The sequence below is a fragment of the Diadema antillarum genome, unplaced genomic scaffold (assembly GCF_040938485.1).
Source record: "Diadema antillarum isolate AM-2024a unplaced genomic scaffold, OU_Dant_1.0 seq00000400_RagTag, whole genome shotgun sequence".
Lineage (NCBI taxonomy): Eukaryota > Metazoa > Echinodermata > Echinoidea > Diadematoida > Diadematidae > Diadema > Diadema antillarum.
This window is the reverse complement of record NW_027271391.1, coordinates 1,307,083-1,419,067: the sequence shown is the minus strand read 5'-3', so window position 1 is coordinate 1,419,067 and position 111,985 is coordinate 1,307,083. Positions and strand designations below refer to the sequence as shown.

Sequence of the window (111,985 nt, the reverse complement as noted above, 5' to 3'; positions counted from 1 at the left end):
AGTATCATTAGTAGAACGCATCAGTGAAAGTTTGAGGAAAATCGGACAATCGATGCAAAAGTTATGAATTTTTAAAGTTTTGGTGTTGGAACCGCTGGATGAGGAGACTACTAAAGGTTATGACGTCATGTGTGGACAACAATAATAAAGAAAATATAAAGGGAATTCCACAAAAATTCACTTTTCTAGCATAATGAAAGAGCATACTTGACTAACCGCTTTCAGGAAGTAGGGGAAATAATACCCTTAACATTATGTGAGTATCAGATTGACGGAATGTATAATTTTCATGAAAAATGAATTTTGTGGAATTCCGTTTATATTTTCTTTATATTCTTGTCCACACATGTCGTCATAATCTCTAGTAGTCTCCTCATCCAGCGGTTCCAGCACCAAAACTTTAAAAATTCATAACTTTTGCATCGATAGTCCGATTTTCATCAAACTTTCACCGGAGGTGTGTTCTACTAATTTTGCTGCTTTAATTCAATCACTTTCACACATTTCTCTTGGGGTGTGGGTTTCCTTTAACGAGTAGTCAAGTACTCGAGTAATTATATCTTATATGTTTGGATTAATTCTTGTGAAAAGAAAGACGCAGAAAGGGAGTAAATCTGCGAAAGAATTCCTCCCAGCAAAAGCCGCGTTATTCTCGTCTATACTCTCTCCATTCTTGATTTTATTTTTATGGTATTATTTTCCCCTGTAGTTTGCTGCGTATCCAAAGAAACTTAATGAATGAAAGTTTTACATGGCAGTACAATTCGCACAGCAATGAACCATGACTTCTTCATGAACTAAGAGTCACAAATTATAAATTTAAATGGTCATGACAGCACATGAGTAATGCAACATTGTAATGACTTTGAATGGTAGCTGTAGATGCATTGTGCAGGTGTAATCAAATGTGTGGTAAACCAGGAGGAAAAAAAAAACTTTTGTTTTTTATTCCATCAATATTCTGAAAGGTGTATTTTATAACGCCGTACATTTTGTGATTTTCACGGAGCTTCCGAGTGTCTAACACCAGTACTCCATCAGTCTGAATTCAGTTGAGGGATTACAGAAGTAACTTATCATCAGAAACACATAGACACGTATACAGACAGACAGACACACAAACACAATCATACAAGAATGCCAGCTTTTCTAATTTAGATGCTGGTCCAATTTGATTCAGAGCTACGAATAACTATGCAGCAGACGACTTTTGTAGCTGCGCATGCGCAGCTTCCATACACTCGGCGCAGCGGCTCCTCGCATAGCCTTTAAACAAGGCGACTCGCTCTGCGTGCCCCCGTATAGCGCGTTTACCCCACAAACCTGTTGGCCGGCGAGTGGAGCGAGCCGCCTTTATCCACTCGTTCAGGGATGTGTACTTTTGTCGTTGTTGTTGCTTTATATTCTTTGACAAATTTGCGTACAAATTGACGCAGAAAATACACATGGCACCAAGGCAAGCCTCGTTACTCGGTAATATTAACTAGAATAAGAATAGTTACTTAATATTAACGAGGCTTGCCTTGGTGCCGTGTGTATTTTCTGCGTCAAATTTGTACGCAAATTTGTCAAAGAATATAAAGCAACAACAACGACAAAAGTACACATCCCTGAACGAGTGGATAAAGGCGGCTCGCTCCACTCGCCGGCCAACAGGTTTGTGGGGTAAACGCGCTATACGGGGGCACGCAGAGCGAGTCGCCTTGTTTAAAGGCTACTCCTCGCACTGCGATGCGACGTGTTCCAAACACTAGGAATCACCTTTCTGGGCAACCTCATAGGAATTTCGTTCTCCTGTCATCGCACCAGATCCAGAAAAGCGGGACATCAGAGCACCGCATTATATGCAGCAGAGGTAAGCTGAGCTGAACGTACTGCAGACCATATTATCAATGATCTTGACAATTGAGCTAATATTCTCTCTATCAGGTATCCCACATTGTACTCAAACGGCAGGCGAGTTGATGCGCTGAAAAATATAGGCCTACAGTGTATGTACGAACTGCGTGTGAATGGTGAACTTGGTGAAGAACGGGGATTTCCCATTGTGCTAGTACACATGACGTTGTATGTACATGTACTATACAGTTATACCAAGGAGGTACTAGGCAAGCTTGCCTAGTACCTCCTTGGTTATACCTATCTGAGTGTATCCGTATTGTGTAGATAAGGCAACTATGGTATTGTTTTAACCCACGAGGCGAGGCGAAGTCGAATGGGGTTTTAGAGTACATGTTGTAGATAGTTTCCGTGATTACTCCTATCCATGCACGTAATATTCTTGCCAATACCCGAAAAGACACGCACATCATCTGTTTTATAGGACAGCTGACTTTTTTTTCAGTCATGCTGCGTAGGCCTATACATATAGTAGCAAGTTTCCTGGATGCATGGCTATGCATCCAGTAAGTACTGATGCATGGCAACTAATGTACTCGATGCATACTCTATCATGCATTCATAGCTATAGCAATCTCTTGAAAGAGTGCGCAGTTTGTAGGCAGTTTATTATAGTTTCACTGCATCCCTTTACAAGGTATTTGGAATACATTGTAGGCCTATCAATTTCAACTATTTCATACAAGTCTATTCAGTTTCGATACGTTTACAAGATTGCACATGAAACATATCCAAGCTTTTGCATGCTCCAATACCACAGATTCCAGATCTACCGGGCAAATAAACTTCATGAAATTTTAAACTGGCAGATCTATTGAATATGATTTACTTAATAAAACATAGTAGGGCCTACGAATAGTCCTGTAGCTTCGTTTGATTGCGTTTCTTGTGCCTCGTTGAATGATTGGGTTATGATGAATAAGTGTCATTTCAAGATGATTTTTATCTAAGATTTCTTGTTCAGCGAAATACAATTTTAGGATGTTCTTACTGTACCAGGCTTACAGAAACTATCGTCGGCGATCGTATAATAAATAATTGATATCCAAAGTCTCGTCTCGTAAGAATAACAACAACAACAAAATACCCCGCAAAACTGTGGACTAATCATGCTATGATGTGACTGCAGTACATTTCTCGATATGTTCTACATAATAAGAGCACTCTATTGTGAAAGCACTATACTACATGGTGTGACATAATCTGTGTCTCGCACATTTTAATGGCCTTGAGATGATACAGGCTTGGCCTCAAACTTTGGACCTCAAACTTTGGACTTGATATCAAGAGGACATGGCCACTATGATAGAATGCTTACTCTCTAAAAAAAGTCGAGTGAAAATATTCACTCTTGAAAGAGTGAATACAAAAAAAGAGTGAATTTAGAGTGAAATTGGAGTGAATTTTGAGTGAAAATGTTCATTTTCACTCATTTTGGAATGACCTCAGGGATCACTCCAAAATCTTCGAGTGATCCCTGAGGTCACTCTAAAACGAGTGAAAATGAACATTTTCACTCAAAATTCACTCCAATTTCACTCTAAATTCACTCTTTTTTGTATTCACTCTTTTAGGAGTGAATATTTTCACTCGATTTCTTTTAGAGAGTAGAAAAATGTACGTTCATACCTTCTGGGAAAAAAAATATTATAAAGGTGTTTTTCGCCAAGATGTCATGCTGAACTGTTACGTCAAACCTTTTTTTTTATAATTTATGTTTTATTGAAAAATTATACAGAATCACACTATTTATAACAATCAACTTGATTCGAATAATTCAATCTCTGAACAATGTAGAGGAGTTGTAAAAAAGAACAAAAAAAAAGGCAGAACATTAAGTTACCATATACAAATCAGATCTTGTTCAAGAGCGATATTCCGAGATGGGGAAGGAGCATAAAACAAACAAACAAGTAAACAAACTAATGAGTGACCAATGTTACGTCAAACCTGTTCCAGATTGTGATAGGACATTTTAAAACCTTTTGCCGCGAGGGATGTTAGATAATCTCGTAGCAGATCACAGGTTACAATGATTATCAATCATTCGCAGTTATTACCCTACGCGCGCCAATCCGGACATTTACACTTCATATTCCTAGTAAACCCGAGTTCATTAAAAAGAGTGTATAGTATACACTTGTTTTGATAAACTCGATTTTATAATGATATATTACACTTTGTTTCACTCCTTGCTGGATGGAAAAATAAAAACTTGAACTGAATTGAATTGAATTGAATTGTATAATGGCGTATATAAGTTGGTTCCAGCTTCGGAGATATTTTGTCTCAATCAGAAGGCCCATACCCACATTTAGCTTTGATATAGTCGTCATGACTGTTCTTTGTGCGTATATATTATATGTATATATATATATATATATATATTATATGTATAATTAATATGAAGAGTTTTACTGCAAAATGGGCTAAGCGCCATTTTTAAACATTTCAATGTAAATCCGTCATCTGATAGAGCAAAATGAAACCTTTCCAGTAATACCTCACTTGTATAACATAGAGAAACATTCTAGAAGTTATGATTAAAAATATCCACTATTTTCTTATTTTCTTTGTTTTTAGCAGCTTTATTCGCAGACATCTCAACTTAAGAAGAATGGAGTTAGCTGGTTTGGGATAAAACTCTTCTTATATATATATATATATATATATATATATATATATACAAACGTGTATATGTATATATATATATATATATATACATATATATATATATATATATATATATATAATATATATACATATACATGCATTATACATATACATATATTTAAGTGTGTGTGTGTGTGTGTGTGCAATTGTGTGTGTGCGTGTGTTCGTAAAACACTTGAAGAAAAAGAACAAAGAAAGACGAAGTGATAGCATGATTCATTTAGGCCTACAAGGAAAGAGAGCGTGTACTACAAAATAATTATACCCGTCATCGAAAGAACAGAGACAAATATTCCATAACAGTCTTTGAAATTGATCACCAAATTACAGTCTGTCATGGTTTGTGGACTGTAAACCAGTTACGCCTACTGGCAAAAGCAGAACAGAAAATGACAAGGGGCATTAAAAACGGAGGGCCCATTATCATTTAATTTTCGTGGATGTCGCGTGGCAGTAAGAATTTGTTATTTCACTATAAACATAATTATTTCATGTTTCATGCATTGGATATCTTTCATTCTTGAAAGACGATATTTTTGTTTGTTTGTTTGTTTGTTTTTTCATTTCCGGTGGAGGAATTAGAGACTTGTAAAGCCATGGAAAGTTCGTACTTGATTCGCCGCGGGCAAGCTGACGATGCTGCTGCCCTCTATAGTCTGATAAAAGAGATGTCCGAGTACGAGAAACTTTCCGCCGGGTCTCTTCAGATGACGATTGACGGTAAATAAATGACGTCATAACTCTGTCTGGGAGTGGGGGGGGGGGGGGGGGGGGGTGGGCTAGGAATATGATAGATGTCAATCGTTCATTGATGCGTTTATCACATGAAAATCATCGTGAACAGGCAATGGACCATTCTGGAACATCCAAGAGAGTAACTGTTTCGACCTTTTGTCTTTTTGTACTAATATCTTTTTTTTTTCTTTTTTTTTTAGAATGCGACAGTGATATCTAGTCGAAATAGTTTCTAACATTTTTAAATCTTCCTTCTGACCATTGAACGAATCAAAACAAAAAATTGTAGGAATCAAGCCATTACGTCCCGTTTCCGGCCTTATTTCGCGGCTGTTGGACAATGCAGTAATGCACCTTATGATGTGATGGTGCCTGTGTAATCATGTATACGTACTTTTAGGGAGGAATTTCGGGCAACTAAAAAGAATGGATAAACGAGAGCATAACATTGACTAACACCCTCAATAAACCTACCTGTGTTACATCCGTCTGCCTAATCTGTTTTGTTGTTGCCCTTTATTTTTTCGGGGTCCATAATATGATTATACTATTTTCTGTTTTATCACTGCCTAAGGGGTACGGGAGCACATTCTCTCCGCCGACTCGCCGGCGACGTGTCTTGTCATCGAGAACGAGAACTCTTCCAAAGATGTAGCAGATTTGGCAGGCTTCGCAGTCTATAACACGATTGTTCAAGCTTACACCGGCAAGTCGACTTATCTGAACAGTCTCTTCGTTGCAGCCAAGCACAGGCGTGAGTATAGTGTTGGAGAATCTTTGCAGAATATTAAAACCGTTACATCCGATTTGCACAATTGGGTTTTACCGATATCACAGTTTTGTGTACACATGAAAAATCATAAATTTCGTCTGTCGTTTGTTATTGTTGTTTATGTGTCCGATTGTTGTTAAAAAATCATTCTATTTGATGGAATGTGTTTGCTCATGTGATATTACGATGCGATACGATATGTGTGCGCGCGCAACTTATCCTCAAACGGCTTGAGATACGATGTGATGAAACACCCTGTGTTTTAACCCTCCTCAGATGTAATTTTGTTATTTTACATGATTCGTACATACTCGTTTTATTTCCAACAGGAAAGGGACTTGCATCGGCGTTACTCAACACGGTGGCAAAGGTAACTTTTTTTCATGTTATTTCTAGTTGTATTGCATCTTTATTTTCAACGTTTGAGATGTTAAGCGCATGGAAATTATCCTTGTTCTGACATAATGAGTTGGAATTATTTCACATTCTGCGCTGACTGATACCCACTTTCTAGCAAAGCATATCGTGGCTTCTGTTGACCTGTGTCCCAGCTCATTGCATTATCTTTGAATTGACACACAAAAAATGTCTCTTTTGAATAGGCAAATTATATCTTGATATGTTATTGCTAAGATGAAACACTAAGAGTACACAAGTCATATAACAACAACAACAAATAATTAGTTGAAATGAAATAGGGCAAAAACACGCAAAAGGCAGTCTGTTTGAACAGAGATAAATAGAGTCATGTCTTAGAGCGAAATCTTGTTTCCTATCCAAGTACACGTACACCATACGATTCCAACCGGAGTCATAGGCCGTCATCATAATTGGCTCAGTCTGTCTGTAACAGGGAGCTTTGGATTTTCGCGACGCGGACATTCAGAGGAAAAACACCTGTTCTGCGCATGCGCAAAATCGCTTATCAAAATCGATCTCGCGTCGTCTCAGTTTTCACGGTCGGTTCAGGGCCATTTTTGCGTCCGATCAAATTCACGACGCAGAGAGTACTCGATGCACTGATCATAATTATGGGGGCGCCATTTTACTTTGTATAGGTTGCGTCCTCGCGTAATCTGAAGCTTCTTTGTAACACGATGCAGGGAGAGAGAAGAACTGCCAACGCAGTCGTCACCTAAACGTCCACGTCGCAAATCTAAAGCTCCCAAATGACGGCTAGGCGAAATCATTTTGCTCATTAATTGTTCCTCCGCAGGATTCCCGTAAGTCTGGGTGCTCTGCCATGACGTGGCGTGTCTACGCGTGGAACTCGGAGACGATCAGGGTTTACGAGAAGCTGGGTGCGCACAACGTAACCAAGGATGAGGAACTAGAAATTTACGCTCTCGAGAGCGAAAAATTACAAGTCCTCGCCGAGAGAGAACTCAAATCGAGAGAGGACGTGAAGATTAATATACAGACACAACAAGATTCCGATTCATAGAAGCACTTCGCCACAATAACAGCTTACAATAACTATCATACCGGGCATTGTGGTCACAGTGGTAGCCAGGTAACACCCAATCGTCTGGAAGCAGTTCGGTTGTCGCTATGAAAACTGACCTCATGAAATGCGAAGTTTGATATGATTTGGCATACTACAGATTATGACGACGCTCAGAAGTGAGTGATTGACTCATCAAAAATGTGGGTTTCGAGTTATGTTTTATTACAAAGACAGAGCGCTGGGTGAAAAGGAGTGCATAATGAGGTGCTATGATAACTTACTGTTATTCCTGCAACGGTGACATGGCATTTGTTCCTACGACAATTACTCCGGTCTTACTTTCTCCAAGGACTTAGGGTTAGGGTTGTGATAGTGTTTTCGGTTTATCAGTTTGATGTGAGAATTGGGATTAGGGTTAGGGCTATATTTGTGGGTAGGATGTATGTTTGGCTTAGCGTGCAGATATTTCACGGGAGCAATTGTCGCAGGAGCAAATCATGGAATCTCCTGCAACATGATCAGTTATGATGATATAACAGAGGGTGGAGAACTACGGAGAATGAGCAAAGCCAAGGACGAAATGAAATAAGGCCTTTTTTTTTCCAGCTCCTTCTTCCGCCTAATTGCAATGCACTCGAGTAACACTCCATCCAACCTCATTTCATCGATTTAATGAATCCTAACCTTGGCTGCAACCTACTTATGGCAGAGTCGACAAGAATTTTGTCTAGTTTATCCTCGTGAAAGTGGAACGGACTTCAGTCTTTTGTTACGACCAAAATCACACTGAGAATGATCGCACAAAAGAAACAACTAATGTTCAGGCGGTTCATCAAAAGTGATATTGTGGGTACAGACTCGTAATCACTTTTCACAACAGTACAATAGTGATCAATAGAAAAATCATATAAATCGGTACTGGAATCACACGCATTACAGCCAAATCTTAAATCACAAGGTCCATGTACAACTGTACATGGAAATGTCCAAATACGATGTTCGATGCACAGATGAATGATCCTTGATGCACCGATGAATGATTCCTCCGATGTAAATCCAGAGGCGCAGGTTACAATAATCCACGGTATGGTTCAAGGGTAAAGATCCAGGGTATACGTCCACAGCGAAACGTGCAGAATCCAAACGTTAAAGCCCGGTCACACAGCACTTTACGGCTTAATCACGGCCAAAACCCGTCAAAAAGTGGTCTCCCGTGAAGCAGACGATGTTGTTCGCGTTAATGTCGAGTTTAAGACGAGCTACGGTCGATTTATAGACGTGGCAGGACGCGGGAGAAAATTGGAACGGCGTCGGACGCGGTAAAAAGTTTTGAACTGCTCAAAATTTTATTCCACGGACAACCACGGGCGGCACATGTGGTAAAGACGTGCAACACACGTGCAACACACGTGATAATCCGTGTTCCGGCAGTGATTAAAATTTGGGGAGACGCGGTAAGACGCGAAAGTTTAGCAGTCTGTCACGGGCAGAGCACGGTCATCTGACGCGTGTTACGCGTTGGTATCACGGGAAATAGCGTGTGTTGAGCGGCTTATCACTGACAAATGGATTTTTTCCCGCGTACATACACGTAGCTGGACGTGGTTAGCCGTGCTTAGGCAGTGCTTCAGCAGAGGAAGAGCCGCTAACGGCCATACCCCGTACAAAGTACGGCCAAACCAAAATTGACCAAAAAATTACCACTTACGACCACGTCCACCAGACTTTCATAACTTTTTGTACGTGATTTAGACGTGGAGTGCTGCGTGACCGGGGCTTTATGACGACCGCGTCCAGTCGATGCGTTGAATGATGATTCAGCCAATAATATCCAGCTGGGAATCCAGCCCGTCACAGCTTTGTCGTAGCAATGTCCATTGACATAAAAATGGAGGCTATCTCCAATGTAGGCAAATTAATTCTCTGCAGACAAAATGTCTCCCAAGCCTTATCTCCACAAATAGAGCAGGTCAGCAGGTAACACAGGACTGACTATAACAAGTCGCTTCAGAGCCAGAAGTGACGTAAATCTCGGAGCAGAGGTGTTAGGTACTCTGCCTACTGCAGAATTTCTGCGGCTTATATAGGTCCATTCACCCCTTTCTTGAATATTCTGTAATTTGCTCCAGCCTAGGGCCACATACTTGTATACTAGCAAGTTCAAGACTGTTCCAGAAATCCTAGCTGACTCACTGCCTAACTATGTGCATAACTTCCTACCAAAAATAACTACCAGTCACATTGGGCTACAGGGACAGTGCATGTTTTTCATCACTCAGCCAAATATGTAAACACTTCCTAGAACATTCTAGATTGGGTGAGAAATCATTCTAGGTTGAGTGAGCGATATGGTACAATGTATTTCCTGTCACAAGCATGTATTGTAAATCAACAACATGTATTGTAGCTATACCAAATAGAATGTTCTCCACTAAACTCGTCAACCTGTGTGTACTGTATCTATACCAAATAGAAAGTTTTCCACTAATCTGGTCAACCTTTATACATACACATTTTAAAACAACCATACATACAGTACATCCCACATGTACATAACTACTAGTGTGTACATTTGTGACACTTTAAAACGGCGCTTTCCGTCGAATCATTGTGTCTTTTACTACAGATTGTATATTGGAAGTGCATAAAATACACGCGCTATGTCATCACGTTCGTAATCGTTAGTGTTTGTAAGAGACTATTTCATATTTCGTTGCAACTGATTGACAAATTGCCCTACATCGACGTCGAGGAAACATCTCTACGGAAGAATTTCATGAATTTGAATATTTCATGTATTCTTTACTTATATCTCCTGTGCATAATGTTGACATAAAAGTAGTTTGTATTTTCTCTTTAACAAATACGTAAGAAACTATACTCATGTTGTATACATTGTGTCATCATATCAATCATTCATAATATATACACACATGTATGTGTTTGTGCATGATTAATTTCATCAAGCACAACCTTTAGTAGAATTTCTCAACCGGGAAATCCTGCAATGTTTACTAGTAATATTCAAATATGGTTATGATTACATACTGCTTGATAATTATAGAACTTTGCTTGCAGTTGAAATGTGACCAAACAATTAATTTACCATTCTATGACCACGTGTCAAATTAAAATGTCATATCTTCCTTTTCATTGTACCTCCATCATATAATAATGATTTTGCTGTTCGCAGAGTTACTCGATTTGTTCCTTTTGAAGTCAATTTGAATATTGAGATCCTTTCCTTGGTTATGATTACATACTGCTTGATAATTATAGAATTTGTAAAGTAATCTTTAGTATTGACAGAGTGATCGATGATCTCACAGAAGCAATCCTTTGCAGAGTGCAGTAATAATATAAACTCGTCAAAACTATTCCGAGGGACTCGTGGAATTACAATGTATAGTACATGTTCTTCGTTGTTATATTACTGTCACTTTCGTGAATTGGTGTTAAATGCCACTCTGAGTGATGGCTTTCATGAAAGTAGGTATTGAAATATCCATAAAAGCATTTTGTTTTACGAGATAATGTGTGTTATCTTGTCATGGGACCTTTAAAGGAAACCGAAAACCCAAAGAGCAATGTGGATTGAGTGAAAGCAGCAACATCAGTAGAACACATCATTGAAAGTTTGAGGAAAATCGGACAATCGATGTGAAAGTTATGAATTTTTAAAGTTTTGGTGTTAGAACCACTGGATAAAGAGACTACTTGAGTTTATGGCGTCATGAATGTGTGGACAACAATATGAAGAAAATATAAAGAAAATTCAACATGCTTTCACTTTTCTAGCGTAATGAAAGAGCACTTCCCTAACCGCTTTCAGAAAGCAGGAGGAATAATATACTACAACGTACCTTTAACCCATGTCTGTATCAAGTTGATGGAATGTGTAACTTCCGTTTAAAAAAAAATGAATTTTGTGGAATTCTCTTTATATTTTCTTTATATTGTTGTCCACACACGACGTCATGAACTCTTAAGTAGTCTACTTATCCAGTCATTACAACACCAAAACTTTAAAAATTAATAACGTTTGCATCGATTGTCCGATTTTCCACAAACTTTCACTGATGTGTTCTATAACTAATTTTGCTGCTCTCACTCAATCCACATTGCTCTTTGGGTTTTGGTTTCCTTTAAGTGTCATAAACCACAGACCTGCATGAACCAAGCCGATAAATCCATGCAGGGGCTAGGGAGAGAAAGAGATGGAGAGAGAGAGAGAGGGGGGGGGGGGGGGGGGGGGGGGAGTCCGTCCCAACTCTGTGTTCCATGGGTGCAGCAAGGTCTCTGTGAAAGAATTGAATAAATCGTTTATCGAATTTTGATTTACCTTGCGTCGATCAACAAGATTTGATGTGGCGCGGGGTAAATTTACGAGTCACTAGTTTGTGATTATGCTCTTGAAGGCACATTCAGGAGTTGAGTGAGAAAGGAGCGAAATGCATGCAGTTTCCGAAACAACAGAGGCGATTGTTCTATAAGATTTCGTTCACACAACGGGCAGACATAGTCCAAATTTACGGAGGATTTTTACATTTTTAGTCCAGTCTCATTTTCTGTTTTTCACTAATGGCTCAGTAGCAACACAAACAAAGTAAATCAACAGATGGTCGTCAAATTGCGAGAACAGTACAAAGTACAAAAACTAACGCTGCCATCACCAAACGAAATCAAAGCAAAATGAAACAAGCAAAAAAAAAAATATCGGATTGTTAACACAAACCAGTAAGAAAATTTTGCCATAAGAAAGGAGAGATATCAATAAATATTATAACATGTACTGCCTGGAGCTACAGCGCATTTCACTTCTTTTCTGTTGCAATGAAACGCAAAATGGAAAAGAAAACAAAACCCCGAAATGTTCTCGGCTAGATGGAAATTCGCTGCAAAGTTTACACTCGGGTGGAGGATTCACTTTAACCAAAATTTCTTCTGTTCAGACCGAAATGTCGTTTAAGTCTACTGTATAAGATTAGAACCAATTTTCATTTCTAGGGCTGCAAAACTGACTTTTCCCGATAACTTAATGAGGAGGTACGTTATGACATGCCATCGCATGAACAGGTTTAATCAGGGAGGATATACTCTACATAGCTTCTGCACCTACTCATTGTCGATGATATCTGCCAAGCTGGACTGCGGTCAGCTGAGAGTCAGAAATGGTAGCGTTTAATCCAGCAGTTTGTTGACACGTTACCTCTTATAGTCTTGCTCGAAAACTCTCCCCCCCCCCCCCCCATCATGTTATGAATTCTTACTAAAGAGAACGATGTGCTGTGAAAGAGAGATTGCAGAACCAATGGCTCGAGGTTTCATTTCATTATACCAGGGAGGTCCACCTCCCTGATTATACCCATATTGTCGTGGAAGTACATGTAGTATCCACTCTTGTGTCAGAATATGTTTACCTTTTTTGGCAGTCTATAGGGCAGATATCTGGATTGCAATAAATGATGGTAAAGGCCTCTTTGATAGTGTCTATCAATCAGCGTGAGTTGTAAATGTCTCTCACGTATTAGTGAATAAAATTTTCTATGAATGATAATTCACTAAAATGAGTTTTGAAACTTTGATGTAATGAAATTGTACACATTACGATGATCAAGCATAACAAGCACACGCGCACATATTAAAATATAATGTGATATGATATGTACATATTAATAAGTATACACGCGCTCACATGCCCACTCTAACACACACACACACACCAGCACACACAGCGCGATAGGAGGAAAGGTCCTGAAAAAAAAACTTTTTTCCCAGCAAGTATAGGAGCAATATGAAAGTGCCATGGATGAGAATAAGTTGTCACACACTCGCAAATATGACATGTGTTTCCGCGCACAAAAGCTTCATGTGTATAGCGACACTCCCCATGGTTGGGTGATAGAGCTCTCGACCAATATACAGCTTCAGCAAAAACGTACTGGTATCATGATCAAGCGTGTTGGAATGTGACCGCAAAAAGAGAGAGAAAAAAAGTTAATGTATACCCCGGTGACCGAGGCAAAGAGCGAGAAACAATAAGGAGAACGGATGAACACGATTTCATGTAATCGTCGTTTTGCCAGTCAGATCACACTCGAAACTAGCAATTTCGGTGTCTATAAAACGGAGATGGTGTCATGCCGACCAAGAAACGACGCTATGAAAGGAACCAGACTGAGATGAGGGCAAATTTCATACACACGCGATTGACCTCTTCGTTCTTGTCGATGTCGTCTGGACTTTGTAAACTTCGCGGTGTCGTCTGGTTTCCCGCGCCTTTGTTGTTGTACGACCGAGCCGTGACTCACGCGAGATTACTGCGTACAGACAATCAGCTGTGTGTGTAAATAGTGTCAATGCCCCCGCACCGTTCGCTTCATACTGTTCGCAGAAACGTCACCCGACCTACGCCTGAATGGAGTACTTCGTGGAAAAGTAGCAACTAGTTAAACATCCTTGATAAATTACGGTTGTATTAGGCTTCTCACTCTTGTAGCCAGTGGTTCACGTCATTGCACTGTCTTGTTGTGCACAGCGTTTAGATGCTTGCAAACCAACGAGTCTTGGTTCAATGCCTGAGAAGTGACAGTCACTGAAACCTAACTTGACACATATCATATTGTTACAGCTGTAGTAGGAGGAATATGGAGACTAACTTACAAGCTACTGGAACCAATAGCTTTGCCCCATCAATGGACAGGCGTATGAAAGAGCAGGTGTTTTGTGGTGTGGCGAGCCCTGAAGATCGGTGTGGGGCTGGGCCGGTAGGAGTTGAGCTCGGACTTACTGTTGGAGTCCAGTCGGCGTCAATGGGAGGTGATGTAGCATCCAGTTCCGTTCGAGATCTTCTCGCTGCTGCTCCGAGTAACAACGGAGGGAACAATGATTCGACCATTTACAGAGCTGACTCCTGTGGAACGTATCGGCAACACAACCTGCGACTGAGAAATCGCTTGAATCGGTGAGAAATTTACTTATCATACTGATTACTGTACCATTTAGCTGTTTAGTGTAGAGTAAAGTCAGTTTAGTCAGTTAAAATTAGGCTGAAAGGTGATACCAGCTTTTCTCTTTTTTAAACAATTTCATTTGTGATCTGATCCCTATGTCCTACCACTTTTATTAATACAATGTATTCATTCTTCATTTATGAGATACTTGATTTGTCTGAGATCACTGCGTGCACTGACAACTCATGATATAAATATGTGCACCTACGCACCTATCCGAAAATTGTTTTGCTGCTGTTATTCTGGTCGTGTCAGATTTCGGTTCAGCTGATATACATGAGCTTACTCCTTGTAGTTGTACGATCGTGTCTGAGATTATTTTCTATATGAAATGATCAACATATTATTATCAAGAGGATGGACTGGATGATCAACATATCAAGAGGATGGACTGGACTGGGATGTCATTGTCGCCGGCCGCGATTTACAAGGATGCTAACGTGGCGAGTTTGCGTCATTTCAACGATTTATAATACACTATCCGATGATACACTGTCCATGTCCATGATACAATAATAATACCTCTTAGTAATAGTCGATTTTGAAATCTGCCAACATTACACAAAGGACACAAAGTGCACAGCCATGCATGGTGAACTTGTTTGAAATCGCAGACTCTATAAAGCAAGAATAAAGTTATGCTAAGTGCAGTATACCCGAGGCCGAGCATTCGAGACCGTCAACGGTCAAGATGACGTCACGAGTAGAGAATTCTGTGAAGTCCATGGTTTGTTCTCCTTGAAGTCATGGTGAAATACCCATACACGAAATGTTTTGTCCAACCTGTGTGCTGAGATTTTTTAGTCACCACGCACCTGTGTGATATTTGTGGAAGCCACAAGTTGAATCAAATATTTAGTTTTCTTGTTGATGTAGTTGATGATTTAGTTTTCATGTTGATGTATTAAGGATTTTTTTTTTTCGTAGTTTAATGAAAAATCATTAAACTATTGCATTTCAAAAGTGAGTTAGTGGTCTTGGCCCTGCGACTTTCATGATAGATAACGTGCTCGTGAATGTATCTTCAAAACAAATGCTAACGGTCTACCTCATGACCTGTGCAGACTCTCCTTTCACTTCGGAAAAAACAGAAAACACTCAAAAGATACAAAAGAATGAGCTGAAATATCATCTTCGAGATTAAAAAAAAAAGTAACAACGGCAGTTACCAGTGAACATCGCGATGCTTTCACTCTGGGTATTGTTTTTGGTGGGTTTTTTTTTTCTGATATCCGCGTCCACTTTGCAACAAGAATTCGTGTTCGGTGATATCATTATTGCAGGCAGCATGTACGGTCAGTCGGTAATTAAACTGACGTCATGCACACATTGCACAACCAAGGTAGTAGATTTATTTGCTTAATGGTTGACTTGGTAAAAATCCTCTACGGGTACTGTGCGGAAGGGGGAGGGGGAGTGAACAAGGAATAAAGCGGAGCACATGCCACTCAAAATCATTCATTATCTGGAATAATGTACTAGTAATCAAGTGAAACTTGTTTGCTAATGATATTTTTATGTACTTCAATGGATTATCAGAGAGACTGGATTGTTGAACTTTCACTGTCTTACGGATGCTGGCAATGTCTTCTTCAGGAATTTATTGAACTTTTATGGGCATAGATATAGGCCTAACAGTGCCTGCAGTTCAACTTGAGTCTTTAAGGAAAGGTTTTGCTCTTGGGCAGAAATGGCTTGTCTTTGCTTATCCAAAATTATTGACTCGCGACTATGCGATGGTTTCGTGAAATGACGAGCCTTTGTGCTGAATGATTCCTAGCATCCCCGGCTTCATAACCATCGATACGTCTTTTAAAAGTAAACCCATACGTGAGTCATTATTTCATTCTTCCTTTCTTTTTTTTCTTTTATAGCACATTGTGTAGATTTCAAAAGAGATGATGCCACGTGCTAGACACTTTCCTGATCTTTCTGGCAATCAGAATCAACTAGCGTGAAAATCAAATGAATGGCATACTGGTACTGTAGCATCACTATAGCACGCAGAGATAGGGTGATACCAAAGTTGCTGGGGTTTTTTACGTTCATTTTAGTATCTCTTTTTGTCGGTTTGTCCTTTAGTCTGTGCTCGTAATGTCTCGTTTACGAAAAAAAAAAGAAGAAGAAAGGTTTACAAATTGATAATTTTTATTCATGAGATATTTTGTTGCATTATATTAATGTTGAAATATGGGCGTGTGATGTGTGCAGTTGTCACCAGAGCACTCTATCAGCGGGTTTTCCGTCTAACTTTAGGTAAAGCCTGAATATTGAACTTTTTAATCTTTTCTCCATTCCAGGTCCGTATTGTATAAAAATAACAATCTCGACATAATTATGCACTTTTCGTCCTTAGGTTGTAAGGTAAATGTGGCTAATAACAAGGTATCCTTATCCGAATTAATGAAAAAAGTTTTTCTATGTTTAGTGTGTTTATTAATCCATGGTGTGCAAAATAAAAGGAAAAAGCACCCACATCAATGTTTGTGATCACCCTAATTTTCAAAACTATCTTGCCGCAATGAAATGTCGAGTTGACGCGAAGTAATCTCACAAAATGCAAGTGAAAGTCCTTTTTGCCTATTGAAAGATGGTATACGAGTGCATTGCCAGGGATCCTACTACTACCATTGGTCATCAAATTCCACGAATTGACCGCAATGCACAGGAGCAATTTCGAGCGCGTATCCGACGCTGTTTTTTTTTTTTTATTTCAGTGGTCAATTGACATTTCCACGTAGAGCTACAGGTGGTAAACATTTTTTTTTTCCAAATCCCAATATCATTGGAAATCCTTCAAGCTGTACGAAAGATTTATTACTTATTGTGCGTCAATTTTATGTCCTTCAGTTGTAGCTGCCGGTCATTAGACCAAACCATTTGTGATCATGATTATAACAACCCTTTCAAAGAGAAGAAGTTATTTTCATACAAGTATACTAGTAAACGGATGTCCGTTACCAACTCAATAGTAGCGTCATAGACTTTTAGCACTCTATTAATTCAGATACTCGTTTATGGAGGTTGCACAACTTTAACTACCTGATACATGAAAGTGATGCATGTTTGCAGTGTATACTTTTGATCTTTACTTTTGAGCTGTAGAACTAAAACAGTGATACGACACTTTAATCAAGGCGGTAAAAGATTGGGAGCATGTTATTTTTAACTTACCAGGCGACTCTTAATCATTTCTGCATCACGTGATATGCGATAATTTGATACTCATCATCATTATCACAAAGATGCACCGCCACTGCAAGAAATCCAAGATGCCAGGCCAGGAATCTGTCTTCAAATAAAACACAGACAACTGAAATACATTGTACAGTAATTCTAGTTGCTATTCGTTCTTATAACCAGAGAGCAAATACGTCGTGGCGGCGATTTTTTTTTTCTTCGTGACATTTACCTCACAGGGGAAAATGTGCGCAGACATAAAATATTTTCGAAAGTTACACACCGCAGGTTTACCTCCCCAGGTCACGATCCGGAATCTGCGATAGACCCACGAGTTTTCCCCCACAACATGAACCTGTTTTGTCTCGAAATCTGTGTAACGTCACGCACAAAGAAAATGAAATTGATATGGGGAGAGTGTTGAGGAATGCCTGCCATCTTGTCTCACTGTTAGGCGTTTTAAACAATCCAGCTACATTATTTCTGTCACACACACACACACACACACACACAAACTTGACTGTTCGTTTATCCTGTTGGTTTTTTTTTTTTTTGATATTATACTAAATCCACGTTCCCTATCGCCAACTTCACTACACACATATACACACACTCACACGCACACACACATACTGTACTCACGTATGATAGTGATGGAGCACGCCGAACAATCGATTTATGAAAGAAAAACACGTAATAATCGATAACCACCTGTTCACGGGTTGTTAACGACATTTACAGAATGCTTTTGCTTATAAACTACTTTTCAGCTGCTATACACGTGCTGCCCCCGTCTTCTAAATTTTAGCCTGCCTCACTAAAAAAAGAAAAATAAGCAAAACAAAACAACACACTGAGAAGTTAGCAAAGGTTGTCAGACATACTATATTTAATTATAAATGAATGAATGAATAAATAAATAAATAAATAAATGTCACGACTTCAAAAGGATGAAGTTCGTGCTGATTTGCAAAGACGAGGTGGAGTAAATCTGTCATCACAAAGCATTCATTGTAAAAATAATTATTAAAGCTTATCAATAGTACACGTTCACTTTGTGCAACGAAACCTAAATATAATAGTTGCGTTTACATAAATTATGTGTCTTCTATATATCTGGCTCATGTTGGTACTCGGGGGATTAGTGCGAGTGAAAATATCGTATGCATTTATGATGCTACGTGTTGTTTGTTATAGGTCCATGGTAATACCAAGGAGTTATCGTTTATATAACTCCTTGGTGAATAAGATTTCTCTACGTTATGCACGGAGTTTGTCCAATGGCATCGTCCAATATGAAGATAAAACGGATGTGACTGTGATCGCCATTGCAGTTTCTTGGAAAGCGCCCTCAGGTGAAATCCAATTATCAATTACTTAAAAGCTGTCAGTAAACATGTAGTTGTTTTCAGTGGTTCATTCTTTAGTTAACAAAGGAAAGACAAGATAATTCATTGACTTTGAGGGTATAGACCACAACCATACAACCAGTCGTCAATTCAATTTTTAGGACAAGATGTCAACCAGCTTTTCAGAAAAATAAACATGGACAACGGAATGCAGTGTCTCATAGCACGACTAGATAGGGGAGCATTTCATGAAGCGTTCTGTCATATTTTTTTTTTCTGACAAACTGTTATAAGCTACTGAAATCCTTGCATCTTATTGGCTGAGAGCAAGTTTGTCGGACAAAACGCTTCATGAAATGCCCTCCCCCCCCCCCCCCCCCCCCACCCCCAATGTGGCATCCGCCTCCCTGGTTCGGCGATGACCAAATTACAATGTTTCTCTATCAGGGGAAGACACATTGATATGAACTCTCTGACTTACTTGGATTCCGTTCAGTCTTGAAGATAGACTACTCTTTTCGTACGAGGTCCCTTCACTTCTGCTGAGCCCATGTCTGCAACAACTTGTACGAAGTACCCCACGACGAAGACCTTGCGGGATTTATATGTAGAATCTAGTTTCGACCACAAAATATTCCTTGGTACGCAGACTTCCTTGGCTAGCGTTTGATGGGGGTATTATCCTGTCACCTCCCTGGTAGAAACCCATTCTTCGGGGCGTGGCACCCTGCTGCTTCACAGACACAAAGAGGGAAACAAATTGTATTCTTAACATGCACCAGAGAGGTTTCATACATGTGTACGTTAGACTCCCTACATGCTTGTCGACCGTACAACCAGGGAGGTGGAAGAATCTGATCTCCTCCCATATATATTTCAAATTTCACATCGGTCATTTTTCAGTGAAACAGAATAATGATAACAGGTATAGGTGTCTGTCTTTCCAACACCTCCCTGATGATATTATCACACAGGCCTCGCATGTTTTGCGAAATTTGAATATTGAATATAATTCTACATTTCATTCGTTAAGAATGTCTGATGAATAATACAGTCATAGACCCAGTTATGATCAGCGGACAGGGCAACAATCGTGCTGTTCCGGCTTCAATTGCCTCGTTACTTCAATTTTCACTTTGTTTTCTTTCTGAGAAAAGATATAGTATGCAAGGCAAACAGTAAATTTTACTCTGCCATACGAATGAGAAGTGTTTCCGTAAAGAGAAACGTAAGCTTCCTATTCTATGGTAGGGTATCAGCGGGTCTAAAACTGTTCCAACTCGTTGTGGTTATTGCCCTTTTGGCTCAATACCGACTATCTGAAATAAGGGTAAGTGGCATGACTAGCCGACATTGCTATCTATATATGTATCTACAGCGGCCTCTCAATTGATAACAGAAAAATTGGCCTATTAAACAGGTGACCGCTACAGCCAGGATACCTGTTTGACTTTTCACGCCTCTTGCATTCTTTTTATACACGCATGCAACGATGTGTCGTCAACAGCCCGTGTTTGCAGGTGGCCGCTTCGTACAAACAGATGGCCGCTAAGGCAGGTTTATCGGTCTTCCGCTTTGGAGGATTTCAGACTATTACCAACATTCACAAGCAAAAAATGTCTTGGAAATTGTCGAGATACATGTGTATGTAAAATACTCATTGGTCAAATAATCATTATAGATGCACATTTGAACAAAATTGTGGAATGAAAATTAAACGAATCCATTCCATATTTATTTGATATCATTTCAACAGAAGCCTGTACCCGTCTCTGATGTCAAACAGAGCGCGCCGCAAGCGGCAGACCATGCAAGACATGACGAAGCCTTTGAAGCAATGGTTGTATAACCACAGGGACTACCCCTACCCCAACAAGAGGGAGAAACTACTCCTTTCGCTCAACTCAAAGATGACACTTGTACAGGTTTGTGAATTCTTCGGTTATCACATAGGCCTAAGTCATGATAGAAATAGTCACTTACGATATTAATAATTTTGGACCTATATATGCAGCTGTACGTGACGCAGTGATCGTACCGAGGGGATGGTACCAGGGTAAAGATGTCGGGACTCTAACAGGGCGGTTCCATGACATGGTTTACTCCTACGACAATTACTCCCGTGAAATATCTGCACGTTAAGCCAAACATAAAACCTATCCACAAACATAACCATAACCCTAATCTTAAACCTCACATCAAACTGAACCTAAAACCCTAACACAACCCTAACCCTAACCCTGTCCTTGGGGAAAATAGAACCGGAGCTATTGTTGCTGGAGCAAATACGTCCTGCCACCAACGGCACTGCAACAGGGCATTTGACACCGCCCTCTACAGTTTGTCACCGATGATGATCACAACAGTCTTAATCACATCAGTTTGTAAATCAAGTAAAGAATCGTATGAAATTGAGTTGAGCTTACTTTGAAACTTCTTGTGACTGTCATTTTATTTTTGTAAAGAATTTGATGATGGTTTTGATTATAAAAGGATCAGTTGATGTAGTTTACGTCATGAGGCATCGAGATTTTCCCTGTAGCTTTTTTCCACAGCGCGCGTCAACAAAGTTGGCGTGCATTTCGATGTAAGATACCATGTAACCTCCGAAGTGTATTCACTCGTTTTGTTTTTGGTATTTTCAACCAGGTATCCAACTGGTTCGCTAATGCCCGTCGTCGAATGAAGAACACCGTTGGCAGACCGTGGCTAACATGGGAGCAGCGAATCAGCCAGTATGACAACCACGTGACAGGAAACGCGGAAAGACTCAGTGTCAGTTCTAGGGACACGGCGACAGGTTTGTATAGTTTCGCGAAGTCTGACGTCATCACCTTTTGAGTTCACTCATTTCTCCTCCTCACTGTAATGTTGTAGCCAAGATTCTCAGAATTTGAATTTAGAAGGGTGCAGTACGTGATCCTTTATTAACGGGTTGATAGAATGTTTTTGTAGTGATCTGTTCCAATACTTCTGCCTACAGGGTAAAGCGAGTGTGGTTAATCTTGTCACTTAATATTCCTGAGTTTCTTTTATTGCTGGTTGCATATACATGTATGTGTTATGTCACCATGTAGTGAACTACGACAACATTGTCAAACAAAGATATATACGAGTTTTTATCTCCAGCTTGGAATTTTATCATTTTCTGACATGGGAAATTTGTTTTATAACAATTGCAATATGGCTATACATGACATTTTATCTGCATAATAGTTGCTCAGACATGAGCCTCGCTTGCAAGTTATCATTAAGCAATGTAATCAACGGAATGTAGAAAGATATTTTCTCTTATTTTTTAATTTTTTTTTCATTTGACAGAGGATGATTTCCATCCCATGCTGGACACAGGATATGCAAATGTCATCTTAGACAACGATGATGACGTCAGGGATGACGAAGACAGCCGTGGTACTCGAACAACCTGGACGCACAACAGCAGCGCCACTGACGGCAAACACTCGCTCGCCACCACGCACAAGTTCAAGAACACCATTCTCCAGCGCTATCTGAATGACTCCTATGAGCACGCACGGAATTTGCAGAATGACGCGCACTGTCCTGCGCCGTCTGAAAGCGCGCGGAATGCGCATCCATCGCCAACAACGGACAATTTGAGCGACGCAGAGATCACAGCGGGTCAGTGCAGAGGTCAAAGGGTAAAGTTCACAGCATTGGATTCCGTGGGTTCCAACGAGTATGAATATCTCTCCTCGTCACCCGATTCGACCTCATCGATTTCCTGCCTTAGTTCTCGCCAACGTCATTCCTCTGAAGGTAAATAAAATTCACGTTCCTTCGTCCCTTCTGAAGAAAGAAGTGAAATATTCTGATAGGGAGAATCGAATATTTTTTTTTCTTCACTAGATTGAAATCGGCAAGAATGCGCCGTTCTGTTATTTTTTTTTAAAGTTGTTGGTTGCCAGTCGGTATTTTACTTCATTGAGATGCACGACCGTGGGATGATGAAGGTGAGAAACAACAACAACAACAAATGTTGTATCTTCAATGATTTTTTTAATGTAAAACAAGGGGGAATGCACATTTCATTCAAGGAAGCGACATTGATCCTCGCCTTATCTTGTCTTGTTCACAGAATACTCTCTTGCCTCGTCGTCAGATGACTGGACGTCGTTTTTGAAAGACGTTAAAAATCCAGAGTTCAAATGGTGAGTCCTTTATTCTTGTGTACTTTCTTCAAAATAAGCGATCTTTGTCGGTCTTTAACTTTGACACCATGCAATGTTACGATGTCTTGACAAAGATGCCTCGTTGAGTTATGAGAGTTTGTGCTCCGAATTTGAGCATCCAAGCAGAACGTGCTTATACGGTGGAAAAATATCACTGAATGTGGATGATTCTTCACTTTGCTTCCTCACAACAAAGTAGGAATAAACTCCGTAACATTTCTCAGGCAAGTTTGCATAATGTCGAAATATATCATTTGATATTATCATTATCCTTTGTGCAAACAAATGATATTTGTAGCAGAGGTGGGCCTGAACCTCCAGAGCTCTTTCATAAAATAAATACAGTGTATATAGATAAATAAATAGAATAAATAGATAAATAGGAAATAGATAAATGAATGAATAAATAAATGAATAAATAAATGAATACATAAATAAAGAGATAAAGAAAGAAGGAAATAAATAGATTGAAATAAACAATTGAATAAATAAATAAATTGTTTTTGTTTTATCAAAAGACGATTCTTAATTCAGCAATGTTTAGGAACAGTATCCTCAACAGGGAGGTGAATGAGGTTTTCCTTGCCCATGTGACCATGAATATTGATGAGTTGTATCAGGTAATGCATATTCATAAATGAATGATTGTTCGTGTCGTCTCTCTCCCTCTCACTTTCCCTCTGTCTTTACAGCAAGGAAGACGAGGAAACGTACTGGCAGGAGATAGTAGCAGCTGTTGCGCTCACCAACATGGCGCGTTCCCGACATCGAGGAAAGTAGTAGAAGCGCTCTCTGGTGTTCATTGTCACATTCTCGGCATCTTAGCCATGTTGCTATACTGGACTGATGTCTCTGTTAACAAACTTGAAGTCATGTCGGAGCTGTTTTGTCGGACTGTGGACGGACATTCAGACAGACGATGGCTTTAGCTGTTGCTTCAACCAGCAAAGATGTTTTCAGAATTTGTCACAACTCATGAAGGCCTTGGGGCTGACAGTCCCCTTTTTCTTTGCTTAAAAGCCACTTATACATGTATTTTCCTTCAAGTTAAGTTGCTTTGTCGTTGAGTAGTTAGCAGGAAACTGTAGAAGCTTTAAATCATCTAGTGTTCATTGTGTAGGAGTTGTATTTATTATAGTTTCATTAGCGTCAGGTATCAGGCATACTTTATCTGTTGGAAGATGGCATCGAGGAATATTTAACATGTGTGTTTTCATGTAAAAATGTTTTCAGGATAATGTTTAGGTATATGATGAAGGCACATTCAATAAGCACATGGAAACTGCAACGATGTAACCAGAAGATTAGGACGTTTTGTATGAATCTCTTTACATGATGAAAAACATCCTTCTCATGGAATTTGTTTCCATGGATGTAGGCCTACTTGCCTGAGTACAGAATGGCTCATACATCTCAAATAATACCACGTAGAGGGCTCTTGTGGTAAAGACGTTTGGGGTTTTCCCCCTTCTTTTGTGGAATAATCATGTACAGTGTATTGTCCTTTGTCGTTGTGATCAGTATTACTTTTGCTTTAATGGCTAAGATTTAGAAAATCCATGCTAAAGTAAAACATTGATTTGCGAGCAATGACACAATTATAGCTGAAGACATCTTGCGTTTTGTCTTGACAGAAGTCAGATTGTCCTGTTAAAACGGGATTCTTTCTTATCAAATCGCTGTTGCTGCCGTTCAATATGTGACCCTTAAAACACACTCGACGTACAATGGGAAAGTTATTAATGGTTCAAGGAGAGTAAAATCTTTACACCACGACTGATTATCTCAATTGTCTTGTGGATAATCTTGATAATCGGATTCTTAAGGCTCCTTTTCGGTGACACAAAGAAACTACTGTACGTGTCCCCCCCCCCCCCCCGCAGTCTTTACAGTAATAAAATATGTCATGAAAGAGGTATAAAAGGAAAGAATAAAAGAGAAAAATTCGACTGAACAATTCTCTTTGCGAATACCAAAAGCTGTTGATCACATAAAGTATGTGCCTGCGAAAGTGTCACAAATGTTAGGCTTTGAACAGGAACTATAATCAGATAAAAAGTTTACAACCTAAATCCGTAGCGGTCATACCTTTATGTCCTAGTGCAATTGTTGAAACCGTGGATACTTCTGGTCCTATCAGACATGTCAGATGAGTATTGGGTACTAGGAGTGGGGAGACATTTTGGGATTTTTTACGGTAGGCCTACTGGTATGATAAGCTTGTACAGTTTGAAGCTTTTTTTCTGTTTATTTTTAGATATATTTTTGTAACGATTTCTTTGATGTTCTCGGAAAGAAATTTACTCAACGAAATTACATTTAATAGCATCACATGAAAGTGAAAACTGCAAGAAATAGGAGGAGACATTCTAAAGATTGTCTAGAAAACACTGCAAAACACCAACATAAAACACACACACACACACACACACACACACACACACACACACACACGGAACGCCATCAAAATACGAAATGTGACTGAACGAAAAAACACGCTGTTATTGTGAATGGTTTGAATTAACCGCGAAGCGTATTATGTCCTGCAAAATCTTTTAAACGTCAAACCGAGTTCAGTCAACACATCAAAATCAAACAGCCAGGATGGAAAAAACTTTCATGGAAATCGGCCGTGAAGTGAGAAAATTATTGAATCTTAATGTTTGCACGTTTTAATGAAAGTTAAACGAGGTGGAGGTGTCACCGCCTTGCATCACTCTCCCATTGGTTTGTGGACAAAATTTCGTAAATATACATGTACCAGTGTTTTTTTTTCCCCTCGATGTACATATATAGTCACCACTTTCAATGATTTGATGCGAAGACTACATTTTCCTATATTTATGAAGCGATTTCATAGTCTCCTTGTTATCCGCACTGTATTTGTTGTTGCGACAAAATGTCACTAAAATGTAACAGTCCCAAAGCTTTCTTATTAAAGACCGATTTTTGATAACACTTTTTCGATTGATTCTACTTAACTCATTCAAGTTCAGTCGAGTATGGAATGGGATATTGCGTTCAATGAGTCATAGCAAAAGTCTGGAAGCTTAGACTCAATAAAGAAGGATCTTGACGAGGTAAGAACAAAATGCAATACACTGTATTATGCAACTGATCAGGAGATTGCTGGTTCGAATCCAGCCTGAGTATTCATACCCATTATTTTTTTTTTCATCATGGCTACTTCTACTTGAACACTGAATAATCGGTGCCTATTTCCGTCGAGGTAGGGCATTTTGTCCATCTGTTGCAATAAAACAACTCGACGAAAGAATCCATTAATTTGAATAAGGAAAATGCAATTACCGTAGTATTATTGTTCTGGTTTTCATAGTTGTTCGTATGTATTCATGTATGCACTTGTTGGATCGTTGTGATGGCAGGCAGGTTCTCCCCCTCCCCTCCCCACCCCCCCCCCCCCAAAAAAAAGAAAACCAAACAACAACAAAAGACTACATCCATCCTAGATAAAAAGACAACGATCAATTGAGGTGCAGAATATGCGTTTTACTGGATGAAAAAAAAGGAGTTTATTCTGTTATCACAAGCATGATCACCATCATAAACATAACACGAACAATCTTTGTACGGTTGTACCTGTTGCGACTTGCTGACTTGACCAGGGCGATATTGAGTGAATATACTTCCTCGTATCCTCAGATGGGGTACACTGATACGAAGTAGGCCCCTACCATATCTGGACACTGTATCCATTGGCCCACTCACGCTGTACAATCAAGTGAAGTCGCCTCACCGCCATCTTACCAGGCACACTCTAAATGGGGATTTGCACGCATCTTCCAGCGGAGACTGTCACCGAGACCATTGTGATGTCGTGAATTCCGTACACGTAAATGGGCGATGTGCGTGGTAAGATGGCGGCGCGGTGGCTTCAAAGCGATTGGCCCATGAGATATCCAGATATCTCCTAGGAGATCAGTGAGCTGGTACCAAATCAAATGCCGGCCACTCATTGGCCAACATCGCCCCTCATAGACGTTTGGGGCCAGTCAATTTGACGCAAATGCGCATTGCGCTACAGATTTGAGGAGTTGCGTACTCGCAAATGATCTGTGTAGCTCTATAGAAATTTCAAATATAAATGAAACAATTATGATTTAAAGATATAATTTACGTCTTTTTATCTGTAAATCATTATTGACGAAATAGGACCTACATGTTTATTATTTATCAAATAATAGCTGAAGTTCTTTGTACCTGAAAAGAAATCTCAGAGATCAAGTCATCTCATCATGACCTTATTGACACTTTAGTAAGATAAATAAATGAGTATGATTGTCTACTTGTAATAGAGGAACGCGTTATTTGCCATTCATGACCGTCACCATAGAAACACAATTAGAATCACAATTACAATCACACAGAGTTATTGCAGAGAAACCCGTGCATCTTCAGCTTAAACAAGTTTCCCTTTTTATCATCACCAGTCATATTTGGAAAGACTTGAAGCTGAATAGCTCTTGTCACTGCACAGGCTAAAATTTTCAGGTCTCGTACCGTCAGAAATTTAATATCTTACATAAAGACACGTGTTAGAAACAGAAAAACCCACATGACATACAAAAGAAAATCAATGTTATTCTTTTTTTCACTTCAAGTTATACATCTTTAAAGTTAACTACCCCTTTTCACGCCAATTCTAAGGTTTGAAAGAGGATTTTTTTCCCCTTGAACTTTCATCAGAGGTCCTTGAAGAAAGACTGGTCTCACAGCTCAATATTCGCACGTGTTTCCTTGATCTAAAAAAAAACATAGATAAACATAAAAAATTATACATTGTACTTGAGATAATAATGATTTGAGAGTTAATGTGTCTATCTCGCAAGGCGGTGCATTCTTTCTGGGAATGCAATAAGTGCGTGACAATGTAGGACACGTACATGTATTATAAATATTGCCATACACGTAGTGTACACAATTGCGTAATAATATATCTCTATTAACTTCAAGATTATCAAACGCAGATGAATTACGAAATTTGTAACGTATCCCTTGATTGACAAATTTCTCTATTTTCCACGGATTTATTGAATTTAACCACTTCCATGTGATCTTCCTCTAATCAAAGTATAATTAAGTAAAATTCAAAGTTGCCAATTTAATGCTTAACAAGAGCACAATTTCTACAATAAACTTACCCTGCAACTTTATAGGTTGATATATATACGCTACATCGTGCTAGCAATGGCAGCGGATATGTTACCATAAGAACGCATATTTAGTTGTTAAACAGTCTTTCTATAAGCAGCCCACAACATCGTGTAATGATTTTATGCCGTTTGGATACTTCGGCAGACTACTGACGCAGCAAAACTTTATGGCAAGAAACAATACGCTGCATTTGGATATCACAAGACAGACTAACAGACAGTTAAGTTGTCGATGTGGACATGATCGTATTCGAACTCTTCCCGTTCACGTTTCCAAACAATCAACACAGAATAAAGGCAACTTCTTTATAGCATTTGCTTTACAACAGTACGCGCTTCTAGAGCTCTGCAGGTTATTGGTATAGTCACGCTACTGGGCCGGATGCATAAACGCTAGCAATTGCTTGTGCTAGCCTTTTACTCGAATCCGTATGCATAAAAACAAGCAAATGCTTGCGAGCAGAAGCTCTTGCTAGCAAGTACAAGCAAATGCTTGCAGTCCGCAAGCAATTGCTTAGAGACCAAACATTTGCTTAAAAACGTATGCATAAAACATACCTTTTGCTAGTTCTTGCTAGCAATTGCTTATGATTTTCCAAGCTCTGTAAAATGAGCTTGAGCTTTTGCTTATCTGGGACGTTCCCTTTTGAGTATCATTTTCATATTCATGGAAGAAAGACAACAATTGTGAAGGAGTGGTATAAATCTACAAGAAATTACTCTTAAGTAGAGTAAGAAATTTTTCATTTCAACAACGGGAATGCCCAGTGGTTAGCACGCAAAATTTGATGAAAAACAGGTAGGATGTCTCACTTCGGTGGAGAGCAAGGAGACGTCTCTCCACGTGCGATCTTGCAGATGCGGGCTATTGTAAGCAGTGGTGGGAATCAGCCAGTAATACGAGTGTGTGTATAGTTGTGTGTGTGTGCGTCTGTGTGTGCATTTATGAGTGTCATTTCATAGCTCTTCTGCTATGTCAGGAAATGTTTCCGCACACACATGCCCTTTCAAATACATGCTGCCACACTCGCCTTTGTTCTTGTGTTCGCACAGGCGTGACGCTATTGTTCGAACCCTAAGCAATTGCTTGCTGAATGCAAGCAAAAGGTATGTGCACAAGCAAAAGATTATGCATATGTATTTAAGCAATTGCTTGAGCTACACCTTTTACTAGACGAGCTTGTGATTTTGCTTGAAGCAATTGCTTACAAGCAATTGCTTGTTTTATGCATTCGGCCCAATTATTATTGACATTAGGCACGTCCAGTGTGATGCAAACAATCCATGATTACTTTCCAGTGAAAAGATGCTCGACATTTTTTTTTCTTTTTGCGCATGCGCTCTGAAGCCATCATCTTGTCTCGGCTCTGGCTCTTTCAAAGAGAGAGAAAAAAATGCATATGACTTTTATCATACTAAACTTTGAGCCATACATAATACTGCATCTAGTAATAAGGCTTGATATCTTTAGCTTTCCAAAGAAAGAAAATACACCATCACAAGTTGCTGCTTTATTTCCACTATCTTTTCTTACGACGAAATATTTATTCTTTGACTTAAAGTAAGTATCATCTCTATTTTTGCAAGCACTAAAATCAATCTCAGCATGCATTGGTGCGCTCATATCAAATAGGCTAGTCGTACATTGGAAATTGACGCATTGCGCTGATCTCACTTGCAATGAATAAAAAAAGTACATGCATGTATTTTCAGCTTATGTCATGAATTTGAAAGTTTTCCACAGAAATTTGGCATACATCGGAACCTTAGAAACGTCAACCCAGCAAAATAATTCTCTTTTTAGAAAAGAACAGAACTGTAATGTAAACATCTTTTAGAATTGTTGCAAGAAAATGCGTTTGAATTAAATAAAATCTGGCTTTTTGTACCCAAAGAGCCAGAAGTCCCATTTGTAAATGTCCCATAGCTGGCGCAACTGTTGTAGCGTCACCTCCCCGTACGCGTCGTAAGTGTACTCGGAGCTGTTCGTAGGTCTGTCGTATTGACCGGGAAACCGAGAGGGCGCGTGGGTAAAATTCAGAAGTTTCTTCTGCAGGAAGCGGTAATCATTATCTATGGTTTCGATCTTGCCAACGAAGTCATAGCGGATCTGGCAAGGTGCGCATAGCCGGTACATAGGAGTCCAGTGCTCGTTGAAATCGCCTTCTCTCAGGTGCGACACGTACAGCACGAATTCGGGCCACGTGACGTTTTCGCCGCTCCGCAGTTCCTCTTCGGTCGCATTCGGCCGGTACTTGTGCATGATGTCGGCGGCGAAGCGGCGAAAGTAGATGCCGTTGGGGTTGTCGCGGTACTGCCAGAGCGACTCGAACTTGTCCTTGTACGCGGAGAGAAGCCGGATGAAAGGATTGCGGACGAAGGTGAACTTCCGGTAGCTGCGGAGAATCGGCTCCCGCTGTGACTCTGGGTACTCGTAGAGGGTGCGCAGCATTTTGTTGTGGTGCGCGTAATCTTTCGAGATGGACTCAACCTGGACCGAGTCGTTCGTTGCGGACATGAGCAGTCTCTTCCAACTGGTACAGCCCGCTTTGGGGATGGAGCAGTAGATCACTTTATCCTTCTCGTCCACGTACAGCGTTTTGAGAGTGACGTCGGATATTTTACTCAAGACTAGCTGTTCGTTCTCTCTGCACACCCTCTTGATCGTCGCTTTGCGGATATTTTGGTTGTCCTTCTCCTCCACGGGTACATCTTCCTCCTTTGCAACGATCTTGATGTCCTGTTATTCGAAAGAATAATTTTAGTTAAAAAGAAAACAAAACTTTTTGCGCCTTTCTCGAAAATTATCTTTTTTTTTAAATCGTACAGTGAAACCTATACGCAAGCAACTGGCATTTGACTGGTAAAGAGACCATGACTGCTAGCCTATCGCACAGATTTGCTAAACGTTCCCAAAGATCTGCATCCGCTTCTTTTGTGCTCGAATAAAGATGGAATATGACTCCAGCGTTCATAGCTTCATTGAAATCTTATGTGGGAGTGAATGATTTGAGCTACGACGGAGGAAACAAAGTGTATTTCGCTTCCACTGATCAGAAGGAAGGTATCTTAAACGACGGCACATCAACATAGCATTTCAAGGTATCAAAAAACAACAACACATAATCACCAACAGGCATGAGAACAAAAATAATCAAATTTAACTAAAATCATACAGAAACTGAAAGATATAACTATCTGAAAACGCTATAGCACATCATTCGTATTTCTAAACGTGTTAAGTTTGATACTTTCCTTCGAACGAAAAAGTGTACAAATTGTCTGAAGGTCTCGTTCAAAGGACACCTTGTCACTTCTACGTGGTAGGCCCCCATGAGAAAATTTAATAGTGTTTACTCATAAGAGGCTGCCTGGAGTAGATTAGACTGCATTAAATGAAGAGCTTGCTTCCAAAAGGCGCTTAATCCACTGAAAATGATGGATTTAGAGCCTTTTGGAAGCAAGCTCTTCAAATATGGACGACCAAATTGTAATGTTAAATAGCTATTCTTTGCCATGGAACTATACATACTATACAACCCTACAGGGCCCAAATTTAAAGGACAAGTTCACCTTCATAAACATAAGGATTGAGAGAATGTAGCAATATTAGTAGAACACATCATTGAAAGTTTGAGGAAAATCAGACAATCCGTTCAAAAGTTATGAATTTTTGAAGTTTTTGTGCAGTACCCGCTGGATGAGAAGACTACTGCAGTGTATGAATAACTTAGATGTCACATGCGTACAACAATATAAGGAAAATATAAAGAGAATTTCACAAAATTCCATCTTTTGAAAAAAGTACACATTCCCCTGACTCGTTACCGACAAATGTTATGGGTAATATTATTCCCCCTGCCTTTAGAAAGAGGCAAGTCAAGTGTTCTTTTATTTTGCGAAAAAAGTGAAAATATGTTGAATTTTCTTTTACATTTTCTTTATACTGTTGTACGCATATGACTCACAAGCTGTAGTAGTCTCCTCATCCAGCGGTTCCAACACAAAAATTTTAAAAATTCATAACTTTTGCATCGATTGTCCAATTCTCCTCAAACTTTCACTGATGTGTTCTACTTATATTGTTGCATTTTCTCAATCCTTATGTTTATGAAGGTGAACTTGTCCTTTAATATCTGTGAACACTGTGAGCAACTGAATGCCGAAGAATAAGGGAAAAGGAACACGAATATAAATACGAATAAGAAAACTACATCTTCAACATGTCCTTGGCCTCACCTCTGCTGGTATGGCCGAACAATCGTCGCCGTCACAGACACCGAACGGCAGACTGCTCTGGATTGCTCTGGAGACGTCCGGAACGGTGTTCCTCGAATCGCCGGTATACAGCAGGTTGTCCTTCCAGGAGTTGACTTCAGACAGAAACCGATACAAAAACAAATCATCCCTCGGTGAGAAGATAAGCTTAAAGATTTAAGCTGATAAACTGTACGCAGTTATTAGTAACATACCGGTCATCATAATCATTATTTTAGAGGTATAATATAAAATGAATTAATACAATATAAAATAATATGATATGATATAACATTTTTTTTTTCTGGAGGCGCACACAGTTATCAATTATTGTACCATTGTATCGCGTGTATTTTTCTTTTCTTTCCTTTTCTTTCCTCTTCTTTTGTTACTGTTAACGCTGATTTTGTTAATGTTATTGTGTTTTCTAGTCTATTTGTATGAGTAGCAAAAGTGCGCTTAGAAACGTCAGTATGAAGCGCCATATAAATGCAATTATTATTATAATATAATATAATATAATATAATATAATATAATATAATATAATACATTATATTATATCATATTATATAATAATAATAATAATAATAATAATAATAATAATAATAATAATGTCTTATTTACCCAGGGTAGCCTCTACAGTGTTACCACTGCTGTACCAGAGGGCCCTGCCATTATTAACCTAGCGTTGCCAGGTGCCCATTTATTATGTTTATACAACTGGGTCGAGAGGGACATCCTGGGTAAAGCATCTTGTCCAAGGACGTATGCACAGGGCGGGATTCGAACTCGGGTCCTCCGTTCGGGAGTCGGGAGTCGGGAGTCTTATCCAATATGCCACAGGGCCGTCACATATTACATCATATTGTATCATATCATATTATATTGGGATATTATATATATGTGTGTGTGTGTGCCTGTGCGTCTGCACTACCTATTGAAGAATGAGAATCGATAGACGTGTCACGGTTCAATCACCAGCCCTCGTTGACTGACTGCGTACATTCCGTGTATGTCTAAATAATTATTTGCAACTCGTTCGGCTTGCCGTGGGAGTGCTGAAGTACGTGCCGATTTCCCAGCGCAAAGAGAAGAAGAGTTTGACCTTTGACCACTCTTGCCCACGACTATGCTGACTGCGTGTTCCTGCAATTCTTTGTGATATTTGATGATTATTTATATTGTCCTTGCTGTTTGTGTAGGGGTGTGTGTGTGTGTGTGTGTGTGTGTGTGTGTGCGTGTGCGTGTGTGTGCCATAACGATGGCGAAGAGTGATCTTGAACTCGCGCAACACGTGTTTATTCCGTTCCAGGTCAGAAAATGATTGGTCGATAATACCTGTACAGTGGACATTCGCCATATGCATCGCTTGTTGATCTCGTAGCGGAATATATGTACTAGTATTATATATATATATAGTGCCAGAGATAGTTTTCTGGGTCCCAAGCGTGCGCGGTGCCTCATTGTTGGTTTCATATATATTGAAAGAATATATACATAAATATATATACATATATTATATTATATATATTTTTTTTTTTTGGGGGGGGGGGCATAACGTAGTGGTTATCGTTTATTCTTATTTGTCTTCTTCATTTGCTTGTATTTCTATTTTGATGTCGCATGTGAGGAAGGAAGGAGAAGGTGAAGTGTTAAAAACAATCATTTTTGCTAATGCTTGATATCCAGAGTTTTGGGTCCATTACCGATGGATGTGTATCCCAAGGATCTATAAGATTCATGCCCACTCGAACAGACTCTTATTGCACAGTGCTTAGCAATGGTATTCAACATGTCGAGTCTGCAATGGCTTTATCACTTGCCATGAACAGTTGCAGTATTCTGTATTCAAACCGATTGTGAACAAGAAATGTACACCCACAGTCGAGATAGGTAGATCAGAAATTAACGTGTTCACAGCTTTATCACTATACAAGTCTATCACTATACATGTAGTATCAACGTTGCTCTCGATGTACCCCATTAACGTTCGAGATCTAGACATTTTCTTAAAATACTTTAATCAAGTCATTGTAAGTTTTATGCGGGAAAAAAATAAGTATAGATGGGACAGAATCACACAAACAGAAACAGTCATGTTAAGAGATGGTTATGGCGAATATTGTGTACAAGTGCGGTGAGGATATAGGGAAATCAGTTGGTGAAGGTAATGTCGTACACTCACTAGCTATGTAGCTGCCGTGGTTGACGGTGCCGTACATGTAGCCGGCGATACAGGCTATAAAGAGCCCCGTCATGTAAAGGGCACTCTTCCCCGATTTCGTCACACCCGGCGTCATCTTGCATCTCTCGTTGACGACCTCGACGTTCGGTTCATCGGGATGCTGGTGCTGCCGCATAGTGAGATCGTCCGCTGCCGACAACCACGGAGGAGAGCGGGTCCCAGCGGCGATGATCCATGCGGCGACGGCTAAACCCTGCGAGAACGAAATGAAAGAGAAACGCCGCAAAGTGGACCACAATGAATTCAAACTGTGTCAAAAATTCAGATAACGCCCTCAAGGGGAATGTGCTTGTTTTTGCGGGGTCCCTTTAAGGCTCTAATTTGGGGTTATTACAAGCGATTTCCTTCAGTCGTTTTCATTCTTTTCAAAAGATTGTTCATATCCTACGAGCAATGAAAATGCCAACTTCAATTTCAGCAAAGCTCGTTTCGCCCCTTTATTTGTTTGTTTTTTTCGCTCACACGTCGCTTAGGTCTTTGAAGGAAAAAACAGTTTTACCAAGGGGAAAAAAGACATCACAACATGAAGCTAAAATTTTGGGAATTACATTGCAAATCAACATCAATCTGGTCATTTCGCTGAGACTACTCCAAAGTCTTTTCCTAGGCCCCCTTTTATCAAAAGACATAATTGATTATAAATTTCCTTACCACACATGCTGCCATAGACTTACCATGGAAATGAACTATAATCAATAATCAATTATAACTCTTCCTAAAGGGCCCTGGGCTGGCTGTAGAGTTCGTCCACTTCTGTGGACTTTCTCGAGTCAAATGACTCCTTCACACTTTCGCTCCCGTCTGCATTCACTGGAGCATATACGAGCAATAATCTGGATCAGGCAGACTAAGGACACTGGATATTCAAAAGTGCGATTTGAATCGGGATTCAAATAGCGCTTTCTTGCACTCTCGTTCACACGTAGCCTACATATGCTCGAAAAACGAAACAAAGCAAAACAAAACAAAAACAAACCCGATTTATGTAAATAGCACCTGTTCACAAAAAAAAAATTAAAAAACTAAAATCTCATCGATAATTCAAATCTCGGAGTTTGACCTGACTTTGACCCGGCTGTCCCTCGCACCTTTCTGTATGGGATTTGGATATATATTATATATATATATATATATATATATATATATATATATATATATTAATTATATATATACATATATATATATATATATATATATATATATATATATGTATATATATATATATATATATGCCATTTCGCACAGCGTTCATACACTTTGCACCATACATCGCGATTATTTCTGAAAGAGGTTTAGGTGGAGGAAGAGGTGAAGAGAGATGAGGGGACTAGGATGAGGAGGAGGAAGAGGAGAATGGCTCGAGATGAAGGGAAGAGGGTCAGGAGCAAAGTGAAGTGGAGGAGGAGGAAGGAGAGGAGGAGGGGGAGAAGGAGGACGAGGAGGAGGAGGAGGAGGAGCTGGAAAAGTAGGACAGGTTGACCGAAAGATCGGTCTGTATCTGGTCGTCGGGGATATGTTCCGCGGAGACTGCGTCTGGCATTTACAGATCCCCTCCTATGCACGGAGGAGAGCGATAACGTCAAAAAATAAGACTCCTCCGGACAGACGGATCTTTCTGTCTAGAGGACAAGTAGTCCATGGGCCAAGAGCCGAAAAATGGGTTGTTGGTACCATCCGAGGTGGCAAAACCTTTTTGGTGTCATTTTGTTTGTCGGACATAGATATGCTTATCAAGCTATGATAGCATTTCCAAATGAGTAGCTTAGTCATAATAAATGAATTTTTAACCAATTTGGGCTCGTTTTTATATCCCTATACTTCTGAATCGAAACTAACCGCTATACAAATACGAGCACTGCCTTCTGCATGTCCACAGGTGTTCTGTTGTAAACGCGGTGCGCTTAGTCTTTATTCAAGGCAGCGAAGGGAATATCCAAAGGGTTATGATGTCCACAGCTGCCACGCGGTGCGCTTAGCCTTTATCTAGAACAATGTACCGTTGATCATATCTAAAGTTCCTAATAAAAGGGACTATCTATACTGTTTTTATACCACCCTCTCAACAAATACATCAGTTTTAAACAAAAATCACTCTGTTCATTGACATTATTAATTATAATGTATTGTAGTGTACCGGTACATTGTTTTTGCATAATCTTTCATTGTTGGATGGAAATAAAGCGACATTGGCGTGGTATTAGCGTTTTCACCGTAGCGTTTTCAGCGGAAAATGATAACTAATTGAAAAATACGCTAGAATTCACTAGAAATTGCTTTTTTCTTGTTGTTGTTTTTAGATAAAGGGATATACACTGTATTTATAAGCTTTGGATATTCCCTTCGCAGTCTTGAATATTAGACTAAGCGCTGTGGACATCATAACCCTTGGATATTCCCTTTGCTGCCTTGAATAAAGACTAAGCGCACCGCGTTTACAACAGAACACCTGTGAACATACAGAAGACAGTGTTCTTCTTTGTATAGCGGTTGGTCTCGATTCAGAAGTACAGGGATATAACAACGAGACCAAATTGGTTTAAAATTCATATACTATGACTAAGCTACTCATTTGGAAATGCTATCGTAGCTTGATAAGCATATCTATGCCCGACAAACAAAATGACACCAAAAAGGTATTGCCACCTCAGATGGTACCAATATCTGGCCTGGCCCATGGACTAAAGAAGAAAGTGCTATATCAGTGTACGAAACGTCAATACCATCACAACGGAGTCTTACCTGTACTAACCACGGTAAATCGGAAAAGGCTCTGTCTGACACCTCGCAGGCGGCAAGCAGTGGTGAGAAACAGGGAGGTCCCTGCTAGAAAGATGCAAAAGTGCCCTACGCTCCCAGGAATGTATTACGATACGTGGTGAACGTGCCTTTTACCGTGTCACAACAATGGAAATGTCTTATTTGATCACTCGCAGACAAACAACAAGGCAGTTCATAATATGTATAGGATGTTTTGTGTTTGATGCGCATGAGCATGAGAGTGCAAGGTACGAACCGAATATTTAGTGGCGATCCTTCCTAACACAGAAACAAACCCACAAATACACACACACACACACACACACACACACACACACACACACACACTGCATTAAAAAGGTGGCAATTACCAATAACTGAGTTAATGAGAATGTGTATTGCAATAAAAGCCTGGGTGTAGATCCCAACTGTGATCTCACCTATCAGATACAGCTGCAACGACACAAACTCACCTGTTGTTCACTATAGATCCGGGAATCAAAGCAATCACCCAATCGTAATGAGGGAATCGTGAAGTCTGTCTACAGGACCTGAAACTGCTTCCGCGATTACTCACTTCAAATATTTATACAAGAAACATAAAATAAAACAGCAACCCAGAGGAGCCACTTGCGACAATAATCACAGCGTGCAAGAACAGAATCGATGCGCTGACTTCGTATTGTTCTTTCACTCGTTGAGATTCCCCCCTGGCGTGTTTGCTATGTTGCAATCGGTTTCCAGACCCCAGGGCGATCGATATTGCATGGACCCTACCACAATAGGGTCCATGGATATTATAACAAGCACTGAGGCAATAAAATCGAAGCATGACAAAAAGAAAGATCACAGCAGCAAATAATTTGTGTCATGTTGTTAAAAGTTTGGCGGCTTTCTACGAGTGTTTCACGGACTGGTCGTCCCCAAATCGGAGACGTTCTTTATTTTGTATCTCTCCTTTTTTTTATTGTTGACCAAAGGCGGTGTCAAAGACAGGGGTTTAAAATAGACAAGCTAAAACCTGAGGAAAAGAGTTTGCATGAATGGTGTGAAGCCAATGGAAGATTGGGTTTAAACTTCCAACAAGAAAAAACGTTTGACTGAGCTAGATCCTGGACAGGACGGCACTGCGGATAGCAGGATCGCCCTTCTCCTACCCACCCACACCCCCCCCCCCCCCAAAAAAAGGATCAACTGAGAATAAAGGAACACCTTGCAAGAAGGAAGGGGATAAAGAATAAATCTGGAAAGTTATGAGAGCTGGGAGAAGGGGGGAGGAAGAATTTCGAGAGAAAGACAGACATATAGACAGCCAGTGGATGGTGGCAGCCAGTCTGATCGGTGTGGCGTATTTGGCGCGCAAACAATACTGGCATCGTGTATGTGTCATTATATAATATATATATATATATTTTTTTTTTTATATATTTTTTTTTTTTTGGGGGGGGGGGTGGTGAGCCTGTATGTCCGTGTGTTGATGAATTTGCACTTTCTAGTCAAAGAGTATAGGGTCAATAGAATGAGAAGTGGGGGTTTTGGAGTGTATTAAAAGAATAAATCTAAATGTTCGAGACAGGATGCGGTTTGAATTCATTAAAAAAAGGAAAATGGTAGGGAAAGAATGTTTAAAAGCGATTTGTTTCATCCGTTGCTGTGACTTCACACTGTGCTAATATCTTGTGCCTGACGAAAAGAATCGTAGGGTATACCCTTCAGGTATACAACAGTGCATTGCACATAAGGCAAGCTTGCTACTTTGGAGGAAAGGCAGGGAAAATTCTTCAATCAACACTTTGAGGACCAAAGTGAGATCGTATAAGTCGCTTGGCAAATACAAAGCGACACAGAAACGAACCCTTAAAGAAAGAGGGAGATGGAGGGGGTGGAGGGGAGGGGTGAAATGAATAAGGAGAGAAAAATCTCAAGTGTGCTCTTCGTATTGTTCCCGATAGGATGTAGAATGATAGACGTCCCATCTGAGGGTGCGTGTGTGTTTTATCTTTTGAACGTGTATACGACTCGCAAGTATACCAAACACAAAAGGTCATGGCAAAGTTCTTTTTTCTTTTCTTTTCTTTTCTTTTTTTCTTTTGGTTCTGTTTTGGTTTTTAAACCCAGGAAATTTGAAGAGCCACACGCTGAGTCTGTAGATAAACACGTATATCTAAAATTCTAAAACTTTTGAGAGATAGAGAGAGTGAGAGATACACAAAGAGAAACAAAGAGGAAATAATAGCCTCCATTAACACAGTATTAATACAGCTTGAGTGAAGATGGGGTTTAAGGTCTCCTGAACGCTGAAGGATAAAGGGCCATTGTGACTCTGAGTGGCAAGTCTTCCGTGTTCTCTGGTCAGTTGGCATCAGGAATACACCAGGTTTATCTACCACGATACAAGCCCAAAGGAAAACAAGGAACAGCAACAACAACAACAGCAAGCAAAAAGGTAAAAACACTAGAGAAGCACTTTGCAACCTCGGTAACTTGCAAAAAAAAAAATAAGTAATCGGATTTGAGGATGGGCAAAACGGAGAGAAGGGACAGTACAAATTTCCACGTCCACTCCACACTCCCGACTGCTATACGTCATGAAACACTGATGTGTCGTTCGAGCATAACTTAAAAAGCATCATATTAAAGATGGGGGACAGCATAGTCCACACAAACATCTCCCTCCCCAACTCTCCCGGATGGAATTGCATGCACTATTGCAGAAACACCATGTATCGTGGTTATAGGCTCTGTGCTTACATACACTGGGTACATAGGTTCGAAGCTAAACTGATGGAAGTATATATTCGGACAACGTTTTAACCCCTCCCCCCCCAAAAAAAAAATAATAATAAATAAAATAAAATAAATAAATAAAATAAGATGAAATAAAGAAATAAAAATAAATAAGTAAATAAATAAATAAATAAATAAATAAATAAATAAATAAAATAGAATAAGATGAAATAAATAAATAAATAAGAATAAAAAATATGTTCATCTTGACCCATATCAGCTCCAGAGTCGGTTCCCGACAACGGTTATGCTGCTTGTAGCCGCCCCCATAAAAGCACACCGCATAAAACCCCTAAACCCATGACCAACGCGACAAGAAATGAGACCATCGTACATAGGGTGAAGATACCTCTCAAGTGCAGGCAGGTCGACAGCAGATCGAAAGTAGATGGAATCTGACCGAAATTTTTTAGTAATCTTGTTTGGGCCTATAAGCCTAAGCCCTGATATGTAATCTCCGCAATGAAGGAATGGCATGGTCACTATCGTTCCCGTTCTTACCTTAAATGACTGCTATAGGATACACGTAGGAAACAATCGAGTTTATCAGATCTAATCATATTTCGTTCACACTATACACTTTGTTTGCCAGGTTTCAAACCTCTTGAGCAAAAATTTGTAGCGGTTAAGGCCTAAGACTGTATGGGCCCTATACAGTGATGATTCCCACCCCACCCGCTTTCAAGAGGTGCCTGTAATTGTTATTCAAATGGAACAATTTCCAGACATATTCGTGAATTCAGCGAAATACAGACAGATTAGCCAAAAAAGAATTGAAAGTTAAAGGGAAAACGTATGCATTTTAAATATTGAGAGGACTTCTACGTGTGGCTCTCTCTACGTAGATGGGACCCAACCACAGACAGTCACCCTCCAAGGAGGTACTATAGGCAAATGTTCGCCTAGTACCTCCTTGGTCATACTGAGTTTGTCGCATCGCGCTGCTGTAACGTCACATATCTATTGAAATTTCTCTGGCACTGCCATGATATTTCGAGTTAATAGTGTGGCAAATTGCACTGTATTGGAGTATATTTGGAAGAGGTCGTACAGATGTAAAATCTGTGTGCCATGCAGCAACAGACGTTGGTAAAAATTCGTCATACAAGACTTGCATACGCTATATCAGGCATACAGGAGGTGCGGCTCATATCAAATGGCATGTAGTTTGATGGTACTGCTTGGTTGTACACCATTTCCTGCTTTTATCTTCCATCGGAAGACAGTGTTACTAATCTCATCCGTTTCAGACAAAAACAAAAAAAAAAAAAAAATGTATATATATATATACATATATATATATATATATATATATATATATATATATATATATATATATATATATACGAATTGGCCATACTATTAGAGCTGGCTTGAGTTAATCAAGATTTCACCTACCTGGTATTTTCAGAGATCAAATTTGTTTTACCGGTACACATTGCACGTATATGTCTTCGTGCCTTAACGAATTGGCACTTCTCTTCTCAAGTGGACATACCCCCCCCCCCCCCCCCCCCACACACACACACAAACAGAATCTGCAGTCAACTAATCATTGCAAGGGCTTGTTAGCTTGTATTGATTCATGATACATGTACCATGATCATCATTTATGCTGTTCCAAGAATAGATCAACGCCATATTATATTTATTTCAAAATAGTTTTCTACTATTTTTCTTCAGATTACTTGGATACGTTCATCAAATATCTTCGAAATCAAGATTCCGTCACTGAGAGTACAAGCATCATTAACAACAACAACACAAAAGGAATTGGAAGCATCTTCCCTAGTCTGATATTTTATTGCTAAACTGTGATAATCAATAATTATATCTTTTTAAGTCCTACCCATATTCTTGTTTCCCAATTCATGAGGCAATAAATGATATGGAACTCTCGCCATTACGTCCTTCCATGCTCTAGGAATCATGTCTATTACAAGACATGATACCTCCCTGCTCAGGAGACGTGCGAATTATGTACACTCGACTGGAGATGCAGGTTTCTACTACATTGTACAACTATAACTATACAATACCTCAAGAACGACTACTGTACCATAATGATTGGGCCTACATTGATACATTATCACCACCATCACCACATGTATTAGTTGATATAAACAACTACCATCACCACTGTGTTGATTGCATCCAGTCCAGTGTTATAATATTATTGTTGTATACTATATGGCATCGCTGCTACCTGCACCAACACACTAACATTCGGTTTTTTACTTACAATTTTCCTTTTACCATAACACTTATAGTTATATACCGCTTGTTCTGAGACAGTTGAATGCCTATCACGTTTAAATAAACAAGCATGTGCATATACAATATTACATATATATATATATATATATATATATATATATATATATATATATATATATATTTTATTTATTTATTTATTTATTTATTTATTTATTGTTCGATTGACTAATTCTGTTTCTATCGAGCCACATTGAGCTCAGTTACCTTCCATGAAGAACTCGACGAAGATCGAGAAGAGAAAAGCAGGAACAAAGCACGTATCAGGATTGTGTAGGAGGACAGTGTGGCGCACCGCACAACTACTTGCCCATCACTAGTTCCTGTATAGCAACGGAGCGACTAACTTGAAAATGACACTGCAGAGAAAGAACCTTTCCCGAAGAATGGCCTACCGGTGTGTGTGTGCGTTGGCGAAGTGTATTTCCGCCGCCAAGGTTGCGTGTCTTTCGCGATACAGCTCCACCTATGACTACCCATGGTCTGATAGGCACTGCTGGTGACAAACTCCCCAGGTGAAAGCGGGTTTTTTCACTGTCATCAGATGGAGGCACTAGTGCGAGTAAGGCGATTAATGGAACTCCTGGTATACTAGCGGTAAGGCGTCTTCCATGTTTCTTTTCTCCTTTCTCCTCTGTTAATCGCTGTTCATTTTTCCTGATCTGTCCAGCTTGTTGGGACCAACGCAAGCAGCGCCGCTCTATTAAACACATTTCAACAGACAATAATAGCATTGTGTCTTTCCTACTAAAAGTTTTTTTTTTCTTCTCCATCTTTCTTCGTCTCTCCCGAGGCCGAGGGATTGCACACAACCCTGAGCTTTCATCCCCTCCCCGCTTTTATCTTTCTCTCACACCTATTTCCTCTTTCTTCCTTTCTTTCTGTTCTCATGTAAATAAAGGAGGAAAATCCCCGATACTTCTTTTTTTACTATACCGTCAACCACTTTTTCTTTCTCTCCACGTGGAAATAAAAGACGGAAAACAGAAGAATGATGAAGACCATTTTTTTTTACTATGCCGTCAACCCCTCAAAGAGACAGAAAAGGCGTAGTCAGTTTACTGTCATAACCATCGACATTGTCATTATCATTTACATCTGTGTAAGAGAAATACGTAGGTTTGATATTATGTTCCCAGGATGATTCTGCAGAGTGTATATAAAGAAGGAGAGAATAGAATAACTAGGATGTTGATACAGAGTGGCGTATGTTATCATGAGAAAGCCCAGAATATAGCATTCAAGAATCGTATAGGAAGTACATTTACTGGTATAATCTAGCTGAACTACTAGCTGAATCTATAGCAAGACATGCGGTTGGTGCGTTCACGTGCGTTATAGGCAGGGCCGGCGCAGTGTTTTCAAAAGTGTGGGGGCCCACTTCCGGGTTTCATGAGCTAACAAGCAAAAAAAAAACAACAACAACAACAACAAAACAAAACAAAAAAAGGCTCATCTCTTCTCCCCGTCCACTTCCGGGTTTCTTCAGCTGACAAGCAAAAAAAAAAAAAAACAACAACAACAACACAACAACAACAAAAAGGTCCTCAGCTCATCTCTACCCGTCCACTTCCGGGTTTCTTCAGCTGACAAGCAAAAAAAAAAGGTCTTCAGAGAAAAAACATAACCTTACCGCCGCCATACTTCAAGATCCCTATCTATTTCTATCTTAGTGCCACTTACGTACTTCCGGGTTAAAAAAAGTGTGGGGGCCCAAAGTGATGACACCTTACGTATTCCTTTGTATGGTGCACAAAAAGTGTGGGGGCCCGAGCCCCCACGGCCCCCACGGCTGCGCCGGCCATGTAGACACCGATAGTATGGATAGAGAGAGCTTGCTGCGTAGTGATATTCATATCAGGAAAATTACCCCCCCCCCCCCCACTATACCCCCGGCTGAATACTGGTTAGTGCTATATAAGGTTAGAGTAAAGATTAGGGTTTCGGTTATATAGGTTTAGGTTGGAGTTAGGGTTATGATTAGGTTCAGGACTAGGGTTAGGGTCAGGGGAAGGGTCTGGGGTAATTTGCCCAGGGGGTAGTTGTTCTCTATAGACCCGTAATTATGAACATTCGCTATTCTCGATGCACTGGTCATTTTTTTAAACCGAATCAAAGTAAAAACTTGGCTCCGGGGGCAAGTGGTGTGTGGCGCCTTTCTCAACTGACATTGTACGAACCTTTATCAACTTGATGCTGTCTCTCAGTGTGTGTGTGTGTGTATGTGTGTGTGATACACGATGCAAAGTGACACGAGGAAGGTGGAAACCCGGTACAAAGCTCGTTATTACGCGCCACAGTGCATGGACCCCCCCCCCCCCCCAATTCAACAATCAAGAACGCAATACAATAGATCTATATCATCTCTTTGGTTTGCTTTTCCAAATGGAGAATAAATATTTCAAATACCACGACCAAATAAGAATTTAAAAACATGACGTTTACAATGTAAGAAGCTTTTGATACACTGCGGGTTGTTTGGATTTCGTGACATCAAAAAAAGGACAGAAGAGAGCAATAATGAATGCATTCCAGAGCTTACAATATGTATGTAAATATTAAATTTACATTGTAATAAATGATCTTATTACTGTGATAGGCTACAGGTCATTACGCACCATTGTATGCAGGGGGAGCACCTTAATAACTATCCATTTTGCATGGACCAGTTATCAAAGAGTTCGGGTCATCACAATTGGGGTTCTAGGTACAGTATAGCCTCGACGTCGGGGGAAGTAAACGCCAAATTGAAGGAGTGGGTTCTCCCTTCATGCCATTGCGATTTGATTTGGAATATCAACTTTTCACTAAGATTTGCCAATCCTTTTATTTCACCTCTTTCAACTTGAACTGCTCTCAGGGTCAACATACCCGTTGATTTCCTTTTTTATTCTTTTCACTGAAAAAAAAAAATTCTCGTCCGGGCAAGTTCGCCCTTAATTAGATATAAAGAACCGCTCCGCTACCCAACAAAGCAAATATAACATTCCTAAGTGAGATAATGAGAAACCTCTTGTGAAATATGAAAGAGCATGTAATTTTAAGAAGGATCAACGTTTATTTGATGAAAATTGATTTTCAAATGGCTGAAATATCCAAAAAAGTGATGACGATAGTAAAAGGCGACAGGCAGCCTTTTATTAGGATCTCTTTGTTTCACCTTGTTTTTTTGATATCTCAGCCATTTCAAAACCGATTTTCATCAAATAAACTTTTGATTCCCCTTACAATTGCATGCTCTTTGACCTCTCATAGAGTGATTTCTGAATATCTCGCAAAACGTTAAAAGCTAAATCCTCAACTCAACCAGACTGTACAGTCCCTTTAAAGGGATGGTATAATTTTGGGTGAGATGAGGCTTCAGATTTTGGTTGTTTTTATGATAATTATAATGAAAAACCACTCATGAAATATGAAAGAGCATACAATTCTAAAGAGAAATCAGAGTCTAGGCTTATGTGATGAAAATCAGTCTTTGAAATGGCTGAGATATCAAAAACAAAGTGGTTGGGGCACAACTTTTATCAGGACCACTTTGGTTTTTTGTAGTTTTTTTGGGGGGAGGGTGGGGTTCGGAGGGGGAGAAAACTCCTGCCATTCTGTTCGTTCAACTCTATTTTGTTGTTGTTGTTGTTGTTGTTGCTGTTGTTGTTGTTGTCGTTGTTGTTGTTGTTGTTGTTTCCAATAGCATCAATTTTACTTGCTACGGGGCCCGAATCACGCGAGAAGAGCAGGCGCATACTAGTATTAAAGCGTTTGGTGACATGAACGACCTCATGGTGGCGCTGCACATTTTTTGTAACTAGAGTTCCTATAGACCAAGGAGCTTGTTTGAAGCTCCTTGTATAGACCGATTCTGTGACGCGCTATGTGTATTTTTGGCATGGGCAGCGCCATTAACGAGGTGTCTTAGCCGACCCCCCCCCCCCCCTTCCTCTCTCCCCCACCCCCTTCCGCGCGCGGAATGAAAAACTGATGCATGGTCGTTTTAGCCAATAGGCGTCTCGTACTGAGTGCGCGAATGCTTGCTTAGTGCACGAACCTTTGTTACATGTGCGCGATAAACATGTTGCCCGTGGGGTGGGGGAGAGGCGGGGGGGGGGGGGTCGGCTAAGACACCTCAAAATGAGCTTATGGCTGCGCCCAGTGCCACAAATTGTCTGCTGCCCTCAACGAACCCGAATCGGTCTATAAGGCTCACACCCGTAAATACAATGGAATGTCCCAGACCCCTTCACAAATTCGTACCAAAGATACCAAAATAAATGAAGAAAAAAATTAATTAACAATGAATGATGTAGTTTGACAAAAAACCGAATAGCTGTAGATATTGAGTATGAATTCCTCTATACAAATTGCATTTTGGTTGGAAGATGAAAGCTTTTCTGGTGGAATTTGAGGGGACTATATTTCATTGGGTACGTGTACGGAAAATGGGTGATTTTTTGACTGACAAGAACTCGTAGTCTGGCTTTGCGGACCCCTAGACAGAATTTGAACTGAATAATCCACCCTGAAAATTTGATGGATGAAAGGGTTTATCTAACTTATCCAGGTTAGTGAAGCTGAAACACCTCATTTCTCCCAGCTATTTTACAAAATTTTTTGAAATTTGATTTTTAACACACATCCCTCTGGGGAAATATTTATGGGTGTGAGCCCTATGTAGAGAGAGTTGCGACAACCATAGATTTGAACGCCGCCATGTTTCCAGAAATTCCACTATTACGTAACTTTTCTATTCACGCGCGGTGAGAATCTGTTTCTTTTGAAAAGAAAGAATTTGAACTTCCATTTTGTTTCCAAAATGTGTTCAATTTCGGACCTCCCATGTCGCAACTCTCTCTATTTAGGGACTCTATTTGTAACCAGTGCCATTAACTCATCAATGGTGGTGACTTCAAAGCACTGTAACTTGTGGCCGCCATAGCTGGGGAGCTTCCAAAGAAGAACAAAAGCACTTTCAGTGGGTTATGCTATGAGCCATGTGCGTTGCTGTGGCAGTGCATAAATTATTATTTTTTTTTAGGCATACTTGAAGCCTCCCATTAAGAAATCACCATAAAAAACAGTATACCCAAACCGAATTGGTCTATAGTGTAGACCTATAGATGACACTGTTCATTAAACCAACCCTACAATTTCACACCAACGAAAACATCCATTGTCCAAGGTAGGAGAGAGCTAAAGGCGGGTTGTAGACATAATTTTATAGATGGGAAGAAAAGGTTGAATCATACAATAAACATGAGAACTGTTTGCATTTCGGATCGGAGGACTTGACTTGGTGATTAATACCGCATGAAATTCAAGTTTGTATTCCCGCGAGCAACAAAATACAAGCTCGTGAGTAACAAATGCAAACCAGACGAAGACAAGTTACATGACGTGAAGAAAGGCTGATGCAAGAGAGATAGGAAGGGGTGTAAAGGGGAGGGGAGAGAACAGGCGATGTGCAAGCGATATCTGCACACCTGAATATCAGATATCGTAGATGATAATAAGTTCCATGCCAAATTCTGAAACCTCCATAGATTTAATACACAGGCCGCTGGGATCCCGTATAGGAAAGGTTATTTAATATCGCCACTCTTGGTCTATTCCCACTTGGTCTAATCACCAGTTGGGCTAACACCATTCGGGCTAAACCCATTTGGTCCACCTCTCACTTGGTCTACTTGCCACATGGTCTAATAACCTGTTGGTCTCATGACCAATAGGGCTAATCTTCACTTTGTCTAATTCCCATTTCGTCTAATTGCCCGTTGGTCTAATGTATTTTTGCCACTAGGTCTAATTGCACTTGGTCTAATATCAGTTCGTCTAATGTTCACTTGGTCCAACACCAGTTGGTCTATTGCCAGTTGGTCTTTTTCCACTTGGTCTAATTTACACTTAGTCTATTTTCAGTTAGTCTAATAGCCACTTGGTCTAATTGCCAGTTCGTCTAATCATCATTTGGTCTAATTCCCACTTTGCCTAATGACCAGTTGGTCTAATGACCAGTTGGGCTACCACAGACTCTAGGCTACTGATTCTAGGTGTCGATTAATATGGTGATTAAGTTGGCTCAAAAACAGATTTAAAATTTAAGTTCAATATTGCGTAAATAGGTGGAATGGTTAATTATCTTTTTTCTTGAAAGGGTCCGGATGAAAGCCCACAATTTAAATGTGTGTATTAATTGGGCTTGAATTATTTATTTTTTTATTCATTCATTTCATTTTGGAATAATTAGAAGTAGGCCCTATAGTACTCATATGACTTTGCCAATTTTTCCGCGCCATTTCTATGCAATCCTTAACATTCTTTAACTAAGTTATCTTAAATTCCTTTCAACCTTCTTATTTCATTTCAGTGATATTCTGACCTCAATCTTTTCAATCTCTTGCATATCTCAACTAGCTCTCTTGCTGTCTTCTCTTGTTTACAATTTACAGAATTGTGACACCGATTACGACACACAAACAAATGATGAAACTAAGTTTTATTTCTTTTTATTTCATCCTTTACAAGAGCAACTCATAAATCTTGGACTGTGTAACTCTATCCCCAACGTCGCTCAACATGTCCACCACGCCTGTCCACGCACATCTGTGCTCTACCCCTCATGGCTCCTACTAAAACTCTTTGCTGTGTTGTTAGCTGCATGGTCAGGCACGCAAGTGAAAGCTTGTACTTAAAACCGTATTCATTCTCATTGAGAAATTTGGTGAAAGAATTGCTAATGAGCCCTCCCTTTGTTAACAAACGTTGCAGCATCCTTTCAAATCTTGATGACCATTTACACTGTGCAACTTGATTTTGACATTCAAATTTTAAACTCTCCTTGCTCGTCAATGCATAAACTTTAAGTGTCATATTAAAAGAGGAAGATATAATCTTTATGATGATATATATTATATGACATGAATTGTTCTATTGTACTGGAAAAATACCTGACAATTCCAGGGTTTCTTTATTTGTTTGTTGTTTTTTTTTTGGCCTTTTTATTGGGACGCATTGTATATTTACGCCTGTGGTTCCGTCGAAAACAATTTATAAAGCGCAATTACTCGTATATACCATTTTGGATGCTCTGAAATACATGTTTTATAGACAGATTTTTGAAAAAGTCCCTGGTGTGGGAGGGGGATGCCCCCCTCCCGCACACTCCCCCCGCTCAACTCTGCAATGATCAATTGTGTATTAGGCTGCTATAAGATGGCTGTAAGATAAAAACACACGCATGTGTGTGTATCATAGAGTTGTATAATATATAACGGTTGTTAACACTTCCTTTTTTAAATCCATGGTTATGTTTCTTATTTAGACCAAGTGGCATTAGACTAAGTGAGAATTAGACGAAATGGAAATTAGAACAAGTGACGATTAGCCCTAGTGGTAATTAGAGTAAGTGGTAATTAGACCAAGTGGGCATTAGACTAAGTGGTAATTAGACCAAAAATGACAATTAGACGAAATGGAAATTGGACTAAGTGATATGTAGACCAACTGGTAATAGCCGAAATGGGTGTAGCCGAAATGGGTGTAGCCAAGTGACATGTAGACGAAGTGATAATATTAGACCATGTGGAAATTAGACGAAGTGGAAATTAGACCAAGTGGTGTTAGACTAACCGAGAATTAGACAAAGTGGTATTAGCCGAACTGGTCATTAGACGAACTGGATATTAGACCAAGTGGAAATTAGACGAAATGGTAAATAGACGAAGTGGTTGTAGCCCAATATTGGGTTTAGCCCGAATGGTGTTAGCCCACCTGGTGATTAGACCAAGTGGTAAAAGCCCAAGTGATAATTTACCATAGGGAATGGGTTAACACAGCACAAATTTTGATCAAAATGTGCTTTTCTGTTAGAATGCGGATAAAAGATGGCATGCAGGAATTGGGGGGGGGGGGGTGCTCACAAGCTTTACTATCTGGGGACATGAAACAATTAACACGTCCCTTTTTATTCAGTGCAATGTGCGCCTTTACTTATATCGTGTGTTTTTTTTTTCTGCTCATTATATAATGCATGAATTATTGTATCATAAACAAAACAAATATCTGTGTGCTACTTTGCTTGATGCAAAACTGTGGAAGTGTCATCATGTTCATCGTGTTAATCCATTCCCTACACGGGAACCTGGCAGCCTTTGTATTAAATCTAAATTAGATATGAGGATCTCAGTATTCGGCATGGAACGGGTTAATTCAACATTTCTTCATAGCGCCACCATTGTTTCCCTGTTTCGAGTGTTCAGCTGTACCAAATTTCAATGAGATGTCTGAAATAGTGAAATTTGTGATATTTGCCGTTAATTCCCAGTCCTCAAAAATCAAGATCATTAATCTTTTTTTTTTCTCTGTCTCTCTGTCTCTCTCTCTCTCTCTCTCTCTCTCTTCCTGGCTGGTGTCAAGGCATCCTAGCCTTTCTTGTTTTGGTGTTTGTTCGTATCCCCTCCCCCCCCCCCCATTTTTTCGTTATTCTGACACAGCACGACAAGTGTTCATGGTATACATTCTATGATAATTATATCTTCATTTTTCGATGTTCTCAAGGACACGGAATCCTCATATTTGTTTTTGTTACATTTCATTACAGTGGTATAGTCAGATGGATTTTCACTCAGAAGATTTACGAAGGCGCCCCTCCTCTAAAAAAACAAAAACAAAAACAAAAACCAGAGTGAGTGAAATAACGAAAGAAATAGAGATGGAGCGATAAAATGAGGCCATACAATAAAATCACTGGAATTGATGCGCTAAGAACGAAGGTCTATAGTACTAGTAATATTAATAGTAGTGTTTCTCTAGATTGTATTCACCGATGATAGGCTTTTTTGCTTCTGTTTTCAAATCTACTTATCATTTCCCCGAGGACTTTGTGTTGAGCGATTCAGTCCACATAATTCTGACCACACGATTCAGGCTCAACCTTTAGGTATCTAAAATACCGTGTTCACAGTGGCCACTGGATTTAAGCCGTGATTGATGACACAAAACGGTGTTCCACACCAGTGCATTATCTGTATTATATGTGTTGCTATGACAGGAAAAAAAAAACTTTCGTCACACTGCCCCTGAATAACATAGTTCGAATTTATGATACAGTAGCTCAATGTGCACATTGTGCACAATAAACGACCTTTTCTTGCTTTTCCTTTCTCTATCATTTTGGTGAGACACTTCACTATTTTTTTTTCTAATTTGACGTTATGCATAAACTTTTCCGAGTAACAATTTATGGAAATCATTATAGTCATGTTCAAATTGATAATGATCTTGCGTAGATCAAGTGATCTGAATGGTCCATCAATTAACATTTCGGAAAGCATCAATTTCATCATTTTGTATTGAATGTAGGCCTACTCACGATCTTTTTCTATTGACTGCCAAATAAAAACTTATGCCGTCATGTGAATGTGCTGCAAGCACCATCTATCAGAATTTACTTGAATAATCATTACAAAACAGATGATTATAGTGAATTTAAAAAAAATACCCTGTAGGTCACAAATGGCCTTTTTCTGCTCATGCGCAAAAGGAAGCCCCGAACTGGCGTGTTGACTTAAGACAAGACGGCAATACGAATATGGAATTTTCAATTTTGTGCAAAGTAGGCGCCGAACTCGTCGAAAAGCCCATCAACAGCCGAAGGTGAAACGATAGCACCCGAACCACGACGAAGACTACACGAAGATGTGAATAAACACGATGGCTACATTCCGTCACCGCTCAAAATGTTGCTGCTCGAGCCTGAGAAACTCAATTTAGATGTCCTCACGAATGGACCCCATGTTTGTGAGATCAGACCCAACTTTGAACATTATTTTCATTCCTTCATCGTGTGTCAATCTTTGCTCAATTTCGAAGCAGTGTACGTGGCGTCTGCAGCCATATTCAATATGCTCACAATCCTGCCGCCCTGATCGCGGATGAAGCAGTCGTGTGTGTGTGTGGGGGGGGGGGGGGGGGTCCATGGAGCTTTTTGTCAGAATTGGGTTTTTTTGTCGACAAACTGACATAAGCTACTGAAATCCTTGCGTCTAACAGGCAAAGAGAACAAATTTGTTCGACAAATTTGTCGGACAAAACCTTCATACTACTAGTATAGTATATGCGCCATCAGCGACAGCATATATTTATCATACTAAGGCTCCAGCATGATGTAAGCGTCTGTACATTCAATAATCATTATATACGAACTCACTTATTTTTAACACTCTCCCTGATGAGAAGCACAAATACGGGATTACCATCGCGCTACACTGTAGCTCCATAGTACAGTACACGCATGGTATAGTACGAAGACTGTCCAGGCATAATGTATAGAAGGGAGCCTCGGGCATAGCCGACATGAATGGCTGAGTACCGGCTGCTCAAGGGCTGCTAAATGCTATTCATCGGAGACTTGGTGTCTATTGTTACGCCAGAGGGAAAATTGGGTTAAAGCACTGTGAATGATCAGCTCTTTTTCCTAAGATGAAGAACAAATACATGAATAACAACATGTCGAGTTGTAGACTGGGCCATACAGCTGAGACTAGGTTGCGATGTCCCCACAGTATTCGCACATTGCCAACTTTTTTGAAGACGTCCGATGAACTTCGATCCATGTTTTACGTTTTCCACGTGGGATGTCACATTATGTTGATAAAGCCTACTTTTTTGAGAAATATAGTATGTAATCATACCAATGTTAAAGGACAAGTCCACCTTCAAAGACATGTGGACCGAGTATTATTAGAGCACATTTAGTGAGAGTTTTGAGGAAAATCAGACAATCCGTTCAAAAGTTATAAATTTTCGAAGTATATAGCAAAAAAAAAAAAAAAAGCTGCTGAAAACCTTATAATTATAATAGTGGCGAGCCGATGGAATGAAGTGGAAAAAGGAGCCTGAGCTTTCGATCCTAGCAGAATCTTCGTCAGAGGCAAAATGACAAACAGGTAGGGAAAGCAATTACATATAAGGACTTCATACAACAAGAACAGTAAGGGACAGGCTAGGGACATGCACAGAACAAAGAAAACAAAAGGAGAGGGTATAGGAGGTCATGCGCAAGGAGCCCAACAGGTCTGCTTACTGCTAGATGAAAAGATAGCTGCAACATGTGATGTCACATGTGCACCACGATATTGAGAATATGATACAGAAGATTTAAAGGGTGTGTACAGTTCTGGTCGAGGTGAGGATTTAGCTTTTAACGTTTTGCGAGATATTCAGAAACCACTCTATGAGATGTCAAAGAGCATGCAATTCTAAGGGGTATCAAAAGTTTATTTGATGAAAATCGGTTTTGAAATGGCTGAGATATCCAAAAACAAGGTGAAACAAAGAGATCCTAATAAAGTTGTGGCATGTCGCCTTTTATTATTATCACTTTTTTGAATATCTCATCACAGCCATTTGAAAACCAATTTTCATCAAATAAAAGTTGAATCCTTCTTAAAATTACACGCTCTTTCATATTTCATAAGAGGTTTCTCATTATCTCACTTAAGGATGTTCAAAACATGAATCCCCACCTCAACCATTACTGTACAGTCCCTTTAACATATTTTCACTTTTCTCGCATAAGAAAACGCTCGATTTGCCCCTTTCAGAAGACAGGGGAATAATAATATCCCTAACATACGTCAGTGACAAGTCGAGGAAATGACATATGTACTTTTTTAAGAATACAATTTTGTGAAATTCTCTTTATATTTTCCTTATGGTATGTGACATCATACACTGTAGTAGTCTTCTCATCCAGCAGTGACTGTACAGATACTTTTAAAATGCATAACTTTTGAAAGGATTGTCCGATTTTCCCCTATAACTTTCATTGATGTTTTCTACTAATATTGCTGAATTCACTCAATTCACATATAGGCCTACATGTAGCCTACTGTATAATTATCATGAAGGTGGACTTGTCCTTTAATACAAACACAAAAAATCACTAACACATGCAGTACAGGAACTGCGGAAGCAGGGGTATAGCGCCCCCCCCCCCACCCCACACACACACACACACACACACACACACACACACACACTAAAAAAAATTCTCGTCCCTTGACAGAAATATCATTCTGTATTTTCATCGTCGGGGATATGTACGTCAAAACTCCTCCGGACGGACGGATTTTTCAGTCTACCGGCCGCGACCTATTCATTACAAGACAGTAGCGGAAAATAATATAAACAATATCTTTGACATTTTAGCTCATTGGTATAACAATAGCTCTACTTACTTGTAATATATCGAGGAGATCGGAAACTAGAGCTTCATTCGCGTTTCTTCTCAGGAATCACTGTCCCCGCTCATCATCATAGAGTACTTAGTATAAATCTTGTTCCCCACAAACCGTCTCATGCACAATAGTGTTAACATGGAGCCATTATTTGTTGGTCGAATGATATCCCTGCAGAAACAGACCGAGGCTTTCGAACTACCACTCGCTGAGATGAGGTGATGCTACATACACAAGCTTCATGACCTGTGATGACAGCATGTAGTACTGATGTCAGTCGGATCTCCACTCACACCCTGATTTGAAAGCAATGGATCTCTCTTATACGAATAAGCCGGCAGTCTTGCTGCGCTCTTCAAAACATGTCAACACCAGCATCAAAATGGCCCTCACAGCATAATACACCGTGCTATGCACGTTCGCTGAACTACAAACGTTTCCTTCCTATTGAAAATACACTGTGCATGGCTTCACCGCTTCAAGATCATCAAATGTGCTTGGATCCGGATGTCGCTGCTGTGTGTGTGGCGATAGTGCCTCTATCAGTGGTCGTGCTCCGGAGGGTGTGTTCGATAAACAGACGGCTGCATCAGCTGATTTCGTGCAACAATTGAAAGGGTACAAACGCTTTCAACAATAAAACATCTTTGTTCTTTTCTTTTCTTCTTCTTGACAAGGGTAAGGACAGTCGACGCCACGGGCTAAAACAACTTGGATGATGCATTCATCTCGTTCGCATGATTACCCTTTCTTCTTTCGAACAACAATAGTCCTTATACAGGTACCACAGCATTTAATGCGCTTCCTATTATAACAAGGACGCGATGTCCTGGAGGTGTTTACGTACATGACACATAGGCCTAATTTGTACGAGTAGTCCCTATTCGTCAAATTTTGGTATCAAATCTTGTCGACACGATAACTTTTGTGATTTTCGGGTGGTTAATTCCGGCCAAGGAGGTTATGTCTTTGCAGGCGTTTGTTCGTTTATCTAAATTAATCATTCTTGCGTCGAGGTGTTATTTCTAATTGTGGCTGATTGATGAATTGCCCTTCATCGACGTAAATAAACACAGAACGCTCAGTGTTTGAGTAGTAGTAGCCCTGATAAAATTATGGTCATACATGAATAAACCATGTTTTTTTATGGCAATATAATTCTAAAGAGTCTTAAATGGATTTCGCTTAATTTTTTTTTTTTTTTTTTTGTTGGTGGAAGATTAACATTTAAATGTGATTTCATTCGTCCATTTTGACATCTATAGCTTTCCCATTTTTATCTGGAAAATTTGAAGGCCAGACAGGATTTGGAAAATTGTAGGAATTTTGGGAAAGAAGATATAAATCCAATATTTGCTACTACATATAATATAAGTCTTAAAGATGTAAATGTTCTTCTAGGGGTTTATTTATGACGCCTATGTCAATGCTAACGTTACAGTTGATTATGATAATGATCCCGTTGTCCAGTTTTGGTATTATAGGAGGCTGTTTGTTTAAGTTAAACAATATTATTGATATTATGCCATAATGGATTGCAAGGATCCCTAAGGCACAAAGAGAAGTCAACAATAATTTGATTTAGCACATTTTTCCTTAATATTTTCGAACAGAAAATCAAATTTTCAGTGCATAAAATTTGGGCGAATCTGATGTGAACTTTTTGTCACTGACATTTGCAACACTCTCAATGATTGGGAAAATTGTGTGTGTGTGTGTGTGTGTGTGTGTGTGTGCGTGTGTGTGTGTGTGTGTGTGTGTGTGTGTTTCTTTCTTTCTTTCATTCGGCGTGCACAGTAGGCCTACTGTGATTTTGGTGAAGTTATGTGGCTGCCTCAGTTAACACGAGTTGCTAAGTGAGGAGTTTCGGTCGAGTTCGAAGAACGATAGCACTCCAACAGAATTTATTCCGAACAGAGAGATATGAATTTGCGAAAACGAATTTATTGGAATCCAAATCTCCCATGTAGAAGTAGAGTAGAGTAGGTAAAATACTGCAAGAAGAATAGAACAAATAAAGCGAACATTTAGTATACTAATCAACGAACAATATTACAAGGAAAACAAATTCATAACAACGACTAAGTGCGTATGATTTTAAAGAAAAGTGCTTAAGAATAACTCTCCTTATACTAAGGTCAACGGATGTGCATTCACTGAACATAACAGATATAAAACAACCAAATCAAACCCACATGTACATATCCGAATAATGAAATGTAGATTATTTCTTAAGCCTTAAATATTACTGAGCATTACAATTCATAAAATGATAAAACAAGTACAGCTCTATCTGTTTTACTAGACTGTTAATCTATAATACATTGTAAATACACACATGCGAACATATTATTCCAACAATGAATATGACCTTTAGACTATCATTTGAGTTACTAAAATCAGAGAAATAAAGGGAAACAGCATTACAGAAAGTAACTAGCAATAACATGAAAATCTTAACTTTTGTAATGAACTCAGAGTTGATGAGAAATTAAGCATAGTTATTCAGCCTACAATGTACATTAATCTTATCCTTGTAAAAACTGATTTCAATTATAACTCTGCTGATGAGCAAGAAAGCTTCCAAGAATTGAGTTCAGAAATGCTAGAATAGTTTTGGTTATTGAAATTACTAAATACAAATCACCTTATACTGAAATGAAGAACTGTTCTTACCAATTGGAGGCTCTGAACTGTTGAAACTGGTTTTGGAACGAAGGAACGAACTTCGAAGATACGAGACACGAGATACGAGGTACTAGATATGAGATGCTTTCTCAACGATGATCGAACATGATACTGACTAGTTTGGCTTTCTTGCTGGCTTTCTAAGCCCAAGATGTTGCAAAAGCTAACTTGGTTCCCACGCCAAGGCTACCAGCAGAAGTTGGGTTCAAACAATAGGGGACTACACAATTTGAAAGGGGCCTTTGTTGTGTGCTTGGGAGGTTAAGTTTATGACTAAGATAGGGCCCAAGCGTCCAACTCCTATACATAATAGAGGCTGGACAGACATAGAAATTAACAATAGGGGCTGTGGGGGCAGTGCTGCAAGCTTCATATTAAACGCCAAGTTGCAGGTATACAGGTGTATGTAAGATACATGTGTAAGTAACCGTATACCAGCTATGTACAAAATTGTCACCATGAGTTATATCACAGTACACAAGTTGCATTCAGAATACTTCTGAGAAATATATACACAAAAAATAGCGATGAAATGGAATGAGAACTCTTATATCTCTTCACTGCATACTGCTGCAGTGACAGTTATGTCTTAGTTAATGTCTTCGTGCCTCTTCGAGTGGGACTGAGTATTTTCATGCCGTCTTCCGTAATTTTGAGCATGAAAATCAACGTCATTAATTCCTTTTTTATCTATATAATGACAGGAAACAAAATCAACACAATGAAAATTCTGATGGATGGTGGCACATGATTAGGAGATGAATGATATCAACCTTTATGCGCACAGGTGTTTGTTTGTTTGTTTGTTTGATTTTTCTTCTTCTCCTTCTTCTTCTTCTTGAACATCGTGAGTTTTGCTCATATTCGGAAACTCAGAAATATGCCACGTGGCAGCATCACCGGTAGTTTTTATCGTTTGGTCCTGCATTATACAGTGGCGAATCCAGATTGGGGCGCAATCGGCGAGCCCCCCCCCCTTTATTTTTCGTTAAAAACAAAAGAAATAAAAAGAAAAAAAAAAGAAATGAAACCCGGAAGTGGCACCAGAAATATCAGTTGCGCCCCCTTTTTTTACAGAATTCCTGGATCCGCCCCTGTTATACCACCGTGACTATAGGTTTGTGTTATCAAGCATGTTTTTACACATTAGGGGGAGGGGCGTATGTGTATTTTTTTCTTTTTGTTATTGTCATGATATCAAAATGATACCAATGATTAAGATATCATCATTATTATCACCTAACTGTTATCATTTCATCGTTAGGTAACTATCTAATAAGGACTGGATAAAAATATGGATGTAGTACGGGTATAATATCATTCAAAGTTATAATGTTGGTACATCATGTTATTATGCCTTCCATTGATAAAAACGATGATAGCATAACATCAGCGTAATAGTAATAATACCCATATTAAAGATTCATATAGCCAACATGACTTAGTAAGTGTTTAAGTTGTCATATCATGATTGTAGTAATCATCAACAGAATGGAAAATTTCTGCCCGTATCAACAGAAACTGTGTCTTCGTTATCACAGTCATTACTAATACTATCAACTTAGATGCAAATGTAATGTTGGATAATACAAGCAGAAGAGAAAGCTGTACGATCTACTCTGTTTACTGATGCGTTCAAGCATTTTCGTGGTCTCTTTTATTTGTACAAGCAAAATTACTGTGTTAGAAAAGAAAACGGGGAAAATATATCGTTGTTGTGAAATCATTATCAAGGAAAACAAGGTTATTTTTGTTACGTTTTTGATCGACATTCCGCGTCGACATTTCTTCCCAGCTAGTTTGATCTGTCGAACTCGAAATATCCCTAGCGAGGACTTCGAACCTATTTTTGAGAATGACGTCATAGTAAAAATCGCTGTCGACACCTACGAGAGTCAACGCGAGCAAATACAAGTGTTGTATGTTACCTTCTGACATCGCAATTGCGGTTTGCCCTGGTTATCTACATCATTCCAGCTTTGTGTTGTAAAACACTATAACATCATCATGTCCGGTAAGTAATATGTGGTTTCTCTAAGTGAATAGATAAATTGGTACGTGTGCAAAGCGAGCGAGAATATAAGCACTTGTAGTCGACCAATTTTGACGCGGGAGAACGGCTCGTATGTTGGCATTGTACTCTTCGTTTGTAGTAGCGATGGTCGTGTGCCGTGAGCGGCTCTTGTCTGCGGAATTCTGAAGTAGGCTCGTATATTGTACCGCTGTGTGAAAGCATGACGCGCAGTGTGTAAAAGCAGGGAGGTCACCTCCCTGATGAAAGGGAAGAAATCCCCAATATACAGGACGTGTTGATTGAGGAAATGTAGGAAGTACACGCTATTGCAAACCGAGTGTTTGATTAGGGAAATGCAATGCTACAAATCCTTGAAATAATAAGGCTTTCAGCAGACACCGAACTCGTGCCCTGTTGGGTTGATAAAATCATAGCGTTATGTAAAATCTATGATGACGATGTGTCTGTAGGATTATGTAAATTACTGCCAAGCGATTATTGATTTTACATGATGCATGCTGTGCGCACGTTTAGTCAAACTGACGACATGACAATAATCTCAGCCCGTTGCTAGCCTCCTGCCCTGATTAAGACAGACTTCAGGGTGTTATACTTGTACTATACGTTAGGTCGTGGTCCTAATTGTTGCGTATATAAATGTGTTAAGAAACTTGATATTCTTCATTCCTCATTCCTACCTGCAAGCGCAGTATTTCCCTATTCTGCAGCGAGTTTTCGGATCATGTTTTATAGGCAAAAACCACAGAATATAAAAAGTGCATCGTTGGATCCACTATAAACAGAAATATCTCGCACCGATTTCATATGTCATCTTAGAAAGATCCGTCTGTCCGGAGGAATCTTTTATTTATTTATTTATTTATTTATTTTTACGTTATCGCTCTCCTCCAGAGGGGATCCGTGAAGCCAGACGCAGTCATCGCGGTACATATCCCCGACGACCAGATACAGACCGATCTTTCGGTCAATTGTCATCTGCGCTTGCAGTTAGGAATGAGGAATGAAGAATGTCAAGCTTCTTAACACAGTTATATATTATACATATTCTTTTCGCTGATGAAGAAGCGGAAATCAAATTTTGCTATGACACAGATTTATATATATATATATATATATATATATATATATATATATATATATTTGTCCACGATAATGCTGTCACTACAGACGTAATCTTTGACATCGTCTGAATGTGAACTATGATAAATAGAGCATGTCAGGGTCACAAAAACAATTCAAATTACAGATCTCTATGTTGATTATGCCTACGATTTTATAAACGCGAACGATAGCAGAGCTCCTTGCCTTCATGGAGCGATGTTTTGAAAAAAAAAATGTTCCCGGGGATTCCCACATTATTCTATACACAATTGACTACATGTACGGGCACACCAAATAAAGTCCTGTACATGTGGCATGTGATCATTCTATATCCTCTTTATCGTGTGTACATTCATTCTCTTTGTATAATTATTATCTCATAATTGCATTTCCGTTTACCAACTGACCCTCGAGTTCAAGAAAGTCGTTCTTTTTTTTCTTCTTCTTCTTTTTCTTCTTCTTCTTCTTCTTCTTCATCATTATCTTCTTGTTTTCTTCTTTTCCGTCTGCCATTTCCGGTGCCCAAATACAATGAATCATGAAGAATTAATCGTAATTTGTCCTGCTATGAAATTCTTGTGAGTTGTATTATCTTGCTACAAATTGTAATGTTGAAAGAGTGCTACTTCATAGTGTTATTTTATGCTGTCCATAAAAGGATGTTAACAGTATCCGTTTTCTGCTGACATGGTTTGGATAAACTGAAAGCAAAACTATGTACACGTAAATACAGCCTAACACAATCGTTATGGTATGCATTGAAATTCAGTCTTTGACCACTTTTCACATTCTCACAAGAAACTGTTCTTGTCATATTATAGGCCTATTCATTTATGCATTTGTTTTGTTTTGTTTTGTTTTGTTTTATCTTGTTTTGTTTTGTTTTGTTTTGTTTTGTTTTGTTAAAGAACAATCGCCTCAACCCATTGTCTGCTTTGAGTGCTGTTTGGCAGGAAAAGCCACATAGGGCCATACACACTGTCCAAAGTCCCTGGCACAGAGAGGCTTAACAACTACAAAGCTTGCTAGAAGTTTACCCTACCTTATTATACCAACAACTGAAGGATTGTGTATGTGAATTTCTGCGTAATGTGAATTTCAATTGAAGGGATTAGGTGAATAACAAGTTTCGCTTATACTAGGCTGTATAGAAAAGGAACCGTCTATAAATATGTACATTACAAAAGTGGCCTATAGTAATACGCAGAGCAGAAGCCGTCTGTATGAAATTTCTTTGAAATTTCTATCACGAACCATTTCCCTTTTATAGCAGTAGTACGTACAATTAATGTATTGGTTACAAAGTTGTCGATTTCTAACTTTATTATACAGATTTGAAATTGAAATTTGTATTATGATGAAAATTGGTTTCCAAATGGCTGAGATATCTAAAACGAAGTGATACTAATATAAGGTTGCACCCACCTTTCATTAGATTCGCATTGTTTTACTATTTTTTTTTAAATGTTTCGTCCACTTTAAAACCGATTATCATCAAATAAACTTTGAATTTATCTTAGAATCGTATGCTCTTTAACATTTTCATTAATGGTTTTAGGTATCTTGCAAAAAGTTAAAAGCTGGATCCTCACCCCAACCAATAACTTTTTAAAGTGGGGGTTACAGTAATCATCATTCTTTCTTATATCCACCCCCTTCCAGCGTCAGCCACGGAGAAAGCGAGAGAGGCCGGTGAGCTGCACCCCTCACCAGCTGTCGGAAAGAATGGTTATGCCCCCCTTCCCAATGTTCCTGATGGTTACGGAGAGGGGGTAGTCCCCCCAGTAGGCCTGCCACCGCCTGTCTACCAGTCGAATCCGAATTTCCAGCAAGCGGTAAATATAATCTTCGCTATAGATGTACTTATACGGGTACATTATTATATATTATATGTAAATATAGATAAAATATATAATATATGAATAGGATACATAAATATAATATATAAATATAACATATGAATATAATATATAAATATAAATACATATATAATATATATATAGGCCTATATATATATAATATGATTGTTTGTATATATATTTTGAGGGATTGCTGTCTTCTGACTAGGGTGCACGTATCTTTGCTTCTTTTTTTTAATTTCCTTTCAGGTCATGTTGCTACACTTTTGTCTCGATATTTTTTATTTTCGATTTATTTGCAACAAAACTGTTCTTCAGTTAAGGAAACACAACTAAACACAAAGCAGTCGCGTGCTTGTTCTGTGACATACGGAAATAATTACGCAAAGTACAAATTACATTTTTTTGGGGGGGGGGCAGAAAAAGCAATAGAAAATTGACAGGAACAATTATTCGGAAAACAGAAATTTACTATTAATAATCGTCTAATTATATGACGTAGTATAAGCTGACTTGGTGGGATGTCACTGTAAGCACAGATTGTTATTCCCTGAAACATATTTTTTATATATTATTAACTTATATTATCAATAAAATTGGTATATTCCCAAGTTCTGCTAGTAAAGAGGTTTATGAGATAAAGACAGGGTGCTGACGAAAGCAGAAAGTGTGAGGAATTTTTGTTCACTGGTCCGTATTGAATGGGACTACATAATAAGAGTCAGATTAATTGGTTTCTCCAGTATAACAAATTAATTAGATATCACTTCAGAATATACAGTAATCATGGAGATTCCAAAGTTTCATGATATTGTTTTGTTTGTTTTTGCACACAAAAATGGTTTTTGTCGTGAAGATATTCTTTGATGCAAATAACGTGAGGTGCTGATGTTACACCTTCACAAGTCTTTGATTGAACTGACCATTACAAAACTATAATATGAATAGCTACTTAATCAGCAACCCTATGCACCCCTCGAAAATCATTTTTACTAAATCATTCAAACTACACAATCCTTCTGTTAAAAAAGATACTATTTGTGTTTATTTCACTGCAAAATCGATATTTAGTAAACGTTTCTGTAAAGGTCATAGAAAGACATTTTCGGAGATGAATGATATCATTTGATTACTTCATCCAGATTTGAATTGGATTATGGCTGATACCAGTTTCCTAAAAAACACGTGAAGCTTCCAAAACTTCGTCTTTAAATATGTTTCGGTGTTATTGTTATGAATGTTTAAATGTTACTCCAGCTATGAAATTCAACTTAGAAATGAAGAAGCACCTTCAACCATTGTAGTTTTCTAGCATGTAATATCCCCTCCCCCCCCCCCTCAATTTCCCCGCCTTAAGTAGACAGAGGATACAGCTTAACTATCGCCCAAAGTTATAAACATAGTGAGCTGTTACAACCAAGAAAGAGAAATCTTTGTTGGTAAAAACTTACCTTATCTTAGATTAGATATCAATTTCGATCTGCATGCATGGAAATGAATTTATCACCCTGAAAAAAGAATACATACACCATTTTCTCTCGCATCTCTACGATCACTTAATTACTAGTGTGCGCCATTGTTTACAGCTCCCTGATCATTATTTTTATTTCGTTAGTGTCCAAAGATTCATTTCTGTGTCAGAAATCTTTAAACGCTATGACTAATTTTTCCGGCAAACGAAGTGGTTGGCCTGACGTCATTGTGACGTCACAGTGGGGGCGCCGCATAGTCTTGTATACTCGTAGTAGAAGGTAAGGCTCGGTGCGCTAACACTTTAATAAGATGTTTTGCCCTCTGAAAGATCCCTGTTGACTCGGGCGTATAAACGGGTACCGGTGTGCTGGGAGTACTTATGGTCCTCTGCAAGTGATAAGTCTAAAGAGGCTGCCCTGGATATACATAAGACCGTGATGTTCTAATCGCTTTTATAACATTGATATAACGTTATTACAGTCTATTTTCACACATAATGTATCCAGTACCAGGCTCCCCCACAGCCGAGCTTCATGGTGCGCCAGACTGAGCCGCAACCACCCGACTACCTTCCTCTGGCCCTCGTTGTAACCGTCTGCTGCTGTCTTCCCTTCGGAATCATTGGCGTCGTCAAGGCAATGGAGGTAAGCGTCTAGTACATAACATCGGCGATAACGATAGTTGATCGCCGTTGCTCATTTAGCACAAAAAATGATAATACATGTAGTAATTAACTGATTAATTGATAACATAGAATAAAATAAGTCGCCACTGAATAAATGAATAAGTAAATAAATTAATATTTTATATGGTTATGAATGAATACATGAACGACTTAATGAATAAACAAATCAATGAATGAATGAATGAACGAATTACCCGGATGTTACATTTGCGAGTGTGTTTGTGTGTGTGTGCGTACACTGCTCACTTTTGATAAAACCTGCACACACGCACAAACACACGCACTCACGTCAGAACAGAGCCAAATAGTTGATTACAGACTGTCTTTACGAATAAATGTAATTTTGTTGGGACTTCAATATAGCCTGAGTTGAAGATTCAACGAAGTTATGCAGGACATGCCCCATATGGGAGCTTTAGACTTTCCCAATAATATGGTAAATGATAAATTTTAAGGGGCTTTGATGCTTCAGCTTGGACACGTTAGTAAGCAGCAATATTACTTAGTGCACACGTGTTGTTGTCTTGTTTTGAAGCACCCACGATCATGTATAGGCATATCACTTTAAAGTTTTCCGAAGACTAATGTCAATCTTAATTGATGTACTTAAAAAAAAAAGAATACGCCGTCAAAAGGAACGCCATCAAAATCAAGTTTGCTTAAGATGGCGGTCTACTGCACTTAGCTGTAATATTTTGACTTGATGTTTGTCTATTTTTCACCTGTAAGATAAGTTTATTGTAGTGTATGATTATTACACGTATTCGTAATACTTTTCAATTTATAATAATTTTTGGATTATTTCTTTCTAAAATTCCTTTTGTGAAAAAGGCGGAAATCAAATCAAATCTTGAATCTTTGTTAATATAAATAATATTTTGCTTTTTACTTTTGACCAATATGTCATTTTGATCTGCATGCAATGAAGAGACAACATAATTCAACGTGGAACGAAATTAGGATATCAATCTCCGTCTGTTCTGGGCAGTGAGTGAAGTGGGAGAGACCTATAACAACGAGAAGAATCGGGTTAATCCCACGAGTCATACAGGCCACGAGCTCGCACTGAAAAAAAAAAGATCCACGAGTCATACAGCCCATGAGTTCGACACTGGGTAAAAACAGCCCACGAGTTCGACATTACAACACGGGGCTTAATGTGTCGCTCACCGGGCCTTGTTTGCTTAGTGTCGAACTCATGGGCTGTATGACTCGTGGGCTGTTAGGTCTCGTGGGTGTCGGTCTTGCAACGTGCACCCAAAGACTCAACCATTCTAACCATTATCCACAGGTGAGGAACCGTTACACGATCGGTGATATGATGGGGGCCCGGGAAGCCTCGAGGGCAGCCAAACGGTGGTCGCTCGCTGGTCTCATCTCCGGTATCCTCATCCAGGTCCTTCTCTATGGTTTCCTTGTCGTGTACTACGTAGCCATCCTGCCGCAGCTGCTGAACCAAGCTGGCCTCCAAGATGGCCGCTGATTGCACTCACTGTTATGGTTTGATCGCCTAGGCATTCATCAGCACCTATTCACTGTATGGAGTGCTCCCGCACAATACTTCCTGTGGTGAATTGTATACTAATACTATCATTGCTGTTATTCAGGCTGATTTGATAATATTTTCGGTATATCCATGAAAAAATAATCAACTTATTCAGCTCTTCGAGTAGACTTTAATGCTGTAAAAAGGCGTAACTCTTTAGCTCTTCCAATATCTAGAGGTGTATTTGAGTACCTTTTTTGTATAGACATAAGAGTTTTATTACAACTTAATGATTATGAGTTGGTTTGTACTCTTGTACATGTATATGATTTCCGTTCTCTCAAGAATAGACAGAACTGAAAATATTGGCTTAAATTCGTTCATATTCCACTGCACGGAAAAAGGGACATGTAAGCAGCTGGAATATATTTGCGAGATAAAGGGAGAGAGAGATAGGGCGGGAAAGAAAGAGAGCGATATATTCTTTAAAACACACACACACACACACATAGCGTGGTCAAATCTCCTAATTGACAACGAAAAATATAGACAAACGGTGTTAGAGGGTGAGTGATGAATTTTACCTTTTCAAAAGCAAAATTTATATCACAATTAATTCTTAAAGATGCATTAGTCTCCCTAAGGTCATCAAAACCGGATGTTATTGAGTTTGCTCAACTATTCAATATTCGGCAAACTTAAGCCTGTCAAAGGAAAAACTAATTTCATGGAAATTATGTGCATTTTGAATGAACGAACTACATGTAGTATAAGATGGACCCATTAAATTTGCCACTGATCTGAAAGTTTTATCTTATTTATTTCCAACTTTCAAAAATGACCAGAAAATATTTCCTTGTATGTATTAACCATTCCCTATAGCTGTCCAGTGTAATGTAAATATGAAGGTGTTTCTATACATTTGTGTTTGTGATGTTTGTTTACGCTCGTGGAGTTGGAAAGTAGATCCACGCTAAATAAATAATACTTTTCACCTTCCCCCCCCCCCTTTTTATGAGGGAAGGGGATGTTAGGAGAAGTGATTTTTAATCGCCTGAATTTTGTTATATTCTCTGATTAATCTACGCAGAAGTAAATTAATGTATTTATCGCAAAACGTCACCACTTGTGTGAATAAACATTTCAGGGTAACGGGCTGAGTTTCTTTCCATGTTATCTTAAAAGGAGATATAAAAAACACAGACATCGGAATAAACGAAACCTTACGATATCAAGTACAACATGCTTCGTGTTTGTTCTTGTTTGTTTCTCTTGTTTTTTCCATGACCGACTTGGCTGATTTTTCTTTTCTGCTTTTCATGTATCGATTTATCTATTCTTCCATTATGTTACCCTTTGAGAAATATTGAATAAATTCTATCATTTAAAAAAAAAAGTACGTGTACAACGTAGATGTTTCCATGTAATACATTTGTGCGTAGAATTAACATGTCTACGTTGAAGTCCTCATGATAGCTAAAGATAAATGAATATATATGTATATATACATACAATCTATATATATATATATATATATATATATATATATATATATGAGTATATGAATATAAGAACGACCCAAGTCCATGGAAGATCATTTCGAGTAAACTAAAAAAAACTTAATATCTTTTTTATTTGTCCAATAATATTCTATTTAACTGTGATGGGAAGGCAATATTGTATATACAAATTAGAACATATATTATTATGACAATTAACATTTACATTAATTGTGGAGAGGCCATTTTGTGTGGTGGACTTGGGTCGTTCTTTGATTCATATGGACTTGGGTCGTTCTTTGATTCATATACATGATATTCTGCTATAGAGATCGGAGAAGGATGAGAGAGGGCGCTATTATATGAATGTAAGAATGACCCAAGTCCTTCATTCTTACATTAATATAAGATTTAACTCATTCATTTCAGGCACTTCCGGGGGTAATTAGGATTTATCATTTACAGACAAGATGAGTCCATGCATAAGCTACAATTTCCCATGTCAAACTATATTTGGCCAAAAATTGGACTTGGGTCGTTCTTATATTCATATACTCTTTTATATATATATATATATATATATATATATATATATATATATATATATATGCATATAATGCATACATATTGTACGCATGGACTGGGCGCTAACTCCATCCACTGGTCTACTTACTTCGTTTTCTTGCTGTGCGTAGAGACGTTTGTTCGTCGTTCTATCTACACTATCTTTTTTTTTCAAGAATGTAAGATACATGTACTTTATTCAATTACATGTATTCACTATTTATTGACATTTGTCCTTGTTTAGAAAATGGGTCTCTTTTCTGTCTTTGCTATCCTCAGATGAGGATCTGGATATCTGTAGAAAAAGACACAACCTATAATTTTTCGTTTGCATCTAAGAGGGTGAATGTGAAGGTTGATGTTAATTTTGTTTACTGTACTACTGTTCTGAGGGTTCTTTCTCCGAAGAGTTGAGGAAACGCATAATTACAATGCATGCACAAATCTCTCAATATCCACTCTCGTTTATACAAAGAAATCACACTTTCCTGACACTCATGTACAGTTCATTGCTCAACTTCACACAGAATTTTCCACTTGAGATTCATTTTTTACTCGATATCAGTATACCCGTGAGATATTTTATTATTTTACCGAATAATTATAAAGATGATAAGCTTTCATTGTCACAATGAATGACGTTTGCGCCCTCTACGGGCGGGTGACACGAAAACCTGATCACTCATCTCGGCAAGTCATGCAAGTGGTGAAGATATACTTCTACTTGCATCGTGTTTCAACAGAGGATAAAACTTTGTCATTTGGATTCTCTATTACTAATGACACGTTGGTTTGTGCCGATTTGAACTCCATGGCATACCTTCGTCTAAGTTTCATCTAACAACGTCATGCATCATGATATTCCAATATAATTAGAATCGTTGTAGATGGTTGTACTAATGTTTTACTTCATAGTAGCCTGTCCTACATCTTGCTGACTGATTATTAGCTGGTGTGTTCCTTTTCATGCTTGAATGTGAGAATAAAAGATGATGTCTTCCAAATCATGTTGTGAAGAAACGATCCATGACGTAAGATAAGTCATGAATAACGTGGAATGATTGGCGCGAGTTGCCAGGCAACGGTGCTTGTCCTAAGCAAGCGTGTACAAGGCGCGGAAGCCCGTGTCTGAGACGGAGCTATCGGTGGTGAACCTGACGAACATCGAGGTGGAGGTCGAAGTGATCGGTGATGGGAGGGAGGAACCGCACAGACGGGCGAGCAGCTGACCACTGGAGTCCGAGTCGTACACCTGTATCACCATGGCGACAGGGAGAGGCAATATTAGTGAACCCAATTTACCGGTACTCGTTGAATTTTGACATGGAAATGAATTTCATAGCTTTTGCAGTTTAAACTTGTGTGTAGTTCTTTTCTGTTGAATGCACAAACTTTAACATTACCGATTTTATGTTAAACGGCATTAACACCAGCAAAGACTTTGATTCTACTTTATGACTGATACATCGCTCCATAAGCATATTTCGCAACTTCTCTCACAAATGGAATCTGTCGACGGTACAAAATTACAGTAGGGTCCTATTATGCAATATCTTGCCGGATCGACGCTCTATGTAACGATACATCCAACGATATCTTCTAGCGTAGATCGATGTATGGCTGGCGACTGCATGCCACCCAGTCCCGAACCCCGCTGTAAAATTCGTGATACAATGTACCATAGTCAACTTTGCCAACAAGGTATGAAAGAACTGTATTCTTATAGTCAATAGGGTTATCTGCAATCAACTAATGTATAGCGATTCACACCAAAATTCACTTCGGTTATAGAAATTGTGCTTTAACCAAAATTACCTCGACGGCATCCCATGCGCAGGACGAGTGGCTCTCGACATTGAAGTCGGTGAAGGTGAGAGTGACGGTCTCGTTGGGGGAGCCCTTGATGGTGAATTCACAGGTGTCACTGTTGTCGTAGTTGCTGGGGTAGTTCGGGGAGGTCAGGATGCCGTTTGGCTTGGTGAACACGTGACCGCAATCTGGCAGAGAGATGATAATTACAAGATTGTTGCATTTTTCTGTAATTATGATTTTTTGCGAGGGGAATTGCGTGGTAATGAAAAAATAATCAATATGTTATCGATAACTTTGATTTTTATGTGCTATACAGAATAGAGTATTATGTATGTGTCAAGTAGGCCTATACTTTTTTTTTTTTTTTTTTTGTTCTGCAGCACATGGACAGCTTTAGGAGAGCAGCAAGTAGAAAGAGAGCTAGGGAAGAATTAAAGGAGATCAATGAAAGGGATCGCAGCAAATGAATGCCTCGTGGTCTTATCTACGTACTTAGCCACACTGGTTTTTAAACATCTTGGGATCTATCCTCAATTTTTCATAAGCAATGTAAGGATAGTAACACTTGCTAGAATAGCAACTTCTCATATAATGGCAACAGCCCACCAGGGGGTGTTTCATAAAACGACTTAAGAACGACTGGTGTTCAGTTCTTGTGCTGAATTATTGAAATTGTGAAAGTATAGCACATCAGAACGTGTTCCAGTCGTTCTTTAAGTCCTTCGTAACTTTAAGAACAGCTTTATGAAACACCCCCCCCCCCTCCCCAGGATGTAGTATTCTTTTCATCGCCATGACAGTTTGCCATTGCAGCAAGACGTTGCTATCATAACATCTTTTTTGATGAAATAGGACCCTGAACTGTGATAGGGCCTCGAAAAGTTTTCTGTTTCCATTTTGAGACCTGGAAACTGCTGCGCTCCGTTGATTGAAACAGAGCAGGCAGTCTTCTTACCTCCTGTCTCGGGCATCTCGGTATCGCCGTCGGCGACGGCATAGACACCGGAGAAACCACTGTAAGTCACGGACGAGTCGCTCTGGAAGCGCACGGTAGTTGTTCCCTGGCTGAGGACACGGCCTGGTGAGTCTGTGCCGCAGTATGTGCCCTGCAGTGCGCCCGTAGAATCGTAGATCTAAGGGAGAGAAAAGAAGTAAAACATTCCCAAATTAGTGGTTCTATTAAGGAGGTCTCTTTCAAATTCATTTCCTTGTGAAAGATCTTGTTCTAAGTAGGATAACATAGTTAGGTCGAGGCTGCCTTGTCTGGCGTTCCTCAGATTACATGCAATCGACATCATCGCGCGAGGAAGAGTTTGTGTTTCTATAATTATTTTCTTTTCATCAAATCGACGTCCCTCATTCAATGATACATTTTATTGTGTGGAATGTAGAACATAATGGTGTTTGATTTTCCCCAAAATTACAAAACCCAAGGACAAGTACACTGATGTACGTGTATTGAAAAAGCTGTAATTATGTATATTTCACGATAACTGAAGCAGTATGTTGTGATTATTTGACTACGACTATTGAATTCTCCAATAATTCATTTGATCCAGTACTGAAAGATTTTTTATGTTAAAGATGTGCTTGGGATTGAAACTATTACATTCTAACATATACGACACAAACGAATAAACAGAGGCATAGCACCACTGCGTCATTAAAATATGGTGGTTAAGTTTGATGAGTGGGTAATTGTTAGTATATTCTACATCCTTCTTCATCATTATAATCTTCTTCTTCTTCTTCTTCTTCTTTGTTTCGATTTTCCACACGTCTCTATAATGGGAGCCTATTTCACAGAGTGTGAGATCTCAAAGAAAAAAAAAAGTGAAAAGGAAACAAGTTACTAATTGGCTCGGTTAAAGCGCCGCCTACGACCATACCTCAACAGAGTCATAGCGGCAGGTGGAACTGCTCTCGAGCTCGAAGTTGTTGAAGTTGATGATCATGGCCTTGTCGGCGGGGGCGGAGAAGACGTAGTCGCACACCATGTTGTTGTCGTAATCGAGCGGGTAGTTCGGCGAGGCGAAGGCACCGCTGGTCGCGTTGAAAAATCCTCCGCAAGCTACCTCGACAAGGGACATAATTACGAGACTGAGGAGCCCATGAAAAAAATGACAGCTTTCGATAAAATACATGTATAATGAGAAACAACACCTGCTTTGCTGAATTTTGAATTGTGCATCCAGGAAATATAATAAGATATATCTTATACAGAGACGAAATATTGCTATGTATGATAATAATACATGACCCTCATTATTAAGGTCTTGCAGAGTAATATATATACAAAGTCATCAACAGTTTTGGATTAAAGAAAATAATTCAATGTTAAATCGATAGTCGATTTGCATCTGCAATGTCCGTTTTCATTTTTGTGTGACAAAAAGAAGGTACTGTATACTACTTACTCGGATCAGCGGGATCAGAGGGATCGCTGGGGTCGCTAGGGTCACTGGGGACGCCGCCGCCACCGTTGCCCTCTCCGATGTAGAGCAGGAGGTTGGGCGAGCCGAAACCGACATCCGAGATGGCACCGGCGATGGACTTGACCAGCAGAGTGTTCTTGACCTCGTTCGGGGTCATGGTGGCGTTGATTCCCAGAACGACGGCAGCAGCGCCTGGTGGTCAGCAGACGAGGGACGAGAATACGTTTTGGCGTCAAATTTGAGGATTAACATCCTATGGGATTTTACGTTTATGCTTCCCTATGAAACGTGATGAGGCAGAATCGTCGATCGTAAATGGACATTTTTGAAACGTTTTGAAACGGCGTTTATATCAAAATGAGCATGGACGCAACCTCGTTTTGGACTAATCAAGTGTCAAAACGCTGATTATGGCCCAGAAAAGTTGAGCATAAAAGCACCCTAAGCATCGTTCAACGAGCCATTACGAGGTACTCAAAATCTAATACAGGTCTTCTCATCACTATTTGAGCTGATTAACTTTGTAAAGCTTCATACCTTGCAGCTCTTGCCAAACAGTATGTGGTATCAAGATTACTTTTTTTTATTATTTCGAAAAACAAATTGCTTGCTTGTTTATCGTACCGCTACTTCTGTAAAAACCATCACAGCATCGAATATCATATTTTTCCACTTTAGCTACCACTTTAGCTCCCACTGTAACTGTACTGTTCGTATAAAAACACTACAATTAACTGACTACAACCGCGATTTTCGTACTCTTCCGATGAATATTCATCTACTTCTAATTTGTGTACGACTGCCCTCACCGGCGACATGTGGGCAGGCCATGGAGGTTCCACTGATGGTGTTGGTAGCGGTGTTGCCTCCGATCCAGGTGGAAGTGATGGAAACTCCAGGGGCGAAGATATCGACGCAGGAGCCGTAGTTGGAGAAGTAGGCACGATCGTCAGAGCTGTCGGTGGCACCAACAGTGATGGCCTAGCGATTCGGGTGAAAGTTGGGGGGGGGGGGGGGGGGGGTAGGAGGAGATAATGCAGAAAAATTTCGTCAAAATTTGTGTGATAGCTGAAGCAATATATATTTTTTAATTGTAAGGTCTTATTTACCCAGGGTAGCCTCTTCAGTGTTGCCACTGCTCTACCAGAGAGCCCTGTCATTATTATTACCCTAGCGTTGCCAGGTACCCATTTATACACCTGGGTCGAGAGGGACATGGTGGGCAAAACATCTTGTCCAAGGACGTCAGCACTGGGCGGGATTCGATCTCGGGTCCTCCGATCGGGAGTCGAGAGTCTTATCCACTATATGCCACAGCACCCCCACAATACTTTACTGATAACAAGTTTTATCATACAGGCAGAGGTCCCAAAGTTCTTTGCAAATGGATACAAGGTGAGACGTCTATCTCAAAGTTTCCAATGTGCTTGTAAAACTGTGATATTTTTGCAACCATTGAATGTAAACTAGATGAAATGGTGATGTCATCTTATCACAATTCTATCATTTAGTGTGTAAATAACAGTTGAGCGATTTGATATAACCACTCTGTCACTTTGTCCAATAGAAATTTGCTGGATCACACGGACTATGCTATCTCTCTCAAGGGACACAACAAGATTTTAGTCATAAGTGCTGTCTTCAACATCGTGAAAATCACTACTGATGTTAAGGACTGATCAGTAACTACTTCAAGCTGAACAAACCAACTAAGAGTTCTTCAGAACCGTAAAAGTCATATCAATGATAAATGCTATCAAGTCTTTAAATCTTACACTAAGGGAAGCACTACCGATGGCAAGAGTGAAAGTAATGCTTCGAGCTGAATAAATCGCTGGTACGTTAACTCACTTTTAAACTACAACTTTCATATCAGAGATAGATAATTATATGATTACTGGAATGATTACGAGAATGTCAGATGCCGCCGATGAAGCAGCGAGAATAGAAAAGTTCTCACCGGGCCGGAGCGGGCAGGGGAGTAGTCGCACGCATCGTCATCGTCGTTTCCTGCAGCAACGGCCACGGTGATTCCGGCGTCGATCATGTACTGGACGGCGTCGTCGACGGTGGCGCTGGCGCCTCCTCCGAGGGACATGGAAGCGACGGAGGGACCGTCGTGGTTATCGGCCACCCATTCGCAGCCTGTCGTGATAAGAGATGAAAGAAGCAATAATCAGAAGATGGCGGATTTGTTTGATGAAATCCTTTACTTATCAATCATGCATATCACCATTCAAACATCCCCTATATTTACAAGATGTCAGCGGCGAACTGAATAGAAAAAAGGAAGAAGAAGAAAGAAAGAAAGAAAGAAAGAAAGAAAGAGAGTAATACAAGGAGCGAGAAAAGGAGAGAAAGAAAAAAAGAAGATAGGGTTTTTGTAGACGCAAGTTACTATAGCGCAATTTGAATTATTATCACCTGTTGACCTGCAAAATAGCGTCATGCAAGTTTGGGGATTTCAATGTTAAACGCCCTCGGATGACAAGCATGTTTATGATGAGAAAATCATTATTCTCTAAAATTCGCTATTGTCACTGTCATCGTCATCCATAGTCGTAATATCATCGCTGTTTATTTCACCATCATACAAAGTTGTTATTGACAAGAAGCTGAGGGAAAGACAGTGGAGACATGTCGAACAACCACAACACCGACAGAAACAAGATCAAGAGTGCTAGGACCTGATAAAGAGATGCACAGAACAAAGAGGGAAGAAAAGGAGGAAGAGAAGAAGAAGGAGAAAGAGGAGGAAAAGCAGAAGAAGAAGGAGAAGGAAAAGAAGAAGAAGAAGAAGAAGAAGAAGAAGAAGAATCTCAAACAACTTACCAGCGACAACACCAGACCACGATCCGGATCCAAGACAGCTGAGGACACGAACACCATAGATGTTGGCTGCTTTAGCGACACCATAGGCAGTTCCGGCAACGGTTCCAGAGCAGTGAGTGCCGTGCCCGTTACAGTCAGCACCCTGGAAGATTCAGTGAACATTATGAAAATGCCAGGGATAATTAATGTCTAGGTTTTTTTTTTTTCTTTTGTCGAGACCATGATTACAAAGCTTAGCTACACAGTCATTTACGGGACACTTCGTTTCTTGGACACGATGCGCCCAGTTGCTCTACTGCTTGCTGATTAATGGCAATCGCTCGATATCAATCACACTGCTTCGGATGTGTGTCGGACCGACCTCTCTATTAGATTGAGAGTTAGCACTCTGATCTTCGTCAGAAGTGGACAAGATATCTTACGCAATTCATACTTCATGGCCGATTCGCGGGATATAATCTTTTGTCACTTTATACTGAGATAACACAAAACACCCCTCAGCTGATCTCACTAGACCTCAGCCGAAGAATTCTAGACTGTTCTGCAAACACGGCACAAACTTATCCAGCCCACCGCCCTGCTCTCAGCGGGCGAAAATACACGAATGTGTTACTTTAAAAGCATACCCAAAATATGTAGAGATAATAAACTATAGGAGATGCTCAAAAGCAAAGAGAAGATGCAGTAGGGTCCCAAAGAGAGGATTGGGAAACGGATGGAGATCTTGGCGTGAAAGGATTGGATAATTTGAGGGATGTTTCGAAGAAGGGTTTGAGGAGCTTGTTGTGAAAGAGTTGTTGAGGACTGAGGAGCTATAGTCTGACAGAGTACGGGAGCTTGGTTTGTTCGTTAACCCTTTCTGCGCCAATGAGTCAAAATGTGCGCAGATTTTATACACGCATATGGACAGGAAATAAACATGGAGGCACACAGAGGGTGAACGGTGAACGGAGGATTGGTCAAAGGGTTTATTGAAGGAGCCTTGTGTGGTAGAGGTGGGAAAGAGGACTGGGAGAGCTCTATTGATGGAGTTGCTGCCTTCAAAAAGAAAACGAACAAAATCAGAGAAACATACGGTTCCTCCCAGAGCATCGTAGCCGTAGAAGGATCGGCCAGCGTAGTCGTCGTGGCTGAGGTTGATTCCGGTGTCGATCACGTACACGTCCACGCCGCTGCCGTCGCCGATTGGGGTGAAGACGTCGTCGAGTGGGAGCGAGATCTGGTCGACGCGATCCAGACCCCAGGAGGCGATCGAGTTGGCGCGGACCACACCGTCCTCCTCGACGTACTCAACGGCATCAGACTTGCGCAGCTGAAAAGGGGGGGGGGGGGGGAGGGAATGGGGTAAGTGGAGTCTCTTGGATTTTTGCTTCAGATCATAACACTGCATACTGTCACTGATGTACTAGTGGACAGTTACATCTAATGCAGTACTACTACACTGTACAACACCAAGAACGATTAAATCAATTACGAAGATGGTACAAATGATCTAGTTTTCATCAGTTGATGTCTATTCATGGAGATGATAGTAAGAATAAATGATAAAAACAAATCCAAATTAAAATGCAACCTGGTGGATGAATTACACTGGAAAGACAACTGCTTAGAGTAAGAATCACTGATTATCACGAACTTGAGATGCAAAATGCAAAGGCATACTGATACTGAGAGAACTTGTAGGTTATCATGTGAGCAAGTATAGATCATGTTACATGAATTTCGTTGTTAATGGTATTGTTCACTTCTACTTGTACCTCCTTTGTCCAGGGTCCTTTATTACACCTGTCGCTGCTACCACTCAGTTATCTGTATTTTGCGCCCCCTTTTAAGAATATGCATATTTGACCCACCAAGTCTGCTTTCAAATATAAAAACTAGTTGATTATTACAAAAATATACCAGGTATCTATACCCCATGCAGATACCATTAACAATGTTGTTACTGCATGGATAAGACATAAACTAAAAGTTTGAAATACTTGTGCACGCTCAAAAAGACACAAAATGCATTATAAAAAGCCCCATAACGACAGATAGACCTAAGACATAGGTCTATCGACATGTACGGATAGATCTACGACATAGTTACAAAGACCTGTCACGAGTGCCTGTTAAGCCTAAAAACAGATAATTTAAGGAGTTTCCCCGCTGTGGGGTTCACTTACGAGATCGACCATGCGGTCGCTCAGGAGAGCGGCAAATCCAGAGAAGACCTTGTTGTACTTGTAGTAGACCTTGACGTTATCCAGGGAGGCAATGTTGGCGTCAACACTCTGTCCCGGCTATTCGGCGAAATACGACAAAATACACGAACAAATGGATAAGCTTTACCATTTTCTTTCCCAATTAATAACAATCAAGCAAAACACCTATTCTTGAAATTTGCTTGCACATTCCCCTTTCCAATGTAGGCTTGTGTTTATATGTACAATTAGTAACAATTGTTTTTCACTGTCACTCTGATTTCAACAGTGTTACCCACTGTCACGATTAAACACTCAACCTAGTTTAGCTTCATGGGCAAACTGCTATCGGGATTACATCTTCAACGTTCAAGATTCATGCTTGAACGTTTGACGCTGTCAAAGCAAATCTGTGATTTGCGTTGATTTGCATTATGAGAATGTCCGATCATGTGACCCGGGAAACGCAGTGAATTGAGTATATTGGCTAAAGTGGGTTACATAAAAAGGCGAACGGGTCACCTGCACGAAATTTAGCGTGCGAGACATTTATCACCAAAAGAAATCTATACACACATTACACAAGAAAACCACGAAGAGTGGTAAATATTCACCTTCAGCTTGACGATGTAACGTCCGGGGATGCGATCAGTGTGGGTGAAAAGTGGCGCCAATCTGGCGGAGGCCACAGCGGCCAACAGCAGCACGATAAAAGCCCTCATGTCTGGTGCTTTTCCCTGTGAAACAGACAAGAGTTTAATTAACATAAAAGAAAATGAGGGGAATGGGAAGGAGCGACATAGGCAGAATAAAAAGAAGAAAATTACATGATGAAATATAAAAAAGGGGAAGAACAAGATGGATAAGATGAATGAATGAAGAAGAAGAGGATGATGATGATGATGATGAAGAAAAGAAATGATGATGGCGAGGAAGAGGATTCGAAATTGATAAGAGACAAATACAAAGAAGAAGATGAAAGAATAGAACAAAAGAACAAAGAGGAGGAAGAATGAGCAGGAAAGAAAGAAAATATACTCTACAGAAGAATATAAGAAAAAAACACTAAAAGGAATCAGCAGTAAGAATAGATGACAAGGAATGGAGGTAAACGGTAACAATGACACAGCTTTATAAGACGAAAGCCTGGCATCTGAAAAATATGCAAAGCTGCGTCCTGAACAGGTATATATCTTCAGGAGATGTCGATTTTTAATCAGCATTGTAATACGGTACATCTATTGCCATTGACAGTTATACTATTTTAGTCACGTCCGAATACCATATAAGTATAACCACGAACTGGTAAGAGAGTGCAACAATGAAACAATCTAACAGTCTTTCGTGACCAACAGCATTCATTAGTTCCTGCTCGTTTCTCTCCAAGAATCAATCTTCTCCTTTCCGAAGATGCACATCAACTATGAAAATAGTGAAAAATAAATGAAGTTCCTACCTCAATCCCGTGGGAGTGTGAATGCCAGAGAAATCGAGGAGTCAATTAAAATTTGGACTCGTGTGGAAACGTTTATATAGAGGAAATAAAATCGTTTAGAGTCATATGGATCTATCTCACGGTACTAAAAGACTAAATCCGACAATCCGATTAATTTCATGACACAAAATAACCACACAGAAATAATCAGGGCTTTGGCAAAGAAAAGCCTCGGTTACATTATAACCAATAAGATTATTATTCAGGCTTTGTTCTGCTATCTTTGATCATAAAACAAACAAACACACTTATTTTGAACCCTTTAGAATTTAAAATGAACCGCTCGTTTGGATGACGACATGGAAGTTTATGTTAAATTGCAGTAAGATCCTATACATTTTCCTTCCTTGTTTTAAATAGGCAAATGCGTAAAATTTCAGAATTATGTAGATGATTTTCGAATCTCGTGCCTGATCTTAATGAAACTTCTACCATACTGTTTTCTTGATATTCCTCTTAGCTGCAGTTAACTGAAATATGATGGAGCGACATAAAATTTTGAAAAAATATGGCTGCAAACTAAACGTTCTCTTACAGAAAGTGAGGGAGGACTTGAAGTTTATCAGGAAACCATAGTAACGAAACAGGGTAGCTGAAGTGTAACGTTGCATGTTTTACAATGTCAACGTTCGTGATCTGGTATTATAGATATGATCTTAACGTGTGAATTAAAAAAAACGACAACCCACAGCTGAAAGAAGAAAAGAAGCATAATGTAATTAAAGTCAATAGATTGAAGTCACATAGTCTTTATATGATTTACAAATACAGTGAACTCAGTCATACTGTTATCGTGTAAGCATGGAGTAACCCCCGCATCAGGAGAAATATTTGCGAATTTACTCAAACACACCACGTATGCAAATAAAAGAGATAAACTCGCTTTGTCATGTCAATACCAACATTGCTCCTGACCATGCACCATATGGTTGTATTTTCACGGTCAGAGGGTTAGAATAAAGCCGTGATATCAGGGCGTAATGACAAAGACACTTCAAAATGACCGGAGCAGGAAAATGTGGGTTAGACATCTTGGAACAGTAGCTCTTATCATTAACTTACTTTTGTTTTCAAAAGCTATTTACTGTAAATCTTGGTGTGAGTAAGTTTGGTACTCAAAAATGTGTTCACTTTTTTTTTATTCTGTGTTTTTTTTTCACTTGTTAAAAGGAAATCCAATTACCACTGTTTAGTTTGTTTTCAGTCACGCCCTTCACAACATATTTATAATATTACTCGATGGATAATGCTTTTGGAAAGTAAAACTCTTGAACATAGATTAAAAAACAATAGGAAGGTCGGATAGTGAAGAAATCTAAATATGTATTTCAACACGAAAAGATGCTTGCAGTTAACCCAAATGTGTTTACATTTTGTTTGAAAGTCGGACACAACAGTGGATCGCGTACAATAAGCTACGTCATGACTATAAATTCAAATGGAATAGAAACAAAATGGAAGACGGATGAAGAGTAAACAGTGTCCAAAATTGGATTGGTTTTCAACATAATTATATGTACAGAAGAAAATGGCATAGAAATATAAATGAATTATGAGAAAATGCTTTGAGTGTCTCATTCAATAATATACTCTCTATTTTCAAAGTTTTCCAGGTTTCAAGTTCAAATTTTCTTTTTGATAATCAATGATTTAATGCTAACCTTTGATTTTGCAACTCATCTTTACATAATTCTACGTGCACTGAGTGGTAGTGAGGTTTTTTTTTCTCTGTAAAAATGGAAAAAAATAATGAAATGAGTTTACTATAAGTGTTTTGCTTTTGTTTTTTGTTTTTTGTTGTTAGTAAAAATTTGAGCAAAGAAAATGAATTCCATCGATATAATTGTTTCGTAAACTTTCGCCTGATAACACCTCACATAAGCTAACGCATGGATTGTTTTATATCGTTTTCATTCTGGCCATATACAACCTGTACCCTTTGTTTATATTGCAATTTATTTTAGATATCTGAAATGCATTGTTTTATCTTAATATTTTCAGCGTTTCTTCAAACGAAGAACTTATTTGTTCTGAGAGAAAGTGCTGGAAACGAGAATCCTCAGAGACTAATGATAGTGATGATGATAATAATAATAATAATAATAATGATAATAATAATAATAATAAGAAGAAGAAGAAGAAGAAGAAGAACAATGATTAATAATCTTTCAGGCTGTTGTATCTTCAAGCTATATGCTTATTTGACGACAGTCTTCTGCATTTACACTCCCAATACATGTGCCATAATTCAGTCAGATCATTTTATTTCCTTTATCCCGAGTGGTTCCCAATCAACGTGTCCTCTTACTCTTTTCTTTGATCTGTACAAGTATATCTCAGTTTTATATTCGGATGAACACACTGTATGTTCCATTGTCTTGTAAACAAAAGAATTACTGTATTTCATTTTTGTAATATATGTTCGATGCAGAAAATACCTAATAAATTCATTTGAACATTTGAACATTTGTTGAACATTTGAATCTTAAAAGATTTCTCAGCGGCAAGATTTACAAATATTGTTCAATTAGTGTGTTTGTTCACCAATAACCCAAAATATGATTTGGAAAATTATATGCAAGAACTACTCAAAGGCTTCAAACAGTTCAATGAAAATAGCAGAAATAAAAGAAGAACAGCAGTAGAAATTGAGTTTCTCCCTCCCCCCCCCCCCCCCCCGCTATAAAGATGTGTAAGGTTTGACCTAGCAAGTTTAACCTCAGCTCTGGTTCAAGCCATTTAGTGGCTGACAGAGACTTTTGAGTTTAGCCATTTGCTCTTATTTTGTAAATATTCTTATTGGAAGAGGCTGAGAGCCTGGAGCCAGCTCACCACCTGGTTAGTTTAATCGCAATACTATTATCGAAATTTAGGCAAATTTTATCTCCTCAGATCTCTTCAGTAATGCCGATTGAACGGTTACATAATATATGTGGTGTCATGCTTTTGAAAAAAAAGGACAATCAAACAAAGAAGATTACTAAATAGGAAAAAAATAGCTATGTTGATGTAACGTTATTATTACACAGTAATATCAATGTCGGGGTTTGTTTTTAAATACATTTTTATAGATATTATTTATAAACATTATTGTTGCTATATCCCTAACTATCATAAACATACTACACATGTATTACAGCATGTGACCTGTATGCCATTTCCTGGTACATATTTATGCAACTGTATGTAATGTCTTGTTTGGTTGAATAGATAACATTGATGACAATAAAGATCATAAGAGTAATAATAATAATTTGGCTTGAAGTGAATGTTTTTCGTTATCTCTATTGGATAAAAATGTAAGTGTTCTTCAAATAAAAAGCGCCATTGAACTGACTGACTTTGATGTACTTCACTTTTGAAAGCCTCGGTGGTGTAATGTTAGTCATGTATACGCACACATAACTTACATATGTATATATATATATATATATATATATATATATATATATATATGTACACACACACACTTATAATATATATATATATATATATTTTTTTTTTTTTTTTTTTTTTTTTTAATGAACATGAATTTTACAAAGTGGGTGTGGCCTGTTCGGCCCATACCGTTGGAGCAGAGGATGGATCGAGACAGGGATGATGGCGCTTGAGGCGAGGGGAGGAATAAAGTTTTGCTGTTATGGTGCATGGTGGTGATTTGTTTGTTGTCGGAAAATACGTGTGACATGTTATTGTACCACCAATATTTTCCTCCCTTCCGTATAAATGATAATAATAACAATAATAATGATGATGATGATGGTGATAATAATAATAATAATAAAGAATATACATATATATATATATATATGTACATGCACATATATAACATATATATACATATACACGAGTGTTTATGTATGTAACGCGTTACCTCGTAGAATTCAATACAAATAAGGCATGAATTTCGTCTGTCGAGTATCACGTGATACACTTTATTCTGAATACTGGAGTAAGCATTAGTTCTCCTCACCCCTCGTCAGGTGGAAAAATTACTCGTCAAAATACTTAAAGAGAGAAAAAATATATATATAGACTGTACACGAATTTATTTAATGAGATGTTATTGTTCTTATTCAGCTTCACACCAAACCAAGGGAAGTGAAAATCTTTCACTTTCATGCAAACACTTTAACAGTGATATAGAAATGTTTGTATAATAATGCATCTGTGTATATATTGTGTCAGCAATTTCATTTCTGCAAAGATGGAAGCTTTCAGCTGTTGTGATAAAGACAGACAAGGCTTCATAACTTTATCCACCGTTACAGAATTAGAATAACAAGCCAGCCAGATTTAGCAAACTCTGTCACATTTTTTTTTCTTGAAGCCAGCTTGCAGCAGTGAGCCGAAGACTATCAAAGTGAAACGTTTCTAGCACATGCCTGTAAAACAACAACAACAAAAATCATCTATACCAACGTTTGCAATTCAAATGCGGACATGTTTACATCGACATAAAGTCTCCACAATTATAGGAAACATATGCTGTACTAATGCAAATGTAAGGGGTTTGTTGTTTTTTTTTGGCGCAAAGCGTTACATTGCAAAACTGATATTGAGGCTCACTGATTGCGTGATACGAATATAAGGGAAAATGGGTGAAAGTAAAGCATGTTATAAATTCCTCCCATTTAAATGAATACAGTCAATTCTATGTATTACTTTTGAGCCTCCGTTCCACCCCCAGCACAATACAAATTCTATAGGATCTTCCTGTCATTTCACAAAAGTCTGAAGACATGAACGCTCAAAAGTGAAAGCAGTCTTTATATAGAGTCGATTCTACACCGACATTAATGCACTATACAAAATATTCAATCAATGGAAAGGTCCGTCTTGCAACAGGAAACATTTTTGTTCTTTTGAAATATGAAATCTGCGCCATGTGTTTATACACATTGCTTCCTCTCTGTGAAATTAACTATTCCACTATAAACCAACTCCAATCTTAGACATTTTGAATTTTTATCTATCCGATAATGGAACTTGGTGTACCCCGTATGCTACATAATTACACTCAATTCATCATGATCTATGTGGTGTCATGGAAAATCATGTTTATATCTCAGTTCAACAAGTTTAGGCACAGTATGAGGCATTTTCAGCCCTTTATCAAACCTGCCATTTTTCACATAATTCATATGTTTTTCAATATCTAAATTTTTTTGTTGAATTATCTAAATCTGTAATGATTTTCTTTCTGTAGTCTTATCGTCAGATGATACAACAAAATAAAACATTTCCAGAGATACCTCATTTTAAAATAACGAGTAATATTCTTGATGTTATGATTACAAATGACCCATATTTTCTTATTGTTTAAGATTTTTGCAGCTTGAGAAGAATTCAGTTTTGCGATTTTGCATTTAAGATCTTCATGTTTTGCAATAAATAGGGTCTTTGATTGTTCATTCACACTGTCAGCCACTTAGCAAATCTGATATAAGACATATAAACGATAGAGTAAGACATTACACCATACGACAAGACTGAGACAGCTACTCTGTAATGTCAAAACTAAAATTCTTTCCTCTTATTTACATGATACCATACACACACACAAAACAACAAAAACAACACTCGGACGGAATATGTATAACATAAACGTGTTCGTGATATTGCACGCACAAAACATATGATACTTGATATTTCCGATATGTAATATTCGCATCTCTGTAGTAAACTATAATCACTTTTTTTTTCTACCAAAAAAAAGAATAATAATCCTGCTTTGTTATGTTGAGTAGTCAGTTATATACCAAGGTTGTTTGTAAAAGAAACATCTCTGCTGAGAATCAAAACAAAATTGTGCTTTAAGGTGAGGCCACAATAATAGACTCATTTTCTTTTTTCTTTATTTCGTCTTCTCAGTTAAATCGTATTTAATTATCTATATATGGTTTGCTAAATAGATAGATACATTGATTGATTGATTAATCTATCTATCTAACTGCTAATAATATCTATCAAAGTCACTGTATGTACAGATTCTATGAAAACAATAAAAATCTCCGGAAGTAGATACGAGGGCCTCACAAAAGGTGTACTTCGTGGTGGATGATTTCATGGTACACCATGCTTTGTTTCTTGGATGCGAGTGTGGTCCTGAAAAGGAGGGCCTATATCCAATCTTGACCTTTCGACGTCGAGATACATCGATATTGAGTAGCTCTGATTCAGGGCCAAACGAAATAATACTTTGTGATCCTCATAACTATCCACTATCACTAAACATTCTACGATCATGGAAACCTTTAAAAAAAAGGTGTGCTGCTGCTATAAATTGTGCGCTCCAATGAAAATGGACGAATCTGAGCATCATGCGCACATTCCTTTCTGTAATTTCCCTCCACGTGTAAGCTCACGTCATTCATTACAGCTCCATCCGCGTCAACTTCAATAGTTCAGTGTTTACTTCGAACTTTGTTGGAAGACTTTCTACGAAGTCTTTCTGGGAGGGAGAGCAGAATGTACAGTCAGCCTTAAGACGAGTTCGATCATCCTTGACGTGTGACAAATGATTTCCCTGGATGGAACCTTTAACCTTGGCAGAATTCAAGCAGAGTCTCACGAATTCTAAAGCTTTCGATAGGTTGTCCATCATGTCCATTGCTACCTTTTGACGTAGTTCACCCAATGACGGAATGTTTTCTTTGTCCACTGTCATAATGGGGCGTCATCGAGTGTATCGTGTCTGGTATCAGCTAACTGTGCAACCATTCCCAGGCTTCTTCGCGCTGCCCCAATTCATCACAGGTTCTTCCGCTTCCGGCTGCAAAACAACAAAAATAACAACCCCATTAGTTAAAATAGGGTTGACACATCCAATGCGATGAATTGGTCGGGTTATATCACATAGTGTCAAAATTCTTGAATGTTTTACCCCGCAGACCCAGTGTATTACTATTACTATTATCATTATCATTATAATTATTATTATTATTATTATTATTACTTATATATATATATATATATAATGATAATGATAATAATAATGATAGTAATACATATAATATAATATAATATAATATAATATAACATAATATAATATAATATAATATAATTGTGTGAAGGTTGAAAGGTGTGACGGAGGAATGACTGCTCTCAGTATGCCTCTCGTTGCAGTACGTTCACTAATAGCCTTTCATTCTCCCGAGCTTTCGATCGAGTTACACAGTTTTTTTCAAGGGCTTGGGACGTAAACAAAAAAGCAGAAAAGCAACCAAGTTGCATACATTTGAACAGAATAAGGCAAAAACAAGGCAAAATAAAAGGCCAATCAAACGGAATATAGACAGCAACATGACATTCACACCAATTTGCATACATTTGAACAGAATGAGGCACAAGCAAGGCAAAAGAAAATCAAACGGAATATAGACAGCAACATGACATTCAATACAACGGAGCGGCAATATTATCACATACACTGGCTTTTCTGCTTTTCTGCATTTGTATTTACGTCCCAAGCCCTTGAAAAAGACCGGTAACTCGGTCGAAAGCTCGGGAGAATAAAAGGCTATTAGTGAACATACTGCAACGTCTGCGAGCAGTCATTTCTCCGTCACACTTACACATAAAGATAATGCAGCACCCACAACGTACGAGGCCAAGCCTTCAATATATATATATATATATATATATATATATATATATATATGATTGTTGTTCGATATATTCCCTCGAAATAGATATGTCAATTCCTAAGATTTTATTTGCCCGCATATATTTTTGTTTCTGTGTTTGACAGGTTTCGGACAAGCTTTCTGTTGTTAGGAACAGCCTTTGTCATAGATTGCTTGATAGCTAATTGGCTGCCACGAAAAATTTGCCATTTTTTTTTTCTTGCTACCAAATTTTATCTCTTGAATCATGGCACTATAGGTGAAGTCCATAATCTCTGTCAAATGTAGTCATTTCATAAATTATGCGGTGTCATGAAAAATCATATTTTATCTCAATTCAACAAACATAATTATATAATCACAACATGTGGTATTTGAAACCCTTTATCAAACCTACCATTTTCAAATAAATATTATGTTTTTTAATATTAACATGTTTTGTTAAATTATTTTCTTTCCTACTCCTCAGTCACAGTATATACGCCGTCTTTGAAGCATTTTATCATACATGTCAAGTGATTATCATACTTTGTTTCAACAAATTCAAGTTTTATCGACGGATTTTAATATTTACGTTGTTCTTTTATTATTCTGAGCCACCAAATTTCATGGTCGAACCACTAAAGTATGAAATCTGATGATTTGGTGGCCTGAACAGGCCTGTGGAATTTCAGGGAAAAAAAATCACAGCCACATAATAACGATAGTAAACGCTGCCATGTTGGCTGCTATTTATGGGTCACAACTTCCTGATATTATTTCCCTTTTCTTTCATATTTTCGCTGAGCTATTAATCTTTGATCATCGCATTCGTTCTATGTTATATATTATATTTCCCCCATTTGAAGCAACTTGTCTTTTAGAGATAGCTGATAGATTGTGTACTTTGTTCAATATCAGCACCTGTAAACTGCAAAGGAGATGATGGCTGAATGCACGAATGCTCAAGAGATCCTCTTTTGTGAATTTCTGGACTTCGCAAGCACTCTCACGGATAATGTCACCAGCGTCACTATTTCCATGGAAACACAAATTGCCATAGCTACACTAGAGAATGAGTAAGATCTTGCAATCGCACAGACTTCACCCTGATCTATGCATTTCAAGTATGACACCGGCTTGGAAGTTGTGTGGACAGCAGATGTCACCGATATCAATTTCACAGCGTGATAAATCACTGATAATTATTTGGCCGATATATTCCTTCTTTTTTCTTCACTGTTCGAGATCCTTAAAACAACAATGTTTGATTAAACTATGCCTTTCTTTCCACGCAGTCCGTTTAGTCAGGTAATCAAGACTACCAGTGTACATAAATGATTGAATAAGAAGCCCGCCGTTTCTTATCTCACCTGAATTTCCTCTGCATCTTCAATGTCGTAAACTTCCACAGTCTTTGACTGTCCTGCGTTGTTGTTTGTCTGAAAGAAGTTCGTCTGTTGCAAAACAAAGCAAGAAACTTGATAGCATTTGAGAGGACAACGGTTTTATTTATACATTCACATAAATGTGTGGTACAGTGAAGAGTGAGGTTTCTTATCCTTAACATAAAGATATCAATTGTTAACCTTCACTAGCCAGGCAGTGTGTCTTTTACATATCCTTGGTTGAATATCACACACACACACACACACACACACACACACACACACAAGAAAAAAAGACGTAAATACATTTCCCTTTCTGAAAACAAAAATAATTTCCGTAGGTTCAAGTATTGACATCACTTTCAAATATTCAGTCTTCAAAGTATTTTTTTTTCTCATTCTTTTTTTAACGGCAATATCCACCGTGAATAACACGACGACGATCAGAGCTGGTGAACACAAAATTTGATTTCAGTGGTAGATCGGGTTGCCATAGCAACAGAAAGGGCTAACACAATTGTCCAGAGCAATACCATCTGTATCGAGTAAGCCGAAGCGTATTATAAAGGTAAAAACAATTTACCAGCGGCAGGAAATAAACCACGAGTAATTAACGACACGCTGAAAAGAGTTCGATTTCCATCAAATGCTTACCTTGTGTAGATTCCCGCCGTCTCCATTTGCCATCGTTTTATTCTGTAAGGTGTAAAAGGATGAAAGAATGCAAGGATAGTTCATATTAGATGACCAATTACTTTATATATATATATATATATATATATATATATATACATACATACACCTTACGCTGAATGCTATTATCTACTACAGTTGTACTACTGCCACACGTCAAAACAAAACATATCATTGATAATTTTAGGTTTTCAAAAGTGATTGTATTTAATGCTACTATGACGTTGAAAGCACTGTTCATTGTATAGACATGATAAAACTATTGCATTTTTGAACGAACTGGGCATCTGTAACAAATGATTTGAAAGTGCTTCTTTTTCTATTCACACGTTATGCTATTGACACGGTAGTGACACATTCTTGTCCCATCTATTGATATCTACTTATATTGACTATTTATAGGACGACATGCCATGTTTGCAGTTGTTTTGAGTATCGTTTGAAACAAGGTCACTTTTGGGAAAAGCAAACAAACACAGGGACTTTTATACACGAACAGGTTATAAAATGCTCCAGTCAGCATCACTATAAGATAGTCTAAACTGAATTGAACTGAACTGAATTGAATTGAATTGAATTGAACTGAATTGAATTGAATTGAACTGAATTGAATTGAACTGAATTGAATTGAAGTGGTTTATTCGTTGACAAAAAAAAAAATCTAGTAAAACATAGCAGCCAACAGGCTGAACTGTCGTTTGTTTCACAATAGTATAGAATTACATACTGAAAATTCTGACATAAAGATACCTTGATAGATATAAAAACCAATCCTTTTATACAAGTTAAAATTCAATGACTCTTAAAATATTGACATACAAGTGTATTTACAATAGTGGAAAGTGATTCTGGTTCCTAACATTCTTTACATGATAATAGCAGAAAACATTGAAGAGCTTACATCCAAAAGGCGCTAAATCCATCATTTTTCAATGGATTTAGCGCCTTTTGGAAGCAATGATATGTAAATGAAAGTGTGTAAATTGATACAAAAAATGATATATACAAAATCGATACATGAATAATGATAATCGGTTTAAGTAATATTGAAAGTTGTTTACCTCATTTGAACTTTCTTTTAATTTGGCGTCGATCATCGACACAATTTCGTCGTAGTTCATCCGATCTGCGTAACTCCTTGCTGTGTCTTCTGATTGGTCGTCCCACTGGTGTGTGTGTGTGTGTGTGTGCGTGTGTTTGCGTGTGTTTGTATGAATGTGTGTGATAGACAGAAAGATAGAGTGCGTGCGTGTTTGTGTTTGTGTTTGCGTAATTGTGTGTGAAAAAGGAGAAAAAGCAAATGAGATATTTAATCAAATCTTTCCCCCCACCACATTTAACTTTTTTACCGATACAATAAGAGATAAAGCTAAGTAATACATAAATACATAAGCATTAGATTTTTTTTGATTAACACGTCTACTATAATTTTAGTAAACCGTCCATCAAATAGGTACATGTAATGTAATGACTTTTTCACTCCTCCTGAACAAGGAGATAATTCGTGTATGGGAATGTCAATTAAACCTCTGAACCTAAATTCTGACAATTAAGTTATCGCAATACTGGGCGGGTTGTAAGTCTCAGAGTTCCTATTAAAGAAAGATGCTCTGTTTTAGTGCATTGTTTTATGGTATTACTCATCCTTTTTAATGTATAATTTCATTGTATGCTTATCATATTGCAAAAGTGCTCTCTTTTTGGAGAAACGATAGATTGTATTGAATGGAAATAAACGGGACTGGACTTTACTGAACTGAATTGAACTAAATAGGATGTTCACTGCCATTATACACATTGCCATTAACCACATCATTTTTGGGTTGTCATCACTCACATGGTATAAACTAATTATAAAGTACTTTCGTGATATTCAAACTAATGCAACTTTCTTTATTTTTTCCCCATTTCAGGCTATTATTATACTAGCTAAGTAATTGGATTGATTTCGTCACTTTAATAGACAAACATGAAATATCCCCTGATCGCTGGCTTCTTCCCAAAGAAAACAGCGTACATACCTTCATGACTGCGTGTAGATCAATGTTGTAGTGTATCAAGACCTTGGCCACAGCAAGATGTCCGCGTACGAGCGCCAGTTGAAGCAGAGTACAGTCAGGCTGATCCAACTCCATTGGCTGCGACAAAGTGTTAACGACACACATTTTTATTATACGCATATAATCCTCAACATTACTACGCTCAAAATTATAAACGAAAGTATCAATGGTAAGATCATTGTATCATAGCATTCAAGAAGGTATGGCACCTACTATATAGTTAAAGTGAATAACGTTAAGTTTATTTCCAGTCGTGCTTACGAGACAATACATTAGACAAGGATATTTTTCTAGTGATGTCCCCTCTTTGACTCCGGGGTAAAAAATGAGCCCCAAAAATACCTGGATTATAACTGATAGTTACGGGAGCATGTCTAACACTGAAGAGGTTTCTTTCGGTAGACTTTTTTTTTTGGGGGGGGGGGTGGATTTATTGGATTTTGATAGATTCATCTAATCTTTATCCAACACAAGATACATATTAAAATTCAGCGGTGACAATTTAACAAGGACAAAATGACAATTTCTGCAGCAAATTCTCGAGGACCTGATGGATGACCTTTGAACTTCACCGCAATTCACAAAAATAGGCTTGATTTAACTTGTCTCGTCTAACTCTGCTACAATGTCCATTGTCAGTGTCTCCTGAATTGCGACAGACACCTCAATAATTGGCGCCTGTAACATAGCAACGTAATCGAAGGAGCAATAGAGCCAAGCAAGTACGAACTGCCTCCAGCACACTCTTTTGAGAGAAGCCACGGAGCAGACGACAGGTGGTAATCGGGTGATATCGATTAATATCTTTGCATTGTGCGGGTTGCGAAGGGCAGATTGTCTATGAGCGCTGGCTTTTACACCTTTTTGATGTACCAGTGAAAGTGTATCGACCGTCTGGGCGACGTCATGAAATCAGTTCACCTGCACAATTATTGATTGCATGCATGCACGTTTTATATGATATTGATTTTCGGTGCATGATGATTTCATTGCCAAGCTCACGCTGAAGTTTCATGATGGCTGCTGATGGAATTTTTGACTCGCATGTTTACCATTCCATTGCGGGCGAGGGCTTTGTTTTCGTTTCATAAAACCTCCCTAATTCATCTGATTTCGTCACGAGATTCAATTGCAGGAAAGACGTCAGGTGTGTGCCATTGTCGCCTCACGGTCTTTTTCCCATTTGTCATCCCAGACGTATTAATTTGACTTTGAGTCTGGCCCGTTTTGAATTCATCATCAATAATTAAGAAGAGGATTTGTTACAGACAGGGTATCGAACTTTTCTCCCGTAAGCCCACACCATTAGAATAATACCGTTTGAAGTTTTACCCAGGAAATTATTCCTATGACCCCTGGAAAAAAAATCAACAAAGCCATAGCTTCAACCAAAAGAACAAATATGCATAATAGGCCTAATAATAATATTGACTAATACTATAGTATTAGCACTTCCGCAATTGACGGACGAAACATCGTAGTAAAGATTTAGGTTGGTTGGACAATTATTTCTTTCCTTAAATGAGATTAATAATGCTGGTTTCACATTATATATATTTTGTTACAACTAGGGTATCAAACTAGATTTTTTGCCAGTTTCACATTATACGGTGCGAATGATGAACGTGACTTTTCTTATCAAAACCTTCTGTTTTTAGTTCTATTTCAATCCCAGTTGAACTTCACATCTCAAAACGTACAGTATTACAGTTGTATTGTGACCCGAGCGAATTCGCTTTGTTTTTCTATAGGTCAGGCAAGCCTCAAAGAATTAACCTCGATAAAACTAATGGGTTAAATCGATAACCTCTAAAAATGCAGAAATTCGTGAATTCCAGGGTTTTGCTAGGTTGATGTTTGGTGCATGTATTACCTGTAGCATAGGAATCACTTGAGATTGTCAGCCTACCCAACGGCATTAAGTTTTGCTAGTGCGGGGATGACCAACCGCACCATTAATATCGCCCATACGATGGGGAACGTGTGTGTGCGTGTGTATGAGTTAATTTCTATTGTTTATATGCCACGTAAGTAACTTGTTCGCCGGGATTTTGTCCTCTCTCCTTTTCTCTCATAACTTTCTCAAGTGGCGGTTGGCATGTGATGTTTAATCCTCGTAATCAATAAGACCAAAATGCCAGACTGCAAGTTACCGTCTGCACCTTAATATAGCTGACGTCGCAGCTTCGCGCCTGCCGCTAGGCTTTCGGTAATGGATGTAGGCTGGCTGGCGTATATACACTACGCAAATTCCCGTCTTGTACGCCTCCGCACCTCCATTCTTTCTAATTAAACACAGAAAGCAGTGCATTGTTTTGAGATAATCTTCCATTAGAACGCATGTACGTCATCCCGTTGTCCAAGCAGCGGATGTTATAGATCTACTTCATGTTGACAATTCACTCGAGCACATGCCCTGTATTACAGTATGCATCTTTACGCCACGATTCCATACGGTCTCAAAGCTTAAAACCGTGTGTTTTTTCCCCTTCTTCTTCTTCTTCTTTTTCTTTTCTTTTGCTGATACTGGAATGCATAACTGAGATGCGGGTTTTTTTTTCTTCATTAGAACAGACTGACATTCATAGTGAGTGATATTAGATAACCAGTCTAACTCTTTGAAGTCTCAAGATGATCTTGACATTACATGACGATGATGGTAAGGTTGGCGTTACATGGTTAATGAAAACTGTAACGCTGGTATGTCGTTACGGTTATGTCTTACTGTCTTGTACTTTTGTCGCTGTGTCCACTTGTCATGTTTTGTCATTGCTACCATTTTAGGTAAACCAACATGTTTCTATTAGCTGCAATTTTTTATTTTATCATCAATTTTTATCGTAATCATTAATATCTTATCAGTAGGATCATTTTTACTTTTGATTGCATAAATAGTACTGTTGTATAGGTAATTTATGGTTGTTGGTTGTTGTTGGTGGCGGTGGTGGTTTGTGTGTGTGTGTGTGTGTGTGTGTGTGTGTGTATGTGTGTGTGTGTTTGGTCATATCAATCTTCCTCGCTATAGTGCGTCTACGCAGGCAAACAATAGTTAATTATCACGATGGAGTTTGACTTGGTTCCTCCGCCGAAACTACTTTTTCTCTATCAACATTCATTTAATGCCAATGATCAAACCCCAACACATACACACACACACACACACACACACACACACACCGACACATTTCCATGCAAATGCACGTGCATTATGTACAAAATGCATTATTACCGTGTGCATTATGTTGACCTTTGCACCTTTCATTATTACGTCGACTGCGTCGTGGTCGGCGCCATTCATAACTGACGTCATCAGTCTCTGTTGCACAGAAAAAAAGGGGAAAAAGACACACCAATGTAGTTATGACCAAGAATCCATACACTATCCTCTTTTAGCACACATTATTTGCACAATTAACCCAAAGCAATATACCACTTCATATTGTCAATACATAGGCCCTATATCTTAACCTTTTCTCCTCAAGTCGTCCACAAATATATTTCTCTCTGTGCCGAAATACGCATATTCCCCATATGAAATGGAATACATGGATATTTGTCGGTTAATTATCACGTAAGTAATGCAGCGAGGATAAAAAAATCGTAACATTACGATTAGTGACGTTACGTAATGGTATAATTATGCAAGAATTTAACAGGCTGTTGACGAGGCTAGAATGAATAATGTGTATTCATGTAGACCATGCAAGATAACAAAATTTAATATTTCCTCTTTTTTTCTTTTTTCTTTTTTTGGTAATGTAACGCTTGACGGTCCCTGTATGGGAAGTAACATTCCACCTCAGGAAAACATTATTTCTCAGGGAAAATATAACTCCATGTCAATGTCATGCATCGGTTAATGATATGGATTATGTCGCTTACTCCGAAGGTTCGTTAATCCATAACTGAAATAAAGTTCGTTATTTCGAAACAAACAATTCCGTATACTTATAGATGTTCGTAAGTCCGAAATCAAAATAAGATTCGCTATTCCTAAGGTTTGATATAAAAGTCAGAAAAAGATATAAGGTTCGGTAACCAGAAAATCATGTAAAGATCCGTCATAATGAACCCTAGGAATTACGAATCTTATTTTGATTCTGGATAAACGAAACTATTGAATAACAAATTCCTTTGGCTATTCGTTTTTGGATTAAAGAACCGTCAGATTAACAAACCTTATTTCATTTTCGAACTTTTTTATATAACGAACCTTTGGAATAATGAACTGTAACCAATAAGATTGCCCCTTAAAATCAAACTTTCTGGGCGGTTAAATGTAAATGTTGGAGGAACATCGTATCAGGGCAATATACCCCCCCCCCCTCCCCCCCCCCCCCCCGCTAAATACTGGCTAGTGATAAGGTTAGAATAGTTTAGGGTTAGAGTTATAGCTAGGATTAGGGTTACGGTTATAAGGTTACGGGAAGAGTCTGGGGTAGATTGCCTAGGGGGTAATTGAATTGCTTTACACCCGAGGAACATACCTCGTTTAGCCCTTGTATATATTGTATGTAGTCAGCCAGTGAGTTCAGCTCCTTGTCGCGTGCCAAGTCGACCACGGTCTTTTTCTTCCCCGTTACCTGTATACGGGATGAATTTAAAAAAAAAAGACAACAAAACATTACAGAGAATGGATCTATCAACATTTGTTCAATCAGCTTTCCCACCAGTTTTCATGATCAACACGGGCCAAAAAATGTTAAATAGTATTCCAGCCACAACAGACTTCCACAAAATATATCCAGTGAGAGCATCAACAAGCGCTGAGGTTACAAAGTTTGCGATGAGCATAGCTGTAAGGAAATATTCGATTATTTCATATTACATCTAATATCATTTTATGTATATACACAACACATCAATTCATTAATTCATGACTTAACAGTTGAACAGTAACTCTACATATTATGAACGATCCAGGTGCCCATCATGTCATAAAGAGGTTTGCAGTGATTTAAATGTTGTTATTATGCAGTTGCCATGATAGTGACTCAAATACTCACATCTGATTGGTTACTGCATGTATGTTGCCATAGAAACTGCAATTACTGCAACTTAAATGAGTTGTAAAGGTTTAAATGAAAACGGTTCCTGCAAATTTTAGACACTGATCAGAGAAGTCAGAACATTAATGGAGCATGCAGTGATTACTCAACCTAAGTCACTACGATAATGGTGGATGAGGACTTGATCACCACATATTACACGCAGTTACGTAATACTGAAATATGGAAGAAGATTATACTCACAGTCACTGTGACGGTAAGATCTGCTCCTCTGTCCACGAGAAGCTTCGCAACCTCTTCATTCCTGTTCTCTATGGCAACGAGAAGAACCGTCTTCTTCGAGAGATATCCACCCTTTTTATATGATCGGAATGAAATAAAAGTGATAACGAGGAGCAATTGCGATTCCGCCACATACATATTATGGACAACACACATAACTAAGTGTATTCGTGTATGTTTACACGTACACGATACGCATACTTACAGGTGTACACACACAACACACAACACACACACACACACGCACACACACACACACAGACACCATGTATATTACGTATGTATATATATATATATATATATATATATATATATATACATATACGTCAAGTACAAGTTGAAATAAGTCAGTAATGCAGCACTTTATTTGAGAATATAACCTTAAGTTTGGTGTGGTGGGCAAAACTCATGTCAAAAATAAAAAAAATAATTACATATATAATAATAACAATAATAACTATATCTAAATATGTATATATATATATGTATATATATATATATATACATATATTTATATATACACATATAGAGTAAGTTGTCCACGTGTTGGTGTGATAATATCACCGAAAATAAAACTAAAACCAAGTTCATTTATTTTTGATGATATATATACATATATAGCCTAGGCCCTATATAATATGCATATATATATGTTATATACACACATATATATATATACATATATATAAATATACATATACTTGTGTGTGTGTATTTGTATACAGATAGATAGATAGATAGAAAGATATGCATATACGTAACCTTAATGCGGGGGGGGGGGGGGTTAGATTATACACACAGTCCTTCAGAAGAAAAAAAAGTACCTCGCTCTCATTCACGTCGGCGCCCTTGTCCAGCAGTTCTCCGACTTTTAAAGAATCCCCCTGCACAGCCGCCTCCAAAATTTCCTGAAACGTCAGACAAAATGTATAAAAGTTACGTAGAGATACTAGAATATTCTTGCTTTTTCTTTCATAGCAATGTGTGCCGCATGGGCATGATTTTAGCTAATTGTGTTATATTACTTGCCTATGTATTTTTATTCACATGTTATGTATATTGATTAGACAGTGTTTGACACAAAGCACAATCAGTCTGAAAAGAAAATGTGTTTTCTATACAAAAATTGGACTTGCCTTAACATTACTTTAGTATGTTTTCTTAAATGATAGTGCCTTGTTATTTTCTAAGATTCAGCCTGCAGTTCCGATGAGTAGCTTGTTTTTACTTTGCTTCATTATGCAAGGGATTTTCCTATCTAAGACATAGGCCGGTGAAAAATAAACATAATGAAGTTCCATTGCAAAAGCAAACTACATTTGTAATGCATTGTGAGAGTGATTGTTATGAGGGGTGTTGATAAAGTGCACATGAGTGTTTGAACTTCTTAGATTTCCAGATTTCCCTTTGCTTGAATGTAAAATAAAACCAATTCTGTTAGATAAGATTTATATCTGGCAACTTGCAAGCTCATTTTTTTTAATTCATCAGTATCTGTTTACATCATGTTTCGAATCTCCAACAAGTGGCACATGTCTTCCAAAGGTGGCTCAAATCTCCTGAAGACATGGCTCAACTCTCTACACACTGCTGGAGTGCTGAGCCATTTGACATTTTTTCTCATTTTTTTTTAATTAAGCAATGATCTACATAAAATTGCAAAGGTAAAAGACAGCTTTTTAATATTGTATTTCAATTTGGTCACAAACACGTCTTATAATCAAGGATTGATTAGGAGACATTTCCAAAAATAGAAAAAGTGGCTCAACTCGACTCTTGCATCTGCCCTACATACAGCACGTACTGTGCGTGTAAATGTTGTATTTTATGCTTGCCATTTTCATTCTCTCGTTCTGTTTCTCGGCAACAAAGCGTTTTAAGCAATGGTGCGTGACAATCATCGAGACAATATACCAATTAACCTGTACAAGAATGATCACTTTCTCTCCCGCAGCCAGGTAAATGACATTGCTCTTTGTATTTCCTTTTATTTCTTTTTTTTCACAGACATCATCGCTCCACATCCAGAGCATGAAGAGACAAACACATTTGCCTTGATATAGAGAAGTAAACAGTGGAACGAAAAACAAAACAGCAATATGGCTTCTTGATCGTGTCTGGATTCAAGTCTTATATAGCCTACTTTGTCCTTGTTTGTGGAATCCTGCAAGATCATCACGTTGGATTGTCCACTCTTATGGAGTTTAAAATTAATCGATGATCCTGTTACTATATTCCCATAAAATAATTTCCAACGAGAAACACTCATACTGACATACAACTGTAATACAGATAAATGAAAATATAATTATTTTCATAATCATTATCATAACTGTATGTGTGTGAATGAGAGAGAGAGAGAGAGAGAGAGAGAGAGAGAGTTACAGAAAGACAGAGCCACAGGTAGACAAAGACCAACTGATATGTTCGAGTTTTTGGAGGGGTGTAAACAGCTCAAATTATGGCCATATTGCCCCAACCATGTGAGTCTGTTAATCCGATAAATCAAAATATTAATGTCGCGTACTAGTAATATGGCACGTCAACTTGGAAAGGTTGTAAAGGTAATGAAAATAAATAATCGAGAGAATGCGTTCTTTTCTTGAATTATAAATGGATCATTCTACAAGTAACAAAATAACTTACCTCTCGAAGTTGTTGTTTGATGCTCCAGTTACTCATAGTGGTGTTTCTTGTCTCTTGTATTTTCCAAATTTTATTCCGAGTGACCGCCCTTGCTAGATCATTGCTGTATCGCAGGTTTATTCTAAAGAATGAAGAAAGCCAATGAAATAAGCAAAACAAAACACATTAGCTGGCTTCTTGAACGGTGGTAAACAGTTATACGTGACCCTAGCCTGTTCATTTATTTGTCATTATAAGGGTATACAAGGACACAAATCTTCAATCAGATTTCCATTATAAGAGTTTGTGGGCACATTCGACTTATTGCAAGTTTATTGCTTTCAGCAACGGCATCTTTTTTTCTTTTTGCATGACCCTTTTTATAATGTCGCACGTTTTTATTATCATTTGTGTGTGTGTGTGTGTGTGTGTGTGTGCGTGTGCGTGTGTCTTGTTTATACACTGTAGATAAAGCACAACTACTTAAAACATGTTGCTGCGATACGCTTAAAATTTTTTTACCAGACACCACCAACCTCTCGACTTCTACATAAGTATAATATTCTACTACTGTATGCGTAAGGCCTGCAACTACAACAACAACAACTACTACTACTACTACTACTACTACTACTACTACTACTACATGCCATTCTACTCCTACTACTTCTACCACTACTCCACTACTATACTACTTCTTTACTTGTACTACTACTACTACTACTTCCACTGCTACTACTACTACTATTTCCACTGCTACTACTACGCTAACCGTCTTGTACTACTATACTACTTTTACTACTACTACTACGATACTACTACTGCTACGTACAATTCTAGTATAACTGAACTAAAACCTCTACTATGATTATACCACCTCCCTGATTATACACTTCTACTATACCCACCACTACCATCACCACGTGTTGTTGCTAATATACGGTCCTGCAGTTACTCTGAGAAGTCTACCTTTTTGGACATTATGACAACGCTGCCCCACAGTGGAATGTTCCGATGCTATTGTATGCAGGTACGTGCCACCAATTGTAAAACTAACAGACTCATCAAGCTTTTGATATCGGAGTTTGTTTACAACACCGTGATATATATAGGATAAAGTCCGGCTTCTGGGAGTTATAACCACGTTTCTGGCCAACATTGTGGTAAGCATCTTTTCTATTTTAAAACGCATCGACAAATACAATGTAGGCGCATAAAGTGTTTAATACTTATGGTACATGTAGCATGACGTACTGAATTAGTACAGTATGTATAGGAGTGCATGATCTAAGCGTTTCTAATACACATAAGAACTTTAACATAAACATATTGATGTGTGCTGTGTATTCACAAAAGAAACAAAAATCTTCTATTTATGTTCCCATCTCCCTTTTCTCCTTTTCAAAACGTGCTGCCTTATCTATACCACCTTACGATGCAGGTTGAACGAGTTATCGCTTTTCAATCAATTCATATTGTTCGATGTTCTCTTGAAGCATTTTTTTTTTTGCAAAAAAAAAAAAATGTATTTTTACGCAAGGTTACTTCCGTCTCTGCTGCGAATTTAAGCCCTCAAAGAGTTCGGCAAAGCGTGAAGCTCATTTTTGTCAATACAGCTTTTCTTGTACGGCGCAATGTTTGGCAATAAATGGACTTCATCAAAGCATGCTCGCAACGCGTGAAGTCAAAACCAAATGACTCAAAAACTCTGCATGGGGGCTGACTCTGCCCCATAGCTCGCTCGATCAATCTACTAGCATGAAATAAACTTTTATGCACGTCTTTTAATCAGGAAAAGATTTGCCGACAACCAGTAAGCTTGCATGAGGCTTGCCCAACATAGCAACAACAATAAGGCATGTAAAGCGAAATTCAAGTATTGAAAAGCATGTACATTGAGTGGGCCTACACATTGTAGAATGATGGAAGAGCTTGTTGAAATATGTCCTCTGAAGAAAATATCCAGAAATTGAATACACGTGAAGCTGTATGGCTGATTGTCTGGCTGACTCGAGTACACCTGCATGAACCAGGAAGGCGTAATATGACTTCGATTTCATAGGGGTTAAAAACAACTGTGTGTGTGTGTGTGTGTGTGTGTGTGTGTGTTTGCGTGTGTGTAATGGCGCATGCCGCAAAAGTCACATGCCGCAAATTGTTACTTTGTGGATCTTTTTTAATTCATTTACTTTTTTCACATCGAACATAATGCATAATACAAATTGACTTGATACAGATTGATTGAGAAAAGAATAAGAACATAATAGTAGGTATATCTCTGTGTCAGATTTATCACCATTGACAATCAAGATTACCAATATCGAGATAATTTTGGCAAATTGTATAAGTAATTGATAGGAGAATAACTTGACGATCGAGCAAAATACTATAATGAATGAAGTACAATGACAGGCGGTTGTAAAGGCTGTTCAGTAATAAATTATTGCTTATGAAGTGGAAATAGATTTATGATCACGCATACAATGTCGTGAGGAGATTGCAATGTGGAAAATATTACGTAAATGATTCTGATCGAGATATCACTTTATATAGCATAAACTTATTCATCCAGGGCAGTCTTTTCTGTGTTTCAGCGTTGCTTTCTCTCAGGGGACTCTGCCGTTATTATTGCCACAGCATTACCAGGCACCCGTTTCTATACCTGTGCCAAGGGGAACATTTAAGTGTGGGTATAAATATATCTTGTACAACGATTAACCTATACCAGGAGGGTTCAAACTCAACATTTTCTGTTCAAGAATGTATATACAACTGTGCCCACTGCACCACAGAGCTCCCACAAGCATTATACCAGCAAGCACAATATCAGTCATAAATCATCTTTAAAAATAAGCGAACTATTATGACAGTAAAGGCGTATTCTTAATGAAAGAAATACCAATTGAAAGAATTCGATTGCTTAGGCACTTGCCCTTGGGGTCGTGTACGGTTAAAATACCTCAAGAGGTCCCCTACTTTTCAGATCATTGTGTTCTTCGATTTTACACATCCTCAATCGATTATTGAATCTTTTTCTCGTCCTTGTATCAGAATATTTTTAGCAGTTTAGTTAGTTTTAGATTCACAGCGAACGACACTATACTTTCCAGATGTATTTCAAAAGCCAAAACGCCATATAATGCGACGAATTAAACAAATGCTTTATTTGTTAATGGTAACCTTCTCCCCTATTGTAATTATACGCGGATGCAACTGGGTCATAACAAGAAAATGGTAGATATTACTCTACATACCTTATGTTGTACCTTGGTTGAAATACTAAGCGTGAAGAAGACAGCTAATTCGATGTGTATGCAACGAAGAAACAACTTCAGGACAAGGCATGTATGTCTAGTGGTCCATGATGGAACTTGTCTCCCTACGATGAAGTATATCCATCGAATTGAAATAGTATAGAGAAAGATCAAGAAAAACGCCACTGGTGTATAGCACGGTAGAATACGAGTGAGCCGTGCAGGGTACTGTGCCAGAATGCTTTTCTGGCTTTTGTTGCATTCAATGCGGTTGAGGTGAACGCCATAAACCCTTCCACATCTTGAGCCCCCGGTACGAGAAAGGTGAGTCGATAGCCGGCTATTGTTCGCTGTGCGCTCGCACACAAAACGTCCGCCGCAGAATGTTGTGCGTTGACATGGTACCGGTACACGCGGTAGTTGGGTAACAAAAGTGACACACATAAACACTCGGCTGGACGCACGTTGGACGAATCTCCGCGGTGTGGCGCTCAACTCGCTCAACTGGGGAAGAACTATTTAAACCCAGGAAAAACAGCAACAGAGGAGCAAAGGTAACAAATAAAATGGATTTTAAAAATGAAATACGAGAAGAACCTTTTCCCCTCTACCGACATGGACAAGATAAGGGAAAACTTATAGGCGCACGACCTCACCCACCCGCCTACACACACACCTACACACGCACACATACACAGCACGTATTTCAAGGTCAAGTTAAAGTAGTTTTCCTATTTTCTCCATGAAGAATACATTAAGTATGACACATTAATCTATATGAATAAATGAAATGTATGACAAATTTGAATTAGTGTCTTTGAAATTAACGCATTTTAAAGAATCCTACTACAGAAAATACACAAACATACTTTTCCATAAAGTGTATGAAAGTGGAATAAAGTATGTTACATTCATCTATATTCAAATAGAATTATGACACTATACTCATTCAACGTGTAATGATAGTAATATTCCAGACGTAAGTTGTCTCTGTGATATGCATATTATACAAGCTAGAGACCTATCAAATCAAAAACAACAACGAATGAATGCATGCAATCGTAAAATTAATGGGGGCATCGATCGCGTTTTATTGTAAGCAATATCTTGCTTTTATTCTCATGTTCAACGAGGTTTTTTTTCTTCTTACTTCAGATAAGAAACGCATTTCTACCCCAGCTCAAACGGAAACGAAAGCAAAACTTCAAAACTTCGGATTATTCAGAAAATGAAGAATTATCTCGGTATCATGAACCGGATCTCTTGCAGCACATGATCTTTTCATGTGATTTTGATCATGTATAGTATACTATCACTAAACCTGTAAACATCGCACATGTACACAACACACAAACACCCCCCCCCCAACACACACACACACACACACATACACACATCTTCACATCGTTTTTACTAATCAAAATTAATGTTCCCCTATACAAGGAAGTTATACAACGGGAGAGGATTCTTCCTTCATTCCACAAACAGGGCTGAAATTGGGTGATAAAAAAAGAAGAATCTAAAGTAAGAACGAAAAGGAAGAGCGATTGAAGACTAAATTTCATAGCATGACCAAGAGAGAGAAAAATATGGAAAAAGTTATCAAGTGCGAAGACTATAAGACATAATGATCGTCCTAAAGTGAAAATATTATTCCGATGCTGAAGGGAATAAAAAAAATATGCTATCAATCATATTTTAGGTATCATTAACTTGTAGAGATATAGAACATTAGAGGGTGAGGTTTGATATTCATAGCGGAAGCAGGAGAACATGCGTGAAACGGACATTGGGAAATTTGACACCAAAGTGTAAGCACTTAGTCCAGCTATCACACTGGGGGACGTCCTTATTTAAATTGTGTAAGTCCTTTCTCAAACACACTCTTCGTTAGATAGTCGATCGGTACCCATCACAGGCCGTCACGGTGTGCGTGTGTGTGTGTGTGTGTGTGTGTGTGTGTGTGTGTGTGTGTGTGTAATTGTGTGTATGTATCAGTTCGTATAAGTTATCTTTGTAGTTCACAAGGATTTCTGCACTACATGAAGACTATTTTGTCGGGTTTCCTTTTACGTGAGAGAAAACTCGCCACTTTCTATACAATGGAACTCCTGAAAGTCCATAGCAAATGGACATACCATTGATAAAATTAATCTTTCAGCGCTTTTTCAAAATCAGTTGAATTGCTGGTTACCCTAAAATTAAAATGTTAGTAAATACAAAATGTCATCATGAAAGTAAATTACATTGTATGGTGGTATTTCACATAAAAACAAACAAAAACATTTTTTACCTGAGCAATATTCAGCCAATTTCTGTGATGGAATATGCATACAAAGGTTACTTATTAGATTTCAAGCTGCTGTATTCAAATCATTTTTCTTCTCTCTTTGTCTGCCTTTCCTTTATGTATAATACATGTATCTGTCCCTATCTTTATTCATCCCTCTATCTATCGATCTATCTATCTATCTGTCTGTCTACTTATCTATTTACTTACAGGATGGAGATATATAAAGAATATCTATCTTTCTGTCTATTACCTGTCTCTTCGTCTGCCTTTCTCTTTCTCTGTATGTCTATCTATCTTAATCTTCCTATTATCTTTCTATCTATTTATCTATATATTTATCTATATTGTCTATCTATTTTTCTATTTATCTATCTATTTATCTATCTATTAATCAATCTATCTTTCTATCTATCTATCTACCTATCTATTTGTCTACATAATCTATCTGTCTATCTATCTATCTATATCATCTACATGTCTATCTATCTATCTATTCATTAATCTCTATATACATATATATATATATATAGTACAGAAACTGTTTAGCGCGGTGACTTCTTTGAAAGATGAGCTTCAAAATCCGTCTGCCCATGATCAGACGTGTTTTCATGTCTGTTTCAGAAACGGGTTTGATTAAGATCTTTTGTCACACCATGGGCACTGATGAAGAGTGTGACCTTGCCTTTCAGTATTTGAGAGCTATGCTCCGTTTTTAAGATCTTCAAGATCTAGGATTTATTTATTTTTTTACGGCGTTCTTCTTCTACTGATTCGTTAACTATATATATATATATATATATATATATATATATATATATATATATATATATATATATATATCTGTCTTATGCATCTATCTATCTATATATATATCTATCTATATATCTAACTATCTGTATCTATATTCATATAATACATCTTTACATTTATTATATCTATCTCTCCGTCGTCTCTGTCTGTCTTTTTATTTGTCTGTCTGTCTGTCTGACTATCTCTCTCTCTCCTTCTGGCTGTCGGACACCATGCACTCTTACATGGATGCTATAACGTCTGTTTGAGTCAATATGTCTTTAAAATATTTTTGCTTCCAAAGAATCAAGGATTTCACCATAGTTAGAATTTTTTTTTATCGTTCTTCATACAGGCATTCCCGTTTAAATGCATAAGGAGTTTTTCTTTTGCTCATTACATTTTCATGATCAGACTGTGATACTGCGTGTTGATTTTAAGATCGAACATTCTTTTTTTTTTTCTTTTTTTTTTCTTTTTTTTTTTTTTGGGGGGGGGGGGAAGGGGCTATTCTAAGTTAAGACCCAAAGTGAACTTTCAAATGTGTGTTACTTTTATTTAGACTTCATATATGTCTTGTCCATGACAACGCATATAGTGATACATGTATTGCTATTTCTATTGTGTTCTTACGTTGTTTAATGTTTTCCTTTTTTTATTACTTTCAATAAAGTGATGATGAACTAATTTATTTCGTTTTCATGTAGTTATTCACTGTCTGTTTTGTGTAAGCAAAATATTACTTGTACTGTTCTCACCTAACCAGTCAAAATGAAGATGATTTTATGCTTATAATCTAACATTGTAGTACGTGGTATGTTATTACAATAAATCGTCACCCTAATAGCGGAGAAGGTTGACCTTCATGGTTTGATGGACATCATTAACTTGATATCAAATATTGAGTATGAAAATAAGAATATCGTGTATAGTATTGGCATGGTATCAGTAGTAATATGGCAACACGCACAATGCTGGATTCTCAGCGAGATCAATGGAAAAAAAGCACATTGGTACAACTGCAACAATTACGCCGATTCTGAAGCGGCGCACAATCTCAATCTATAGCGGTCAAGCATATAGCTCTTTACAATTACTAGGCAAGCATTGCAAACATATATAAATATTACGTAACACACCTTTGCCATTCTTGCACGTGCGAAACTCCTAATGCTTCTACAAATGCTTTGCTGGTCTGTCTGTTGTTGTTTTTTTAAAGCTTCATTCAATGGTGTCCGCCTTAAACCATTGACAGTTTCTCTAGATAGGATTTGAGCAAGGTCTAGTGACTGATGCTTTCTTATCCTTTTTCTCCTCCTCCCACTTTTCTCTCTCCCTCTCTCTCTCTCTCTCTCCACTCTTTAGAGGAGTTGAAGTGCGCAGAATAAGAGAGGTTGCTCTTAATGAAAGAAAACAAGGGCAAAGTGAAAAAAAAATCTCAGTTCAATCTTCTTACACATGAAGCTGACAAAAGAATTTTGCTCTCCCCCTCCGGGTCTCATGGGATGACGAGACAATCGGATGTGTTGCCTAGCAACCGGAGGAGCGAAGTACCCCTCGATGAAACAAAAGCAATAATGACAAAAAGGTATTGTGAATAGTGTTCGCCAAACAATGCTGATGAGCACAGAATATTGACGAAAGCAAAAACAAAATAGCCTAGGTGATGCCTTGCCTGGAAGAAAAAAATATATATGTATAATATACATAATACTAGATAGATAGACAGAGAGATAGAAACATAAATAGATAGACAGGTAGATGGATAGATACATAGATAGATAGATAGATAGATAGATAGATAGATAGATAGATAGATAGATATATAGGTATATGGTTAGATAGATAGGTAGAAAGAAAGAAAGATAGATAGATAGGTATAATGGACAGATAGATAGATAGATAGATAGATATAGATAGATAGACAGATAGATAGATAGGTATAATGGACATTAGGTAGATAAGTAGATAGATAGATAGATAGATAGATAGATAGTTAGATAGATAGATAGATAGATAGATAGGTATGATAACAGATAGATAGATCTGTAATGGACAAAAAATACCCGCAGAGATGATGAGTTCTTTTTATTGTTATTGCACATTATTTTTCTTTGGAAATGATATAGGTGGATGCGCATAGAATATCCATGTGCCATACATTATCATTATGTTAATCGTGTTCTTTGTCATTGTGCATCAGAGAAGTTTAGATGCTTTTTACAAAAGATCTAATGTCATTATTTGAATACCTTTTAAACGTTTCTATCTTATACTAACAGTCATTTTTTTGTTTGAACATGAATGCCATAAATTGTCACGTCGGACAAGCCTGTGCATTATGACATTTTTTAGAACGACATTAAGTGCCTAAACAATCGAAGAAAAAAATTATAGTAATTTGCACCAAAATGTGCACGTTAGCTAATCAGGATTTAGTACAGTGTAAGAATCGTAATGTGCACCAGAGGGCGCTATTCAATTTTGCTCCAAAACGCGTCACGAAGTTGTATGGGGCGGTTCTTGCAGATTTCTGAGCTATTGGGACATGTGGGAGTTGACAAACTATTCCGATCAGCTGGCGCTAATCTATAACAGTTGTGATAGAAATCAATCAATCACAAATCTCTTGAAAGCTGCAATCAATCGCAACCTGTGATTGACTGATTGCAGTTCTCCGTCTTAATTTCAATCATAACTTTTTTATAAGATGGATTTGCATTCAATCGTAAAGTTGCGATTGATTTGAATCAATCACAAGTCTTTATAAGACGGGGCCCAGGACTAATGTTTCACAATAGTCTCCATGGTGCAATCGTCTATAACTAAACGAACGAGAACATCGGGTGACTTTTATTCTATTCTATTTCATTTCGTTTATTTCATTTCCAACAATGCAAAACATTTTCATACACAAAATAACACAATATCAATACATAGTAACAAAGAAAAATACGTGAAGTTAAATACTACGCATCACAAAAGCAAATGAAAATTGAATTAAAATTATAATTGCAGGAAATGGAGGAGACATGCTGAAAAGCTAGGCTTGTAGTTTGCAGTCTCCTCGTGGACAATAAGACTAAATAACATCAAGGAAGCAAGTTGCTAGATATAATATAAGAGGTGCACGACACATACAGACTTATACAAACAAACAAACAAACAGACGGACAAACAAACGCAAGTAACCTCTCTTGTTAAATAGACAGATAGAGAGAAAAAAAGAACACAGTGAAGGAAAAAAAGGAAATTATTTTGAAAGAAGAAACAGAAAGAGACATGAGGACAGGAAAAGACAGGAAAAAGGCGAGAAGGGAGAAGAGATGAAGGGTCTATACCAGCACACGCGAGGCACAAGATGCGATGGATCACCGAGGTAAATGTATGAAAGGAATAGATAAAAGAAAAAAATGAGTATGACGAATAAGAAAGAAAGCTCAAAATTAAGACTAACTAAAACGTAACTCATTCCGCTGTATAGGAATTTATGAACAACTTCTTCAGTTTGAATATGAATGTGTTTAAACTTAGAACTTGTTTCATACTATTATCGAGAGAATTCCAAAATTTGGGGCCAGTAAAAGAAAATATAGATTTAGCAAACATAGTCCTAGTTAATGGCAAATGAAATGAGTTAGATTGCCGGGTAGGATAAAGATGAACAGACCTATTTTAGTAAGCATGGACTCAAACACAAATGGGAGAGAATCATTGGTAAGGTTGTACATGAATTGTCCTAGATGTAGAAAATACAAATCCTTCACCTTTAAGATTTTGTTTTCATGAAATAACACATCAGCGTGACTTCTCCACGATTCATTGCAAATAATACGAAGAGCTTTTTTTCTGTAACAAAAGTAGTCTTTCCAAATGCGAAGAATATGTGTTTCCCCGGGCGAGTATACCGTAATTTAAATAAGGTAAAATCAGAGATGATTATAACATTAAAAGAACGTTCTTGAGTACATGAAATTTAACTTTATTTATAACACCAATATTTCTTGAAATAATACATTCTTGAAATATTTCTTGGAATATTTCTTGAAATATTGCAAGTATACACACAGTCGATATGCTCACTTTTCATATTATTAAATCATTATATCCTTATCTTTTATTGAAAAAGGCGATAAGTAAGGATTTCTGTTTCTGTTTTTTTTTCTATTTCTTTGTTTATAATTATTAATCTTCTTCTTCTTCATCTTTACTTCTCTTTTTTTTTTCCACTAAAACTCTTTATTGTATTTTCCTCTACTATAGCCTTTCTATTATATTCTGCTACTACTAGAGGTCCGCTACTGCTGCTGCTACTATACTACTACTTCTAACACTACTACTACTACTACTACTACTACTACTACTACTACTATCAGGCCCTACTACTCAGTATTATACCTATTTTCCCCATTCCATGTTATATTTCCTTCTTAGTCACCATAAATCATTTTCATTTTTTTTCTTCTTCTCCCGTGTATCCTCCTCCTCCTTTTCAATATTCCCGTCCTCTTTATGTCGTAAATCGTTATTTCAATATGAACGATAGAAATGTAGTTCGTTTCATTTTATTTATTTCATTATCAATGCAATTGCAAATAAACATTGAGTACGCATTATTCACGGAATCAACACAAAATTGAAATCACTGAAAATACTATTATTGAAATGCAACAAATGTTATGTCTGGTTAAGATTGTCATTATCATTATTGTTCTTATCATTATCGTTATTGATATAGTTATATCATCATTATAACGTTTGAACTCTAATCATGGAATTTAATGCCTTTGATTTCAAATCATAACTACAAAATACAGTAATCATAATAACATATCTTAAAGAAGAATGCAACATAATTTTATGTAGATCTGATCTGATGTGGATTATAGAACGCGGGCATCAGTTAAATTTCAGGAAAACTTGATGAAAGAAAGTCAAGTGCTCTTCCATTATGCTAAAGGAGAAAAACAAGTTCAATTTTCTTTATAACTTCTCAGTTTCACCATTGTCCTGCCGTGACGTCACGAATTGCTGTAGTCTTCTAATCCAGCTATAGCGGCACCGAAACTGTGAAAATAGCGTGTAAAATGCTATCGGTATTGGCCTCATAGACCTCTTTGTACAATCACGTTCACTGCATGCGAGCCAAAGGAATGTAGTTTTAAGTGCAAACATCTTGTAATTTTATTTCAAAAGATGCACGTGTGTGAGGATATAAACAGTAGGGCCTACTCGAGTGTATCATGTACTATTTCAAGCTTCTAGTCAAATTATGCATTCCTCGGTGACAGAAATTGCACTATACGTGTATTTGTGGGCTGCGCCGTCAGGAATAAAAAATGAAGAAGTTGGGGGGGGGGGGGAGAGAGAAGGGGGAAGGGAGGGGAAGGCTCCGTCACCTCGAAATCCATGATTTTAATAGCCTTGAATTATCGATAGAGAAATGGAGGTTGTCGAACGATGTTATTTAATTACAGTTAAACCTGCCTTAGCGGCCAACTGCCGTATGCGGCTACTGAAAAATCCCCCAAGAGAAAAGCCATGTTATAGTTCCTGTGTATAGCGGCCACCAATTTTGCCTCCCGTTATGGAACGCCATTAAGGAAACAATACAAAATTCATTTCACTCCAGCCAATATTCATTTCACTTTTAACAAATACATTTCACTCTCAAACATTGATTTTACTTTTTATAAAAATACATTTCACTTTTCACAATAATACATTTCACTTTAAATTAAAATTCATTTCACTTTTCACAAAAATACATTTCACTTTTGCATTAAACTTCATCTCACTTTTCACAAAAATACATTTCACTTTTGAATTAAAATTCATTTCACTTTTCACAAAAATACATTTCACTTTTACATAAAGATTCATTTCACTTTTCATAAAAATACATTTCACTTTTAGATACAAATTCATTTCACTCTTCACAAAAATACATTTCACTTTGGCGTACCATATCACTCAGACGAAACCATTTCACTGCGCTAAAACCATTTCACTCTGATAAAACCATTTCACTCTGATAAAAAAAAATACGTTCCTCTTTTTTCCCGGCCAAAAGGTGGCGCCAGTCTGAGAGGAGTCACAGTGCCATGGCACTTTGTTAGCACTGAGCTGAGGTGAGTAGCCGGCCAGCTGGCCGGCTGGCTATGCATGCAGTACCTAGATTTACTGAGTAGCCAGTCAGTCGGCAAGCCCGAAAAAACCCGTCTAGAATATCCAAGTCCTCGCACGCGAGTTGACCCCGCAAGTCATAGAGAGCGCGATTGGAGAATCGTTTTGAAATGCTCATATCTTGGTCACTGAATTACGTTTTCACATGATTTTTCTTTTATTCGATAGATAAAGGTTAAAACTTGGATGCTATCTTGTTGATTTTTCCAAGAACGACATGAAAGATTATCAACTTCGTGGCTAACTAATTGCAGATGTTCCGGAAATAATGGATACAGATATTCTTCTAAAATTCTCCTAAAAATCTTCTTTTTCATCGTGGGGCACCAACAAAAGTTATATCATGTAAAAGGAAATTTATTCAGCTTTAAGATGATACCTAAAAGTGTAATGAGATGATTTGTAGATGGGTCAGCAGCCAGCTGATATCATAGGGATGTCATTCCTTTTTTTCTCGGCACGAAATCGCGAAGTACTGTACTGTCCCACATATAGAAATTGACGTGTGTCCTCGATGCCTTTGTACGTGTGTGTTGCTGTATGAGCGACCCCAGCGTAAATACACGTGGTCAGTTTCGAGCGTCTAGCTGTGATATACTGTACTTATATCTGTCATTAGACATTACATACTAATAGTCTACAGCCTCTTGCTGGGCCTCTCTCTCT

At 38.3% G+C, this 111,985-nt stretch overlaps 6 protein-coding genes across 6 annotated transcripts; 3 read left to right on the top strand and 3 right to left on the bottom strand.

Annotated features, from left to right (window-relative positions):
* Positions 1 to 1,749: 1,749 nt before the first annotated feature.
* On the top strand, positions 1,750 to 9,660 carry LOC139732117 (thialysine N-epsilon-acetyltransferase-like). Its single transcript, XM_071642984.1, has 5 exons — positions 1,750 to 1,855; positions 5,148 to 5,292; positions 5,882 to 6,061; positions 6,409 to 6,449; positions 7,296 to 9,660. The coding sequence occupies exons 2-5, from the start codon at positions 5,169 to 5,171 to the stop codon at positions 7,521 to 7,523; spliced, it is 573 nt and encodes a 190-aa protein (XP_071499085.1). The 5' UTR covers positions 1,750 to 1,855; positions 5,148 to 5,168; the 3' UTR covers positions 7,524 to 9,660.
* Positions 9,661 to 14,173: 4,513 nt separating this feature from the next.
* LOC139732150 (homeobox protein Mohawk-like) lies at positions 14,174 to 24,038 on the top strand. The gene is made up of 6 exons (XM_071643022.1): positions 14,174 to 14,490; positions 20,825 to 20,993; positions 21,718 to 21,868; positions 22,390 to 22,845; positions 23,165 to 23,237; positions 23,951 to 24,038. Exons 1-6 carry the CDS (start codon positions 14,174 to 14,176, stop codon positions 24,036 to 24,038), a joined length of 1,254 nt encoding a protein of 417 aa, XP_071499123.1.
* Positions 24,039 to 29,137: 5,099 nt separating this feature from the next.
* On the bottom strand, positions 29,138 to 54,999 carry LOC139732116 (carbohydrate sulfotransferase 11-like). The gene is made up of 4 exons (XM_071642983.1): positions 54,984 to 54,999; positions 34,876 to 35,128; positions 32,672 to 32,805; positions 29,138 to 31,172 (listed from the first exon to the last, which is right to left on the bottom strand). The coding sequence occupies exons 2-4, from the start codon at positions 35,048 to 35,050 to the stop codon at positions 30,297 to 30,299; spliced, it is 1,185 nt and encodes a 394-aa protein (XP_071499084.1). The 5' UTR covers positions 35,051 to 35,128; positions 54,984 to 54,999; the 3' UTR covers positions 29,138 to 30,296.
* A 4,548-nt stretch (positions 55,000 to 59,547) lies between these two features.
* Positions 59,548 to 67,623, top strand: LOC139732115 (proline-rich transmembrane protein 1-like). The gene is made up of 4 exons (XM_071642982.1): positions 59,548 to 59,685; positions 62,470 to 62,642; positions 64,646 to 64,783; positions 66,116 to 67,623. The coding sequence occupies exons 1-4, from the start codon at positions 59,679 to 59,681 to the stop codon at positions 66,305 to 66,307; spliced, it is 510 nt and encodes a 169-aa protein (XP_071499083.1). The 5' UTR covers positions 59,548 to 59,678; the 3' UTR covers positions 66,308 to 67,623.
* A 1,843-nt stretch (positions 67,624 to 69,466) lies between these two features.
* Positions 69,467 to 78,360, bottom strand: LOC139732149 (extracellular serine proteinase-like). Its single transcript, XM_071643020.1, has 11 exons — positions 78,253 to 78,360; positions 77,621 to 77,737; positions 76,528 to 76,764; positions 75,453 to 75,594; positions 74,581 to 74,765; positions 73,430 to 73,601; positions 72,603 to 72,812; positions 72,075 to 72,256; positions 71,141 to 71,318; positions 70,189 to 70,370; positions 69,467 to 69,625 (listed from the first exon to the last, which is right to left on the bottom strand). The coding sequence occupies exons 1-11, from the start codon at positions 78,358 to 78,360 to the stop codon at positions 69,467 to 69,469; spliced, it is 1,872 nt and encodes a 623-aa protein (XP_071499121.1).
* A 7,476-nt stretch (positions 78,361 to 85,836) lies between these two features.
* On the bottom strand, positions 85,837 to 98,854 carry LOC139732148 (uncharacterized). Its single transcript, XM_071643019.1, has 10 exons — positions 98,819 to 98,854; positions 96,997 to 97,080; positions 96,134 to 96,244; positions 95,369 to 95,464; positions 94,111 to 94,197; positions 90,843 to 90,959; positions 89,883 to 89,987; positions 88,783 to 88,824; positions 88,114 to 88,197; positions 85,837 to 85,908 (listed from the first exon to the last, which is right to left on the bottom strand). The coding sequence occupies exons 1-10, from the start codon at positions 98,852 to 98,854 to the stop codon at positions 85,837 to 85,839; spliced, it is 834 nt and encodes a 277-aa protein (XP_071499120.1).
* Between the last annotated feature and the right edge of the window lie 13,131 nt (positions 98,855 to 111,985).

Bases quoted from the DNA above. Each gene is read 5' to 3' on its own strand.
- LOC139732149 (XM_071643020.1), bottom strand. From the start codon at position 78,360: ATGAGGGCTTTTATCGTGCTGCTGTTGGCCGCTGTGGCCTCCGCCAGA. The intron at 76,765-77,620 runs GTAAGTGAACCC...CCCCCTTTTCAG, and splicing joins GCGACCGCATGGTCGATCTC to CTGCGCAAGTCTGATGCCGT. The intron at 74,766-75,452 runs GTAAGTTGTTTG...TTATCACGACAG, and splicing joins GTGGTCTGGTGTTGTCGCTG to GCTGCGAATGGGTGGCCGAT.
- LOC139732115 (XM_071642982.1), top strand. The intron at 62,643-64,645 runs GTAAATATAATC...TAATGTATCCAG, and splicing joins ATCCGAATTTCCAGCAAGCG to TACCAGGCTCCCCCACAGCC. The intron at 64,784-66,115 runs GTAAGCGTCTAG...CATTATCCACAG, and splicing joins GCGTCGTCAAGGCAATGGAG to GTGAGGAACCGTTACACGAT.
- LOC139732150 (XM_071643022.1), top strand. From the start codon at position 14,174: ATGGAGACTAACTTACAAGCTACTGGAACCAATAGCTTTGCCCCATCA. The intron at 20,994-21,717 runs GTTTGTGAATTC...ATTTTCAACCAG, and splicing joins CAAAGATGACACTTGTACAG to GTATCCAACTGGTTCGCTAA. The intron at 21,869-22,389 runs GTTTGTATAGTT...TTCATTTGACAG, and splicing joins TTCTAGGGACACGGCGACAG to AGGATGATTTCCATCCCATG.
- LOC139732116 (XM_071642983.1), bottom strand. From the start codon at position 35,050: ATGCGGCAGCACCAGCATCCCGATGAACCGAACGTCGAGGTCGTCAAC. The intron at 32,806-34,875 runs GTGAGTGTACGA...TTCTGTCTGAAG, and splicing joins CCACGGCAGCTACATAGCTA to TCAACTCCTGGAAGGACAAC. The intron at 31,173-32,671 runs GTGAGGCCAAGG...TTCGAATAACAG, and splicing joins GTTCGGCCATACCAGCAGAG to GACATCAAGATCGTTGCAAA.
- LOC139732148 (XM_071643019.1), bottom strand. From the start codon at position 98,854: ATGAGTAACTGGAGCATCAAACAACAACTTCGAGAG. The intron at 96,245-96,996 runs GTACTTTTTTTT...TCATATAAAAAG, and splicing joins CCGACGTGAATGAGAGCGAG to GGTGGATATCTCTCGAAGAA. The intron at 85,909-88,113 runs GTGAGATAAGAA...GTTGTTTTGCAG, and splicing joins AAGATGCAGAGGAAATTCAG to CCGGAAGCGGAAGAACCTGT.
- LOC139732117 (XM_071642984.1), top strand. From the start codon at position 5,169: ATGGAAAGTTCGTACTTGATTCGCCGCGGGCAAGCTGACGATGCTGCT. The intron at 6,062-6,408 runs GTGAGTATAGTG...TATTTCCAACAG, and splicing joins CGTTGCAGCCAAGCACAGGC to GAAAGGGACTTGCATCGGCG. The intron at 6,450-7,295 runs GTAACTTTTTTT...GTTCCTCCGCAG, and splicing joins TACTCAACACGGTGGCAAAG to GATTCCCGTAAGTCTGGGTG.